This window comes from Trachypithecus francoisi, unplaced genomic scaffold, assembly GCF_009764315.1.
Source record: "Trachypithecus francoisi isolate TF-2019V2 unplaced genomic scaffold, Tfra_2.0 Lachesis_group2, whole genome shotgun sequence".
NCBI lineage: Eukaryota > Metazoa > Chordata > Mammalia > Primates > Cercopithecidae > Trachypithecus > Trachypithecus francoisi.
The window spans coordinates 17,421,997-17,566,175 of NW_022681465.1; the positions used below are offsets into that span (position 1 = coordinate 17,421,997).

A 144,179-nucleotide genomic window follows, 5' to 3' on the forward strand; every position below is an offset into this window, starting at 1 on the left:
GCCAAGGCAGGCGGGTCACCTGAGGTCAGGAGTTTGAGACCACACTGGCCAACACGGTGAAACCCCATCTCTACTAAAATACAAAAATTAGCTGGGTGTGGTGGGGCGCACCCGTAATCCCAGCTGCTTGGAAGGCTGAGGCCAGAGAATTGTTTGAGCCTGGGAGGCAGAGGTTGCAGTGAGCCGAGATCGTGTCACTGCACTCCAGGCTGGGCAACAGAGCAAGACTCTGTCTCTGAAAAAAAAAAAAAAATAGGAAATAAGAGTGGAGACAGGGAGATCAATTAAGAGGGAATTATATTAAATAGTAGGCTAGGGCCAGGATATACATAGTATAGAGAGTTTGTGGAAAAATCTCACAGTCTGGAGGAAGAAAATACACACCTGTGTGTGTATATACATTTATACACAGACACGCAAAGACACACACAGGCACGGCTTAGTCCATTTGGGCTGCAATAACCAAATGCCATCAACTGGGTAGCTTGTAAGCATCAGACATTTATTTCCCACAGTTCTGGAGGCTGGAGTCCAAGATCAAGGTGCTGGCAGGTTGTGTGTCTGCCGAGGACTTGTTTCCTGATTTCTAGATGGGTCTACTTGCTGTGTCCTCACCTGATGGAAGAGGTGGGGCAGCTCCCTGGGGTTTCTTGTATCAGAGCACTAATCGCATTCATGACCACTGCACCCTCATGACCTAATCAACTCCCCAAAGTCCCGCCTCCTAAGAAGTATCATCACATTGAGGGTTGGGCTTCAACAGAAATTTTAATTGTTGTGGGGACATAAACTTTCAGACCGTAGTGATATATATTCAAACCTTTTCTTTAAAACATTCTATTTACATTTTACAACATACATAATCTGTGGATACTATAGTATCTGTATTATTCATTAATAAATCCATGTATCTAATGGAGAATTGTATGTACTCAAAAATAATGTATTGGTGGGGCATGGCAGCTCACACCTATAATCCCAGTGTTTTGGGAGGCCAAGGTGGGAGGATAACTTGAGCCTAGGAGTTTGAGATCAGCCTTAGCAACACTGTGAGACCTCATTAGTACAAAATAATAATAATAATAATAATAATTAGGAGGGTGTGGTGGCATATGCCTGTGGTCTTAGCTACTCTGGAGGTTGAAGTGGGAGGATCACTTGAACCTAGGGGGTTGGGGCTGCAGGGACTGTACCACTGTACTCTAGTCTGGGTGACAGAGTGAGGTCCTCTCTCTCTCTCTCTCGCTCTCAAAAATAAATATGTATATAAATTTACACACACACACATGTTTATATATCTGTTTTATTGATGTATGTGTGATGAAATGGTTTCAGAAGTCATGGTCTAGGTGTAAGATGATGGTGACTTGGTTGTGTTGGTAGTATTAGAAAAGGAGAGAAGCAGATGCATTGGGGATAAGCTTTGAAGGTAAAATTCACAAGATTTGTTGATGGGATGTGCCATACACAGTGTGGGAGCTGTGAGCACACGTATGGCTTACATGTGGCCCAGCCCTCAGAAAGCCTTGCAGGCCTGTGGTGTTTTCTTGACTGAAGACCCAGGACGTAGCAGTTCTCAAGTTTTGTTTACTTTCACATTCATGATGACTCACAGTTTCCCCAAGGAAAATAACTTTTTCTCCACTTCATAGCTACCTCTTTGCACACTTCTAGGGGCCACCATTTTGCCTTACATTGTCTGGAATTGTCCAGACAAACAGTTCAGAGTGATATCCTGAAAAGGTGCTATGTGTGTGACTGTGTGTGCATGCATCTGTGTCTGTCTTCAAGAGTCTTTTCCAGTAAAGTGACTCTGCCTTAGCGTTGTATTTTTTTTCTTTGTTTTCTGGAGGTGGGGGTCTTTATTTGAGACTGCAGAAACAAAGGAATAATTGGAGATAAACCATCTTATTGCATGACTAACAGCTCGGGTCTCAAGGACAAGGAGCAGGTTTCTCCTGGTACTTGGGGCCACATACGGAAGCTCTCATTTGTTTTTACTAAATATGATTATAATAGAATGTAACCCAACTATGGTGATATAGTTTGGATATGTGTTACAAATCTCACGTTGAAGTGTAATCCTCAGTATTGGTAGTGGGGCCTGTTGGGAGATGATTGAATTAAGGGAGTGGTTTCTCATCAATGGTTTAGCATCAACCTTGGTGCTGTCCTTGCAATAGTAAGTGACTTCTTGAGTGATCTGGCTGTTTATAAATGTGTGGTACCTCCCTCCTCTATCTCTTCCTCCTGCTCTGGCCATGTGAAGTGCTGGCTCTCCCTTCCCCTTCCGCCGTGATTGTAAGTTTCCCGAGGCCTCCCCAGAAGCTAAGCAGATGCATCATGCTTCTTGTACAGCCTGCAGAGCCATGAGCCAATTAAACCTCTTTTCTTCGTTTATTTTATTTTATTTTATTTTTGAGACATAGTCTTGTTCTGTTGCCCCGACTGGAGTGCAGTGGCACAACCTTGGCTCACTGTAACCTCTGCCACCTGGGTTCAAGCGATTCTCCTGCCTCAGCCTCCCAAGTAGCTGGGATTACAGGAGCGCACCACCAGGCCCAGCTAATTTTTTATATTTTTAGCGGAGATGGGGTTTCACCATGTTGACCAGGCTGGTCTCAAACTCCTGACCTTGGGATCCACCTGCCTTGGCCTCCCAAAGTGCTGGGATTATAGGCATGAGCCACCATGCTCGGCCAAACCTCTTTTCTTTATAAATTACCTAGTCTCAGGTGTTTCTTCATAGCAATGTGAGAATAAACTAATACGTGTGGTGATTTCTACATATGATCTGTTTTTGTCTTTGCCAGGCTTTATGCCTACCCCTTTGTTCTTATTCCCCTGACACACTGCAAAAAAACCCACTCACACCAAAGGCATTAGTGAGCACTATTAAACTTATTGAAAATGTTGACCTCAGAAGGTGTCTGTTTTTCGCTGAGTTCACTCTCACTGGCCATCCACATGCTCTTTTCCTCACCCAGCCCTGAAACCAGCTTCATTTCTCTCAGCTTTCTTTTTCATTGCAAATTGCTGCCTCCTTTGGGGGACACCCTGCTATGTGCTCTGGAAGTTATCTTCTAGACAAACCTGACCCCTCATTGAGATGGAATTCATGCACCAACTTCTACAAAGACAACACTTCCTCTGTGTTGTCACAGTGCAATGACAGTGATCACCAAGTGTGAACAATCATAACACTACCATGATGACAAAGATTTTTGAGTTCCATATGACTGACCAACAAGTGCACTTTTGGAATATGATCTGTATTTATGTTAGAGACCATCTTCTATCTATTAAAATTATCTACTCTAATTTTTCTAAGAAACAAAACCTGGATGTGAGGGTGATCTGGCTGTCACATCTGTCACCCCATTGATCGCTAGAGTTGAGTCTGCTGATTGGGCTGGCTAGGCAGGTGTCCCCTTCCTCTGTCACCACTCCACGTGTGTCTCTCCTGAAGCTGTGCGCTCAGTCGAAGAGGATGACCATCCCTGATAGAGGAGAACTGCTCTTCTGTCAAGAGTATGTGAATAGCTGCCCTCCCCTGTTGGAACCTCCAAACAATCTCTCAATAAACAAAAAACCTATTTCTTATTATGTCAGAGTGTTTTAGCTTTTCAGGGAAAAGCAAATACTCAATAAACAGATAAAGTAGGCTATGTCATTATTATTTTTATTCTAGGAAGGAGACTCACATTCTATTAGGTTAGGTATTAGGTTAGAACCTTGTTTTTTTTTTTTTTGGAGAAGGAGTCTCACTCTTGTTGCTCAGGATGGAGTGCAATGGTGCCATGTTGGCTCACCACAACCTCTGCCTCCCAGATTCAAGCGATTCTCCTGCCTCAGCCTCCTGAGTAGCTGGGACTACAGGCATGCACCACCATGCCAGGCTAATTTTGTATTTTTAGTAGAGACGGGGTTTCTCCATGTTAGTCAGTCTGGTCTCAAACTCCTGACCTCAGGTGATCGGCCCGCCTCGGCCTCCCAAACTGCTGGGATTATAGGCATGAACCACTGTGCCCGGCGGTTGGAACCATTTTAAAGAAGAACATGGCCAGGCACAGTGGCTTATTCCTGTAATCCCAGCACTTTGGGAGGCTGAGGCGGGTGGATCATTTGAGGTCAGGAACTTGTAACCAGCCTGGCCAACATAGTGAAACCGCGTCTCTACTAAAAATACAAAAATTACTAGGCCGTGATGGCAGGGGCCTGTAATCCCAGCTACTTGGGAAGCTGAGGCAAGAGAATCGCTTGAACCCGGGAAGCAGAGGTTGCCATGAGCCGAGATTGTACCACTGCACTCCAGCCTAGGCGACAGGGCGAGGCTCTGTCTCGAAAAAAAAGAAAAAAAAAAAAAAGAAGAAAAACATAAGTCACTGTTTTCTGATAAAGAGGCATGAGAGGAACTACTCTGCCATTTTGTAGCTGCTGTTGCTGTTGGGTGGAAACTAAGTCTTGGGGTCTGGGTTTTGGTCTTGAATGTTTGTTTGCAAAACATAGAAGACTCCTATACTCTAACAAGTGAAAATCAATGTAAGAATGTTGAACATATGCTCACAAAATGATGCAATTAATTCACACTTGGTGAATTAATGGTTAGAGGCTAAGCAGAAAATGTGACATTTCACTTGACAAATGCTGTTTTGTCTGTGGCTTGATTATAAGAACTACAAAAGCATGTCAGTAATGTAGTTCGGGTGAAAGGATGAAAATACAGGTAGGACATTTAAAATCATCAGTTGTGCAACTGTCATTTTTTCTGACTGCCTGATACATTTTGAACACTCTTAAGGTATCTGGAGAATTCCACAATTATGTTTAGTCTTAGTGGCTTAAAAAGCACAAACTTATTATCTTAGAGTTTTGGCAATCAGAAATCCAAACAGTTCTCTCTGGGGTAAAGTCAAGGTGACAGCAGGCTGTGTTCCTTCTGGAGGCTCTAGAATTGGTCTATTTGCTTTTTTCAGCTTCTAGAAACTGCCTTAGGTCATGGCTGTGTTTATCTTCGAAGCTAGCAGCATAGAGTCTTCCGATCTCTCTGTCCTCTGCTCTGTCGCCTCTCCTCCTCTCCTCCTCTCCCCCACCTGCCTTCCTCCCACAAGGAACCCCTGTGGTTGGACAAGGCACACCTGGATAATCCAAGATAATTTTCCCACCTCAAGTTCCTCAGTCACATCTGCAAACTCCTTTTTACCATGTAAGGTAGTTTATCACTAGTTTCTGGGGTCAGGACATGGATCTCTTGGGGGGCTGTTTTCTGTGTACCACACCCCCCCATTCAGTTTCCTACCCAGAAACTCACTTTCCCAGCCTCCGTTGCGTGGGCTATGGTTAGCGTGAGTGAGTGAGGCACTCACCTCACAGGGCAAATTTAAGGGGGTGCCAGAAAATGCAGTAATCAAGATAAATAACTTTTTTTTTTTCTGAGACAGAGTCTTGCTCTGTCACCTGGGGTGGAATGCAGTGGCACCATCTCGACTCACTGCAACCTCTGCCTCCCGGGTTCAAGTGATTCTCATACCTCAGCTTGCTGAGGAGCTGGGATTACAGGCACATGCCATGACACCCAGTTAATTTTTGTATTTTTGATAGAGACGGGGTTATGCCGTGTTGGCCAGGCTGGTCTCAAACTCCTGACCTCAGGTGATCTCCCTGCCTTGGCCTCCCAAAGTGCTGGGATTACAGGCCTGAGCCACCGTATCCGGCCTAAGATAAATACCATTTTAATGTAATATTTCAAAAAATTCAAGAAATCTATATTGTTAACATTTTAAAACAAAGACAGCATTACAGATTTTCCCTTTTGACTTTGGCTTCAATGTAGCCAAGCATGGCGGTATCCTTTGCAGCTAAACAAAGCATGTGACCCAGACTGCACAGATGAGGTGCATTTGTGGTAGGCTTTAACTTAGAGCAAGCAAAAGAAGCAGGGGCCTGGCACATAGCATTCATGCCAGCTTGTTTGGGATGCTCATGGCTGAGAGCAGAAGTGGAAAGCATGAGGCCTCAGAGATGTGAGCTGCTTGCCAGGGCCCTTGCTCTGAGACAATCTCAGTGGCCTGTGGGCAGTAGGTTGGTGAAACTTAAGTTTTGTTCCTTGTCACACTGCCTATAAACCCATTCTCTGATCCATCAGGAGATTCTGAGAGCTACTTGTTACCCTTTATGAAACCTCTTTTCTGCTGAAATAACCAATCTACTGTTTTTTGTAACTAACAACCCTGAATAATGTATCTTGTCAGTAAGGACCATCTGAGTTGGTTGGCACAGGCAAGACAAAGCCACAGGTGCAGGTCAGTGTTAAAGGGCATCATGGTGGGTCCTTAATCAAGGAAATAAAGCACACATGCTTCATTTAAAAACTCACCCTTGTTGGGCATGGTGGCTCACGTCTGTAATCCCAACACTTTGGGAGGCCGAGACAGATGGATCATTTGAGGTCAGGAGTTCGAGACCAGCCTGGCCAACATGGTGAAACTCCGTCTCTACTAAAAATACAAAAAATTAGCAGGGCTGGTGGCACATGCCTGTAATCCCAGCTACTTGGGAGGCTGAGGCAGGAGAATCGCTTGAGGCTGGGAGGCGGAGGTTGCAGTGAGCCACGATCGTGCCACTGCACTCCAGCCTGGGTGACAGAGCAAGACTTTGTCTCAAAAAAAACTCAAAACAACAACAACAACAAAAACCTCACCCTAATATTCTCTGGAATCTAGAAAGAAAATCTTTCTCATCTGGATACTTCACCAGTTCTAAATCAGTAGCTTATTCAGGTCTTTGTTAGTAATAAGAATAAGTAATAAGATAATGACTTTATCTTTGCACATTGAATAACACATCAATTCGTGTTGGAATTATAGGTGCTGGAAGATGTTTCTGATGAAAGGAGCCTTGGTGCTCTCTCTCTCTCTGAGTATTCTGAGAGGGGCAAAATTGTTCATGGTTCCATATTTCAGAATATCCAGGCCTTATATTCTGGCTCTTAATTTAGCTGATTTTTCTGTGGAGGGTCAAAGATGGCATTGCGACAGTTTGCTCCAAAATTCTCATGGGATATCTGGCTTGTATAGCTCCTTTCTTTAAGATATTTCTTGTACAGATCCTTTCTTGGAGAGATTTCTTGTCTTTTTGTCCAAGCCTATTTAATTAAGTTGACTATGTATTAGAATCAATTATGCATTTGAAAAATAATTTTCCCTCAATCTTAAGACTCTATTATTATTGAATCACAAATCTGTGTCTAGTAGAAAATAACAGACACAAATAAGCAAATGTTGAGGTTAGTAATGAAGGGAGCTTAAGTGAAGCAGACTGTCAGCTTAGTTAGGACAGCATCCTGTGACATTTTGGCAAGCTTGAGATCAGTGAAAATTAGCTAAAACCAGCTGTTGGGCTCCAAGTGTGAGCAGACTCATTTTTACTGAACTGAAATCATAGATTTTACATGCAAAACCGAGGGTCCTATAGCAATTCTTCTGTGCTAATTTTTTCCTACCCCTTATTTCTTTCTAACTCCTTCAACTGTGTTACTAAGGTTTAAAGTGGTTTGTGGAAAGTTGACAAGTAGGATGATATAATCAATGACTGTGGCCAAATCAACATCCTTCCACACTGATGTGAGAAGTACTCTTTTATTCCTTTCAAGTGAAACTAACACGTTTATATATTGGGTATTGACAAAATGCCCAATACTGTCATAGGTATTACCAGAGATAAAAGTAAAAGCTCCGAGGCTTGCCTCCTAGACACGTAAAATATAATTGGAGAGTGCAAATTTGTATTTAAGAAAAAAATACAGAGTAAGATATGACAGTGTGAAATTAGGTGAAAATTGTGGGGTACTGACTACCATATGTAATTTAGGAATTCAGACGAAAGACAGATGAATGCTGGCCAGAGGGAGCCATCTAGGCCATCTAGAATGGCTTTCTTTCTTTCTTTTCACAGTCTTGGCTTATTGTGCCTTAACCTCCTGGGCTCAAGCGATCCTCCTGCCTCAGCCTCTTATGTAGCTGGGATCACAGGCAAGCACGACCATACCTGTCTACTTTTTTTATATTTTGTAGAGATGAGGTCTCACTTTGTTGCCCAGGCTTGTCTTGAACTCCTGGACTTCCATGATCCGGAGAGAGCTTTCTTGAGGGTGATTGCCTGAGTAGCCTTCTTCCCCACCAGGTAAACCTTGAATTCAGAATATGAATTAAAGAATATAAATTAAAGTCATATTTAATTGACAATATGAATTAAAGAACAAATACGCTAAGAAGTAGCTGGTTCTCAGCTTAGATTCAGTCACGAAAATAAAAAGAAAAAACACGTAAGATATATCTGGCAAAGAGGTATTTAATATGGAGAATTAGATAACAATTTACATTAGATTTAGATTTACCCATAGAATTAAATTACAATTGTTAGAAGGGTTGGAGGAGCAGAAAGGAGAGTGCAGTTTTCAGAGGTCAGGAGCTACAGAAATCTGCTTCAAACTGCTTAGACACCGCGAAGGCTTCAAAAGGAAAGGTGTGTACTCTCCTTCTACCCTCTAATCTCACACAAGAGTTTCCTGTTGGCAGATCCTCGGCTGGAACCAAGCCGTCATGGACGTCTGTGAAATGTGGTCTCCATGCTTCTATCCCCTGCGAAGAACCAATAGACAATATCTAGCTCAGGACTGGTAGGATGCACGTGATGTTTTAGAAGGATTTTTCTGCTAGTGACCAAAGTCCAAGTTCCCTAAGAATGCTTTTTCTTTTCTCGTCTAACCCATTCTGTATCCCATTGCCACTGCTTTTGGATTTGTTTTTGTTTTGTTAGTTTGTATCATATTAACACTTTATGCTTGCTTCACATATATTAGTTTTATTTCCGTAACTGGATTTTTTTTTTTCCTAACTAGATTTTTAAAGATTGGGAGCAGGCTGGATGCAGTAGCTCACACCTGTAATTCCAGTACTTTGAGAGGCCGACGAGGGAGGATTGCTTGAGCCCAGGAGTTTGAGACCAGCCTGGGCAACATAGTGGGACCTTGTCTTTATTTTTATTTTTTCAATTAAAAAAATTAGAAGCAGAACTTCATTTATTAGCAAATAATAATCTGTGTGCACAAAGAACAAGACACTGTTGAGGATGCTGAAGACAGAGCAGTGACCAAAACAGTCCTAATCTTACTGGAGCTTCCATTCCAGCAAGGGAAACCGAGAATAAACAACAAATGCCTATGTAATATCACACGGAGATAAACGCTCTGCAGAAAAAAAGAAAGTATTACAAAGTGATAGTCAAGGACAGTGGTGGGTGTGGCAGGGGGCTACTTCATACATAGTGGTCAGGAAAGGATTCTCTGATAAGAGGAGGGTAGGATATGAGAGAGAAGGAACCATGTACGTTTCTGGGGAAAGAGGTTTCTAAGCAGACAAATGAGGAAATATGGAGTGAGGTGGGAAGTAGCACAGCACATTTGAGAAACGGCCAGAAGTCCAGTGAGAATGGAGAGAGCAAGGAGAAGTGGTAAAAAATAAGATGACAGGGCGGGCGCGGTGGCTCAAGCCTGTAATCCCAGCACTTTGGGAGGCCGAGACGGGCGGATCACGAGGTCAGGAGATCGAGACCATCCTGACTAACACGGTGAAACCCCGTCTCTACTAAAAACTACAAAAAACTAGCCGGGCGAGGTGGTGGGCGCCTGTAGTCCCAGCTACTCGGGAGGCTGAGGCAGGAGAATGGCGTGAACCCGAGAGGCGGAGCTTGCAGTGAGCTGAGATCCGGCCACAGCACTCCAGCCTGGGTGACAGCGCGAGACTCCGTCTCAAAAAAAAAAAAAAAAAAGATGACAGACGGGGAAAGACCATATGTTACTTATATCTTCTTTCTTCTGTATCCTCCTAGAGTTGGCCTTCTTTTGGGAAAGCAGTCATGTTTCACTCCAATCTTCAAACCCAACACCCACCATCTCAAGCATTATCATTTTCCCTTCTGTATTTCATTTTGTCTTCTCTCCAATGTGGCTCTGTAGCTACATTTACTTTTTCTTTTCTTAAATTGCAAAGACCGCTTGCCGGAATGATGTATAGATTCGTTATTCCTGTAGGCAGGTTGCCCTAGCAACGGGAAAATCTTACCCATTTCAGCAAATTTTATCAATAAAGCAGTCTAACCGGAGACTAATGTTCATGTAATTAAATGTCTGCTGTACTTTTCCTCTGTTCCTTAACCATGGTAATTTTCGGATTGTTAATTAGCCGAATGCCAATTGATTGAATGGCTCCACAGAAGTGGAAATTAAGAAAGCGTAATAATAGAATGATCCTAAACAGTCACAGGTGACAGCCCCAACTCACCATTTGTTTTGGTTTCCAAGTTAACCACAGCAAATCTTTATCCTTTCCAGGAAGAGGCATATAGGTTCCATGTTGAACACCTGGAATCCATTTAGACTGGCCAGTATCCACTACCTAAAAAGCCTTGGGTGCTAAGGAAGCAGTGTTTGGAAGGAGAACAGAGTGCATCTAGTCGTGCCACCTGCAGTCTAAGAATGATCAGTGATGTGGCTCCTTGAAGGGGCAAACAAAGTGAAATAAATACATGCCAGCTGGGCACAGTGGCTCATGCCTATAATCCCAGCACTTTGGGAGGCCGAGGTGGAAGGATCACTTTAGCCCAGGAGTTCGAGGCCAGCCTAGGCAACATAGTGAGACTCCATCTCTACCAAAAAAACAAAACAAACAAAAAACCCCCAAAATTAGTTGGTCCTGGTGGTGCATGACTGTAGTCTCTGCTATTTAGGAGGCTGAGGCAGGAGGATTGCATGAGCCTGGAAGGTTGATGCTGCAGTGAGCCGAGATTGAGCCACTGCACTCCAGCCTGGGTGACAGAGTGAGACTCCGTCACACACAAACACAAAATACATGCCATCCCTCTCAGGTTAAAACTTAAGATGACCTCGGGCTCAAATGATAATAGTGGTTACACTGAATATGTGGTCACGTATTTGTTAGAAAACACAAACTTTTAAGTATAACTCCCTCTCTAAGATCATATATCCAATTCATTCATAACAGAGTTGACCTTAAGAGATCAGTGGCCGGGCGCGGTGGCTCAAGCCTGTAATCCCAGCACTTTGGGAGGCCGAGACGGGCGGATCACGAGGTCAGGAGATGGAGACCATCCTGGCTAACACGGTGAAACCCCATCTCTACTAAAAATAAATACAAAAAACTAGCTGGGCGAGGGGGCGGGCGCCTGTAGTCCCAGCTACTGGGGAGGCTGAGGCAGGAGAATGGCGTGAACCCGGGAGGCGGAGCTTGCAGTGAGCTGAGATCCGGCCACCGTGCTCCAGCCTGGGCAACAGAGCGAGACTCCATCTCAAAAAAAAAAAAAAAAAAAGATCAGTATGTCCACTTTCTTGCATTCATAAAAGGTATTATGTAAATTTTTCTAATCTTGTCTGCATTTGTGATTTTAAAAAATCCTTCAGAAAAGATGATATCATGGTCTACTATGGCTATAAATGGCATGACTATAGAATCATCTTCATCTTCTTTTGGGGGAAGTTTTCTTTGAAACACAGCCCAAGTCTTTCTAGGTTCGATGTCATGCATAGATATCTAATTTGGCATGAAGGATTCTGTGAAATGATTGTTTTGGCTCGCCATTCAATAATAATGTAACCTCCTTATTCTGAGGGACGTAGTTCACCACAATGGGAAGGGGTATATATAGGTATTGGAGAGAGACTCCTATCTCACCACTTTTAAGCTAAGTTTAAGCAGTCTGTTATCCTCACTGATACTCACTCTCACCACCACTATTTTCCCCACTGTGAAATGACTAAAATGCCATCCACCACTCCTGGCTGCTCTGAGAATTAAAAGATAACCTACACAGAGCCGGGCACATAGGACGCATTCACTGAACTTTTTTTCCCTCTTCTTTCTCTTGTCCTTAAAAATATACAACATGAAATTAAATAGGATATAGCTACACTGTTGAAATAAATTTTCTTGTAGCAAATCTTATGTTTTATTTGTTTATTTATTTATTTGTTTTGAGATGGAGTTTTGCTTTTGTTGCCCAGGCTGCAGTGCAATGGCACAATCTTGGCTCCTCACTGCAGCCTCCACCTCTTGGATTCAAGCGATTCTCCTGCCTCAGCCTCCTGAGTAGCTGGGATTACAGGCACGCTCCACGAGGCCTGTCTGATTTTTATATTTTTAGTAGAGATGGTGTTCCACCATATTGGTCAGGCTGGTCAGGAACTTTTGACCTCAGGTGATCCACACGCCTTGGCCTCTCAAAGTGCTAGGATTACAGGCATGAACCACAGCGCCTGGCCATATGTTTTATTTTTATAAAAAGAAACATAAATGTAAGTGAAATGTAAATGTAATAAACAAATGTAAGTTAAAAGAGTAACTAAAAACACAAATGCCAAATGTGATTCCATAGAAAGACTTTAATTTCTATCACTTTATCCATAAATGTACCAATATGTATTTCTAAAGATAATTACTCCTTTTTTGATAAAATAACTGCAAACCATTGTTTCATGTAAAAATAGTAACACATTTTTTGGTATCATCCAGTAACTATTCAGTGTCATTATGTTTTACAGTTTGTTTTTTATAATCAGATGCCAAATAAAAAATACATATATTTTGAAAAAATAAACTTAAGATGATCTCATACCATTGAAATAAGTTATTTAGTTACCGGTAAAACAGGCTCATATGGTTTGGCTGTGTCCCCATCCAAATCTCACCTTGAATTGTAATAATCCCCACATGTCAAGGGCGAGGCCAGGTGGAGATAACTGAATCATCGGGTGGGTTTTTCCTGTGCCATTCTGGTGACAGTGAATAAGTCTCACGAGATCTGACGGTTTTATAAAAGGGAGTTCCTCAACAAGCTCTCTCTTGCCTGCTTCCATGTAAGACACGTCTTTGCTTCCCCTTTGCCTTCCATCATGATTGTGAGGCTTCTCCAGCCATGTGGAACTGTGAGTCCACTAAACCTCTTTCCTTTATAAATTACCCAGTCTAGGTTATGTCTTTATTAGTAAAGTGAGAACACAGCTTTATAAAAGATTTTTTGTTACCATAAGTTGTATCTCTTGTCTAAAATATTTATAAGCAAACCAAGAAAAAAGCTTGCATTAGTCAATGTTCCCAGAGAAACAGTACACACATTGTATGAGTCCGTTTTCATGCTGCTGTATAAGATCTTATGAGACTGACTCACTATCATGAGAACAGAACAGGAAAGACCTGCCCCCGTGACTCAGTCACCTCCCATCGGGTCCCTCCCATAACACGTGGGAATTCAAGATGAGATTTGAGTGGTGACACAGCCAAACCATATCACACATGCATACATATACACACACATATACATATACACGTGTACATACATTTATCTATTGATTGATTGATTGGAATTGGCTTACATGATTCTGGAGAGTGGCAGCTTCAAAACTGGTAGGGCAGACTGGTAGGAAATTTAGCTAGGAGAAACCTCAGTCTTTGCTTTTAAGGCTTCCAACTGATTGGATCAGGCCCATCACATCATGAAAGGTACTGTGTTTTACTAAAAGTCTACTGATTTCCATATTAATCACATCCATAGATACCTTCACAGCAACACCTAGACTGGTGTTTAACCAAACAACTGGTCACCATAGCCTAGCCAAGTTGACATGGAAAATTAACCATCAAAAAGCTCAAAACAAGAGATCTGATATTTTGATAGTTCTGGTTTTCTAATGGTAATTTCTTTTTTAAAATGTAAGGGGATAAAAAAGAAGTGAAACCAGGATGTAAAAGAAGTATGGCCAGTAGAATAAAAGTGATTCTTCTCATAATAGCAACTTCCTTATCCTTCATCTTTTTCATTTCCTTAATGATAGCTCTTTTATATGATAAAGCTTTAAGGAAGCTGGGTAGAATATTCAGAAGGTTGCTTCATAATTATTTTATATAATACTGTCAAGAAAAATGAGTCATCATGGCTGGGCGTGGTGACTCATGCCTGTAACCTCAGCACTTTGGGAGGCCAAGGTGGGTGGATCACTTGAGGCCAGGAGTTCAAGGCCAGCCTGGCCAACATGGCGAAATCCCATCTCTACTAAAAATACAAAAATTAGTTGGATGTGGTGGCTCACACCTGTAATCCCAGCCACTTGGGAGGCAGAGGCAGGAGACTTGCTTGAGCCCAGGAGGTGGAGGTTGCAGTAAGCCAAGATCTTACCACTACACGCCAGCCTGGGTGACAGCAAGACTCTGTCTCAAAAAAAAATAAAATAAAATAAAAAAATAAAAGATTTAAAAAGAAAAAGATAAAAAAGTAATCACCTTGACAATAGAAAACTATTATATATCCTGGGCAAAATTAAAATTTGTATAATTTGAGATCTCGTTCCCTAAGATAACATTGTTTTGTTAATGTGGTATGGTTTTAATTTATTTTATTTTAGGTTTAGGAGTACACGTTCAGGTTTGTTATACAGGTAAATTCATGTTGCAGAGGTTTAATGTACAGATGATTTTGCCACCTAGGTAATAAGCATAGTACCCAATAGATAGGTTTTTGATCCTCACCCTCTCCCAACCCTCCACCATCAAGTAGACTCTGGTGTTTGTGTTCCCCTTTTTGTGTCCATATGTATTCAATGTTTAGCTCCCACTTACAAGTGAGAACATGCAATATTTGGTTTTCTGTTCCTGTGTTAGTTTGCTTAGGAGAATGGCCTCCAGCTCTATCCATGTTGCTGCAAAGGACATGATCTCATCCTTTTTTATGGCTGCATAGTATTCCATGGCGTATGTGCACCATGTTTTAAAAATCCAGCCTACCATTGATGAGCATTGAGATTGATTCTTTGTCTTTGCTATTATGAGTAGTGCTGCGATGAACATATGCATGTGTGTGTCTTTGTGGTAGAATGACCTCTGGGTCTATACCCAATAATGGGATTGCTGGGTGGAATGGTAGTTCTGTTTTAAGTTCTTTGAGAAATCGCCAAAGTGCTTTCCACAATGGCTGAACAAATTTACATTCCCACCAGCAGTGCATAAGCATTCCGTTTTCTTCACAACCTGGCCAGCATCTGTTATTTTCTGACTTTTTAATAATGGTGTGGTTTTCTTAAGACAAATGATTTTTGTTTTGACAGCAAAAGTGTACAGAGGACTAAAATCAATGAATTAATGGGTGTTGGGTTTTGGCCTTGCAGAGATGTCTGTCTTCAGCTTGCATGGTTGTAGCGTATGAATGTTTATGCAATTTTCCGTGACTGTCAGTTTATATCATTAGATGATCTTCTCTTGCACAGCAGGAGCTATGCCTTCAATGTCTTTGTAACATCCTCCCAATCTGATTTAGACTTTGCTGATACTGGAACTACTTTCATCGGGACTGCCACACTGTGATAGTCAACTTTGATGTCAAGTTTATATGTCACTTTTGCTAGGCTATAGTATTAAGTTATTTAATCAAACATTAATCTAGAGGTTGCTGTGAGAGTATTTTGTAGATGTGGTTAATAGCTGCAATCAACTGACTTCAAGTGAAAGAGATTAGCCTTGATAATACAGGTGAGCCGCAATCAATCCGTTGAAGGCCTAAGAGCAAAAACGGAGGCTTCCTGTGGGGAAGAAGAAACTTTGTCCTGAGACTATAAAGTAGAAATCTTGGTAGAGTTTCTATCCTGTCCCCCGCCCTAAGTATTTCAGTCCTGTCAACTTCCACAGTCACGTAAGACAATTCCTTGAAGTTATTCTCTGAAAAATGTGTATATTTCCACTTATATGTATATGTATTTATATTTACACACACACACACATCCTCTTAATTTTGTTTCTCTAAAGAACCCTAAATGATACTAACATGAATGCTGCTTTTGTTTGACTCATCTGTTTGCATTATTGAACTTGAAAGATGTCTGTTAAAAATCAGCTATCTTTATGAAATTGCTTTGTCCAATGGACATAAGAAATCATCTAGGCCATGCTGCTGTGGACATATTTGTATTTCAAACAGTCTGGGAATGGTTAGTGGTTTGGAAAACGTTTTGCATGTTACATTAAATGTAAGGTTTATCGAATGAAACGGTACCATCTTATAACATTAATTCATTTGACTGTGGGATTCAATTTTGAAAGTATTAATTGGCAAATATTCCTAGGATTGAGCTTCTAGTGATACAATTAGACGAATGAAAGTACCTAAAATCATGACCAATTTCAAATTATATATATAGTTATATATATATAATAGATATAGCTGTATATATATCTGTTTATATATCTCTCTATATATCTATATCTGTCTATCTATCTGCACATGAAAGCGTCCATGAACACAGGGGTGTGGGAGTTGAGAGAATTTAGTCATGACTGATGGGTGAAGTTCAAAGCATGTGGTAAAGATATCTGCACAAAATTTCAGTACCTTAAACAAGGATGTCAGAAATTCAGCTTGGTTTAAAAACAAACACTAGCTGAAGGATGTGGTTTAGTTTTCTGAAAAGGATACTAAAATGGAGAATAGCATGGATGTTTAGGGTATGGACTGATTCGTACACCTTCTCATAATTGCGGCCAACAGAAATCTGCTTGAGATGAGGCTGGATGTGGAGTTCATTGTTAGCATTTTTCCAGAAAGGCAGCCACAAATATTTAGGCTTTGGAAACTCAACCTGGAGCCACTTTGCGACAGAGAACAGAAAATTGGCAACAAATGTTTTTTGAAAGTGAATTTTCTGTGTGCGTATTAAAACATGTGGTTTTACAAATGATCACGAGTATCACCAAACCCACAGTTTTATTACTCACATAAAGTTTTCTTCTGCTTTCTTGAGTTAACCAATGAAATTGGAGGAGTCTGACATATGAGTATTTATAAGAAGTTGGGAAAGCGATGTCAGGAAGTACAGGATTAGAGGGGATGATTTCTGGGTAATCTGCATCGAGCAAAGCATAACCACTCCTGCTGACGCTGCTTTTTTGAAGGTCATGATCTCTCTCCTCATTGTCAAGTCCAGTGATTTTGAATCTCCCCTTGTTCTCTGGGGCTTCTGCTGGAGCTGCTCCTCCAGCACGCTGCTTTCTGACATCACTTTTCTCTGGCCAGTTGTTCTTCTGGTCTGCGGATTTCCCTTCTCCCAGGCTAGGTTGCTCGAAATTTCTTTTTTACAGAATGAAATTTAAGAGCCCCTAAGAATAAAATCATTTGGGGAAATGATTATTTCATCACTGGGAAAACAATTTTCTAGTCTCAACTTTTCCTACCCTCTGCTATCCCTCTTCCTTACCCTTTGTAAAGAAGAGAGTTTTTTAATCACAACAAAGCATGCTAGGAATCCTTCAAAATTAACCAGAGAAAGGTATTTGCTTGTGTTGTGACTAAGAAAAGTCTAAAAGACCGGTGGTGTTTCCTGAGATAGATGGGTACCCCAGCTCCAAGAGCTGGCTTCAGCATGGAACCAGGGACATGGGTCTCGGAGGCCCCAGCTAGCAGCACATGCTGGGAGAAACAGGGCGGGAGAAACTGGGCCTCAGCAAGGGTAGAACAGAAGGGAAGAAAGAGAGGGAATGAGATGGACACAGGGTACACTTCCCGCAGCCCAGGAGAGCCCCACTGTACAGGGACTGAAGGTGCCCTTGGGAAAAGTATAGACTTGTTTTCACAGTTCCTTCTTATGTTGCACGTTTGCGAAGTTTGCATGTCTGCCAGATTTTCTCCTAGAGAGGACCGTGCCTGCCTACTCTTTCTGCCATCGCAAAGCCACTAGAGATCTCACCTGTGAGACCAGGCAGCACAGGGTCTGGACTGTGGGATGCACTTGAGATGCAGCAGTTGCTGTAATCTCTCTTCTGTCATTTCACCAAAGCATCACACCCACATCCCTACCTTCTGAAGCAGCATCCTTGTCTGGGGTAAATACTAGGGGTCCGTCATCTCATGCCAAGATTAAGGACATGGACACATGCAGGTGGGTTAGGGAGCAGAAAGTTTACTAGGCAGATGAAAGGAGAGAGGAGAGCAGCTCTTTCTCTTGTGAGAGAAGCGTCTGAAAGGGAAAAGCCAGCCTGCGGGGGACGGCTGCAAATTTTATAGGCAGGCTTGAGGAGGCGGTATCTGATTTACATAGGGCCTACAGATTGGTTTGTCCAGGTGTGACATTTACACCCTGATCTTATTATGCAAATGATCTTTCCACTTGGCCAGCGCCATCTTGTCTGCTCCTTACCCTATGTCTGCTCGTTACTGTACACGTGGCTGGCAAAGAGAAGGGCCGATGGAACCGCCATTTTGATCATGCCTAGTCACAGGTAGCCTTTATCTATTGCCACAGTTGCCGGCATTCACGTGTGCATGTCTGCAGCTTGATTTTACAGGCTGCCTTTGTTAGAAAAGAAAATGATTTGGGGGCTGCTTTTCATTAAAAGGAAAACCTTACCAAGGACTCCTGTATCCTCACTATCCAGCTAAGTACTTTCTTGTGAACTCTTATATCATTTTCAGAGGTATCACTTAGATCTCTCAATGCCTGGACGAACCCAACCTGCCCAAACTGTATTCTTCCTTCTCTCAATATTTCATCTTATGTTCCTCATTCTAAAAAATATCGTTATTTTTCCAATCAAAGGCTTGAAAATTTAGTTTTCTTCGACTCTTCTTTGCAGCTGATAACTCATATTTGGCCTGCTTTAAATTCTGTGGCTTGTTGACTTGTGGGTTCATAGTTTGTATCTGCTCTTTTTACAGCTAACTTTGTGAATGTCCTTATTCAAGGCTTGTTCACCTTGTGTGACAGCCTTTTAATTGGCTTCTTCCTCTTTCCTTTCTATCCCAAGCTGAAGAAGTTATGTAGATTTTTAAAAAAATTATTATTATTATTATTTTTTAGAAGGAGTCTTGCTGTGTTACCCAGACTGTAGTACAGTGGCACAATCTCAGCTCACTGCAACCTCCACCTCCTGGGTTCAAGCAACTTTCCTGCCTCAGCTTCCTGAGTAGCTGGGACTACAGGCAGGAGCCACCACGCCTGGCTAATTTTTGTATTTTCAGTAGGGACAGTGTTTCACCATGTTGGCCAAGCTGGTCCCGAACTCCTGACCTCAAGTGATCTGCCTGCCTTGGCTTCCCAAAGTGTTGGGATCACAGGCGTGAGCTACGCTGCCTGGCCTAGATTTTTTTTTTTTTTTAAATAATTCCCCTTAGTCTGCCATTACTATTCAAATATTCTTGGTTTGAATCCATGTGTCTGGTTTCCAGAGTCTTTGGGTCTAACTTCATTCTCCAAGAATTCTTATTTCTCCTGCATAACATTTTCATTCTTGTTAGAATGATCTTATGGGTACATAGGCTACAAAGTTATCTCTCATCAGTACACAGACCTGGAAACAAGGTGTCATGTTTACTTATAGATACCAAAGAGAGTGTTTCACAAAGCATTAGTGAGCAAGGTGGATTTTGCCAAAGATTTCCAAGGAGATGCAGGAAAGGGTGTCAATTACACAGTCACTAATTTCATTAAAATCCTATAAGATTAAAAATCAACATGTAATTTCTTGTCTCTGTGTTAAACAATACTGGGATCACACATACTTTCCTGTGTGTTAAACAACATGGGGAACAACCCCTAAAACCCAAACAAAAGTGTCAGCTACTCACTTCAGGGCTGACAGTTTGCTCTTCAGGGCTCTCTTCAAACCCCTCACCCCACTCCCCTTCAATCCACTCCTGTTATGTCAGAAGCTCTGCCCAGGCCCAGCCATTTCCCCACCGTGTAAGACTTACCTTACAATCACCCAGACCCCCAAACCCTGTAAGTATGTTTTCCCATTTTGAGACACAGCTAAGCCCTGAGAAACATTGTTCATGTTTATTACAGGAAGTCTAGTACATCTAGCTGTGCTTTCTGATGGTTTTCGGAGAGATCGATGAGATATTTTTGTTCCTTCAAAGTCCTCCATTTTTCAGGCTTTCCTCCCCCATGATTCATGTAGCTCCTAACTACCCCTCTCCCTACCAATTACCCCATTTGTGGGCAGGGCAATTTAGATCTGTTCCCACTTCCAAACTCATCAGCCCTGGAGAGCCAATCACCAAATAGACTCACCCAAAGCATTCACCCAACTGGGTGGGTCTCCATCTAGGGAGATTAATATGATTGTCTCCCCCCAGCATAACCTAGCTGGGTGTGGTGGCTCATTCTGTAATCCCAATACCTTGGGAGACTCAGGCAGGAGGATCGCTTGAGGCTAGGAGTTTGAGTCCAACCTGGGTAAGAGAGCGAGACCCCCATCTTTACTAAAAGCTTTTTTAAAAAAGCTTAACTGGGTGTGGTGGTGCATGCCTATAATCCATGCTACTCAGGAAGCTAAAGAAGGAGGATCCTTTGAGCCCAGGAGGTTGAGGCTACAGTGAGCTATGACGGTGCCACTACACTCCAGCCTGGGTGACAAAGTAAGACTCTGCGTCTAAATTTTTTTTTTTTTTGAGACAGAGTCTTGCTCTGTAGCCTAGGCTGGAGTCTAATGGCGTGATCTTGACTCACTGCAACCTCCGCGTCCAGGAGTCAAGCAATTTTCCTGCCTGAGCGTCCCTAGTAGCTGGTATTACAGGCATGCACCACCACTGCCAGCTAACTTTTGTGTTTTCAGAGTTTTAGTAGAGATGGGGTTTTGCTGTGTTGGCCAGGCTGGTCTCGAACTCCTGGCCTCAAGTGATCCTCCTGCCTCAGTCTCCCAAAATACTGGGATTACAGGCATGAGCCACTGTGCCCGGCCTAAAACATTTTTTTAAATTAAAAACATTAATATAAATAAATAGCACAACTCTGCGTAAAGTCTGGATGGTGTGGAAGTCTCTGTAGGTGTGTATTCTTTTTTCCTTTCTTTTCCTCTCTGCCTATCTCAGGAGACTGAAACAGCTGCCTAGCAGTTGTTCAAGAAAGAGTTTGAAAGCATAGAATCAGCAGATGGTAGGAAGAAATCTTCAAAACCCCGACTCTGCCTTACCTCCTTTCTTTCAAGGACAGGAACATTAATTTTTTGTGTGTGGATATAGGTTTACATGAAGATTACGTTCCTTTCCAACAAACTTCCCCTGCTTTAGCACCATGGCGTGGCAACATCTCTGATTTCAAAAAAGAAAAAAGGAGAGAAAGGCTTTGAGGAAACCCAGAAATTCTTTGGGATTAACCAGTGTTTCTGTGAACCTGTTGGAAGCATGGTTGAATTCCTTAAAGCACAAGTGTGCTTTTAAAAGTTCACAATAAAAATAATTTTAATGACTATATAACATTCCATCAAAGCCACATTTAAAAAATTTTCTTTACTGTTTCCCATTGATGGACATTTAGGTTGTTCATATATATATATATATATATATATATATATATATATGGATTTTGAACATCCCTGAGAATAAGTACTTGTCTGCATTTCTTATTGTTTTCTTTCAGCATGGATTTCTGGTTGTGCAATTACTGGATAAAAGACTATGACCATTTTAAGGGCTTTAAGTATACACTGTGAAAGGGTTTCTTTTTGGAAATTTGAGATGCCCCTTGTGAGATGGATAATTATGGTAGGGAAAAGATATGCAGAGTTAATCATTGGCATTAGCTGCTGGCTGTATTTACATGGAAACTGCACTTTGGGCTATCAGTATGCCCGACATTGTATCTTTGTTTTTGAACAGCAAGCTGACCCAACAGATGGTTGTCAGGGTCTGTCTGTTTAGGGGAAAAACTTTACCATTCCAAATGCGAGATTCAAGAAATGCCATGATTCTCTGTTTCCCACTGGAGCAGCCGGGACTCTGGACTCCCTGGAGGACATTGAGGCCATGAGGGTCGAATCCACTTTCTGGCCTCAGCTAAAGCATTCATTTCCACTTAGAGGTATTCTCCTCTCTTGAAGTATTTTTCTGTGTTTTCTTTTTCTCAGAGTTCATTGTACTTTTGAAAAGCCAGGCCCCCTCCTTTCCCCTTCCCTTGCCATGTTGAAAGTGGTGCATTTTTCTAAATTGTCTAGGCAGAGCAATTAGTGCCCAGGGAGGCAGGAGGTCGATTACTTTGCAGAATGAATTGTTTTCATGGGAACAGCGTTGAGAGGACTTTACTGAGCAAGAAAGCTTGCCAGCAACCTTGTTTGGTGCTGGCCCTCCTGTTTGGATTTCTAGAAGTTGTTTATATTTGCTGATGCTCTAATAAACAGACCTTTCATGAAGCAAATCCTTGAAATAGTTTCATTCCCGGCATAAGTCCTTGTCACCAGTCAGATGCTACGGCACAGAACCAGCTGAGATTAGCTGTGGTCTCTGCTGTTTTCTGGTAAATAAATTCAGTCATCGCTAAGTCCTGCTTTTTCACCTTATGTGTGAAGGCTTTCTTCAACCACCTGGTCTCTAAACATTCATCAGTTGGTTGAGCGTGTCAGGTCCTGTTTGGACACTGAGGACTGGAGTGAGGGATGAGACAGAGAAGGTCCTGTTTCTCACTGAAGTTACGTTCTAGGGCTTATAGTCAGACAGTAAACTGATAAATAAACACAAAACGTGGCAGATGCTGATAGGATGTGCAGAGAATTAGACCAGCCTGCTGTGCTGGTGGCTCTCTGTCCCTGAGTGGGTGGTCCAGAAAGGCGTCTCTGAGCTGACCTCAGAGTGACAGCTCAGACTGGCATGTTGAGATGAGGGCGAGAATGCCAAGCTGAGGGAGCAATGAGTCAAACCAAGAAGACTGGTGGGTTTAATAAACAGAAAACCAGAAGGAAGGCCAGCATGGAAAGGACTCAATGAGTCCTGTGGTGTGGTATGAGATAGGAAGGGGCCAGGTCACCATGGGCCTTGCACGTCAGAATAGGGTTTGGACTGGGTTCGAATCTAAGCGTAATAGGAATCACCATTTGAACAATCCACTCTGCAGGCTGAGTGTTGGCTGTATCATAGGAGCCGCAGAGGAAAGCAAGATTAGTAAGGAACCCCGTGGTGGCTCATGCCTCCAATCCCAGCACTTTGGGAGTCTGAGGGAGGTGGATCACCTGAGGTCAGGAGTTCAAGACCAGCCTGGCCAACATGGTGAAACCCCTTCTCTACTAAAAATATAAAAATTAGCTGGGTGTGGACAGGCACCTGTAATCCCAGCTACTTGGGAGGCTGAGGCAGGAGAATTGCTTGAACCCAGGAGGCAGAGGTTGCAGTGAGCCGAGATCGTGTCACTGCACTCCAGCCTGGGGAACAGAGTGAGACTTGGTCTCAAAGAAAAAAAAAAAAAGATTAGTAAGGAGCCCATTATGTATGGCAGTCCAAGAAAGAGATGATGATGGACTGGGACTAAAACGGTAGCAGTGGAAACAGAAAGCAGAAAGTAATGTCGGAATTGGGATATGTAGCTGTGTGATTTTTCTCTAACTACCATCAATTCTCCATTTCTCCAACACCAGTTGGGTGTCCAAAAATTCAATTCAATTCAATTCTGATACTAACTCCAGAGTGAGCCCAGATCCCACAAGTCGAGGGTTCAGTCCTACAAGACTGTCCCCGTTTCAGGGGGACAGTTTCATAAATGAGGTGTCCAGGGCTACCCTTAATTCTGCCTGGGCTACCACAAAAGTAGGGGTTCCCATGACCTCCTCCCACTCAGGTTTGGTGATTTGCTAGAATGACACACGGAACACAGGCAAGTGCTCTTCTTCCTATTGCAGTTCATTATAAAGCACACAAATGAGGAGTTGAATGAAGAGTGCATAGGGTGAGGTGCAGAACGGTCTGTCACACAGAAGCCTCTGTCCCTTTGGAGTCAGTGTGTGCCACCCTAAACATGTTCACCAGCTCAAAAGCTTCCCTAGCCTGTGATTGAAGTTTCATTATGCAGGCATAATTGATTAAATCATTGCCATTGATAACTGAACTCATTCTCTAGCCTCTTCCTATCCCCGGAGGTTGGGGGATGATGGTGAAAACCTTCTAATCACATGCTTGGTTCCTCTGGCAACCAGACCAGCCCGCCTGGTGAAGCAATCCAGGGGCCCTGCCAAGAGCTACCTCACTCACATAATCCCAGGTATAATTGAAAAGAGTTCATTATGAATAACAAAAGACACTCCTATCACTCAAGGAGTTGCAAGGGTTTTAGGAAGTCTGTGCCAAGGACAGGAACAAAAGCCAAGCATGTATTTTTTATTATACCACTGTAATTGCAGTAGAATTCACAGACTTCGATGTGGGGAATTTGGAAAAAGAAAGTGTGCGTAATTCCTAGTTTTCTTGTCCAAGTATCACCAAATTGCCCTGGTTGGTTTAGTTTATTCAGTAGGAAAGACATATGACATATCAAAGCTTGTTTAGATTACTCTGCATTTAATTCTGTCCCCAGCATTTTCTGGGAGGTGGTGAGAACAAACTTGGAAGCAGGAGAATTGGAAGCGCTAGTTAATGTATTTAGAAATGGCACATTGACTGGTAATTCCATGCCTGCCGTAATACGAAAAAAGAAAACCGCGTGTGAGCGTGTGTGTTGGGGGTGCAACATCCCGCCATGTTGCCAGCCTCGGTCTCAGTTCCAGGTCTTGGAGCTCCTACCATTCAGCAGTTTCCTTACCCATGTGCTGATCTCAGGTGTGGGCTCCACTTTCTTGATCTCAATACACATGACATGAGCAAAGTTTGCAGCAGGGAGGGGTATCCAGAGGTGAACTGGCTGCTGGGGAAGCAAAGTCCCGGCAGGGTGAGGAGGTCAAGGACAGCAGCACCATTTCTGGACACAGGCGGGGTCATGGGCGTGACGGCTGCCGGGGCTGCAGGACACCAGCCACGCAGCTGTCCTGAGGCTTCAGGGGCTCCAAGTCCCTTGTATCTCTCCCACATGGCCACTCCAGGTCCAGTCCTTTCACGAGAAACTCCCAAGCCTCTTGTTTTCTCTGTTTGTCTCCTCATTTTCCTAACCTAGAAGAATTGCTTTCTGGTCTTTGGGGGAGAAATCCCTTCTTCCGGGCTGCTTCTGCCAGCGATTTCCTTCTCTCTCATTTTGCACAGCCCACCGTGTAAATTCTAAGGGACCTTTGCTTTAGATTGGAAATAGGGCTATGGGAAGCTAAAAGCTCTGAGCTTTGAGTTCCTGTAAGCAGAACTCTCTTTGAAATGGGGTGGATGAGGAAAAGTGCTGGGGGATTTGGAAAGGAAAGGGAAAAACATAGAAGGAAAAAAATTATTTAATATACTGAAAAGAATTAGCTTGACCCATAAGAAACAGGATTTCAACCCAATATTTCTCTTTAATTTAATTTAATTATTTATTTATTTAGACACGGAGTCTTGCTCTGTTGCCCAGTCTGGAGTGCAGTGGCTTGATCTCGGCTCACTGCAGTCTCTGCCTCCCAGATTCAAGCAATTCTCCTATCTCAGCCTCCCAAGTAGCTGGGACTATAGGCAGCTGCCACCATGCCCGGCTAATTTTTGTATTTTCAGTAGAGACGGGGTGTCACCATATTCAGGCTGATTTCAAACTCCTAACCTCAGGTGATCCACCCGCCTTGGCCTCCCAGAGTGCTGGGATTACAGGTGTGAGCCACTGCACACAGCCTAATATTTCTCTTTTAGATAAGGAATCTTCTTTCCTGTAATTTTCTGCAAAGGCGGCTCTTCCATGCTTTTGGCCAAGTTTTAGTAAGTAATCTTATTTTTTTTTTAAATAATGAGTTGAAAGGCTTTCCAGATATCTGACAAAGCTGTGAAAATGACTGAAATAACCTGTAGCCACAGAGAAGCTGTTTATGAGAAAATATAAACAATAACCTCCATTTAAAAATGTTCCCTTCCAACTGGCCACCCTTTCCTCACAACATCGCCTACTCGTGGAGGCTTTATTCCGTTGCACATTGTTCTCTCTTTTTGCCTCGAAGCTGGTGATCTTGAGTGGGGTGTGAGCACGGGGTTGATGTGTGGGAAAGCCAGGTGGCCTGTTTGGATGTGAGAAGAAAATATTAGGATTTACAATTATGTTTTCTGTCAACTCCTTTAAATGTTTCTATTTTGTTGATGTTCTAATGTTAACACAATGAACATAGATAGAATATAAAAATGAATACAACTGTACAATAAAAATATTCAGGATTCCTGACCTAGAAATCTTACAGGTTCACATTTTCTTTTCTAAGCCTGATTGCCTAGGTCATCGGTCCCCCAAAGCCAGGGTTGCTTGTTAAAAGTGTTTCTTCTCACCTTTCATTGTGTTTCAGTTGGTCTTGGGTTGGGCCCAGCAGTCTGCATTTTAAGAAGGTTCTTAAATGGTTTTTTAATTGTTCCTTTTTTTTTTTTGGAGACAAAGGCTCACTCTATTGCCCAGGCTGGAGTGCAGTGGTGCGATCCTGGCTCACTGCAACCTCCGCCTCCCAGTTTCAAGAGATTCTCATGTCTCAGCCTCCGAAGTAGCTGGGATTACAGGCGTGTGCCACCATGTCCCACTGATTTTTTGTATTTTTAGTAGAGACTTGGTTTCACCGTGTTGCCTAGACTGGTCTTGAACTCCTGAGCTCAGTGATCCACCTGCCTCGGCCTTCCAAAGGGCTGGGATTACAGGGGTGAGCCACTGTGCCTGGCCTTTTCTTTTTTTTAGACAGGACCTCGCTCTGTCACCCAGGCTGGAGTGCAGTGGTACAATCACGGCTCACTGCAGCCTTGAACTCCTGAGCTCAAGCGAGTCTCCCATTTCAGCCTCCCAAGTAGCTGGGACTACAGGTGTGCACCATCATACCCATCTAATTTTTTCAATTTTTAGTTGAGACAAGGTCTTACTCTGTTGCTTAGGCTAGTCTCAAACTCTCAAACCCCTGAGCTCAAGCAACCCTCCTGCTTTGGCTTCCCAAAGTGCTCGTATTCCAGGCGTGAGCCACTGCGCCTGACCTTCTTTTCAATGCTTGTAACTATATAGCCTTCCATTACTCATTGCACTGTGAGTGAGTAGTCAGATCTCTGCAGTTGTTCCCTGTAATTATAAACAATATGACAGTGATTTCCAATGATGTTTTTACTGGCCTTCTGTTCCTGCCCTGCAGCTCGGTCCCCCACATCTGGTAGGTGGCCTTTGACATCAGAATCTTTATACTTCTATGCAGTTATGCTCCCAGCAACACTGGCACGGGCCATGCCCATGAATGAACTCAAGATGTGACCTTTTAAATATTACTCTTAAGGCCTCAAGCTGTGGGGTGAATATAAGGAAAATGTCATACTGAATGTTATATGGCCTGACCAGTATAATTTCCTCTATTTCCACCACAGGGAAGAAAACACTTGTGCTTTAGCTGTAGATTATTTCTTATTTTGATAGTGCATAGAGAAAGAAACACAAAGGAAATAAATGAAGGCGGGGCCAATTGTGCATGAATGAGCAATAACCTCACCTTGTGATACTCAAGCTGGGGCATGCATACCTCATGCAGCTGGTTCACATTTTCCAAGTTTCAAGTGGAGGCCTGGAGAATGTTAATGGTTTTGAATTCTAGATACTTAATTTCTACACGTCATCTTTCCTGGAAAATGATTTGCCTCAGAAGGTGTCCATGACAGTGCACGGGCCTTCTCCTTCCCACCTCTCCTTGCAAAATATCATTTTTGCTGCTTCATAAAGGTCACCTAGACCCTCTTCTATGTCAGTTTTATTATGTGGCCTTATTTGTAATGCGTAAACTTCAGGGAGGTCAAAGAAATGGACAACTCAAAACACTACATTGGTATCGCATAAGTTTTTAAAATCCATGCACCCAAACCTCGCCTAGTTATCTCATTAAGAAATATATTTCCAATTTTTGTTTTTGCATTTTATTGCTTATTAAGTACCAACATGTATGTATTTATGTTGTTTGGATCAACTTTGCTTTTTTTTTTTTTTTAATTTAAATTTTATATTTTTGAGGCAGAGTCTTGCTCTGTTGCCCAGGCTGGAGTGCAGTGGCACAATCTCGGCTCACTGCAACCTCTGCCTCCTGGGCTCAAGTGATTCTCATGCCTCAGCCTCCCAAGTAGCTGGGATTACAGGTGCCTGCCACCACGCCCAGCTCATTTTTGTATTTTAGTAGAGATGGAGTTTTACCATATTGGCCAGGCTGGCCTCAAACTCCTGACCTCAAGTGATCTGCCCACCTTGGCCTCCCAAAGTGCTGGGATTACAGGCATGAGCCACCACACCCGGCCTGGATCAACTTTGGACTAATAAAATAATTGATTCCTGAAATTCCTGCCCTCCAAATTTTAACACTTAAAATGATATGAGCACAATGACTTAAACATTATATAAACTTAAAATTATCTACCTGTGTTTGATCACTTAGGATGATCAACAGAAGACAAACATTAAAATATATTACATTATGATAAATTGTGTGGGAAAATGAAATAAAAATATGTTTTCAAGGAGAAAAGAAATAATGGAAACTTCCTGACTTTTTCAAGGGAGCCTATATATATATATATATATATATATATTTTTTTTTTTTTTTTTAGACAAGGTCTTACTTTGTCACCCAGGCTGGAATGCGGTAGCATGATGATAGTTCACTATGCCTTTGAACTCCTGGGTTTAAGTGATTCTCCCGCCTCAGCCTCCCCCAAAAGTAGGACTACAGGCACACACCACCACACCTAATTGTTTTATTTTTCTTTGTAGAGATGGGTCGCTCAGGCTGTCTCAAACTCCTGTCCTAAAGCAGTCCTCCTGCCTTGACCTCCCAAAGCGCTAGGATTACAGGCGTGAGCCACTATGCCCAACCTTTATTAATATATTTAAAAAATGGATGGTAGTAGAGTTCTCATTGCTTTAATATTTCAAGTAAGAGTCTTGTTTTAAAATATTACAATTTAGATATATGCCAGAAATTATATCCTTTGTAATGGCAACCATTTAAACCAACAATAAAGAATTTTAGATGTCAACTTAAAAATGTATTAGATAATCAAAAGTTTGAAGGGCTTAACCACTGGTTTATAATGTTTTGAGTTGCTGTTGGAGGCGTTATATAATAGGCATTTTTTTTCCTTCCAATGAGTTCTTTGTTTTTAGTTTATTCATGTATTTAAACTAGTTTCATCAGTCTTTAGTCCTATCACAAAGGGGGAACGTGGACACTTTTAGTTGCTGAAGGACAAGAGCTGGTAAAGAGGAATCTATGGAAGATACACATGAGACAAAGGGAGCATTGATGGCCATGAGCCCTGGAGAGGGGAGGAGCGGCAGGGACGCACCGCTGGGAAATGCAGCTTGGATCGAAGAACGTGAAGAGGCAGGCCGGCCTTTTTCTCTGCCTCCAGTGGGAAGGAAGTGAGAATGAAAGTGGATGTTACTAACTTTGATGGTGATGGTGAAGATAGCAGAGTGGAGTTTTGTTTAGCTAATACAAGGCAAATCGCCTCAATTTTCTTGCTGAAGGAAGAAGTTATTCTTTTTTTCTTTTATTTGAGGGTGAATTAAACAGAAGTTGAGTAGTCAGCATGCAGCATGCAAAGGTTTGGAACTGCCTCCTTTAGAATGGGAGAGGAATCTTTAACCAAAGTCTACCAAAAGATTTTGAGGTGGTGCCCAGGGTCCGGTTATCTTCTGACTATGACTATTTACTTGTGAGTCAAATGTTGAGCTTACTCCTTGACAATGAATTTTTATTTAATTTTGCTTGTGAGATAGAATCCTGCTGATTTGCAATTCCCCCTCCTTGCTAAACTGCTGATCTCTAACCATTTTTCTAGAAGTTGGTACTCTCAGGATTTAGACAACTTCACTGTTTTCTTCTTCTTTCTGTTACAGCAGGAAGAAGAAAATGCAGAGTCTAGTTTGTGTCTGGTGCTTATTCTCTACTGTGAATGAACCCCAAGGCTTTTCTGTTCCTCAGGGCTCTGCATCAGCCTGTTTTAATGCGAGAACCAGAGGGACCCTGGGAGTCACTAACCGGGAATTTGTGTTGTGATGTAGGAAGAGGTGGCCGACAGGACCATAGGCAGGTCCCAAGCTAACATCTTGTGTCTCAGAGTTTATTCATGGACTTTAATAATGGATGACAGCAGGGATCAAACTGAGCTGCTATTTAAATTGCCTAGTATTTGCAGTGCCTAACAGACTATGCCCTTAATATTTGCTACTGTCGTTTAGCCTCTTAAACATGACCTTGCAATGCCCTCGTCCTGTTTTCTTTACCTCATTTACCCCTTTCTTCTGAATGATGCTCTATGCCAAAGATTCGCAACAGAAAGTTAGCACCAAAATTAAAGTAATTAACAGCATAGCTTCCTCATCACTCAGGGGCTCGTAAACAAAAACTAGGTCTTGGCTTAAAAATCTTTATCTGAGGGTTTTTTCTTTAATTAAAAAATTAAAAAATTAAAACAAATTTCCTAGGTCTTGGCTTAAAAATCTGTATCTGAGGGTTTTTTCTTTAATTAAAAAAAATTTGCACCTGGTGTTATTTTTGGTTGCGCGCACAAACATCTAATAAGCACTTTCAATCAGCTGTGTTAGATTGACTGTTTCTCAGCCTGTTATTATTTGCTTACTTCTGTCTCCTATACTTTATTCTCTCCAGTGTTATAATGGGGGCATGTCATGGTGCCTAAAAACCATACAACGCAGATCATATTCTTTCTGATCATAATAATCCACTTTTAGAGAAGCCTCATGAATCTTATTGCTTTGAACCGTAGGCATTTCAGATGAGTGGTAGGTTGAGTTTGATTTAATTTTGTAATGGGCTACTCAATCAGCTTGCAGCTGTGAAATGTAGGCTAACCCCCAACTCCCAGCTCCCTAAAGGAAGGGAGCCTAGTGTGGGAGCTCCAACTTGGATATGGCTTTGTGTAGGAGTGAAGCTCTTTTGTCCCGGGACAGACTTCCTGAGAGGAAAGTCTCCCTCACCAGCTCTTCTCCATCCACCCTTCTTTTGTAGTCTCTGGCCTTGGAAATAAATCTGAACACACTCTCTCTTTCTCCTCTCTCCCTCCCTTCCTCTCCCTCTCCCTCCTCCCTCAAGACCATGTGAGTGCAAATCAAAAGCCACAGATTCCCGAGTGCAGGAAATGTAACTTAATTTATTTTCCAATAATGGAATTTAATTCCTATTACAAACCTTCATTCTGCCAGGCAGCAAAACCTTTATCTAAGTTAATTTAGTCCCCACCCACCATTATTTTTAATGGGGTCCAGCCTTATTTCCAAGGAGCTTTACCAGGCAGAGGTGCCTGGGAGGGGGTCTGGCTGTCTCTGTCATCAATCCACAGCACTCATTTCTGCCCACCTGTTGGTCATTAGTTCATTCAGATAATGCTCTGGGGTCCCCTGGCTCTAACAGTGGATGCCTGCCAGGCATGACCTCCAGAGAAATACCTGCATGCCTCCTGCAGGGCTGCTAGATGGACCTCCTGTCTGGGTAACCACCCTATTGTGCTCACTGTGCTGAGGCATTGGGATTTATTTTTTTAAAATGTAAACAAAGGTTTTATTTATTTATTTATTTTTTTACTTTAAGTTTTGGGATACATGTGCAGAATGTGGAGGTTTGTTACATAGGTATACACATGCCATGGTAGTTTGCTGCATCCATCAACCCGTCATTTACATTAGATATTTCTCCTAATGCTATCCCTCCCCCAGCCCCTCACCCCATGACAGGCCCCAATGTGTGATGTTCCTTGCCCTGTGTCCAAGTGTTCTCATTGTTCAATTCCCATCTATGAGTGAGAACATGCAGTGTTTGGTTTTCTGTCCTTGTGATAGTTTGCTGAGAATGACCGTTTTCAGCTTCATCCATGTCCCTACAAAGGACATGAACTCATCCTTTTTTTATGGCTGCATAGTATTCCGTGGTGTATCTGTGCCACATTTTCTTAATCCAGTCTATTGTTGATGGACATTTGGGTTGGTGTGTGATGCCCACGCCCACACCCTGTGTCCATGTGTTCCCATTGTTCAGTTCTCACTTATGGGTGAGAACATGTGGTGTTTGGTTTTCTGTGCCTGTGTTAGTTTGCTGAGAATGATGGTTTCCAGCTTCATCCATGTCCCTGCAAAGGACATGAACGCATCCTTTTTTATGGCTGCATAGTATTCCATGGTGTATATGTGCCACATTTTCTTAATCCAGTCTATCATTGATAGGCATTTGGGTTGGTTCCAAGTCTTTGCTATTGTGAATAGTGCCGCAATAAACATACGTGTGCGTGTATGTTTGTAGTAGAATGATTTATAATCCTTTGGGTATATACCCAGTAATGGGATTGCTGGGTCAAATTGTATTTCTAGTTCTAGATCCTTGAGGAATCACCACACCATCTTCCACAATGGTTGAACTAATTTACACTCCCACCAACAGTGTAAAAGTGTTCCTATTTCTCCACATCCTCTCCAGCATCTGTTGTTTCCTGACTTTTTAATGATCACCATTCTAACTGGTGTGAGATGGTATCTCATTGTGCTTTTAATTTGCATTTCTCTGATGATCAGTAATGATGACCTTTTTTTCATATATTTGTCGGCTGCATAAATGTCTTCTTTTGAGAAGTTTCTGTTCATATCCTTTGCCCACTTTTTGATGGTTTTTTTTTCTTGTAAATTTAAGTTATTTGTAGATTCTGGATATTAGCCCTTTGTCAGACGGATAGATTGCAAAAATTTTCTCCTATTCTGTAGGTTGCCTCTTCACTCTGTTGATAGTTTCTTTTGCTGTGCAGAAGTTCTTTAGTTTAATTAGATCCCATTTGTCAATTTTGGCTTTTGTTGCCATTGCTTTCGGTGGTTTAGTCATGAAGTCTTTGCCCATGCCCAAGACTGGGTCTTGCTCTGTCGCCCAGGCTGGAGTGCAGTGGTGTAATCTCGGCTCGCTGCAACCTCTGCCTCCTGGGTTCAAGCGATTCTCCTGCCTCAGCCTCCTCAGTAGCTGGGATTACAGGCACCCGCCATCATGCCCAGCTAATTTTTTTGTATTTTTGTAGAGACAGAGTTTTACCATGTTTGCCAAGCTGGTCTTGAAGTCCTGACCTCAGGTGATCTGCCTGCCTTGACCTTCCAAAGTGCTGGGATTACAGGTGTGAGACACTGCGCCCGGCCGGCATTGGGATCTTATGGCTTTCCCAGGACGTGTATGGGTCCTTCCAGGAAGAGGGTGTAGGTTTCAAGCCTATCAGTGCTCTTTTGGGATTGGAAGGAGAGAGGTTGGGGCTTAGGGCTTCTTCTTAGGCACCCATCAACTCTCCGTCTTCCTTGTCTCCTCTGAATCTTTCTTTCCCCTCTTCTCACTGAAGCAAACTTCATCTCATCTTTAGGACAGAAAAAAGAACCTCTGCCTGATGTGAGAATTACTTCCCAGTGTTTTTAGGCTGGGGCCCACCGAGGCCTTTTAAACTCAAAAGCTGAGGGTAGCAGCCTGCCTCCTGTTCCTCTGTTCTTTATACCACTATCTTTTTTTTTTTTTTAATTTTTTTTTTATTTTTTGAGATGGACTCTTGCTTTGTCACCCAGTCTGGAGTACAGTAGTATGATATTGGCTCACTGCAACCTCTGCCTCCCGGGTTCAAGCTATTCTCCTGCCTCAGCCTCTCAAGTAGTTGAGATTACAGGCACTTGCCACCATGCCTGGCTAATTTTTGTATTTTTAGTAGAGACGGGGATTCCTCCATGTTGGCCAGGTTGGTCTTGAACTTGTGACCTTACATGATTTACCCACCTGGGTCTCTCAAAGTGCTGGATTACAGGCGTGAGCCACCATGCCTGGCCCCATGATCTGGTCTGATTGTTCTCTACAGCATTTTCATCAACTGGTACTTTACATTTTTTAAATTTTCTAGTTATTTGTTCATTGACTTCTCCCTACTAGAATACAAAAGCCAATAAAGATAAAGACTGGGTCTAATTTGTTCACTGCTTTATTTTTCAGCACTTGGGACAGTGTCTTGCACATACCTGGGGCTCAATAAATGTTTGTTAAAAAGAAAAAAGTGAATAAATGCGTGGAGCTGATGATCTTGTCCTTTGAGTTATTCCTTTCTTGAGGCAGTGGAAGTGGCCTGAGCTGGGGAAAGGGCTTTAGAGCCACAGATCCCAGAAAAAAATACATGGATAATATCCCAAGATGTTTCCCATTACAAATAAGCACCAGGTAATAACTATATGATTTGTGGGCTTATTATGAAAATGGGGTTGTTTTCCTAAAGGTAGAAGCATCTCTGCCCAGTTCCTTCGAGGCAGATACGTTTCACTTTCTGATGTGTGTGCCAGAAGGACCTTAGTGATTTGGAATGTAGCACGATCTTTTGTCTCCAGATAGCTCAGTAGAGATTTTTTTTTTTTTAAGTTACTTTTTAAAAATCTTACTTATTTAGTTACTACAAAATTGACCAAAGTAAGTCGAGATACTCTGTTCTCAGTCATATTCATGTGTTCTAGCTGGAGTCACTGCAAAATCCTTGTTTACATTTTTCTTGGAAACTCTTGATATAGCTGGTTGCAAAACCACTGTGGAATGCAATAAAACATGAAAATGAAGACGCTAGTGGGAAATGGACTTGCAGTTTATGATGTTGTTTTCTTCTGACGAAAATACATGTACAGATAGATTCATTTTTACAAGCCTAACATATTTTTTCTAAGCTGCTTTGTTCTAAATAGAACTGTCGCTCCTACTTTTTTTTCCCCCAAATCTGAACTGAGTATGAAAGAACAGAACTATTTTGAAAAGATTTACCGACTCACCGGTGTATCTGCAGTTGAGATAGCAGACACCAAAGACATCCACTGGGGAAAACCTGTGAAAATTCATAAGGTCACAAGTCTTTGTGCAGATTCTCTTGGGTTGCAGAGAGGAGAGATTTGGAATTCTCTGTGAAAGTGCAGCTTAGTCATAGATCACAAGCACCAGCAAGACTAATATTTTAAATTATATGTTTATTCTTGGTACTGAATGATTATCCTGAACCTAGGGAGTTAATGTCTTTGCAGTCATTTAAAAATACTTGACAGTAACAGACCCTTCTCTGCCAAATGATCACAAGTTAGATATTGGGGGGTTGAAAGTATAGCTCATTTTTGCGATTCTTGTGTGTTTGAGGACCTATTTCTAAGAATTACGCTTTCCACATAATTCAAGCCCTAGTCAAGCTTTTCCATTCTGATAGCTTCCAGTTCAGATGTTCCTCAATTTATGCAGTAGCGCTCCTTTGAAAATGCAACTAAGCTAGACCATCTTCTAAATGTACTGAAAGCACTGGCTGTAATAAATCACGAAAAACGATATCTTCTCCAAACTGAATCACTACCTCTAATGTTGCTGACTTTTAAATTTGAATTCCCTGAGGTTTGGCTTAAAGCTTGGCTTTGGGCCAAGCTGCCATTAGGAGATTGTGCGGGTGACTCCAGTACACTCTGTGTAATTGCTGTCAGGCTTCTAAATGGTCCCAACTAAAGGGTGAGACACATTTTTTATATAATTTTGTAGACAGCAAAGATACAATATGGAAACTGTATTACAATTTCCACTTTGCATTAGCGGTTGCTGCTTATGCACATATAAGTAAAGTAATAATAAAGGTATAATTAAATTGGAGAGAAGAGTGTATCTCTATCCTGTTGGTGCTTATCCTATTGTAGAGAAAGTGAGAACATGATATAATCTGGTAATGTGGCCACATGGGTCATGACTCTTTGACCATATATACATTATGTGCTTGAGGCCACGTTTCTCATCCATTTTCCCCGTTCACTGTCAAATGGAGCAATTTATGAACCAGATGTCTAGGAGCTGGTGGATGGAATGTATTTATTACAAGGTCTCTGCAGCTACGTTCCTGCTATATGGTTTTGTGGCTCATAAAAGAATGCAGACTTGCCCAAAATATCATTTCCCTGTAGGCAATGATTGTCGGTACTAGTCCTAGAACTCAGGGGCTCTCTCCTGTTTCCCTGGAATGTGGAAAAATGATTTCCCACTGCGAGCTAAACTTTGAAATCATCTCATATGAGATTAGAACCATTAAAAAACACAGAACCCTTAGAAAAGAAAAAAATGACACAGAACTCTTAAAAAAGAGAAAAAAATGTCTGTTAGGACTTTGTAACCCAGTGAAAACATTCTTTCACTAGCTGTGTAACTATCATCTTCCTGAATGGAGGTTGAGCCCACTCGGAAGCTTGACTAGAAGGAGAGTCACAGGCAGACTTGGTATTACCTGTCTTAGCCCTCTCTGGGGGAAGTTAGTTTAGCCAAGAAACCTCAAATGTTAAGGACTCCAACTGATGCCACTCTCTCTATTCTAGAGGCGGTAGCTCAAAAACATGACATTTCCAGTTCATCTTATTCTATTCTGATTCTAGTTTCTCTAGGCTGCGTACTGAAGCTAGCTCTTTCTTTCTTTTATAGGTATGCATGCATTTCTCAGTTCAGTGAGTCAACTGGACCTTGCTGTATATCAGAGGATATATCTTCATCTTACATCCTTGATTTCTGTGAATGTGCACCTGAAAGACAACAGATCTCATATCAATCTTACACAAACAAACAACCCCCCCAAAACCTTTGAATACCCAGTTTTATTTGTTCAGTCAATGAGTATTCATTGTGCACCCATGAGGTGCTCATGCCACTCTATGAGGCCTTTTGGGAGAGGGCAGAGGATGCCTGGCTCAGGGCCACTTTCCACTTAGAAATATCTACAGGCTTTTTTCTCTGTTCCCTCCTCCACTTGAGCCTTTCTCAGTGTCTGTTGTGGCACTGTTGTCACCAGATGGTCACTCAACCTTTCAAAAGCTTTGCTAATTTTCACTAGCTTCCTGCATAGCAAAAATGGGAGAAAATTGAGCTCTGCTTTGCAGATGCAGTTTGTGAAAACCGTTCATTGCAGCCACCCTTCATGATCACTCCTGGCGCTGTCCCTTCTTTAGTGGAAGGCTTTTGGATTTAGGGGAAAGCGCCTTAGCACACAGCAGCATTTTCACTAACAATTGGTTGTGAAATCTTGGGGTCATTCTCGAGATGGATGGAGTCTGAGAGATTATCTATTGTAGCACTCAGGCTTCCAAAAGGAAATTGAGATCCAAAAAAGCCAAATCCTTTGGCCAAAAACATATGGCCTAATTTTACTCACTTTCTGTGATTAGGGGCTAATTTCCAAAGGTCTTCAGCACTGTGTTTTTTTCTTTCTTTCTTTTTTTCTTTGCTTATGGATGCTTCTGACAGTCATTCTGGTACTCCTCAAGTTTTTAAGGTTCAATGTAGTCAAATTCAACTTTATTCAGATTCCACTAGAGAGTAGGTCATACAATTGTAAAGAAGCAGACAGGTTGTGTTGCAGGACATGCCAAGATTGTTTAGTTCTGATTAATACTAAAAATCAGGCTGGGAGCAGTGGTTTATGCCTGGAATCCCAGCACTTTGGGAGGCCAAGGCGGGCGGATCACTTGAGGTCAGGAGTTTGAGACCAGCCTGGCCAACATGGTGTGAAACCCTGTCTCTACTCAAAATACAAAAATTAGCCAGGTGTGGTGGCACATGGCTCTAATCCCAGCTACTCAGGAGGCTGAGGTGTGAGAATCGCTTGAGCCTGGGAGGCAGAGGTTGCAGTGAGCTGAGATCGTGCTACTGCACCCCAGCGTGGGTGACAGAATAAAACTATGTCCCCCCCACCCCCAAAAACAAACAAACAACAGTGAGGCAGCTGCCTCAGCAGGAAGACATGTAGCTCTGCCCCTGTTGTTTCTAGGACCCTGTGCATTTGGTAGCGTTAATTTGTCTTCCAGTGTTGTTTGTTTTATTCATCTTTGTTGTAGACAAGTAGTGACCAAGATCCTCTAAGAGATAGCTGTGGTAGGCAGGCTTCTCAGATGACCCATGAGGATTGCCATTGCCTGATGTGATGGCCGTGTGCTATTCTCCCCTTGAACATGGGTTAAGCCTAGTGACCTGCTTCTAACCAACCAACTTCAGCTAAGCTGAAGGGATGCGAAAGTTTTCAAGCTTCAAGGATTAGCTTACAAAAGACTGTGACTTCCGTTTTGCTGATGGACTCTCTTTATTGCCTTCTTGGCTTGACGACTTTGAGGAAGCAAGCTGCCATGATGAAGAGGCCAACGTGACAAGGAACTTCTGAGGGTGGCTGCCAGCCAACAGCAGCAAAGAACTAAGACCCTAAGTTCAACTGTCTGAGAGGAGCTGAATCCTGAAAACAGTCTCATGAGCTTGGAAGAAAGTCTTCCCCAGTTGAGCCATAAGATGGCTACAGCCCAGCTCACCCCTTAATTGCGGCCTCTGGAGAGATCCCGCAGTGGAAGATGCAATTACACCATTCCCAGCTCCCTGACTTACAGAAGCTATGAGATAATAAATATGTGTTGGCTTAAGCTGCCACATTTGGAGAAATGTGTTATGTAGCAATACTTAACTAATATGATAGGGAAAAAGGTAAGACAAAGTTGTAAGCATAAGTTTAAGTCCATTGCCAGCCACACTAATTTTTGCATCACACATGACCTGAATTTGACAATTTCAAAATGTAAAGCATTTTGCATGAAAGTGCATTCAGACAAGAACATGCGAGAGTCCTCTGTGTCTTTTAAATCCACAGAGGCAATGAAGCAGCACTCGTGACTTAATATGCAATTTGAATTGCACCAGATTTTTCAGATGAAAGCAATTGTAAAATGTGGAGGGAAAATGAAGTGATACTTGCCATTTTCCTATTAATACTTACACAAATCATGACAGAAACTATATATTGGACACCTGATGAATACTAGGTAATGTGCTAAATGATTTTGCAGCTTATTTCAAGGAATTCTCTCACCAACTCTGCGATGGAGGTAGATTATCCCAATTTTTCAGGTGAGAAAAGAATGTATTGGTGAGTTTTCCAATGACTAGTTGGTGACAGCGATAACATTAGGACCCAGTGTGTCTCACCTGAAAGCCTGCGTTCACAGTTTTCAAACTTAAAAAGTTGTCTGAAGTTGTCGGACATGGTGGCTCATGCCTGTAATCCCAGCACTTTGGGAGACTGAGGCGGGTGAATCACTTGAGGTCAGGAGTTCAAGACCAGCCTGCTCAACATGGTGAAACCCTGTCTCTATCAAAAATCAACCAACCAACCAACCAACCTCTGGGTATCTTAAAAGGTGTACTGGAGCCTACTGTTTCGTAAGCATTGTATGTTTTCTATTGTAAATATTAGCTATATTTAAACAGCGGTTTTAGCATGGGAGATCTAGTGGTATTTTGGACGTCACTATCATCAATATTTAGTCGTAATGTGCAGACAGGGCCCCTGGGTCTGTTCCGTGTCACAGATCTCCTTTGAAGTGCTGGAGAGTTTTGCCCACTGAGCCACTATGCAGGGGACAGAGAGGAATAAAGCAGGTTATTTGCATGCACTGCAGATCCAAGACAGCTGTATCAAAAGCTCACACGCCAGGCTATTTAATTTGTTGGCTGCTCAGTGGAAAGAGGCCTGCTGGGCAGGGTGGGTTGGAAGAATTAAATGGAGAGAAATATACACCAGTATAATTCACACTACTGTTTCTTGGCTGCACTCACATGTGGATAAAAAAAATTCCTACCCTAGAGCTGGCATATTTGTTTTGCCACTTTGTCTGAGGTAGTACCCTGGCAGCTGAAAGTTGGTGGAGAAAATCACACAAGTGAACTGAACTGGTTTTTAACTTTTGGTAATTTTGAACTTTCATCTGGCACTGCCTGGTAGTCGGACTGTGTTTCTCTACTAGGTGGTCTTTCCCAAACTTTCTTCTTGCCCTCAAACCATGCACATCCTTTCCTTCAGCAGACAATCTCGCCTCCTTCTTCACGGAGATAAACAAATATGTCATCAGCTTTGGTCCCACAACTTGTCACCACCAACTACAACAGTCTACCTCTACCTTCTGCCACGTGTGCCTCTCCAGCTCAGTTATGAGGGAAGAACTGTTTCTCTTCTGCCAGGATGAACCATCTTGCGTGTGCTTCGTGTACTCCTTGGTTCTAGGCAGGCAGCTGCTGAACTGGCCCTCAGCAATCCGCATCTCCTCCTATTTATGCCCTTCTGTAATCTCCTTACTTAGCGTGTGGACCTAGTGACTTGCTTCTAATGAGAAGAATATGGCAAAAATGATAGGCTGTCACTTCCAAGATCAGGTTGTAGAAGACTGTGACTTTCATCTTGCTTGTACTCTGTCTCCAGCTGGCTCTGATGACGCACCTCCCATGTTGCAAGCTGCCTTATGGATAGGTCCTCATGGCAAGGAACTCAGGGCAGCCTTGGGCCAACAGGAACAATAAACAGAGGTCCTCAATTCAATAGCCCATGAGGAGTTTGCATCCTGCCAACAACCATCTAGGGTGAGTGAATGTACATCCTTCACCAGTTAAGCCTTGAGATGACGGTGGCCTCAGGTGACACCTTGATTTCAGCCTATGAGAGACCCTGAGCCAGTAGGCCCACCTAAGTGACACCCAGATTCCTAACACACAGACCTGCGAGATAATAAATGTTGACTTAAATCAAGTTGTTTTACATATCAATAGATACCTAACAGATCTGAAAATTTTCACACCTATATTTGATCCTTGATTCAGGATGAATACCTGCAGAACTATAGCTTGCTTTCTATCTCTAAAATGGTGCTGTCCAATAAAACATATAATGAACCACAAATGTGAACCATATATTTTTCAGCCACATTAAAAAAAGTAAAACGAAACAGGTGAAATTAATTTTAATAATGTATTTTATTTAATCCATATGTCAAAACTACATTGTTTAAATATGTAATTCATATACCACATGATTAAAGAGATAATTTAGATATATATTTTTTGGACTGAGTCTTTTAAAACCCATGTTTATATTACACTGGCAGACATCTCCATTCAGACTAGCCACCCGATGGACCACCTGTGGCTAGCAGCTACCATATTGGACAGCTCAGCTTGAAAGTGAAAAACTTCACCGAGCGCCGTGGCTCATGCCTGTAATCCCAGCACTTTGGGAAGCTGAGGCAGGAGGATCACTTGAGGTCAGGAGTTCGAGACCAGCCTGGCCAATATGGTGAAACCCCACCTCTACTAAAAACACAAAAATTAGCCGGGCATGGTGGTGCATGCCTGTCGTCCCAGCTACTCCGGGCAGAGGCTGAGGCAGGAGTATTGCTTGAACCCAGGAGATGGAGGTTGCAGTGAGCTGAGATTAAACCATTGCACTCTAGCCTGGGCGACAAGAATGAAATTCTGTCTCAAAAACAAACAAAAACTCAGTTTGCTCAAAAAACACATTTCTCTTCTGTTTTATTTATTTTCTATTATTATTATTATTATTATTATTGTTTTTTTTTTTTTTAGAAAGAGTCTAGCTCTGTCACCCAAGCTGTAGTGCAGTGGTGTCATCTCGGCTCACTTTAATCTGCCACCAGGGTTCAAGCGATTCTCCTTTCTCAGCCTCCCAAGTATCTGGGATTACAGGCACATGCCACCACACACAACAAATTTTGTATTTTTATTACAGACAGGATTTCACCATGTTGGCCAGGCTGGCCTTGAGCTCCTGACCTCAGGTGATCTGCCTGCCTTGGCCTCTGAAAGTGCTGGAATTACAGGCGTGAGCCATGGTACCTGCCTTTTTTTTTTTTTTTTTTTTTTTTCCTGTTTTAAAAAAGGTCTCTTTTTCTGGGCACAGTGGCTCACCACCTGTAATCCTAGGACATTGGGGAGGCCAAGGCAGGAGGATCACTTGAATGCGGGAGCTAGAGACCAGTCTGGGCAACATAGTGAGACACCATCTCCAAAGAAAAAGGAAGGAAGTAAGGAAGGAAAGGAAGGAAGGAAGGAAGGAAGAAAGGAAGGAAGGAAGGAAGGAAGGAAGGAAGGAAGGAAGGAAGGAAGGAAAAGTCTATTTTGAGAATTTTCCAACCTGTTGAGTTTGCTTCTGTGGCCTCCCTGGGTGTCCTGTGTTTGTGGGGACACAACCAGCACCGCGTTGAGGGAAGCGCTGGTCCCCTATCTTCACATCGTCTCCAGACACTGGCTTCTGGGAAATGCCTCATTTTATTGGTGTGTGGCACCACAGTCACTGTGCCCAGGCTCCCCTACGTCTGCTGTCTCAGCACAGGTCTGCCCTGCCCTTGGTTGTCGGGAGCTCTGCCATTTCCCCCTCGCTTTCCTCCTAGTTCCGCTGATTCCCCCGCCACTGGCATTCAGCTCTGGGCTATCCTTCCTGTGCCTCTGCCACGGGGTCTCCTGACCCCACACACTTTGGTGACCCTCGGCAGGCATACAACTTACCAATTTTCAGTTCTTTTCCTCTTCAGGGCCTATGAGAAATGTTCAGGGTCTTCTGCAGGCCTCACTGGAAATGAGGGGGCCTGGGGTGGGCACCTCCCAGCTCTTCCGCGCTTGGCCCAGCCCCATCCTCTTCTGCTGGAGCTGCTCTGTGTCCGGCAGGCAGTCTGGGAAGCTGCCCCGCCTTAGGATTCCAAATGGAAACAGCTTTCTGCCTTTGGATTCTCATACATATGATGGAAATTTGTCTCCTACCCCTCATACCCATCAGCCTGGATTATCAACCACAATCTCTCCTTTTCCCCCAACCTGCTGAAACAATCAACGGTATCTGATTTTTTTTTTTTTTCTCTCTCTCCAGGCTCTTAACTAAAGAGCAAACTGAGAAACTGAAACAAGCAAACAAAAAGGTGTGGGCAGTGTTCATTCCTTTCCCCAGTGTTAGGAGTTATCCTGCAGTCTTCCTTATTCCAATGTTAACTGAGATAGACTCTGCTCTAGGTGTCCGACCTCTGTCTTCATCTTCCTATCAAAACCCTCTTAGTTTTGAGAGCAATCCTTTTCCCTCGCTAGCTCTAAGCTTTTGATAGTTCAAAAGCACTTTGGTTTAAGATCACCACACAAATCATGTTAAAAAGAAAAATCATCCTTCACCACTTCAACTGACCCCATGTGTTAGTCTGGGCCTGACCTCCCAATGAATGTCATTGATCTAGTGGGAGAAGAGAAACATACCTCATTAAAAGTATGTAAAGATATCATTCTCTCTGTCTGCCACCCTGACACAGCCCCCAATGCAGTCTATCCCTTTCTGCAGGAATTTTTTTTTTTTTTTTTTTAGACCGAGTTTCACTGTTGTCACCCAGGCTGGAGTGCAGTGGCAAGATCTTGGCTTGCTCACTGCAATGTCTACCTCCCAGGTTCAAGTGATTCTCCTGCCTCAGCCTCCCAACTAGCTGGGATTACAGGTGTGCGCCACCATGCCTGTAGTGGTTTCATTTCATTCAAATTTTGTATTTTTAGTAGAGACGGGATTTCATTATGTTGGCCAGGCTGGTCTGGAACTCCTGACCTCAGTTGGTCTGCCTGACTTGGCCTCCTAAAGTGCTGGGATTATAGGCATGAGCCACCACGCCTGACCATTTTTAAAGTTATTATTATTATTTTTGAGACAGGATCTTACTCTGTCACCCAGGCTGGAGTGCAGTGGTGTGATCTTGGCTCACTGCACCTTCTACCTCCTAGGTTCAAGAGATTCTCCCACTTCAATCTCCCAAGTAGCTGAGATTACAGGCATGCACCACCACACACAGCTAATTTATATATTTTTTCTGTAGAGACAGGATTTCACCATGTTGGTCAGGCAGGTCTAGGACTCCTGACCTCAAGTGATCCACCTGCTTCAGCCTCCCAAAATGCTGGAATTGCAGGGGTGAGCCACCATGCCCGACCTCTGCAGGATTATTTACCGCTAGCCTGAAAACAGGCTGCAGCAGGGATACCACATTCTGTAATAACAACTATCCCCTTTCTCCCTAGATTTCTGGTTTTGTAGAGAGAGGCATGCCCAAGTACATTTTCTCGCATCCTTTGCAGAGAGATGAGGCTGATGAGAAACAAATCCAAATCACTACTGTTGTTTCTGGGAAAACTATCTTAAAAATGATTACTCAGCTGGTAGCTTCCCTTTGCCCTCTCTCTCCTTTTTCATTTTTTTCCTTATTTGGAATGTAGAAAGTGATGGCTGGAACTAGCAGCCATTATGTGATCATGAGGCATCCTTGAGAATTGAAGCCCGGTGCTAAAAATGAAGTGACAGGGTAGAAAGAGTACAATATTGATGTCTAGTGTCAGCCTAGATAGCCTAGATTTATTACCACAGGCCCTGGGATATCTATCTCTACGTGTCATGTTATGTGAGAAAAATGAACTCTTGTCTGGTTGAAGCGATGCTTCCATTTCTAGCAGTCAAATTCCTATCCTAGGCATGCTTACTTTAACTTCACTTTTACTGTTTCCAACCATTGCAGCTTGGACTTTCCTCCTGTCACTTCTTTGAAACTGCTCTTGTCAAGTTTTTTCAAAAATTTTTTATTATTTTATTTTATTTTTGAGACAGATCTAGCTATGTCACCCAGGCTGGAGTGGAGTGGCACCATCTTAGTTCACTGCAGCCTCCACTTTCTGGGGTCAAGCCATTTTTCTGCCTCAGTCTCCCAAGTAGCTGGGATTACAGGTGCATGTCACCACACCTGGCTAATTTTTGTATTTTTTAGTAAAGATGGGGTTTCACCATGTTGGCCAGGCTGGTCTCAAACTCCTGACCTCAAGTGATTTACCTGCCTTGGTCTCCCAAAGTGCTGGGATTACAGGCGTGAGCCACCACACGTGGCCAACTTTTACTTAAGATAACTAGAAAAAAAAAAAAAGAAAAGAAAAAGAAAAAAAGAAAAAGAAAGCAAGCAAAGGAATTGCTGAACTTCAGAATAAGTCTTCCCATTTTTTTTTCTTAAAAATACTTCTACATTAAGAAAAAAAGATTTGGAATCAGTTACATAAGTTGAAGTCGTTGTTTTTTAAACAATCTTTAAATTTTAGGCACTATAAATCATTCATTTATCCTTTGAGTTCTCTCTCATCTTCCGCTTTTTGATGGTTACGTTATTATTGTCACATGCAATTCTATAGCATTGCATTTTGTTCTGTATCTGTTATTCTAAAATTGTTTTGCTTTAATTCCAAATTTAAACTCATTCTGAATTCACCCTTATCCTTTTATCATAACTTCTTTAATACTTGGTAGAGATAAAAGTTTCTATTTCTCTCTTTGGCTGTCACTTAAAGAAATGACATTAGGGTACATTGCCTTCCTTTTTGGTTCCTATGGGTGATTTTTTTTCTTTCTAGTTTCAATATTTTTGTTTTGATCATTTTTGTTTAAGTATTATAAGATTCTGTTTGTCAGATCTCTTTGCTTGCAGATTACAGAAAATCAACTTAAGCCAAGTAAGGCATCTTATTTTCTTATGCAAAAGGAAACATTAAGCGGGCATTCTATCTTCAGGCATGGCTGGATCCAGGAGTTCTGTTGTCACTAGAACTGTGTCTCTCCATGTGTGGGCTCCATTGGTGTTATTCTGAGGTACCTTCTATACTTGTGGTAGCAATGATATCTACCAGCATCACAAGTTTCCATTGTCATCATAGGCAGAGTGGTAGACAACATGGCTTGTAGGACATATTTGGTCTCAGAAGTAAAACCTTTTCATTGCATTTGAGAAATACATTGTTAGACATATAACTATGCAATTTTCTGGAATTTTCTGAAAGTGGCCCTTTCCTCCCTGTTGTGCTCCCGTTTTGAATCTTTCAACCTTATTCCAACTCCGTATTTCTCATCTAGTTGACATGGATGGGAAATTGATCAGCCGCAAACCATTTCCTTGGGAGAGAGAAAGATACGATTATTTTAGAAAAATATACCAAGTTTTCTTGATTTTCTAACATCATGTTTACCTGACAGAAGGGCAGGAGGAAAGAGCTGGGACTCACCTTGACACCTGTCTGTACCCGATGAGGGGCAGCCTGACTGTGGGTGAATATCATGCCCAGGGCTGAAGTAGTTTTTATTTTAATCATTTACAAAGAAAAAGCTTCCCAAAGAAATCAGAGATGTTTCTCAGGTGCTAGGTCTACAGCCTTGCTTCTGACCTGTTCAGCACCTATAAAAGGTGCCGCAGGCTCCCCTGCAAAGCAATGTGTGGATTTTGGATTATGTAAGACCCCGAATGCAAATAGGGAACTCAGAGGATGGTGGAAAGCCAGTTCCATGTTGGCAGGAGAATATTCTAGTGTTTTCCTCTCTAGATCTCCAACATGTTCATAGCACATAATAAGCACTAAATAGATATGTATTAACTGATTTTGAGTAACCAGGTCATATGTAGAACAGTTAAACAAAGACACAGAGGTAAGAGGAAAAAAAGAAGGCTGGGTGCGGAGGCTTATGCCTGTAATCCCAGTACTTTGGGAGACCGAGGTGGGAGGACTGCTTGAGCCCAAGGGTTTGAGACCAGCCTAGGTAACACAGTGAAAAAATTAGCCAGGTGTAGTGGCACATGCCTGTAGTCCCAGTTACTTGGGAAGCTGAGGTGAGACGATCATTTGAGCCAAGGAAGTGAAGGCTGCAGTGAGCCGTGATCTTTTTTTTTTTTTTTTTTTTTTTTTTTTTGAGACGGAGTCTCGCTCTGCCGCCCAGGCTGGAGTGCAGTGGCCGAATCTCAGCTCACTGCAAGCTCCGCCTCCTGGGTTTACGCCATTCTCCTGCCTCAGCCTCCCGAGTAGCTGGGACTACAGGCGCCCGCCACCTCGCCCGGCTAGGTTTTTTTTTTGTATTTTTTAGTAGAGACGGGGTTTCACCGTGTTAGCCAGGATGGTCTCGATCTCCTGACCTCGTGATCCACCCGTCTCGGCCTCCCAAAGGCCGTGATCTTACCACTGTACTCCAGTCTGGGCAATAGAGTGAGACCTTGTCTCAAAAAAAAAAGTAAAATTAAAAAATTTGACCTGAATAACTAGCTACTTGCTAAATGTAATCCTTGCACCCTGAAAAGACTTAGTACATGTTCCTTTATACCATTAACTGATATCCAATTAACTTGTAATAACTATCTTAATAATTCTACGGCAGCGATTTGAGTCTCCTTAAAAGTTGTCAAGCATTTTCTTTTGTTAGTCTGCTCTGGGGTAACGAGTCACAAGTAGTAATTACTGGGTGGGAATTCATTTTTTTTTTCTTTTTAAATACGATGTTAAGAATGTTGTATTAATATTAAATAATTCTAAAGAGTGTTTCAATAATTTGGAAGTTATTAATGATTGGTGGATGAAAAGATTTTATCCAGTTGTCCAAGCATATGGCGAAAGAAAACTGGCTTAAATTGTCGGATTCTTGTTTTCATTTGCCATTGAATTGCTGTTTAAAAATGAAAACTGGAGAACATGTAATTACTCCAATGGAATGATTATGGGACATCAAAAAACTTGTTGCTTTAGGTGGTTAACTGCATGACTAAGAGACAATAATGGTGTGGATAAGGTGAACCTTGTTCAGCAGTGATCTCAATTGCATTTTGGTTCTGTAAAGCACAAATAGGTTAACCAAATACCAAAGAGTAGTGAACTGCCTATGATTTGCGTCTTTATATGATGGTGAAGAATTCAAGAAATTGGAATATAGTATTTATAACACTATATGACCACAATGTCCCATCAATTTCCTAGACTTCTGAGGGTAGGAAAACAGAAAGGGCCATATTCTCAACTTATGTAATTGATAACTACTAATTTTCTAACAATTTTCCAATGATTTCCCAATGATTCCAATGATTGCTTGCTATAAAAATGTAAAATGGAGCCAAAAGCTTTAGCATATATTATTCACACTGTAATTTTGGTTTATTTCCTTCTAGACTTTTTTCCATACTTTTTAGAACAGTTGTAATCATGTTGTACATATAATCTACCCTTATTTTTTAAAACGTACTGTTATAAATGTTACTTATGTTTAAAATAGCAAAAAAACAAAAACAAAAACAAACAAACAAAAAACTAGAAACAAAGTAAATAGGTGTCATACTCAATGTCCACATCATACTCTTAAAGATATTGGTTATAAAGATGATATAATTTATTTTATAATTTCCATATGGCTGGCTATCTAGATTATCTACTTTTTATTTTTGCAATGAGACAAATATTACTATGCATTGATTTTTTGCACACTTTTTTTTTTCCAGGAGTTTGCCTGTTTTCTTAGAAGAACATTCTACAAGGAAAATTCAAGGGTGGAAATTTATAAACCTATTCATAATGACTCTTGAAGCAAATATTATTCAGGACCTTTTTTTGGGGGGGGACAGTCTCACTCTGTTGCCTAGGCTGGAGTGCAGTGGCATGATCATGGCTGACTGCAACCTTTGCCTCCCTGGGCTCAGGTGATTCTCACACCTCAGTTTCCTGAGTAGCTGTGACTACAGGTGTGTACCACTATGCTCTGCTAAATTTTGCATTTTTAGTAGAGACAAAGTTTCGCCATGTTGCCCATGCTGGTCTTGAACTCCTGGCCTTAAGACATCCGCTCACCTCAGCCTCCCAAAGTGCTAGGGTTAAAAGCATGAGCCACCGCACCTTGCCAGACCTATTAGAAGCAAACAATTATATCTTATGTAACAGGACAAAGAGAAAGTGTATCTAGATGGCTAGAACCAGAGACTTAAGTCCACCAGAACTTTCTCTGACTCTAATTTCTTTACAAGGCTCAGCAGTTGGCCTCATTTCATTCATTTGCTGGCCAGAATTACTGCTGTAGAATTGAAGTGGTTATTCCACACCTGGTGCCTCAGCTGGAATGTCTACAATGTCTGTGGGCTTGCCAGATCTCTCTCTCTCCATGTTTTCTCTCATCATTCTGTAGCCCAACTCAAGATTCTTTACATACTAGTTGTCTTCTAAAAGTGCAAAACATGGGAGATGCAAGATCCCTTAAGTCACACAATACCACTTCAGCTCTGTTCCATTTGTCAAAGCAGGTCACAGGCTAGGCCAGATTCAAGGGGAGGGGGAATGGGCTTCACCATCTGATGGGAGGAATGGCATGGATGATAGTTACTTTTATGTGTTGACTTGACTGGACCACAAGGTGCCCAGATACTTGTCTCTGCATGACTCTGGGTATGTCCGTGAGGGGTTTCTGGATGAGATTAACATTTGAATTGGTACATCATGTAAAATGAATTGTCCTCCCTAATTTGTGTGGACCTCCGCCACTCAGTTGAAGGCCTCAACAGAACAAAGAAGCTGAGGTAAAGAGAGAACTAGTCCTGAACTGTGGGGTCAGGAAAGGCTGGGATGCCATGGAAATTAGCTTCAAAGGTTTTTCAAAGTTTATTGCTTGGTGTAGTTAATAGTGTCGATTCTCTGTAGAAGGACTTTTTCTTTACTGTATTCCTTCGACATAGTACGTTTTCCCCTGGTCTGGAGCAGGATGCTTTCTTAGTTTATGATGTAATGACTTAACAGCGGAGGTCTGCTTTATTTCTTTTTGAAATCCCATGAACTTTGAAATGAATTCTTTTTACTCTGAGTTCTTCATATACACGTAAACAAAATGTTCCACTGAATCCAAACAACCAGAGGTTGAAATTTTGAATAACTGTGAGAAAATTGAGTACTTGAGATTCAAGGAAAAACACAGGCAAAGTCTCTGACATCGTTCCCCATCCCAAAGCTAACTTTGATGGTCAGTCATTAAACTGAGATTCTCTCAGGATCTGGGGCAGAAAACTGCACTAGGATGTTTTTTGTTTGGTTCAGGTTGGGTAACATTGGCATGTGATAGAAGTTATCTTTTGAATTATCTCAAGAATAAGAGCTTCACTTTTATGAGCAGGGAGTTTCAGTATGGTTTGTGTCATGAATAATCCTGCCTGACATGGACCATGACCCTTGAACATTCTGAAACGCAGGAAAATTCTAAGTCTTCATAAGATAAACAAGGAGCAGCATCTTGTTACTTTTTCTTTCAAATTTAAAGTATTATACTTCTGACTCTATGTTATGCATAGAATTTTAAATGTGGGTTTATATTTAGACTTGAGTATGGTAGAAAACAAGGCTTGATATGTTCTGCTTCATAATGATACATTTACATATATATATATACATACACACACACATATATATTTTGTAATAAACTTTTTATTTTGGAAAAATTTGGGGTTTACAGAAAAGTTCTAAAGATAGCACAGAGAGTCCCTGTATAACTCTCTTGCAGCTTTGCTTTCCTCATGTTATCAGCTTACATTACTGTGGTGCATTTGTCAAAACTGAGTAACCATCATTGGTGCATTACTAGTAGCTAAACTCCTGCCTATATTTAAGTTTCATTAGTTTTTTCGTAATGTCTTTTTCTATCCCAGGATCCTAACCAGGATACCACATTACATTTAGTTGTCACATCTCCTTTGTTCTGTGACAGTTTCTGAGTGTTTTTTTTTTTTTTTTTTGCTGGAGTCTCACCCTTTCACCCAGGCTGGGGTGCAGTGTTGCAATCTTGGCTCATTGCAACCTCTGTCCCCTGGGTTCAAGTGATTCTCCTGCCTCAGCCTCCTGAGTAGCTGGGATTACAGGCATGTAATTGGCTAATTTTTATAATTTTTTTTGTTGTTGTTAGTTTTTAGTAAACACCGTGTTTCATGATTTTGGCCAGGCAGGTCTTGAACTCCTGACCTCAGGTGATCCACCCGCCTTGGCCTCCCAAAGTGTTGGGATTACAGGTGTGAGCCAGCACGCCCAGCCTCTCAGTCTTTTCTTGTGTTTCATCATCTTGAAAGTTTTGAGAGTATTGGACAAGTGTGGGATAGACTGTTCTTCAATTTTGGTTTGTCTGATGTTTTTCTTAAGATTAGATTCAGGTTATGGGTTTTGGGGTGGAATAACACAGGGCAAAACACCATTCTTATCACATCTTATCAGGGGTTGCGTAACATACACATGATTTATCACTAGCAACTGTTGTCCTTGATCATTTGGGTAAGACCGTGCTTACCAGCTGTCTACACTGTAACGTTACTGTTTCACTTACTTTGAAGTGAGTCAGTATGTCCTGCCCACACTCAAGGGAGTAGTAGGGATTGAGCTTTACTCCTTGCTTATTTGGAATGCAAAATAATATTTTGGTAATGTTTCCAATTTCAGTGGACCTGTATTTTGTGTGTTTGAAGACAGGAAATAAATAAAGGCCTGGTACAAGCTCTCCCTTTTTGTTTCTGTTCTGAGTAAAGAGCTTGTGTCCAATGCCTTGCTGACTCTCTTAAATATTTTGTCTAAAACACCCAACAGTGTTGACCTATGCAGGATTATGATGGAAGTAAGTGGAAAGAGGTTTGCATATTCTTTTGAATGTATTTTCATCTTCCGATGAAGTAAAGATGAATCCCATACTAGTCTGTTCTCACACTGCTATAAAGAAACACCTGAGACCGGGTAATTCATAAAGGAAAGAGGTTTAATTGGATCATGGTTCTGCAGGCTGTATGAACCATGATGCTAGCATCTGCTCAGCTTCTGGGAAGGCCTCAGGAAACTTACAGTCATGGCAGAAGGTGAAGGAGAAGCAGGCTCCTCTTACATGGCTGGAGCAGGAGGAAGAGAGAGGGGGGAGATGCCACACACCGTTAAAAAAACAGCTCTTGTGATAATTCACTATCACCACAACAGCACCAAGTTAAATGGTGCTTAAACATGACAGAGCCCCCCCGTGACCCAATCACCTCCCCACCAGGACTCACCTCCAACACCAGGGATTACAATTGAACATGAGATTTGGGTGGTGACACAGACTTGAACCATATCAAATTCTACATATGGAATGTAATAAACTCATTGATTTATTTTTTATTTTTGAGATGGTGTCTCACACTGTTGCCCAGGCTGGAGTGCAGTGGCGCCATCTTGGCTCATTGCAACCTCTGCCTCCTGAGTTCAAGCAATTCTCCTGCCTCAGCCTCCTGAGTGGCTGGGATTACAGGCGTGCACTTGGCTAATTTTTGTATTTTTACTAGAGACCAGGTTTCACCATGTTGGTCAGGCTGGTCTCAAACTCCTGACCTCATGATTCACCTGCCTCGGCCTCCTGAGTAGCTGGGATTACAGGCACCTGCCACCACGCCTGGCTAATTTTTGTACTTTTAGTAGAGACGGAGTTTTGCCATGTTGGCCAGGCTGGTCTCGAACTCCTGACCTCGTGATCCACCTGCCTTGGCCTCCCAAAGTGCTGGGATTACAGGCATGACCCACAGTGCCTGGCCAACTCATTGATTTTAAACCAAAGTTAGGGTTTGACAAACTCCATCTAGCTACACAGTTCTCTGTCTCAGTTTTAGCTTTGCCTTCCTATACATGCTCAGTGATCAGCTGGCAAACAGGTTCCTAACTGGATGAGCATTCTTGCCTCCTCCCTCAGACCTTAGCATGGACCCCCAGGGTAGATATTAGGGGTTGAATTGTGTCCTTTCTCCCCCAACTTCATATGTTGAAGCCCTAAACCCCTGTACTTCAGAATGTGATCTTACTTGGAAGTCGGGTCTTTGCAGATTAGTTAAGATGAGGCCATTAAGGTGGACTCTAGTCCTAGGTAACTGTTGTCCTTAACAAAAGGGGCAATTTGGTGACATAGATGCGCACACAGGAAGAACCTCATGTGAGGATGAAGGGAGAGATTAAGATGATACTTCTGTAAGGCAGGAGAATCGTTTGAACCCAGCATCAGATGTTTGGCAAGAGACATGGAGCAGGTTCTGTCTCACAGTCCTCAGAAGAAGCCAACCCTGCCAGTACCTTAATCTCGGACCTCTAGCCTCCAGAACTGCAAGACAATACATTTCCGTTGTTGAAGCCACCCGGTTTGTGGTACATTGTTACAGCATCACTAGGATTAGCAGATAATGGAAGTTGAACTGAGCAGCCCTGCTTTTGTGACCCCAAACATGGTTGGTGGTAGGGCTTTATCTTGATCACAGGCTCTAGAAGGAATCTACAACTTGTCGTTTACTATAAGCCCTTCACAACTGGACTCTTCTACTCAATGTTTATTCAAGATTTTTTCAGGTGCTTATCTTATTGAAATTCGTAGTATTAATATTCTAGAACTGTACATAATGTCTTTACTTTCCAAAATTTCCTTCAATACCTGACAGCTTTCTATCTACTGACCCAATTGTGATGACAAACCAATGCTGGCTTTGGTAGTCAAATTCCTGACCACATGCTAATGGTTGACTCATTCAGTTTTGCCTGCAGATTTAGTCTCAATGAAATGAGCCACACTTTTTTTCTGATAAAGCAGCATTATCTTCTGGGGAGAATAAAATGTGGTTTTTCTTTGACAGATGAGTGGGAAAACCATTTGTGCATTTCCCATCTGAATCAAGCTTAAGCCCCTCCCATAGTCAGCCAAGGCTGCATTAACCATGGACTACTGGTGCCCCAGCAAGGGGAGGCTGTGGATGCGGATAACTCCACACAGCTGTGCCTGGAGGCTGACGGATTATGGCAGATACTTCTCAGTTTTCTTCAGGGACCAGAGTGTGTTCACTTTGCATGGAGGAACTGATTAATTAAGTGATGGACTGGAGAGCAAAGAGGTAGTGGTTGATTGTATTTATTAAAGGAAGTGGAAAATTAACTCCTTAAGAGGCATTATCTTGTAATACTTCAATATCATATGTTCTGCACTTCCCTAGTATAGTTCAGTGTATTTCTTTCGTGTGCCTGGTAATAATCTCAGGAAACAGGACTGACTGAGTAAGTATCATGATGTCTATTTAGCGTTTAAAGGAACTGAAATTTGGAAATGTACACATCTCTTTCCGCCTACTCTAAAGTTTAATTCAAATGCTATTGCAACCAACATTTCACTAGGAAGGTAGCTTGGACATTTGAATAGACAAATGGATATTTGGCACTTCTGTCCATTTTTCAACAAACTTGTCAAGTACAATTTTGGTAGCTTGAAGGTTGCAGAAGATGCAACAGGTGGCTGCAGCCCTCAGCTCTTCCTTCTCTAAAGGAAGAAATGCAAGATTGGGAAGGTTGGTCTCTAACTGTGGCAGGTAAACACAGTCTGGTCCCAAAGTCAGTTGAGACCACTGGGGAATGGACTCTGTGCCCATCACTGTAGAATTGAGGTTATCAGTTGGGAAATTAGAAGCAACTTTCAGGTAGCATATAGTTTGCTGAATCCAATTCTTATCTATCCTATATATTAGAATTTTCATTTTTAGAGCAAAAATTTGAGTTCATCCCTCCAAATGCTTCTTTCATCTCTTTTTGGAGTTAATGTATTTTTAGGGAAGTGCTGCCGGCTCTGATTTCTCCAACTGTCAATTCCTTATCTCCTATCTGGAAATCACTGCAGAGCCTGGATCATCGGAGGCAGTTTGGGAGCCATCTCCCATTCCCAGAATGGCATCGAACCTTAAATTGGAAGGTGTCGAGGGAGGGGAAAGAAAGTATTTCCAGCAGTAAAATGAACTAGGATTAAACAACTCTCCAACAAAACAAAAACTGAAAAAATGAGAACCGGGACCTAAATGCCTCAAGGTGGTAAAATTGTCACTTATCAGAGCAGAACCAAACAGCACAGCCTTCAGCTAGAGCCAGCCTGAGAGCTGAAAGACTAGCAGTGAAGGGAAGGAAACTTCAAGGAGGGAGCAGAAACAGAATAAAATAAGTCAAAATAAAATAAAAGCAGCTTAGACTAGTGGAAAGGTACAAGCGTGGTGACTGGCTGCAGATGGAGACTGTAATTTTCTTAGGCTATCAGTGACTAGCAGGCAGTGACAGGGAGGAAGGGTGTCAGATCTGAGGAGAAGAATAACGGAACCATTTTGTTGTGTAGAAAGTCACCGCGCTACGCGTCATGGCCCGTGAAGGGCTGATTATATTACAGCATAAAGAAATAGTGGCTCAGAATTATGATCTTTAGCTATCAAGAAAACTTCTAATCATGTTTGTGTATTTTACTAAGGAAGGAAAATAAGTTTATAATACATGAGGTGTTTCATTTGAAAGTGAAAGTTTGAGTTAAAAGGTTAAATTCAGTGATCTGGAAAAGTGTTATGTTGAGCCACGTATCCCTTGAAATATTGGGAAATTGATGTGGAAGTTATGCTGCGTCTCATCATTGAGATGAAAAGATTGAAAATTAGATTTTACAGAACAAAAATCATTGCTGGAGGCAGTTTGTGAGACAACAGTGTTGAAGAATGAAAGGAGTAAAAATAAAGATGAACACACACACACACAGATACACATATACACACACGCCCACAGAGACATACACCAACTCACATATACACTCACACACTCATACACACAAACATACACTCTCATATTCACACATACACTCACGATCAATGCCCTCCGGATTCACTTTATTCTTTTCCCTCTCTTGCCTTTTTCTAGAAAGGGCTGTATTTGCTACCCTTCCTGTTTCAGAATTGCTAATGTGAAATTTACCCAGGTGGAAGGACCAGGAGGACAGAAGTGTTTGCGGAATGAAAATTCGTAGCAGAATGTGGGCTATTCTTTCCCTTCTGTGTTATCAAGTGACTTCTCTCTCCCCCACTCCCCATTTCAAGTTGGCCTTAGGCACACATTTCTAGGGCTTTCTGTGCTCATGTATTATTGACAAGTAATCCCTTTCTCCATTCCCACGGGGTGCCGAATGAGTCCTGCGGTGAGCTAGCACTTTAGCAAGGGGAAGTTGGGAGTAAGAGTCTGTTATTTCATCATCCCAGCAAGCAGAACAACTAACTGCCTCCCTACCTGTTTGTTTACTAACTAAATGGACACCAACAAAATGTCAGTAGGACCAGAGGTCCGGGATCTTGCAGTTTCAAGCCACTGCATCTCTAGCCCGTTCAGCGGAGAGATTGCTGGGCCCCAGGAGATGGTTTTGGAGGAGGAGGGTCGGTTGAAAGGGATCAAGGCCACTGCAGTAGGGCTGGGTGGAGATCACCTCGGAGATCCCTGGAATGCATTATTTGTCTTCTCACTTTCAAAATACAGGGTTCTAAGGCACATGTCTGTGAGGAAAGAAAAATAGAACATTCTGAGCTATGTGAGGTATGAGAAATTTATCAGGCCCAGAGAGACAGGAGTATGAAACTTCAATCATTCTCTCCCCACCCTGCACCGCTGCCTGGGGGTAAAGTTTTAAAGGCATTTTGTTCCAGATTAGCTGCCTAACACATTATCTTCTTGTTGCTGGAATTTGCAATACAAAGAACAGTGTATAACCAATCAATAGCTGATGTTATTTTAACATAAGTCCTTGGTAAACAACTCAGGAACTTCTTTCTTCTTTTTCCTTTAAAAATCCACTTGAATACTCTCCAGGGCAGCAATCCTCAAGCTTGGCCCAAATCAATTCTCTACTTATGTTAATTTTGCCTCAGCTTCTTCCTTTTAGTTGACAGCTGAGATGCCCGGAACGTTGAAGGGACAGGTAAACATTTAGACAGTGAACAGATAAAGTAACGAGAATTACAATGTCTTGAGTTTAGAGCGAGCTTTATGTTTGCTCTCTGACATTTGTTTACTGTGTGTGAGGCTTTTACAAGTGAATCCCAGGGTGGGATAATAATAGTGAGCCGTGTGGCACCAGCTGCCGGCAAGGCTTTGGGTGCCGAAGAATTGGTGGACATTTTACAGGCTAATAGATTTTTTTTTTTTAAGTGCAGTAGTTCTGTGGGAATTCCTCTGCAAATTTTAAAATAAGTTGTAGGAGTAGGAAAGTGAGACTTTCTCTTTCCCTCTCTCTCTTATTTTTTTCCAAAGAGCAAAAATGAGCCAAATTTAGAGCTAGTTTTGAAAGCATTTTCTCGCTTTGCCTTAGGAACGGAGAGTGAGGAAAATCAAGTGTCATCAGCACCGGCTCTTTGAATGTGGGTGAGAGGAAACACAAAGCTCCGGCTTATTTCAATTGAGCAAGACAATGCAAGAGATTTAGAGATTTTAGGTCACAAAGGACCCGTGAGCTCCTTTGTTCCAAAGTTTGTCCTGTTGCTTTTGAGGCATCTGTTTTCCAGTGACTATAACCCGGGTTTCCTGAATCAGGGCTGCCTGCTCGGGTGGGTCATAGAGAGAAGGGATCCTGGGCCCAGCTGTGGATGTTGGGAACCACATGGTGGGTTAAGAGGAAGATGAGGAGGAGGAAGAGGTTAAATTGGGCTCAGGGAGCTGAGCAGACAGAGGTGTTTTCAGGGAAGTTAAGATGCAGGACAGAAATACCATTCAAAGAGTCAACATTGTAACCCTGGAGGTGGGGACAGATTCTTCCAAGGTTATCTCAGGACTAATCTCTCATTCCACTTTCAGACTTAAAACTAGGAAAAATGTGTTCTTTTTCCTTTGAGCTAAGGTGGGCTATCAGCTTGGCACACCTGCCCTTGTTTCATCCTTTCTTGCATGCCCACTCCAGGACCTGCCAGGATTGTTGTGAAAGGCTGGAAATAGGACCCTCTGAGCTAGTTTTCCAATTCCCTGTCCCGGAATTCTGGGGTGTGCCTGGAGGGAGAGAGGGAGGTTGAATCTTCTCCATCCTGCCTTTCAGGTTTCCTGTCTCAGGATTCCTGGTAACATTTCCTTTGGGAAAAAGAAGGGAGTTCTGTCAATTAACAAAACATTTGAAAAATCACTCGTCCACTCTCTTCTCCTCATTTTACAAATGAGGAAACTGAGATCAAAATAGGTTAGTAGACTGACCCAGGATTCTGCCATTAATGGCACAGATTGAGTTACAGCTCAATTTTTCAACCACCAGGGCACTGGTGATGATTTTAAAGAACTAAGATAAGGAGAATAAGTCTAAGTGTTAAATGCACTAGCTGCATTTCTATTTTAAACTACTAATACTTACGTGGTAGTAATCCTTCATGTTTCTGTGATATATCTATTTAATAAGAGTATAGCAACATGTGGACTGGAGGAGGGAGATTAATAAATTCTTTTTTTTCTTATAGGGTTATAGTATAGTAATTCTAAAGACTTGTTTTGCTGGTTTGCTTCTTTCATGAAAGCGGAATCGAAGTCAGATTTCTTGTTTTAAATAATTCAGTTGATAACTGAAATTTAACCAAGTGGTGAGTTTTGTTCACATTTTTCAGAACAGCCCTTAAGAAACAAAAATAATTATGTTTGTTGACTTTAAAAATTTATAGGAATACTTACTTTTCCCCACTTTCTCCCTTTCTCCCAACTTGAAAGCTTAACCTCATTTGATCATCTTCCATTCAACTTTCCAATATTGTCCATACTGTTGTGTAGTAACCATGCAGTGCTTGTCTTTGATAGGGGATAAAATGCAACCACTGTCTAGGGGTGAATAAAAATATCTAACGGTATTGGCAAACCAGTATAAAGTGTACAGTAGAAAAAATTTAAAGTTGGAATTATGTCCTCTTTTCTAGTTTCTCTGGTGTTAATATTTTCTGGAAAGCATCCTCAAGGCTTGTCCTAGCTACCGTCTTCCTAACATTGTCCCAGGTGTTGCAGTTACTAATGGGAGCAAGACGTCCTCCTGGCCTTAGCGAGTGTACCCAAGAGTTATATAAAGGATATTCTGGGAGCCAGGAGAAGGAGCAAATAAAGCAGACTGCACAGATGGAGCATGGAAAGTCTTTTAACAGAAATGAATACTTTCAGACCCGTTTTGAAGGACTGAGTAGGAGTAAACTAAAAGAGAAAAAGCAGGACAAAAGAAGCAGCACTTTGGAAGCTCAAAGCTGCACTGGAAACACAGCCTTTCAGGATGTCTGAAAGAAAGGGGCAAGTCTGTTTGTGTGGGGTAAGAAATGCAGGGAGAGAAACGGACAGTGGACAGATTGCAGAAGGCTCTTTGTGCTGAGACGAGGGTACAGACCAGAGTTTTAAACTGAGAATACAACAGTGAAGGATTTCAAGCTCAGAGTGAGAGGGAAGAAGACTACGAGCGTGCAGTGATAAGGCAAAGCTGAAGATTTCAGAGCAAAGGCCACGCCCTACAGTTGCCATGGAGTGGGGTGGCTCAGTGGGCTTTGGAGGTAAAGTCTGCAGTTGAGAAGTTCAAGGGTAGAAAGTACTTAAAGCCAGGGTATAAGGTCAATCATCCCTTTTAAGACACAGATATCATCTGCAGCGTCTTCAGGAACAGAGATAACAGAAGAAAAGCAGGCAGCTACTAGATATTCAAATCTTCCACAAATGTTAGGGAGAGAGTCAGGCAGTTGATAGAAGAGACCGGTAAAGCAGGGTACCATCAGCCTCAACACGGGTGTTTTTATTTCAAGGTAGGGGAGCTGTGCTTTGGAAAAGCAATGAGGAGGTAACAGGAAGTCTCTTCCCCTCCTAAATCCTGTGTTCATGGAGGAAGGTGGGAGACTGAGTTTTCTCGTCTTGAGAGGGAGTTACATACAAGTTTAAGGCAAAAGAATCTGAATTTTCCACCTAAATGATTCTGAAAGAATCAGGTAAGTAGTGGCTTAGAAATAATTACTAAATGTTGCATAAAGAGATACAGCTCTTCTATGGTGTAACAGATCCTGGCTACTCAATAGCTTTTTGCATTTTTTCCTGGGCTATGGAAATAGTTACAGCTTTCCTTTACATGTTAATGCCTCTCATCTTACCACTGAAAGTTTATTTCTATCAATTTGTCTTCAAGTGAACTGGAGTTTCATATTTGTGATTTTATTTTTACCAAAATGAAATGGCTTATTTTTATTAAAAAAGGCTATTAAAAAAGACTACAGAAACAGTAAAAAATACTATTTTACCAAGAATACTATTGTGTGCTAGATGCTGGAGGCATAAAAGGGAACAAGTTATGAACTGTTGCTTTTCATGGACAGTTGGTGTGGAGTTTTAGTAAGAATTTTGAACACTTAAATTTATATCTTTCTTTTAAGAGCCAATAAAAAAAGAGCAACTCTTTAGAGCAGCATTATATAACATCGTCTTCAAAGATCAATGTGTGTACAACATTTAAATAAATCAGTATCTAGGTGTGATCATTAATCCTTAACCATGATCAATTACTGCTTAATCTAACCTGTGTTTATTTTTAATTCTTTTACAATTTGTTGACATTTTAGAAATACAGTTCTTGTTCTCTAAGAAATATGGCACTTAAAGTTCCTGAAATTACTTGCCAAGTTGTTGGGCTTTTGTCTCATATATTTCTTAGGTCTTTGAAACAACTAGAGATTTATCTTTACCCATGTTCCGGTTTTATCTTTTTGAGTCTTTTTTTTCTTATAGTGGTCTGTAGTCAATTTAGGCAAATCTCTGTGTGAGTATTATATATCGCTATGCCTCTTGGCAGAGGTGAATAACTTTTCCTTTTTATAAGAAGAATATAATTTTCCTCATTCCCAGTTGACATTAAGCTTATTAGCTACTTACCTTTTTGATAATTTGCATTCATTTTCTCTATAGCAACAAAATGTCTGACTTGGAAGGAGAAAAAATTAGTTTACACCCCAAATTACCTTTATAAAAGGTTATATATTTCCTCTAATAATTATTTAAAAAGCAAACACTGAAAAATAGTGTAATAAGTCATAAAAATAAAACTAAAAATGGCGTTAATCACAGGTGTGGTCAAACCCCAGTGATTGTTACAAAATCTGTCAAGACTCATATGATTAAAATTGTGATTACTACATACATAGTTTTATTATTTTTAAGCACGTGTAAAGTTTAAGGAACAATTAAGAGTAATTGTTATTAGCAAATTATTAGTAAATTATTTCTAAAGTCATCTTAAAATGCCTTATTTATTTATTTATTTATTTGAAAAGGGTGGAAATCTCTGGTCACATTTACTTTGTTCCACTCTACTAAAAGGGCATAAGTATCCCATTATTTTGTGATCAAAACATATGTGTGACTGTGTGCATACAAGTATAGACATGAATTCACACACCATTCCATTAATAACAAGGTAGGTCCTTGATGGGTACTGTTAGCTGAATATCAAGCAGTTGAATCATTTCATTTTCTTCCTGGAGAAGTTATTTGTGAAAGATTGGTAAATGATTGCCCTTACACCTCAGGGCAACCATGTTCCCAATGAGATCTAAGGAGAATTCCACTTAGGGGCTTCTAGGAAAGGTGTTTCTTTGTGTAGAAAGGGTCAGGTGCAAAAAGACAGCTCCTTGGTTCTGCCCCTTGCCCTATTTTCCTGCCATGAATGCAATTCTGCGAGAGAATGATTGTGCCTCTGTGGCAGCTATCTTGGTTGAGCCGGTGAGGCAATAAGCCTTAGGGAAAAAAAATTCATCACATATCTTGGATGGTAGAAGAAAGAGAAATGATACAAAGGATGAAGGGAGAATAAGAAGAAGCCTACATCTCTGATAACATCAGTTTGTTACTGCACCAAATCTGGAGCCATTTACCTAGAGTTTCACTGTGTGTGAGATAATTAAAAGTTAGCTGTGCTGACGCCCCTATTGGCAGCTGAATGCTAACTGATACATTACCATACTTTCTGACTCATTCCTGATGTCACGTTTGATTAGTAAGTATAGCAGATATCCAAACCCAGGCTTTTGGATTCAAAGTCCGGGGTTTTCTTGGCCTTGCTGTCTCCCCATATTGTCATAATCTGGGAAATAAATCTACATACTGTGAAGTAATAACATACACTACTTATTTTGAAGAATTTCCCTACTCTGATTTAAAGCCCTGTTTCTCTCTTCACCCCCTCTGGACTTACCCTGCTCATGATTTGTCCAACAAATTCTGGGTGTGAATTTCCCTTTATAGTCACTTGTGACTGAATGTCCATTTGCTGTATTATGACTCTGGGCACGTACCAGACATCACCTTATATTTCCTCCTCCTTATAAGAGGATAATTTATATTAACCTCTTCACATATCTCATACTCTTGTTGGGTGGGGAGGAGCTCATGGGGTAGCGCTTAACTCATTATCAACATTTGGCTTTTTAAAATTATTTTTATTTATTTATTTATTTATTGCGACAGAGTTTAGCTCTTGTCGCCCAGGCTGGAGTGCAGTGGTGCAGTCTCGGCTCACTGCAACCTCTGCCTCCTGGCCCCAAGTGATTCTGTTGCCTCAGCCTCCCGAATAGCTGAGATTACAGGAGGGCACAACTACACCCGGGTAATTTTGTATTTTGAGTAGAGATGGGGTTTCACCATGTTGGCCAGGATGGTCTCGAACTTCTGACCTCAGGTGATCCACCTGCCACAGCCTCCCAAAGTGTTGGGATTAAGGCATGAGCCACTGTGACTGGCCATTTGGCTTTTTTAAACTAGTGGATGTTCCATAGGTGTTCACATGTTTTTGTGTGTTGTAAACATGTAATAACCACTACTAATAAGAACACAGATGAGTTTGTAAAGCTCGTGAAATTGCCCCGCTGATGGAAATTTGACTTGCAAGCATTCATGCGGGAGAGAAGGTGGAGACTGAAGGAGCTCATGATTTTCTGCCAAAGTTGTCTGCATCTCAGTTGGAGGGGATTCGAAGCATACTTTAAATCTTTAACTAAGAAACTTTTAAATATAAAAGTAAAGCATATATGAATTTAGCATTTGAATTTTTTTTTTCTAATTTACTGTCTACTATATGACATACGTATAGAAATTACATACTGAATCAGGGTCATAATGAGATATTACATTTCCTCTTGGCTTTATTTGTAGAGAAATGGGCGTGTTCAACATTTTTCTTCAATCTCTTTCTAGATATGAAGTGTTAAAGATCTATATGTAGCTGTTTGCCATGTGTGTGACTGAACTCTATTTATAGAGTTATTTGTGTACTCAAAGAAACTACAGTTTCTCCAGTCAGAGTTTATGACCCAACTGGACACTACAATGGGCTTCTTAAGAATGCTGCATTAGGCTGGCGTGGGGGCTCATGCCTGGAATCCCAGCCCTTTGGGAGGCCGAGATGGGCGGATCACGAGGTCAGGAGATCGAGACCATCCTGGCTAACACGGTGAAATCCCGTCTCTACTAAAAAATACTAAAAATTAGCCGGGCATGGTGGCGGGCCCCTGTAGCCCCAGCTACTCTGGAGGCTGAGGCAGGAGAATGGTGTGAACCTGGGAGGCAGAGCTTGCAGTGAGCTGAGATCGCACCACTGCACTCCAGCCTGGGCGACAGAACAAACAAACCAACAAACAAAAAGAATGCTGCATTAGGAAACACGAGAAAGCCCTCTGAGTACACTGTAAAACTGAGTTATAGGGAAGCAGAGTAGGGATTTGCAAAGGTACTGATTAGGGGAAAAATGATCCTAGGGCAGTGGGACCTCAAGTCTCAGTCAATGAGATGTATCCATATGTTTAAAGAAAAATATGTGCCCAACAGATGGGGGATTGAGAAGCCAGAAAAGCGTAAGAAATCACAGAAGAGCTTTTTGCTGTTAAACCAAGACTTGTCTGAAGGAGACGATGCTCAGACCAGGGTAGATTTCCAAGGGCAGGCGTATTATTATTGTTGTTAGTATTATTAGCTTCTAGTATATATTGGTTGTTTTCTACATCAGATGCTACACATTTTATGTATCATGTAACTTAATGCTCATAAAAACTCATGAATGTAGGCACTACTATTTACTTTATAAATAAGGATATTAAGGTGGAAGGAGATCAAGTTGGTTATCTAGGAGAATATCTTACAAAGAACTAGTAAGTGGCAGTGTTGGTATTTGAACTTAGCCTGGAGAGCCTGTACATATAACCACAATTATGAGAACTTACAAGGACAAAAGAGGATTCTGTCCTCGATTTTGCAAAGAGGGTCAGAATTTGTGACTAACTCAATAGTATGTGTCAGAATTAAGACAATAACTCAGGTCTTGTGAATCTTAGTTCGATGTGTTTCTAGTATACCTGAATTCTTCTCCATGGGCAAGTCATTAAAGATAGGCCAGTAATGAGTAGATTGCCTTCAGGTTTGGGGCAGCAATGGAGAACAGTATTCTCTGGAAGAAAGTCACTATGCATTGCTCACACTTAAGGAGTGGAGAGTTATTCTCCACTTTCTTGAGGGCAGAACTGGAGATTTGTCTGTTTTTCCCCGTTTGTTTATTTTTTCAATCATTTATTTCTGTCAGTATCAACTCATGGATATTCATGTTATATTTTGAGTTATAATCCAAAAGATTTTATTTATCTTTTTGCTCAAATTGTGCCAGCATTAGCCATTGGGAGAATGTTCTGTTGGCCCCTTTGTCCTCTTGACATGCCCATCATTGTGGATTCTTTTTTGTCTTAGTACTTCTAAAAAGAACTTTTAGTTTCAGGTGTACATGAGCAGGTTGGTTCTGTAGATAAATTGCATGTCTTGGGGAGCCGGTGTACGTGTTATTTCAGCCCCAGGTAATAAGCATGCACCCAGTAGGTAGTTTTTCGATCCTCATCCTCCTCCCACCCTCCACCCTCAAGCAGGCCCCGGTGTCTGTGGTCCCCTTCTGTGTGTCCATGTGTTCTCAGTGTTTAGCTGTCACTTGTACGTGAGAACGTGCAGTGTTTGACTTTCTGTTCCTGTGCTAGTTCGCTTAGGATAATGGCTTCCAGCCCCATTCATGTTGCAAAGGACATGAGCTCGTTCTTCTTTCATGGCTGTGTGGTATTCCACAGTGTACATGTACCACATTTTCTTTATCCGGTATACCACTGATGGGCATTTAGGTTGATTCTGTGATTTTGCTATTGTGACTAGTACTTAGCACTTCTTTGTTTTCTGGCATTATAGGATGCCCTAGGTGTTCCTGCTTCAGTCTTAGAGCTAGCCATTTCTCCAAGGAGCCCTGGTGCCTTTGACTGAAGAATGGCATTAGAAACCAAGATTGAGGCGCTAAGTGTGAATCTTATTTTAAACAGTAACTAATACTCAGAAGTGAAGACAGTGGTTGCCCTTGGCATGGTGGTGGTGATAGGAAGATGTCCGCAAGAGGCTTTAAGGGTATCTGATCTGTTTCTTGATCTCAGTCCTGGTTGCCTGGGCTTCTTCATTCAGTGAAATTCATCAAGGGTGCACTTAGGCTATGTGTATTTCCTGCCTTCATGTTGTATTTTCAATAAATACTTGTTTATTTAGAAAATAAAGAAAAACAAAACAAAAACTAACAGTTAACTCTTAACTGAGTAGCAGGTAAACATGCTCTGGATTTCAATCCCTGGATTTAAAGACTTTGCCAGCTTTATAGCTTTCGGCTAGATACCTAACTTTTCCATCCCTCTGTTTATAAACTAGGGATAGCAGTATTATCTGCCTCAGTATTATCTGCCTCAGCATTAGGTATCTCCACATACTCCCTCCTCTGGACATGTATATATATGTGTACTTACACACATACAGTCACTTACCATTATTTATAGATTCCATATTTGCAGTTTTGCCAGTTGCTAATATTTATTTCAAACCTCCAAATTAATCAATCAATTCTTGTGGCATTTTTGTGATCATTTGTGGATATGCACAACATGGCAAAACATTTGAGAACTGCCTGACGCCCATTTCCCAGTGAGCTCAGATAACTGGATGTCCTGCCTTCTTGTTTCAGCTCTCATGCTGCAAACAAGAGCTCTTTTCTCTCTCTATATATAATGCCACGTTTTCACATTTCTGTGCTTTTTGTGGGTGATTTTGATGTCTAAAATGCCCCCCCCCCGCAATGTGCAGTGCTCATGTCTTGTCTAGTGTTCCTAAAGGCGAGAAGTCTATGATGGAATCCCTGTGGATAAAATATGTGTATCAGAGAAACGTCATTCAGACACGAGTTACAGTGCTGTTGAGTTTAATGTTAGTGAATCAACATTATATATTAGATAAGAAACATAACTAAAACAAAATCAATTATGAATCGATTGGTTAATCAAAATGTTGTGACCAGATGCTCTTAGGAACCTAATTGTGTTATTTCCCAAAGGAGCAGTAGTTCAATATTTGCTAATTTAGTGTTTGTTGCAACTTTATGGAACATAAAAACTAAAAATGATGAGAATCAGTTGTATATATGTGTATATATATACACATCTATATAAAAAATATCTGTGTATGTCTGTCTACCAATATAAGAACAGTGCCTGTTAGTATATTATTAATATAATAAGCCCTTAACAAATGTGTTTAGCTATTATTATCCAGGTATCTGAGTAGAATTGCTCTGCATTCCACAGTCACTCCTGGGAAAGATAATGATGTTTTTTGGCTCTCAGTAAAATGTCTTCTTCATGGTATGAAAGGAACAGCAATAAAGGAAGCACAGCCCTTAACTCTTATGTAATTTACATTGCAAAATAACTCAGGACACACTCAGTGTTTTTTTGCACTATCTAGAGATCATAAGGAAAAAGTGGGAGTATGATGAAAGAAAGTTCAAAATGAAGTCACTATATTAGCCTAAAATAGACAAGCATACAGATGAGCAATGCGTAGGGGTTTTTGCAATGACTTGTCTGTATCCTGAAACTTAGTAGCCTATGGATAGATGCCTTGAGTTTTACATCAACAATGAGAAACCTGCCTGATGTAGGAAATGAACACATGTTCTAGCTTTCAAATCAATTAGTGAGATATTCCTATTCCTTTTCTAGGTTAAGAAGCAAATCTGTTCTGATGTGATGCCAACTAAGTACATGATCTGATTGTTCCAGTTATCCTGTGCCAAAAAGAAGCAAAAAATGGGCTTTCCACGGATTATTGAACACAGTGTCAGTGTGCCTGAGAAACAAGCCACTATTAAAAGCTTTCTAGGCAATTTGAATCAGGTTGCTGAGCTTTGAAAAACATTCTACAGCCAAGTGTAGGAGACCCAAGGACTTGGAGAACATACACGCCCTGAGCTATTTCAAAAAATACAGCACTTAAGCCAATTGAGCTGTAGTCAGGGCAACACAGACATGAATCACATGAAGGTAGATTTTTGTAGAAGAGAAGAACAGGCAAAGGATGGAGTCATGTGCATTTGGAACACAGGACAAACATAAGCCCTGTTTATCTCAATAAAGTAAGCGCCGTTTGGGGGCATTCTGTGGGGCGGGATCATTTGTTGGAATTTAGATGAGGCCCAGAACGATCCATTGGATATCAGATTCACACATAAACCTCTGCTAGAATTGTGCCAGAGTAAGGGCAATCCTGGAGTTCCTCCAGGCAGTCCTACCACACCACCCAGATGTCTGGTTTCTAGGTGAATGAACTGAAGAAAGATCAAGAAATATATGGTGGGTAAGAGGTAGGAGAGAAACCCTGTGTAAATTAAATCAGATCTCCTCATACATAAACCAATTCAATTCCAAAGCCTCCTTTTATTTCTAACGTACAATAATTGAGTTAAAGAAATATAATATTCTTGTTTCAGGAGTAGGAATAATTTTCTCAGCCAAAAAATGAAAGATAAAATGTATTACCAGTATGCCTACATCATGTGCCGCTAATGCTATTTTCTTGAGGTGCTGAATTGTTCATTTTCCTGGGGAAAGCTCTAGGGTAGAGCTAGCAAAATATCAAGATAGCAGGTACACATGTGGAACCATGAGGTGCCTTGCTCAGCTCTCCCTTCAAGAAAACATGCTTTAAGGTGGGAGGCTGGGGAAAACCTCCACCTGCTCTGTCTTCAGATGCGCTGGGGCATTCATGTGGAGGCTACATTTTCCCCAGGGCTGCTCCCAGCCTGTCACTGAGCAAGGCAGAAGTGCTAGCACCATGCCATTCCTGCAGGTGGGTTTCCTCTAATGGGTACACTTGGCTCCAGGGCTCACCATCAGCATGGACATAATGCTGGCAGAGCTTGCCAGAGGCTGAGGCCCCTCCTACCACATTCTGCAACTTTGTCTCTTCTGTCACAGGTATCAGAACTGCTCTCAGTCCGAGGATCGTCCCCCACATATTCCTGCTCCCTCTCTCCTCCTCTCCCCTTCATCCTTCCCAGGTCCCTCACCCCAGTCTCTCAAATCTACTTCAATCTTCAAATCTGCTTCTTGGAGATCATGAACAAAAGAGGATTTGCATTTGATAAGATCCCAAAGAGAGAGGAAGGGGATAATCCATGTAATTCTGACACTGGTCAACAGGTGCTTTTTTTTTTCTTTTGACTGAACACCTGATGGAGCTGTTAGAATTAAGTCACCTACGAGGTGAGGTGACACAGACTGGCTTCCCCTTTTGGGGCAGTGCCTGGGAGGGACAGATGACTCATCCTATTGTGGACGGGAGAGGGGAAGATCCTGGCTCCATCTTGGAACATAGGCTAATTAGGGCTGAGAAGGAACAGAAAGGTCCACACAAACAACCTCCCCCCCCTCAACGTTTCTCAACTGAGATCGAGGTAAGAAATCAGCTCAGCAGAGAAAGACAAAGGTTGTGTGCTCAATTCATGCCAGTTCCCTTTGCACTTTGCATTCAGGTTTCAGGGTCTACTTCTGGGACTCCTCCTGTCTTTCAGGGTTGTCCTGAATGCTCATTTGTCCAGGATCCTTGGAGGGAAAAAATGGAGGACTTTGCCTGGTTTCGTGCCTCTGAAATGGAATATCAGAGCTTCAGACCATTCCCTTATTTGTAGCTGGGAGAGTGTCAGTGCTAAAAGCAAAGGGAGGTGGGGCAGAGGGACCATGGATAGAACCCAAATGTGAGTCACACCTACACCATCAACTTTAGAACCTGTGAACTAAAAATCTTGGAAAGTAATAATAAAATTATACTGTCTTTTCTGCCCCGTAGAAGGACTGTAGAGACAGATTCTCGCAGAAATCTTGCCTTGCTCCCACCCAGCCCACGACTTTTCTCACCACAAGGAAAGCACTGGTTAAGGAGGTGATTCAGAGAGGTCCATCGATGAGTGACCTCTCCTCGGCAACGGAAATACTTTCATCATTCAGGAAGGAACACTGAGTTAGGAGGCAGAAGCTCTGGGTCCTGCTTTTAACGCTTCCACAAACTTACTATGGAGCTTTGAGCAAGGCATCCGGCCTCTCACCCTCAGTGTCCTGTGCAGCCAAACTGATTGATCTGTGAGGCAATGTGAGGCCCAGCTCTGCCATTCACTATATCACCATGTATTGTCCCAATAAAAAACTGGCACACGGAATATAACAATACGGTCGCATGTTTGACATTGGGGTTGTTATAAATCTGGCTAGCCATCTTTGCAGCACTGGCTCTTTCAAATGAAAACTATTTTCATAAATATTTCATTTGAAACTCCCCATTTATCTGGAAGACTTAGTAACGCATCTTCTGTAGACACAGAAGCACATTATTGCCTGCTTACTTCAAAGTTAGGTTACCAGGCATGTTCATAAAAAAATAATAAAGCATATTACTTTAGTCAAACTTTACAGAGAGGATAGATTGCCTACAAAGAGGTTATTCTAATATAGCTCATAATTTTTTTCAGGAGTATGCTAAATATATATATATATAAATATGTGTGTATATATGTGTATATATACACACATATATACATAAACACATATACATGTTTATACATATGCACATACACAAACATATACACATTTATATATTTATTAATGTATTTAACAACTCCAAAACAGCTACCAAACAGAATATTAGATTAAAATATTTTAAATTAAAAAGTTATTTAGAGAAAAATAACAGAACTCTCAAATAGCTTATGTTGACCTCTTCCCTGAACTCTAAACATGAAACTTTATTAAGAGGGAAATAGTGAATATGCGGGACAAGCATGAGAGAGACAGCGACTCAGGAGTACGGAGTAAACAGAGCAGGCTCATTGTTCAAGTTCAGTGAGTGTAATTATCTGATAGCCATTTGTAGTTCCCATAAAATATCCTTTTTCCCCCACATTTGTTGCTGCTAGTATTGAAAGAGAGGTCTAATCTTTTCTGCTTTTAATCCCTTTGTCAACCATCAGCAGCTAGTGGAAAAAAAAAAAAGGAAGAAAAAGAAAAGAAAAAGAAAACAGAATCACTTAGGTTTGGCCTTCATGTTATCCTGTCCCGAGTTGCACTGAGAGGGGACAGATGGATGACCAGCTGTCGTGACACAGGACCAGGGTCACGGGGCCCCCTGCACACAAAGCAGTGAGCGCTGCTGGGTCCTCAAGCCGCCTCTGCCTCTCAACAGCCTCGTTGGAGCGAGGCTCTCTCAGGCCAGCATCATTCACACTCACCAGCGAGGCTCTGAGTGTTTTGTCTCAAACCAGGAATGTTAAAGGCTGTGGTTCTCTGCAGACAGGAACCATTTCACCATTGTTTGCTTCTATGCATACCCTGTTCAGCAGCCACTCTGTGAAGAGGAAACCTCAGTAACAGGAGGGGGAAGGACACTGACGTGGATGCCTTTCTACCCTCCAGGGAGGTGATGTAAGAAGAAGGACTTGATAAATTGTAATATCCCTCTGGAGGAGTACCCCATTCAGAGAAAAAAGAGGACAACCTTCAGGAATAAAACCGCCTTGCAAAAACTATAACAGAAAATTATGAAAGTTGCAGAGGCCTGACCTAATCGACGCCATCTTGCTTCTAACCTCCAAGCTGTCTTAGTTCATTCCTGGGCAAAGGCTGAACTAACTTTAAGAGAAACTTAGTTTTTTGTTTGTTTGTTTGTTTTTGTTTATTTAATTTATGTTCTAGGGTACATGTGCACAATGTGCAGGTTTGTTACATAGGTATACGTGTGCCATGTTGGTGTGCTACACTCATTGACTCATCATTTACATTAGATATTTCTACTAATGCTATCCCTCCCCCAGCTCCCCACCCCACGACAAACGCCAATGTGTGATGTTCCCCACCCTGTGCCCAAGAGTTCTCATTGTTCAATTCCCATCTATGAGTGAGAACATGCGGTGTTTGGTTTCCTGTCCTTGTGAAAGTTTGCTCAGAATGATGGTTTCCAGCTTCATCCATGTCCCTACAAAGGACACGAACTCATCCTTTTTTTATGGCTGCATAGTACTCCATGGTGTATATGTGCCACATTTTCTTAATCCAGTCTATCATTGATGAACATTTGGGTTGGTTCCAAGTCTTTGCTATTGTGAATAGTGTCACAATAAACATACATGTGCATGTGTCTTTATAGCAGCATGATTTATAATCCTTTGGATATATACCAGTAATGGGATCGTTGGGTCAAATTGTATTTCTAATTCTAGATCCTTGAGGAATCACCACACCATCTTCCACAATGGTTGAATGGTTTACACTCCCACCAACAGTGTAAAAGCATTCCTATTTCTCCACATCCTCTCCAGCATCTGTTGTTTCCTGATTTTTTTAAAGATCGCCATTCCAACTAGTGTGAAATGGTATCTCATTGTGGTTTTGATTTGCATTTCTCTGATGACCAGTGATGATGAGCATTTTTTCATGTATCTGTGGGTTGCATAAATGTCATCTTTTGAGAAGTTTCTGTTCATATCCTTTGCCCACTTTTTGATGGGGTTGTTTGCTGTTTTCTTGTAAATTTGTTTAAGTTCTTTGTAGATCCTGGATATTAGCCCTTTGTCAGATGGGTAGATTGCAAAAATTTTCTCCCATTCTGTAGGTTGCCTGTTCACCCTGATGGTAGTTTCTTTTGCTGTGCAGAAACTCTTTAGTTTAATTAGATCCCATTTGTCTATTTTGGCTTTTGTTGCCATTGCTTTTGGTGTTTTAGTCATGAAGTCCTTGCCCATGCCTATGTCCTGAATGGTATTGCCTAAGTTTTCTTCTAGGGTTTTTATGGTTTTAGGTGTAACATTTAAGTCTTTAATCCATCTTGAATTAATTTTTGTATAAGGTGTAAAGGAGGGATCCAGTTTCAGCTTTCTACATATGACTAGCCATCAACCATTGATGGGCACCTGGGTTGATTCCGTGTCTTTACTAATGTGAATAGTGCTGTAATAAACATATGAGTCCAGGTGTCTTTTGGTAGAACGATTTATTTTCATTTTGGTATATGCCCAGCAATAACATTGCTGGGTCAGACGGTAGCTCTATTTTTAGTTCTCTGAGGAATCTTCAAACTACTTTCCACAGGGGCTGGACTCATTTGCATTCCCATCAACAGTGTATAAATATGCACTATTTATTAAATAGGGAATCCTTTCCCCATTTCTCGTTTTTGTCAGGTTTGTCAAAGATCAGATGATTGTAGATGGGTGGTGTTATTTCTGAGGCGTCTGTTCTGTTCCATTGATCTATATCTCTGTTTTGGTACCAGTACTGTGCTGTTTTGGTTACCGTAGCCTTGTGGTATAGTTTGTAGTCAGGTAGCGTGATGCCTCCAGCTTTGTTCCTTTTGCTTCGATTGTCTTGGCAATGTGGGCTCTTTTTTGGTTCCATATGAACTTTAAAGTAGTTTTTTTCCAATTCTTGAAGAAAGTCATTGGTAGCTTGATGGGGATGGCATTGAATCTATAAATTATCTTGGATAGTATGGCCATTTTCATGATATTGATTCTTCCTATCCATGAGCATGGAATGTTTTCCCATTTGTTTGTGTCCTCCTTTATTTCTTTGAAGAGTGGTTTGTAGTTCTCCTTGAAGAGGTCCTTCACATCCCTTGTAAGTTGGATTCCTAGGTATTTTATGGGAGAAACCTAGTTTTTAGTTTAACTTGAGGCAAAGATGATAACAGCCCTTTCCCAAAACAAGCCCCCTTCTTGCCTGGGGGCCAGACTCTCTATGTAGGATTAACAAATTAACCACAAGATTAGAAATTATGGTTTAGGAGTCATGCAGCTAAACATGCAGCCAAACAAATTCAGAGTGATTTGAGTAATCATAAAACTCTGGTCTCCTGTACAGCCAGCTCTGCATGAATTCGACTCTTTCTCTATTGCAATTCCTGTCTGGATATATAGACTCTGTCTGGGCAGTGGGCAAGGAGAACCTGCTGGATGGTTACAGGAATATGTAGCAACAATGTGTACTCTTTTCTTCACAGCTGAAGACAATTTATCAATCCCATTTTACAAATTCGTTGAATACCGGACTGTCTTAGCTGCTTAGTCCAGTGGTTTTCAAAGTGTATTCTGTGCATATTTATACACTGTTGATGGGAATGCAAATGAGTCCAGACCCTGTGGAAAGTAGTTTGAAGATTCCTCAGAGAACTAAAAATAGAGCTACCGTTTGACCCAGCAATTTTATTGCTGGGCATATACCAAAATGAAAATAAATCGTTCTACCAAAAGACACCTGGACCCATATGTTTATTACAGCACTATTCACATTAGTAAAGACATGGAATCAACCCAGGTGCCCATCAATGGTTGATTGGATAAAGAAAATGTGGTACATCTACACCATGGAATACTATGCAGCCATAAAAAATGAGATCATGTCCTTTGTAGCAACATGGATGCAGCTGGAGGCCATTATCCTAAGTGAATTAACTCAGAAACAGAAAACCAAATACAAAACATTCTCACTACTAAGTGGGAGCTTATCACTGGGGACACATGGACACAAACACAGGAACAATCAACACTGGGGGGCCAGGTGCAGTGGCTCACACCTGTAATCCCAGCACTTTGGGAGGCCAAGGCAGGCGGATCACTTGGAGTCAGGCGTTTGAGACCAGGCTGACCAACATGGTGAAACCCGGTCTCTACGCATCTGTAGGTCCAGCTACTCGGGAGGCTGAGGCAGGAGAATTGCTTGAACCCAGAAGGCGGAAGTTGTAGTGAGCCAAGATCGTGACACTGCACTCCAGCCTGGGCGACAGAGTGAGACTCCATCTCAAAAATAAACAAGCAAACCAACAAACACTGAGGATTCCAAAAGTGGGGAGGGTGCCAGTGGGGCAAGGGTCAGAAAACTACCTATTGGGTACTATGTTCACTACTTATGTGACAGGATCATTAGAAGACCAAACCTCAGCATCATGCAATACACACATGTAACAAACCTGCACACGTACTCCCTGACCCTAAGATAAAACAAAACAAAAAACCAAACCAAAGTGGGGTTACTGGACCAGTGACATCAGCAATATCTGGAAGCTTGCTAGAAATGTAAATTCTTTGCTGCACCAAGACCTCCTGAATGGAAGACTCTGGGGTGATGCCCAGAAATCTGTATTTTAGCAAGCCTTCCAGGTGACTCTATTTGAAGTTTTTACTATTTTAAGATTTTTGCCGATGTTTTTATAACAATATTGGTACTTTCAAATTCATATTATCAACACTAATATTTTCATACTCATATTTGTAAAATGTTTCATCCTACACATGAGAAAACGCACCTAAGATAAAGCGAGTGGCCTAAAATCACCCAGCCAGTGGGTGAGAAGCCAAAATCTTCCAGTCCAGAACGTTTTTCATTCCATTACATTGAAATGCAGAATTAATGTTTCCTTTACCTAGGCATTAAAGGAGAGAATAGGGTTAAGCTCACCCAGGGAAGGTCACCTGGCTGGCCAGAGAGGTGGCCCCCACCTTGGGAAATTTACTGTTCACAGCAGCCACACAGTCTTGGAGATCTATATTGTCTGAAATCCAAAAGGAGAATCCAACCCTTTTCCAGACAGAGGGATATTAACCAGGCCCAGGGCCAACAGTGCCAGCCTCTCTCAGCAGCTCTTCCTCGCTCGATGCCCAGAAAGCCAATGCATAATGGGAATTCTGTTTTTTCCTGCAAAAGGTAAGGAGAAAATGAGTGTGTGTGTGTGTGTGTGTGTGTGTGTGCGCGCGCGCGCGCCCTTGCTTGTGTGTGTGTTCAGTTACATTACTAAAATGTTAATCAAAATCAGGTTAAAAATGGCCCGAGCAGAGGAAAGAATGCAGAAAATAGCTCTTTGTAAACGAAATAAAGGCAAGCAGCAGTATTATGATCATTTACCTGTAGACATTCACAGTGTTGTAAGTATTTTTGACTAAATTTTACTAGATTTATGGTACATACCCTTCGGAATTCAAGAAAGCTTTCAGCATTTGGTGTTTAGAGTTCTTTTAGATCTTTTAAACTGTCCTGGAGAATGAACTTGTTAACAGAACGTTACATCCACACACATTCACTCTTAAATATGTGTTATGGAGTGTCTACCAAGAAATCCCATTGGTTTAGTCGTGGCTGCAACAGCATGGTTTCAGGATAAAGGGAACCTCTGCAGACAGCAAGGGTGCTCAGATCCAGAGTCCCTGACTCTGTTCTCTGTCACAGCTGTGGTTTTCCACAGCTGCATTGGGCAACTTCCTTCCCTTCCCAGTCTGGCAAGTCATACCTGGGTTCATTTCTTTCTCATTCATGGTGTCTGGAGCACGTTGAGTATTTTGTGATGATGATGATGATGATGATAATGATGATGATGATGATGATGATTGTTTTTCTTGTTCAGGGAAAATTTCCCTTTCTGCCCATAATACTATTATTTTTGGGCCACTTGTCTAGACTGCCACTATTCCCACCCATTCCCTACCCACCCATTCCCTCTCCAGTCCCTGCACATTGAGGACACCCCACTTCCCTGACACCAGTTTTCCTTGGTTAGAAGTCACACATTTGGGTTTTCATCGTCATTATTTTTTACCCTTTCTAAATGTTTTTCGGGTGCAGAAATGTGCACAAAATTTAGAAAAGATAAATTTTCTACTTTTATTTTGAACCAACTAGTATTTAGTTTATGAAAGTTGAAAATTCAAAACTCCAGTTGTTTTTGAATCTTTAAAGTTCAGTTTATAAACTTTCTTATTCTATTCTATTCTACTTAGCAGATTTTCACAATAATTTCTAAAGGGCCTGGGAATAATGTTGGTTCCATTTACAGACCTAGATAAACCCCATTTCATCCTGGTATATTACTCTACTAAGTAAGCATTTCTACATCTTATAGTTTTTACTTTAATTTTGTTATTTGTCTTAACAAATAAAACTTTCCCCATCCTAAATAACTATTATAAATATAAAAATACACTTAATAAGGAGGGCCTTAATTATCTTTGATATTCTAATATAATGGCCAGACTTAGCATGATTTTATCTTAAGACCTGAAGTTTAAGTCAATGACTCAAGCATACATTTTAAATGAACATTATAAGGTTGTCGGTTCAACAGGCCAAATCATTCCAAGTACCTCAAAATGTTTGATTTGAGAAGTTTGTCATGAGAAGCACATTAAATGCATATAGATTCCAGTTTAATATAATGATGGCCAATGTTTATTGAACACCTTTTTTTGTGTGTGCCAGGCATTCTTCTACATTGTTATTATTATTATTATTCTTTGAGACAGTGTCTCACTGTGTCACCCAGGCTGGAGTGCAGTGGTGTGATCTTGGCTCACTGAAACTTCCGCCTCCTGGATTCCAGTGATCCTCCTGCCTCAATCTCCTGAGTAGCTGGCACTACAGGCATATGCCACCATATCCAGCGATTTTTTTGTGTTTTCTTGTAGAGATGTTTCACTATGTTGTCCAGGTTGGTCTCAAACTTCTTGACTCAAGCAATCTGCTTGCCTTGGCCTCCCAAAGTGCTGGGATTATAGGCATAAATACATTATTTTTTTAATGATAAATTTTTAAAGAAAATTTTAATGATGGGATCTTGCTATGTTGCTCAGGCTGAACTCAAAATCCTGGGCTCAAGTGATCCTTCTACCTCAGCCCTATGAGTAGCTGAGACTACAGGTGCGTACCACCACATCTGGCCTCTAGATTCTGTTTTAACACAAATAATATGCCACGATTTTCAGGCTCTTAAAATTTTCTTTGGTAATGCTATATTTTCCCAAGGCTAAAAGATGCTTCCCAATTTATGGAAGATAGTTAATTCAGGTTACTTAAGACTGGAGTCTTGTGAATGATCACAAGCGATACATGAAGCCAAGGGATACATGGAGCCCCTTGTTACCATTGTCATTTCATGGACTTTGAAATGTAATAAGGGTGGGCATCTTTGGTCCTGTAGCTCATTCCTCTGGCTTGAAGTTTTATTCACATAGCTCCCCAGTTCTTCTCTTTATTCACAGAAATCTGCAGATTTTTTCCACATTGATCACCTGATGGAACTTAATTTTTTTTTTTTTTTGGTAAGAGTTGTAAATATATTTTTTCCTTGACTTCTTAAGACCATTGTACCATCTAAAGACAATTGATGGAATCTCAAGATATTTAAAAGTATAGTTTCTATTAAGTGGTAAAGATCTTTTTTTCTTGATGTGATTCTGCATTCTTTCATGGTCTTAAGACCTTACAACTCTGATGAATATTTAAGATGATATTCAGTTGAATTTTGGATAGTATTAAAGATGACATTCAGTTGAATTTTGGATAGCTCACTTGGCTTTCTCGGACTTGCTGTTACAATTTATGAGGCCATTCTAACAACAGATACACATATGCAAATGTTTATGCACAATGGGGAAAATTTGAGCTAACAGGCCTAGTTTCTACTTTCTCGCCTCAAAAAGTGTAACTTTGGTTGGAATAGAAAGAGAGGAATTGAACCTTCTTTTATTCCCTTGTAGATTATGTTGGAGAGGTAAATCAATATTAAGAACTGCATGTAAGAAAAAGGAAATTCCAAAATTTGCAATGGAGTATATTGGTAAAGGATAGCATAATTTTAGCCATTTCTAACTCGTCTTTCTTTCAACATTCATTACCAAATATTTACTGAGGCCCTGCTATGGGTCAAGTATGGTTCCAGGTGATTTGAGATATACAAGTGAACCAAATGAACAAAGGCAGATGATAAACAATCACCATAATACAATGGTAATTTATATAATATCCCAGAAAAGACAAAATGCTATGGCAACAGGGAACAGTGGAGTAGGGTAGTGGGGGAAGAAGAAAGGCAGTGGTTACCATTTAAATAGGGATGTCTGGGAAAACCTCATGAAATGGGATAATTTGAGCAAAGATAGGAAGGAAGTAAAGGGAGTTAGCTATGCAGATATGTAGAGGAGAGGTTTCTAGGCAGAGAGGAGCTGCAGCCAAGGCATAATTGAGGACAGCAAGAAGCCATTATGCCGGATCAGGGATGAGGAGACCTCTAATGGGGGCAATTCAAGGAGGGCCTGGTGGCCTTTATGGATGTTGGCTCTTCCTCAGAGGAAACTAGGGAGCTATTGTAGGGTATTGGGCAGAGCAGTGACATGATCTGACTTATGTTTTCAGAGGGTCAGGTGTTTGGAATAGACATTTAAGGGGCTACATGGAATCACAAATTGTCTATGATCTAGGCGAGGGAGAATGGTTTGAGCCAGTATGGAAGCAGTTGAAGCAGTGAGCAGCAGTTAGGTCTGAGGTAGCCTTTGAAGGTAGAGCCAAGAGCATTTTTGACATTGGCTATGTGATATGGTGTGTTTTATTTATAAAACAAACATATAGTTTGGTGGAATATTTCCAACTCTGTCTATTGAAGGAATTTCCAGAACTAAGACAGATTTTTCAGCTTTTGAATGCAAGGGTCAAATTGCAGTGCCTGCAATTTTACATTTTACTCATTTACAACTTGTCATTTTATTCATGGTTGTGAATGGCTCAGACTTTATGATATGCGACCCAGAAACGGTTTCAAAGACCCCAACAAAACCTCCTCGTGTTCCACATGGAGATAATCATTTAAATTGAACAGAAGCACATTCTTCATGGTCTTTGGAAGCAGCTCAGCCCTTAATGATTGGGACTCAAACAGAGGCAACACAGTTTTCATTTGAACGTGTTATTCAGATACAGCAATGATAAAAAAGAATATTGAGCTGGAGGTAATTTTTAAGCCTTTTTTTTTTTTTTTTTTCTGATAAGAAGGATATCTGCTTACCATTTAAAGAGACTCAAATTGTTGCAGAAATATATAATAGGGAAAGGGAGACCCTCCTGTAATCTTGCCCAATAGTTTGTTGAAGACGCTGAAGGGAGAAAAGACAGCTGAGCTGGAACGCGTCTACCTGCAGATGTTTTGAAACCCCTCTGAGGTTTAATCAAGGGAGTCGTTGGGATTGCTCCGGCCACACACAGACTGCAATTCCTTCGCACTTCGGCCTTGATTTGTTGGCCCAGGCTGATGCATTTCTGAGTGCCCAGGAGAAGCACAGCAACTTAGCCCCCGCTAGGCGAGGGATGCCCGGCAAGTCCCAGAAAGGTTCTGTTCCGTCCAGTGCAGGCAGCGCCGTGAGGCTCAATCTGACTGCTGCTGGCTCTTCTCAGGCCCACCGTCTCTCTGCTCCAGACCGGGAGGATTTGATGCCCTTCAAAATGTAGAGTCCATTGATCTGTTTTCTAGGCAACGAATGCTGAAGCCATGTCCACTAATGTGACTGCAGAAGGTTAAATATGGATTTGGCAAGAATGATGAGCTGCCCACAAATGTTTTAGAGATGGTCTGAAATGCAGACATACAGAAAGGGGCAACTCAGGGGTGGCTTTTGTGGGCACGTGTGCATCTCCCAAGGCGAAAGTTATGTCCTCTGTGTTTAATTGGCTTTGCAGTATGCTGGATCTTCATTACACAATACCCATACCTGAAAAATTAGCATAAATGGGAGGAACACAAACAATGTCAAAGACAAAAAAAAAAAATTCTCTTTACACATGTCTTACACATTTTTGATATTATGCGTGTATTAATCAGTCACCCTGTCATTCTCCCATTGCACTCGAGAAGGTAGAGTATTGAGAGACAGAGAAAGAACATAAAATCTTCTGTAGAAGGCAGACTTTTAACATGTTGGAACAAAGAGAACAAGAATTTAGCAATTTGTTACTAAGTGACAGATTTAGCAAGTTCTTTGTCATTTGATCTTCAGGCTTTTTTCTCCTCTTGCTTTTTATACAAAGCGTGGGCAATAAAAATAGTTCTGTTGGTTTTCATTTTGAGTCTGGTTTCACATCTGTCTTTTATGTGGTGGTAGCTGTAGTATGCTTGAATTCATAGAAAATACCTCAGGGAATGCTTACAATCTACTCTTGGGATATTTTCTAGATTTTTGTTTAATAAAATGTGTGTGCCTATGGCCTGATTCATATTAAAGTGGATTTTTGCTGAACATTTCAGCCTCGGAAAACCTAGGTATGAATCTTGACTGTAACATCTCCCAGCCATGTAACCAGTAATAATATTACATCGCCTCTCTCAAGTCACATTTTTTATGTGTAAAATGCTGATAATCACAAGTCCCTCACATGACATGTCACAGGGTTGCTTGGTGTGTTACAAGAAAAATATATGAGGTAGTCAATTGCAAATGATAAAACCCACTAAAGATGAATTATTAATATTGAAATATTTCTACTTTTATTTGAATATTACCATTAAGAGAACCTGTTTGAGAAAAAGTCCTAAAACGGAGTTTGGAGCTCTCCTTGATTAAAAGAGATGTGGAAATGATGGGAAAGTTCAGGCTTCTGGATTTAGGCATTAGCCCTGGAGACCACCTAAAAAGGGAAGGGAAATGTTTCTAAACAGGCTTATGGATAAGCAGATACCTCAGAGATGTGTCCTTGACTTTTCAGGCTGCTGTAATTGATTTATTGTGCCTGTGTGAAGTTTGTGTGCAAATGTGATATTAACCCATAATTATGAATTATATAGGCAATTAAATGTTATGAGACTGAAAGGTGATGCTCTCCCAGAGGTATGGTTTAGTAGGATCAGACTTCTATTGTGTGTGTTGGTTTCCAGAATTAAAAACAGCACCTTACTCCCTCACCAGCTCCACTGGAAAAGTAACACGGGTCTGCGTGATTTAGAAAACTTTCTCTTCTGCTGGTTGTAGGGTGGGGCTTAAAATGAAAAATGAAACACTGCTTGTCTCAATGATCATATCTAAAAGCATATGATGTGCCAGTAGATATGGGAACAAGAAGTTCTGCTGGTTTTTTCTCTGGCTTTTTTAAGAGGGTGAGGTAGAGATAATATTCTTTCATCTTCTGTACAGTTCTAAGGGCATTGTGGATTCTCAAAAATTGCTAAACTACCCGTGACAGTTTCAGATCTGTGGCATGGATGGTTTAATAGATTTCACCAGTTATTTGCTTCCTGAATGAATATTCAGCTTTTGTCAAGTTCAGGAGAACAGAGCACTTTAAAAATCAGGAGAGTGACAAAGCATATTTAGTTTGTGGATGAATGACAGTAACTGCAGATGCAGCAAGTGGAACCAAATCAAAAAGTCATTAAAAATGCTAGTTGATGCTAATTGATTTAATGTGTTGGAATATCTGAGAGTTCAAAAGTAGCTTCGAATAAGCTGCTTTGTGACTGTAAACCAGCTTCATCACTTACCAGAGGGAAACTTTGGGAAGGTTGCTTAGTCCCTCTGAGCCTCAGTCTCCTCATTTGCAAAATGAGGGTAGACCTATTGTAAGGTTTCCATAAAGTATTACAGTTAAGGTACCTGCAAGTATACCTAGAACATCACACTCACTCATTAATGCCAGCTGTTATTTAAATATTTTAGCAAAATAATTTAAGCAAGGAAATCTCTTCATATACTGAAATTCCTTGTAAAGCCAGAATAAAAACAATGTGTTCAAATTCTTTGGTTGGCTTTTTTTTTTTTTTTTTGGACAGCGCCTTGCTCTGTCACCCAGGCTGGAGTGCAGTCACGTGAGCTCACTGCAGCTTCGAACTACTGGGCTCAAATGATTTTCCCACTTTAGCTTCCTGAGTAGCTGGGATTACAGGCACATACCACCATGCCTGGCTAATTTTAATTTTTTTATTTTTAGTAGAGATGAAGTCTTACTATGTCGCCCAGGCTGGTCTTGAACTCCTGAGCTCAAAGAATCCTCCCATCTTGGCCTCCCAATGCTGGGATTGCAGGAGCCCCCGTGTCCAGCTGTCTGTTGGCATTTGTATTATGACATTTGGCACAATTGTTATGTTAATAGAATTGCTGAGAAAAAAGGATATTGTGCTAGGTGAACCCTGGCTTCGTTTTTCCTGCATCCCAGCGCTCACTGTGATTTAAAGGGGACACTGACATGTAACAATAAAAGATAATGCTGATGTGTAACCACTGGGCTTGAAATGTTCCTTACACATAGCGTAAGACAGGCGTGCAGCAAATTCCCATTAGACAATTCATTTTCAAAACAACCTCAGCTATCGCTATCCCAGTTGCATATACAACATATATGGCATTTGGCCAAAAACCATATCCCAAGAGTCTCTCTGTCTACGTGGAACTGACTCCTTCTCCATCCTATCAGACGTACCTCTTTCTTTCATTTTTTCTGTTTCCTCCTTTCCCTCTCACAGTTTTACCATAATCTTTGTTTTTTTAAATTTTTTGTTCTTTTTCCCTGTCATGTCTGAAGTTTTCCAAAAAAAGTTGTAGACATCCTCTACTACCAATTAAGTGACAGAAACATAGAAATTAGGCTCTCCTTAGCAGAGTATGCTTTACTCAATAAAGAAAGGAGAGCATAATTTGGCCCTTCTAAATGTTAAAGTCACTGCACATATCTTTTGTTTGAATTAATCATGGTTTCCAGTAATTGTTGAAGTGAGGGTTAACTTATTTATTTCTGTAATTCTTCCTGCCAGCATATGAAGACAGCAAATGGTAACTTGATCCTAGCCAAAGACTCCAAAAAAAAAAAAAAAGGAAGTAGTGGTGGGTTGTGCTTCTGTTGCTCTGGGGTTATACATTTCTTAGTGCTCTTTGGAAAAATAAATGGAGATACCAATAGGCATAATTATCACAAAGCGAAGGAGGGAAAGAACAATGAAACTGACATGAGAAGAATTGTGCATAGGCTGGCACTTCCGAACGTGGAAGTGTTGCTGCTGGGGAGGAACAGAACATACCGCTTTGGGCTGAGCTTTAATCCTGCAGAACAGGAGACCCGGGGGGAAGGGGAAGAAAACGTGGGTGTAGCACAAAAGAGGCAGAAAGAAAATGAAGCAGTTTCCAAGGAACAGGTGACTAGGACTCACCTAGTTGTGAAAACAGATCAGCTTCTTTTCCGAGTTCTGATTTACTATTGAATAAAGTACAGTGACTCCTTAGACACTGCCACAGAACCTTGTCATGATGAATTGTCCCTCTCCTTAGCTTGCAGTAATGGGATTGTATACTTCCTTCTCTAGCTAGACTGGCAGCCTGTCCCCACGTGCTGTTCCTCAAGTTGTGCAACTGCACAGCCATATTTTCTTCCTTGTTCAAAGGGTGTGCATGTGGCCTTGGAGACTTCACTGTTTTGAGCTGAAGTCAGTGTCTCTTACTCTGGTCTCAAGTTTCAGTGGGTATCTCCCTGTATTCCAGGCACATTTTCCAGTTGTAATTTTTCTACTTTCTACAGTGCTTAAAAGTCAGTGGGAATTGATCAAGATGTAAGAAAAACTGAGTTGTCTTTGGAATGCTTTCATGCTTTGTGATGGCCTTCTTAGAATTAGGACATGGAGAACGTGTCTACCTCTTTAGGGCCCACACTAGGATGTGTGGGATTCTGGGCAAGTATTATTTTGTGTGGGTCTTCCATTTATACAAGCAATTCCTTTGAAAAATGCTTTGCAAAATTTTAAACATATATGAGGTTTAGTGATTGATCACTGAAGATTTAGAATGATGGGTAAAGAGGTGCTGATGTATTTGTTTATTGTCCAGACTACTTGATAATTCTTTGTAGCATCCCGACACTACCTCTTTCCTTCTGGATCCAGAAATCATCTCTTCATATTAGTTATTGTCAAGTGTGCTGTTCCTGGGTAATTCATATTTCCCACTGTGAGAAAAGGGTAGCAATTTTGTTATTATTCAAGACCTGTAGCTTGTCAGAACCTGTCCGTGTTGAGGCATTCTGACTCTTCTTGCCTCTAAAGTCCCCAATGCTATTTGTTTCATGCTGGCTACATCATTACTCACGATGCTGTACCATCCATCCTGCTGCCTGTGAATACTGGCTTCCGATGGCTTTTTCAGAGGTTGTGCCCATATTTCTTTGAAGATGACCACAAATGCACAGAGTATGCAGGAAAATGTGCACAGTCATTTATTTTATGGTCATGTTAAATTTACCCTTTGGAACTTTATGGTATAAATATAGAACAACACATTTTCCAACCATGTCTTCTCTTGAACCCTTGCGGCTGTAATGACAGCATTCCTAAAATGTGATCTCTTTTCATGTTGACTGCACCCCTGGTTTCCTCACACTGTTTCCAGTGGTGGAGCGAGAATAGTGATCCCATTTATGCAAGGAATCCCTGACCCTTATCTCGCTCAGCTTAACCTGGGAGGGCCAGGCACCACATCAGCTGGAGGAAAGAATGAACATGGATTGGAAGAGCCTGCTGGTGTTGCAGAACAACCATCTGGAAAGCCCTTGGAGGAGGTGGGTGAAGCCACCTTGGAGCACTATGGTGCAGCCTGCAGAGGGATGGGGCGATGGCCCTGAGTTTTAGCAGCAACAGGTGCACAGCATAAACCTTGCCTGCCACCGCAGGTGCTGCAGAGCAGGGGCAACACCACAGTAGCAGCAAGGGGGATAACTGAGGAGGCAGGAAACCTCACATGCAGCTCGAACCCAAGGGCTGGCTGATGGCTATTGGGAGCCCAGAGTCCTGAACTCATTCTGTGACCAAGTGAGTGAGAATCATTCAAAATCAGGATGTCAGCACCATTCTGGTGGCCCAATCACACACCATCCCATGACAGCAATCCTGTGCCAGTCAGCAGAATCAATCCACTCACTAGGCTGCTTTTCTGGAACTGGAGGTCAGCCCCAGGGCCCCAGGATGACCTTGCAGGCACGATTTCTGGAGCTCTTTGGAATGTCAAGCCCACCTCGTGCATAAGAAAGTGGGTTGGAAAGAACTCTAAAGGGGAGAAAGGGGGACTGGGTACAAGCAAATCCCCATTTGGGCTCAGGAAACCTGCCCAGACCACACTACCAGCTCCAGCCAGGCCCAGGAACCAGAGGGTTGGGGGTGGGAGGGGGTTCTCAGAAACTATCATGAAAGACATTTTCATGGGCCCCTGAATCGTGAGGACTGAGGGAGGAGCCCAGCTCACCTGGGTCTAAAGCGAGCCCTGCTGTTTGTTTCTTTCTGCAACAAAAAGGAGTGGAAAGGATAAAACAGAGGGTAGGCATGGAAGAGATGAGGTCAAGTATGAACTGCTCTTGGAAGCCTGAGTCCTGATAAGGGCTGTCCACAGGTTGGCCCCTATTCAAGGGCTAACAGTTTTTCATCAAATAACTGAACTAATATATAAACAGTTACAGCAGCAGCAATAGCAGCAAGAAACGCTTCTATAATGAAGCTCTACCAATTCTGCACTGGTGGGAGAAAACGCAAGAAAGGGCATTATTCGGTCAATGGACAAAACTAGAATATGATTGTTAGAGTAGAAAAAAATTGTTGTATCAATGCAAATGTATGAAGTTGATAAGCCTATGGTGGTTGTAGAAAAGAATATCCCTTAGGATACACTGAAGTATTTAGGGGTAAAAAACAATGTTCAGGAAAAAATGATCTATTTATCTGTCTGTCTATCAATCATCTGTCAGTCTATTAATCTACTGATCTATTGATCATCTATCTATTGCAAATGACAAAGCAAATGGGAATAAACTGTTAACAGCAGCAAAATCTGGGTAAAGGCTAAATGGATAGATGATCTTTGTACTCTTTTTATTTTTGCGACTTTTCATAATGTTAAAAATTATTTCCAAAGAGAAAGTTAAAAAGGTTATCTCCACACAATGTATCAATTCTGGCAAAATAGTTATAACAATGTTTTCTTTCCTTCCCTTCCCCCATCCTCCCTTTCTCATCCGCCACCCCCTTTCTTTTCTTCCTCTTTCCATTTTCCCTTGGCATCATATAAATGAATACAGTTAGGAAACTTCTGGCATACTGGCATGTTCCACAGTTTAAAAGAATTTAAAATTAAAGAATTAAAGGGAAGCATTGGCTAGATCCAGAATGGGTGTGATGGCAACAGAGTTGCAAGCAGAGGCAAGAGGATCCAGAACTTGACTTTGTGTTTCTGTAGCTAATACAAAAGTTGTATAGAGAACTTGAGTAAAAGAATCACAATAGGCTGGGCGCAGTGGCAAATCCCAACACTTTGGGACGCCAAGCCGGGCGGATCATCTGAGGTCAGGAGTTTGAGACCATCCTGGCCAACGTGGTGAAACCCCATCTCTACTAAAAATACAAAATTAGTCGGGCGTGGTGGTGTGCGGCTTCCCTTCCCTTTCTCCTCCTTTCCCTTCCCTTCACTTCCTCCTCCCTTCCTTTCCCTTCCCTTTCTTTCCTTTCTGGCTCTATTGCCCGGGCTGGAGTACAGTGGTGCAGTCTCAGCTCTCTGCAACCTCTACCTCCCGGGCTCAAGCAATTCTCCTGCCTCAGCCTCCTGAGTAGCTGGGATTACAGGCATGCACCGTCATGCCTGGGTTCTTTTCGTGTGCGTTTTTAGTAGAGATGGGGTCTCGTCACGTTGTCCAGGCTGGTCTCGAACTTGTGAGCTCAGGTGATCTGCCCACCTGGGCCTCTCAAAGTGCTGGGATTATAGGTGTGAGGCACCGGGCCAGCCTAGAATGTCCATATTTCTAATCTAATGGTTGCCAAGGGCATCACAGCATGCCATAGTGGTTAGTAATGTGGGCTCTGGGAAAAAAGAGTTTGAGTTTAAGTTAAGCTTTTGCACTTCCCACCTGGGTGATCTTGGATAGATGGCTTCATTTCATCATGTATCAGTTTCCTCACCAGTAAATGGCATCTGATAGGAATATCTTCGCCTGAAAGTACCAGAAAGTATGACTTACAGTAGCTTAAACAAAGAGAAACCCAAAGAGCAGGTGCTGTTGATCAATAGTGTGAGAGAAATGAGGTTTTTTCTCTCTGCCATACCTTGTGTGCAATTCTACTTTTCACACAAAAAGAAGGGAAAAGAGACATGGGAGAATTTTAGCTGAGTCGGCCTTTTTATCAGAATATCAACGCTTTTCTCAAATTTCCAATAAGCAGAAACTCACTTATGGGCCTGATTTGTGTCTTCTGACCACCTTTGCTTGAATTTGGGAGAGAAAGGAGATTATAGATACGGCTTAAATCAGACAATCAAGAGTATGGGTTATAGTGTGTTATAGGATTCTGAATATTAAATGAGCTAATGGCTGTAACATTCTTAGAAAAATTCACAAGTGCTCAATTGTTAGCTTGATATCATATTCGTAATACTAATAGAAGTAGAATTTTTGTGTACATATTGAAAATATCATCAGAAATAATTTTGATAAAACCTGTGGAAACAGGGAAAAAGGACGAAGTCAACAGCTCCCTCAGTTTCACCCTTGGAGAAGGCTTAGAAGGAAGTGAAGCATTGAGGTGTAAACCACCTGCATGCTTACAAACACCAGTGGTTGACCCCCTCTGTAGGCCAGGTAGGAGTGTGGGACCTGCTACGATTGAGAAGGGCTTGTAGATTTCAAAGAGGATGCTGGGATTCCAGAGTAGCACAAGTGGCTGCACTTACGCACTTATTTTGATTATAATAATATATGTGATCATCAGTTTCTCCCTTATTTTCCATGTGGATGGGCTATATTTATTTTCCTGGGGTTGGCTCAAAGTAGACACAACAATCTTTGCCTTGAACATTTTCAGTGAGCCATGTTGGCCCTCCTGGAAGTGGGGGTGCTTTGTCTGTCCACTGGGGCTCCATGGACACAAGTACACCCACATTTTATTGGTGGCTCTTTTCCAAGTTGCTAGCTTGGCGCTTTTCAAAATGTGCTGAATGGCTGTTTGGAACTTGTCTCTGCTGACTCCACTGGGCTCGGTTTCAAATCTCTCCTAATCCACTAATGAACCTTTATTAAAGTGGGAGACAGAGGGTGAATCAGTCTTTGGACGCATTATTAAAATAAAGTAGGAACAGTGAAATGATCAAAAGAGAACAATAACAAAAGAAAGCTCAGTCTCCCCACCACCCTCTATTCAGTTCTTTAAAGCTGATATTTTGGGGGAAGAAATGTCAATATTATTAGATTAGTTTTCAGTAGTCTTTAATTTTGTTTCATTTTAACTTTAATTTTGTTTTATTTTTCAGGGAAGCTCATGAAGAGACTGTCATTCACCAGCAAACCCCTGACCCCTCACTTTTTCTTTTTTGCAATTGGAAGTTCAGGTTGAACTGCTCTGTAGTTATTCACCCACTTCTGCTGGTCAAAGGCCCACAAGGATTTAAATGACTAAATAGGTCATAAAATGCCAACCTTTTAGAAGTCTAAAAAATGTCTGCTGGTTCAAACAGTCATCACGAACCACCCTTAGATTCCTCTGCCACCCACTTTGCTCCCTGTGTCTGGGACACCCTGAGTCCACAGTGACTCTGTGCCAAACTATAAGGAAACCACCATGTACCTTTTAAAAAATGTCCACTTGTCCTTAAAGTCATGAATCAAGGAAGAGATGGCTTCCAGATATGCAACTAGTCTTCCGATAGCCATCACCCTCTAAAATTTCCCTGTGTTTTCACTGAAGTCATGCACCCACTTCTGCTGGTTCCTGGCTCACATAAACATTGAGCAAGTAACTTTCCATTAGACCCAGAGGACAGACTAGGATAGACTTCTGAATGTCTGAAAATTCCTGGTCTTCAACAAACTTGTGTTCTGCTCAATAATTTATTTTGTAAGAAGAAGTTATAATAAGTCTAGTCATTAAATCAAAAGAGAAAAACCTTAATTAAGTATAATATTGCTTGGTACTTTTTTTTTTTTTTTTTTGAGACGGAGTCTCGCTCTGTCGCCCAGGCTGGAGTGCAGTGGCCAGATCTCAGCTCACTGCAAGTTCTGCCTCCCGGGTTTACGCCATTCTCCTGCCTCAGCCCCCCGAGTAGCTGGGACTACAGGCGCCCGCCACCTCGCCCGGCTAGTTTTTTGTATTTTTCAGTAGAGACGGGGTTTCACTGTGTTAGCCAGGATGGTTTCGATGTTCTGACCTCGTGATCCACCCATCTCGGCCTCCCAAAGTGCTGGGATTACAGGCTTGAGCCACCGCGCTCGGCCGCTTGGTACTTGTTTTTGTCCGTTCCATTTCTTCATTAACTTTTTGATTGGTAAAATAAAGATCATTACACAAATCTATTCTCAAATTTAGCCATGGATGATTTGATTTCTCTTTCTCTCTTTTCTCTCTCTGTGCGTATATATATACACACACACACACACACACACACACACACACATATATATACACACACTCAGAGAACAGAGTTGTCTCTCTCTATATACACCCACAGAGCATGTATATATGTGTGCGTGTATATATATGTATATGTGTGTATGTGTGTATATACATTTATATGGAGAGAGAGAAAGAGAGAGAGAGAGAGAAAATAGAGACAGAGAGAAAGATGCTCCTCAAACTTATGATGGGGTTATGTTCTGATAAACCCACCGTAAGCTGAAAATATTCCAAGCCAAAAATGCACTGAATGCACCTAACCTTTCAAACACCGTACCTTAGCCTAGTCCACTGCAAATGTGCTTAGACACTTAACTTGTAAATGCGCAATAGTTACATTAGTCTACAGTTGGACAAAATCATCTATCACAAAGTCTATTTCATAATAAAGTGTTGAACATGTGATGTAGTTTATTGAATTCTGTACTGAAAATGAAAAACAGAATGGTTGTACGGGAACTTGAAGTACAGGTTCTACTGAATGGGTTTCACTTTCACACCATTGTAAAGTAGAAAACATCGTAAGTTAGGGACCATTTGTGTATATACCTATATGAGATATATGTAAATAAGATATATATGTAAACAACATATATGTCAATGAGATATATAAAAACATATAAATAATACATAGATCTTGTTGAATCCTACTGTGTACAAGACATAATTTTTTATGCTGGGATTCATCAGCGAAGAAAAGGAAGGAAAGCTCTCGGCTTCACAGAGCTCATACTCTGGTGAGGGAGACAAAAATTACATAGCATATAAGAAGGTGAGGACTGGGCATGGAGGCTCATGCCTGTAATGTAATCCCAACACTTTGGGAAGCCAAAGTGGGTGGATTACTTGAGGTCAGGAGTTCAAGACCAGCCTGACAAACATGGTGAAACCTCGTCTCTACTACAAATACAAACATTAGCCAGGTGTGGTGGTACATGCCTGTAATCTCAGCTACTTGGGAGACTGAGGCATGAGAATCACTTGAACTCAGGAGGTGAAAGCTGCAGGGAGCCGAGATCGTGCCACTACACTCCAGCCTGGGTGACAGAACGAGACTCCATCTCAAAGCAAAAAAAAAAAAAAGAGAAGAGGGTAAGTACTGTATGCAAAAGCAGAGCCAGGTGGCAGACGAGAGTCTTAAAGAGTTGTCATTTACCCATTTAGATGATATGGTCAGGGGGGCCTCCCTGAAAAGATAATGTCTGAGCAGAGACTTACGGGCGGAGAGAGAACAGGGTGAGAAGATCTCTGGGGGAGGAGTAGAAAGTGCAGACACAGGCAGCGATGAGCCGCATCTGGTTGGGACAGAGTGAAAAAGGGGTTCAGCTGGAGGGACCTGAGAGGTGAGGGTGGCAGGGCAGGTGGAGGTGTAAGCTTAGTAGATGGTGAACACCCTGGAGGCCACTGTGAGGCTCTGGTTCTCCCTCTGAGTGATTTCAAGGTCCATTGCATGGTTGCAGCAGAGAAGAGAACAAGCCTTATGACCTGGTTTCTCTTGAAGAGGATCATTCAGGTAGGCGCTTTGAGGGAAGAAAAACAAACAAACAAAAAAAACAAAACCGTAGGAGGGTCTGGGAGGATGTAGAAAGTCCTATTTGTAAGGGTTTGTGATCTGGGTATATGTCCACTGAGCAGTGAACTCACCGTCTCAAGTTCTGTATTCTGGTTGGGACTCTTCTGCTAACTGCTGGAGGGTATTGGCACGATCCCCTTACTGTTTTATTCAGAAGGGAAATAGAAGTGAACAGAAGTGAACACTTAGTATTTAAGTTTGAGCCAATTTCTTCTTAATCCCTATGATCTGGAGCCTGCTAGGATCCTCAAGTTTGTTTTTCTTTTTTTCCAATGCCAAAGCGTGTGTCTTTGCTTGCCCCACCTCTGTCCTCAGTTTCTTTACTAACAGCGGTGACTTCCCTTCCCAATCTCTCAGCACATGCAGAAGACGATAAGCAGAGGACAATGGCTTTGCTAAACCCTGAATTGTTCCAAAGTTCGAAGTTGTAACCCATGAGCTATCCCTTTTATGAAAGCAGTCAAAACTGGATGTTAGAAATATTTTGGAGGTTAAAGGAAGAGCGACTTGCACCTCCCTACCACTGAACTGTTGAATATTCTAGAATTTATGTTACACAGTAAAAGACAGACAACTCTGTCTGCAGTTCTGGGACTGGGATATGCCTGTGCATACATGCATCTGCTCTGTTTTGGTTTCACTTCACTTTAGTTATTTGATTTGGTGTCTGCAAAACCCTGTGTGCACATTTTTATGAGCCTTGGGACAATTTACTGCCAAGCTTGCTTGAACTCTAAAATATGCCTCCAGTTTTGGAAAACCACAAATTATTTACCAAGGAGGCAAGGAAATGGAGGTCACTGGGCTCATTTCTTACATAATTTTCAACTTCCTTTTTGAGGCCTGACATCTCCCGGCAGTCACAGTGATGTCTTCCTTAGATAGATTCAATAATGGGGAAGAACAGGTGAAAAGTGGTGAAAGTTGCTAACTGCTGTGTTCCTCTGCTTGCTTTTCATGCTGTGTGCCAGGAATCAAAGCTGCAGGAGTGGAAGGTAGATATAAAGTAACCCCTTTTCCTAGGTTATTGTGTTTATAAAGCATTAAATAAGAAATGCTAAAAAACAAAACAAAACAAAAAAACCCTCTACTTTGTGGGAAGCAAAGTTATTTAAGGTATGAAAACAACAGTATTAACTTAAAACAATAGAATAAATGATCACTAAAATGAAAGTACAGAACAGGTATAGAAAGTCAATCTTTGAAACATCAGCTGGTATCAGTTTCTTTGAAAATAATTCAAGGGTGATTAACATGTAACTAGCAAATACATTCAACATACAAGAGAAAAAAAGTGAGGATAAAAGGGGGCGATAAAATAAATAGCGGAATGAGGGATGACCATAGATCAAATGGAAAGGATAAGGAAGGAGGAAAAGATAGCTCCTATGTGTCTAGCTTGGAAAGATAATGACTCAATTGAGTGAACAGGGGAGACAAACTGAGGGTTCAGGAATTTTTATTTTCATTTATTTTTGAGATGGAGTGTAGTTCTGTCGCCAGGCTGGAGTTCAGTGGCCTGATCTCGGCTCGCTGCAACCTTTATCTCCCGGATACAAGCAATTCTCCTGCCTCAGCCTCCTGAGTAGCTGGGATTACAGGCATGCACCCCGCACCTGGCTAATTTTTGTGGTTTTAGTAGAGGTGGGATTTCACCTTGTTGGCCAGGATGGCCTCAATCTCCTGAACATCATGATCCACCTCCCTTGGCCTCCCGAAGTGCTGGGATTACAGGCATGAGCCACTGCGCTTGGCTGGAACTCACGAATTTTTAAAGACATGGCAACGTTCTTGTTGTATGGGTTTACTTATGACAGATGGGTATATAGGTCTGTCCAAAGGGGCTGGGACACTTTGTTAGGTTTTAGGAATTTTTTTCTGCTAAATTCTCTTTTTCCTTTCTTCCAAGGAGGCAGGGTAAGGAGAGGTACCAGGTGCTGGTGGATTGTTTACCTTGGAGATTACCACCTTACAGAGGAAATAGCTGGTACCTCAGCAGAGATGTCTTTTGGTGGGCCTCAGAGTTGTGAGTTGAGCACTTGGAGCAGGGAAACATTGGATGTTTTCATGACATTGGTAGGATTTAATTCAATCAACGAATAGGACCCAGAATTAAATTAGCCAAGACAGTGGGGGAAGAGGGGCAGAATCCCAACTGTGCTTAGTTATAATTTCAGATGTAGAATAAAGAGTGCTCCAGGAAGCACGGCTCCAGGACAATGATGAGATTTTGAATCCCTTCATGTTTATGATTTCACTTTTTTCCCTTCATGCTTATGATTTTAATTATCTCTGTTTCCCAAAGTGATTAGCAGAAACAATTTAAGATGAAATGAATATATGTGCTGGAAGGGGAGGCAAAAGTAGGGTGACATCCCATTTCATAGTCAGGTTTGTGGGTGGGGAGGGGGGATGGTGCAAGTGAAGAGAGAGAGGGCTCAGTAGTTTCTGAGAGGAGGAAGGAGAAGAGGAACACAAGCTTAGTTCCTGAAGAAAGAAATCGATGGGAATCCAGGCTGATTCCACTCGGGTCTGCAACACTCCAGACAAATCTAGAAGCTGGCAGCTAGAATGAATGTTTATTTCTCAATAGAATGAAAAAAGAAATGAGATGGAGCTGAAGATATTGTACTGTCTGAAATGATTTACCTTATGGGCATTTACGCTAATGAATGGGTTCATTTCTACATCCATGTGTGATCTCTGTCAAGTTCATTTCATATCTGCAATGCTCTCTGTAAGAAAGGTAGTCTAATGCCTGGCACTGTTAAGGGCTCAGAAAATGTTGGTTGCTTACTTCTGATTCTACCCACAATGACACCTGATTCTCTATTATTCTGGTATGTGAGCAATCTCAGTCAAGCTGTCTACAGTGTATATCTGTGCTTTCTAAAGTCAACATACAAAGTAAGAGTTAAGGCCAGGTGCAGTGGCTCACACCTGTAATCTCAGCACTTTGGGAGGCCAAGGCAGGTAGATCACCTGAGGTCAGGAGTTCGAGACCAGCCTGACCAACATGGTGAAACCCCGTCTCTACTGAAAATACAAAAATGAGCTGGGCATGGTGGCACATGCCTGTAATCCCAGCTATTCAGGAGACTGAAGCATGAGAATTGCTTGAACCCAGGAGGCAGAGGTTGCCATGAGCCGAGATGGCACCATTGTACTCTAGCCTGGACAACAAGGGCAAAGCTTCATCTCAAAAACAGAAAACAAAAGACTAAAAACAAAGCGCAAAGCAAAATAAAACAAAGTAAGAGTTAAGATGTAAAGTTCTAAACTCGACTTCCTTTGAATTGCTTTCTCAATGTTCCAGTTGACTCATACTTGTCAGGCATAAAGTTTCTCCTTAAAATTGGTTTTATTTATCTCGGTTATGAGACAATTAGAAACAAATGGTTTCTATCTGGTTTGAAAAGCAGCAACAACCTTCAAATGATAAACACAATTTATCCATCTTTCATTTGTCCCTTGTTTTGACTTTGTTGAAATGAATTTCCTTTTTAAACTAGTGATATTCAGATAATTTGTGAAATATTTTATATGGGTTTAAAATAAGGACTGTGGCACATTGATCATCTAGCCCATTAGAATCAGCAAGTCTTTCGTCTTCAGCAGTTTAGTTGTGAAATGCCTAGTTGCGGTTTTCTTTCTTTCTTTTTTTTTTTTTTTTTTATTATACTTTATGTTCTAGGGTACATGTGCACAATGTGCAGGTTTGTTACATATGTATACATGTGCCATGTTGGTGTGCTGCACCCATTAACTCATCATTTACATTACGTATATCTCCTAATGCTATCCCTCCCCCCTCCCCCCACTTCACAATAGGCCCCGGTGTGTGATGTTCCCCTTCCTGTGTCCAAGTGATCTCATTGTTCAGTTCCCACCTATGAGTGAGAACATGCGGTGTTTGGTTTTCTGTTCTTGTGACAGTTTGCTGAGAATGATGGTTTCCAGCTGCATCCATGTCCCTACAAAGGACACGAACTCATCCTTTTTTATGGCTGCATAGTATTCTGTGGTGTATATGTGCCACATTTTCTTAATCCAGTCTGTCATTGATGGACATTTGGGTTGATTCCATCAACCCAAAGACCAAATGATAGTCTTTGCTATTGTGAATAGTGCTGCAATAAATATACGTGTGCATGTGTCTTTATAGCAGCATGATTTATAATCCTTTGGATATATACCCAGTATGGGATGGCTGGGTCAAATGGTATTTCTAGTTCTAGATCCTTGAGGAGTCTTTATAGCTATCCTGAGTTGGCTGAGATTCTTGAATGTGAAGATTGCTAGCTTTAAGAGTTTTGGGGAATTCTTGACTATGTTTTCGTTACATATTTGTCCCACTCTATTCTTTCTTTTTTCTTTAGTAACTCCAATAATAGGAATAAAGGGGTTTGCACTATGACTTGCATGTGATTGATACATGTATTCTTTTGCATTCTCTGTGCTCTAGTCAAATATTTCATGTTGATCTGTCTTTGGGATCATTGAGCCAATCTTCAGCTATACTGTTCAATTCATCCAATGAGGTCTTCATTTCAAGTATTGTATTTTTCAGTCTTAGAATGATTACTTTTTACAGATTTTGATTCAGTGATTAAACCCCACATCTTTTCATAGCTTTCATTCATATTGTCTTTCAATCTCTTTAATATATTGATCATTGTATCAAAATGTAACTTTAAGATGCTAAATAAAATATCATTTTCTTTCTTTGCATCTACTTACATTGTTTGTTTCACCTGGTAGTTGATCACAATCTCCTGCCTCTTTTTATGTTAGTAATTTGTGACTGTATGCCAGACATTGTGGAAAAAGCACAAGTCAAAGCTCTGTGTGATGCTACTTTGACCAGATGGGAATCTGTGTTTTCTCTGTGGAGCAGATAAGGTGAGGAGGTCATCACCCCAATCCAAGAGGCTGAGCTAGATCAAGACTGGGTTGACATTTTAGTAAGATCCACCTCTAGTTCTGTTTTTGTTTCTCAGGCCTGTCTCTTCTACACTGTTGATTGAAAGCTCTGAAAGACAGTGGAAGGTTCAGGCTGCTTAGCATCCTGCCGTATGCTCCATCCAAATTTGATGAGCATCTTGGGGAGACCAGCCATGTTCTGAGCAGACTCCTTTCCTCAAGTGGAACTTTTCCTCCCAATTATTATGGGACTTCTGAAGATTTTAACTTACTTTGCAGAAACTCCTAATCTTTTACTCAGTCTCAATTTAGCAAGGGTGCTAGAGGAAAATTGGCAAGGCATTTGGCGATACTTTTGTTTCCAAATTGTTGTGGTTGCTTCTACGAATGCCACAAGCTTTGCTCGCTCCTCTTTCCTTCCTACAGTGCTTCTGCATGAACCAGATCTGATCTGTGTTTCAAATCAGCAAATATCCCAAGAAAGAAAATAGCCTGTGAAAGGTAGCTAACCTTGCCAAAACACTCTGCTCTCTGGAATTTTTGTTCTTTTAATTCTTTTTGTTTCCATAATTCACTCATCTCTTTAAATGGATTTTTTGCAATTAATTTGTCTTCTTTAGTTAGTCTAACAGGATTGTGTTCTCCTGCAACCAACGGCATTCTATTCATAACCACAAGTCCCCTTAGGGTCAACTTTTAAGAAGTCTTGGGCAGTTATGTCTTTCCAATCTGACAGTCCATAAGATCTTCCCCTATTTTTCCAGAAGCTTCAGATGTGACTATCACAAAGAACATTATGGATATATGTGACAAAGAGAGATTACAAATTAAATTCATACTGTCCAACATGAAAAACTTGACTGTCCTTTTTTCTGTGTGTCCAGAGATACAGGGAGTCCACAGAGCCTCCCCTGCAAGCATCAGTACAGAAGTCGATGATAATCTGGATGCAAGTCCAGGAGTGTGGAGTTCACTGACTCAGAAGACCTGCATCTAAGGAATTGACTGTCCTTATCCTTAAGTATGATGACTATGTTTCCAATTCCAGTAGATCCTTTGATTTATTCTGAATAAATATTCCTTTTGGAATTGAACTTCTAGAGCTCTTAACTTTGGCCCACTCTAGTTTTTTTCTCTCTCTCTCTCTCTCTTTTTAATAATTTTTTTGTAAAGATAAGGTCTTGCTTTGTTGCCCAGGCTGGTCTCGAATTCCTGGACTCAAGCAATCCACTGCCTTGGGCTCCCAAAGTGCTGGGATTATAGGTGTGAACCATTGTGTCCGACTGCTTTCTGGTTTTTCTAGCATCATGTTATCCCAACTCTGTTCTCCATGTAAATTTCCCTGATCACATGGTTGTATCTTGGCATTTCAAAATACTTAACAGACTTTGTTTTGTTTGAATTTTACAGTGAACTTACATGACTAGGCATGGTCCCCAGTTCAGTTTTATAGACAAGGATTCTGCAGGTCAAGAAGTGAAACACAACCAATAACAGCAGGTGACAGGATTGAAACCTGGGTCACTGTACTTATTTTTTTCTACTCTGTCATTATGTGTATCTATCCTACCTCTGCAATGACAGATGGCCCTAGAGCAAGAACACTTCCTTACATCTGGTATACAGTTGAAAAGTAAAAATTCCACACAAATAAATATGGAAGGAAGTTTTACCTGCTCCTATAGCTTCCTTTCAGCGACCTGGCACCCACAAAGGTTGAGTAACAGAAAGGGGACTTATGTAACTTAAAGTAGAGGAAGTTATAGAGACTGTCTTAGCATAATATAGCATGGAGCGGTCATGCTTGGAGGTGCAAAACGTCTGATGGTCTCGGACGTGGCTTGACCCTGAATTACACTAGTGAGGCAAGTTGCCTTGGGCAAAGCAAACTTATTGGACCCAAAGCTCTCATTTGAGAATTTTGTTGCCTAAACATTATAAAATATCAGCAATTTCATATGGTTCAGCCTAATATTTTATCACTCTTCCTTTTTCTATTCTAAAGCAATAATTTTTAATAATGTAAGCTATACACATACATGCTTTCAACATACAACGCCCTGACTATCATATAATGGATATTTCAAGAAGTAAATGTTCAGCATGTCTTCACCCCCACTTGAAGACATAATGTATCAATTAGGCTGTTCTTGCATTGCTATAAAGAAATACCTGAGACTGTGGAATTTATAAAAGTGGTTTAATTGGCTCACGGTTCTGCAGGCTATACAGGAAGCATATTGGGTCTACTTCATCTACTTCTGTGGAGACCTCAAGGAACTTTGACTTATGGTGGAAGGTGAAATGGGAGGAGCAGGCACCTCGTGTGACTGAAGCAGGAGCAAGAAAGAGAGAGTGACCGAGGTGCCACACACTTTTAAACAACCGGAACTCTCTCTTGAGAATTCACTCACCGTCTTGCGGACAGCACCAAAGGAATGGTCCTAAACCATCCATGAGAAATCCTCCCCCATGATCCAATCACCTCTCACCAGGCCCTATCCCCAACACTGGGATTACAGTTCAACGTGAGATTTGGGCCTGGACACAGATCCAAACCCTGTCAATATATTGGCCAGACGCTTGCAGCTATATGAAGAATACCCTGGTTACCCAGCCACAAATGCAGATGTTATTGATAAGGGAGGGGGGCAGGGAAGTGCTGGGAGGAGAAAGGGAGGTCTCTGGTGAGGGCTCCACCCTGGGGCCTGTGCCCACAGACCTAGGTGAGGGCAGGCACTCCTGCCTTTGCGCCCAAATGTTGCTTTTCCCAAGACCACCCTGGCCCGCCACGCCCCCATCCTGTGCCTATGAAAACCCGGAAACCCTAGTGGGCAGTCACACAAGCAGCTGGACATCCAGAGGACGTCAAGAAGAGCACGTCGACAGGCACCGGCAGACCCTGGCAGGCCGCCGACTGGCGGAAGGACATGGAGTTCGGCTGGAAGGTCGGAGGAGATCCAGGCCGCTAAGCCTGACTCCAGGAAACACACCTTCCCGCTCCATGTCCCTTCTGCCTCTCCTGTCTGCTGAGAGCTACCTCCACTCCATAAAACCTTGCTCTCATTCTCCAAGCTCACGTGTGATCTGATTCTTCCGGTCCAACAAGGCAAGGACCTTAGGATACAGAAAGTCCTCTGTCCTTGAGATAAGCCAGGGGTCTAATTGAGCTGACTAACACAAGTCGCCTACAGATGGCAAAACTAAAAGAGCACCCTGTAACACACGCCCACTGGGGCTTCCGCTGCAATCGTTCACCCCTAGACACTGCTGTTGGGTTAGAGCCCCACAACCCAGCCGTCTGCCTGCTCCTCTAGAGGTCTGAGCAGTGGGGTACGGAAGAAGCGAGCCCCTCCTGCTGTTGCACACCCTGCGAGGGGGCAAGGGAACTTCTCCTGTTTCATCATCAGGGATGTTGTATTGGTGTCTTAAATAACACTAGCATGTTGCCATATTTGGAGCTGCTACTGGGCCAGCTCTGTTTCCAGGCCTGCCTTTCCATCTTTTCCTTGCTTCTGGCATGAGTTCCCTTCTCTCTCGAGAGATCAGTTATGCATTTGAAAATACGTGTAGCTATACATACTTTAAACATACCATGTAGCAAGGATGCTCCTTATTGGACGGTCTTTCACGTTGCTGGGAACAGAGAACACTGCAGTTTCAGGTGAGCGAAGTAGTGCGATCTCATACATAATGAAAGCTAAGCAGGCAACAGCTTTCCCATAAGTAAGCATTTCAAAATGTATTTGTAGAAAGGCAGTAAAAGAATAGGATGCAAATCAAGCTATTTTTAAACCATCGTTTTCAGGGCCAAGGAAGAAAAATGAATTCTTAAAAAAAAAAATTATAAGGTCTTTAGTGGTGTTTTTAGTTGAAGTAATTTAGAGATGATTAGGTATTGTTATTTTTGATTCAATTCTTTAGAACAAAAACTTACAGAAATAGAAAGCTTTGCCATTTCTTTTCCCCACAACTTTAAAAAGTAAACCATGAGTGTTGGGTCACAAAAACCTTTCTTTTTTAGTCTCCTTTTTGTGCAGATTCATCCACCATCAAATTACATTGTACTCCTTCCTCCTCTGACTACCTGTGGAAGAATGTTTATATAAATCCTGTCTTTTTGTCTGTTGCTCTGAGTAAATGGTACAAAATAGATGCCTTAGTCTGGTGATTTGATTTAATACAAATAGATATTGTTAGAACAATTCTTTACATCTGAGATATTGGGAGATTTACTTGTAACTTTCCTTGCTATGTGAACAGCAGTAGTATTTGTTATTTCTAAGATGTGTTGTAGTTGGAAAGATTTTGTTTGTATCACGCCAAAGTGACTGCATTAAGAAGTACCTAGTTAATTAAAACTAAACTAAACTAAACAAAACAAAACTCCTTTAAATCATTCAGCTGTTTGACCTATACTAGTGTATAGGTGTTATACTTAATTATATATTTTGGTGCTGTCTGTTTTATTATGTGGCAGTGTGTAGTCCCAATATTTATGCTAATTGTATAGTTCTTTGGACTCCAGTTTTTCTATTTGTAAATTTGGATTAAAGTCTATCATGGCTGCTTTCAAAGAGAGCACTATATGTAAATGGAGGGTACTTTGATACCACTAGAGGGATGGGACAGATCTCAAAGAAACAGGATACACTGGCTCTGGGGTGAATGGGTCCTATGACTTGTAGGGCTTCGGAGAAGGACATACAACTCTGGGGCTAAAGCTCAGGGCATTGGCCATGCAGTTGAACATTTCTACCAGTTCTTTCCTGGGCCTGCCCTGTGCAATTTCCAACTTCTTCTCTAAATAAATGTTGAAGGTATGCGTACATAGCAAAGGTGTGCCAAAGTGTACAGTTGCCCAGATTATTTGCACACCTTGGTTTGGCCTGGCCAGTTGAAGGATTTATGAGGAAATACATTGCTGTGGTGACCTCTGTCATTCATTTCTCTGTGTATATTGGTATTAATTGATTTTTTTGGCAGAGTTTAAAGTACTTTTGAACTTCTCCCCTTTCTTCTCTCTTCTGCTTCTTTTTCCAGACTGCTTCCAAGATTGGATGAAGAGAATCTATTGACAATGCTGTGAAGAGAGGTATTTGGAGTGTGTTGGGGGAGGTAGTGTTGACTTCCTTGTGCAGTCTAGGATTGAGTGGGGGATGCAGTTGGAAGGGAAGAGAAGACTCCTCCATCTTCCTGGTCCAGAGAAATTCTGCTGGAGCGCCCTAGCCTTAACGAGAAATGAGGTGTTTGTGTTTCCACCATCTTTGAGATCTGATTGCTAATGGAGCTACCTTTAAAGAATTCTGCTATTTACAATATAAGTGAGATCTCCCTCCTCCATCCTGTGTTGCACAGCTTGGGATTGCACCCTTGTTCCTGGCACCTTTGCATTGCAGGAGCCTGCCTTTGACTTTCTTTCCTCTCTGCACATCTTCTGTTCTTGCTGCTTCTCTTTACAGAAAGTGCTGAGCTTCTTGGCGAGTGTCCCTCCCAACAGATGAATATTCAGCAGAGAATGGAGAGCTTTCTACCATAAGAATCAGGATGTGGCTGTTTATAAAGTTATTGCATTTTTTTTTGAAGAGTGGCTGCAATTAGTTTTGGTGTTAGGCAGCAAAAACCCCAAAATGTTCTTTTTGATTTCACATTGCTTGCATAATACAGATACCCATTTACTGGAAGAAATCTTTGTGGGTAAGTGTATGAGTGTGTATGCCTAAGTGTGTGTGTGTGTATGACTCCACATATATTTCTGGAGTGCCTTCTATGTGCCAGGCATGGTGTTAGTCAACATATGTAATTGAGAGTAAAACAGTCATGATCTCTGCTCTTAAACAATTTACAATCTAGGATAAAAGAGACCTTCCATGTTCAAATCCACAATGACATTAATTGCAATATGATCATTGCTGTGTTTGAAGAATAGCTAAGAAAAGCACAAAGAACTTACAAGATGGCTTAACAGAAGAATTTCATCTAGCTTACAAGTCTGGATAGCCTCTTTCTAAGAAAGCGGTATGAGTAAGGATGAATAGGAGTAGGGCAGATAAAATACTAAGCCAGGAGTTGGAGGTGGACATGGGGGAGGGAGGTGACATTGTACTGATAGAGAGGTGTAGAGAGCTAAGGAGGCTGATGAATGTAGAGAAAGTAGAAGCGTCACTGGATTGCAGTTCTTGATAGGTACAAATGTTGTATGAGGGGACGAAAACAAGGCCATTGGAAAGGGAAGTTGAAGGTGGTGGTGATGGTGTTTGTGAAGGTATTCATATTATTACAGAATTATCTGAAGTGCAGTTTCCAATGTTGACCAAATTCATGGTGTGACTGTGGAAGCTGGTGCTTGGGGTGAATGATGACAACTATCAGTGGGTATCAGGGTAAAGAACTGCTGGTCAAGGTGTTGATGGTCCATCCAAGTGATGTTAAATCTGCTTAGCATGATGGTAAGTTTGGGTGAAAAGAAGACGATGAGTTGGGTGCTAAATTCTTTAAGGAGTGACCAAATGATTAAGTGAGGACTGGAGGGAGAAGAGGCTCTTATTGTCAACTACTCAAAGGAGCAGCTTACAAAAGAGAGTGCAGTTATTTGTCTGCAAGTGGCATTGGGTAGTCAGGAGGACACTGCCTTGGTGCTGATACCGGGATATTTCGAGTTTGATGGAAAACATCTCCCAGCCCCTGGTTGAGAGGAGAAGCAGTATCCTTAGGGGACAGTGGGTTTCAGTGAAGTCAAGAAAGTGTGTGTTGTGTGTGTGTGTGATAACTTTGAGATAATTATGGGTTAGAAACATGTGGATTAAGGTAAGAAGAGACTACCTTCAGGCATTCATCCAAACTTTGAATTTCTTCTAGAAACCTCCTCTCAAGTCACAGTCAAGTGACTGTGATTGACTGATCCAGCAATTGCAAAATCACTCTCTTCTAATGCATACCATGTAAGTTAATTTAAAATGTAAGTTTTATTTTCTTTTTGGATAGGGTCTTGACTGCATCCTGAAAACATAGCTGGTGTTTTTATTACCTTAGTGTAAGCTGTGTAGTCAAAAGAATAGTGGGAATGGTCACTGTGTGTGGATATTGTTGTTCCTGAGGTAAATTCTGTCCTAGCTACTAACCAAAGGATCTTTCAGAAATGCTCTCCCAAACCACTGCCCATTGAATAGCAAATGCAGTATCTATTTTAGAGAAAATGATTGCATCAGATTAAAATGGTTAAATTGTCTTAACATGCCAGGATCTTATCTTTTCATGAAAACATTTTTTATTAACTTTTTTTTTAAAGGAGGACAACTGCTCTTCAGATTTTTCCCATGAGAACTGGAGATTAAACTTTGATTTTTCTCCTTTTCTCCTCCCCAACAGAAGCTGTATGTTTTGAGGATAACCACTTGGTTAAAAGCAAAATAGCCTTTAATAAACACACATACCTTAAAATGAATGAGCATTTCTGGTATAGTCTTAGATTTCACAGTGTCATACTGGCTGGGTTGAGAAAGCCACCAGAATTTCATAGCTCAAAGTTCAGGTTTTATACAGGATTTATATGTCCTGTAGAATATTTTGTTTGCTGAAGTTTGAAATGATAGTATCTTCTTCTCTAGGAAACTAATGTTTAATAGGTACGTGCAACCGGATTGCTAATAGGAGATGGAGGAAAAAATGTCACCATTTTGAATGGGGTTTGTGTTTACTAGCACACAAAATGCATTCTTGTATTATCGATTATGTGAAAATATCTATAATTGTTAGAAAGATAAAATCCATGTTTGCCAAGAAAATCAATTTTTTCCATATCTCTCTTTGTGCACTGTGGTTTTACAATTTCCTTTTCATTTTTAATGGTGTTTTCTGTTTAAAAAGCTTATTTGAAAAAATTAAACAAAAATTATATACATTTATTGTGTACAATGTAATATTTTAAAATATGCATACATTTGGAATGGCTAAATGTAGCTAATCATCATATGCATATTTATGATTTTTGTGGTGAGGACACTTAAAATCTACTCTTTTAGAAATTTTCCAGAATACAATACTGTCCAATGTTATTAACTGTAGTCACCATATTGCACAATAGATCTCTTGGACTTACTACTCCTGTCCAGTTGAAATTTTGTATACTTTGACTAACATCTCTCCAATCTCCACCTTTCTCCCCACCAGTCCCTTGTAACCACCATTCTACTTTCTGCTTCTGTGAGTTCAACTTCTTTAGATTCCACAGGTGGTATTTGTCTTTCTATGCTTGGCTTATTTCACTTAACATAATATCCTCCAGGTTCAGCCATGTTTCACAAATGACAGGGTTTCTTCTTTAAGGCTGAATAGCATTCCATTGTGCATATATATCACAATTCCTTTATCCATCCCTCCATTGTTGGACATTTAGGCTGATTCCATCTCTTGGCTATTATGAATAATGCTGCAATGAACATGGGAATGCAGATATCTCTTTGACACATGGATTTCATTTCCATTGGATATATGTGGTATGCTCAGAGGTGAGATTGGTGGATCATATGGTAGTTTTTCCAAATTTTTTGGAAGAATCTCCATATGGATTTCCATAATGGATGTACCAGTTTACATTCCCATGCGCATTGTTTTCTGACGTTGATAAAGCAGTAGATCTATTTGTTTCACAAACCTTTATTGCGTGCCGACTATGCATCAGCATAATGGGAGGTGCAGTTGATACAGATAAAAGGCACAGCCTTGCTCGGAAGCAGATATGATGACTATTTATTAAACAAAGATGGCAGAAGTGGGCAACTGACCGCATGTGAGAAGAGTGACAAGGAGAGTGGAATCTAGGATGATGTATATTTTGGCTTGGGCTGTTGAGCTGATGAGGAATGTATATTTTTTGAAATGCAGTATACTGTCACCTTATTTCTAAGTAGGGTCAAATTTGAAGCCAAATAAAACTTTCCAATATTTGTTCTTCTAGCACATTAATAAAATGTACTTTGTGATTATGAGCAGCTGATTTGAAGATTGATTAATTTCTACTCCTGTTACCTTGATAAATAAGAAATAAAGTTCATGGACAAGAACTCATCATTTGAAATAGATGGTAACAGTTGGATTGTCATTGATTACATGAGGTGATTTACAAGGAGGTCCAGCACATGCATGTAGTGTGCTATTCCTTGCCATGTCTGTTTTCTGTTCATTAATACAAATGTTGTTGTGTAGGTTTTGGTATTTTGACTCAAATTGAGAAAGCATATACGCTTTTATGTACATGTATTAGTGTAAAACTTGGACCTGGAAAAGCAGAGGTTTCTAATAAATTAGCCAACATTTTCTTTGAAGAATTCAAAGTACCCTGAAGTCCTTTCCTAATGATTGAATTGTTATTGTTGGAGGTCAATTCTCCACAGACTTTTTGTATTTCTGTGTCTCTTGTGAGTGAGCAACTAACCACCCTTCATTCTGAACTATCTTTTCAGGGATATTTGTGTTGTGAACAGTCTTGGAACATAGAGACAGTGTCTCTCTCTGGAGCAAAGGCCAGGCATGCTCACTGCCCATTATAAAGGATTCGGGTTCCCTGAATTCAAGATTCCTCTTCTATAGCACAGTCACTGAAAGTACTATCTGGTTCTCTTCACATCACCTTGCAAAAATGGAGGCCTGGTTAACTGGTACAAAAAAATGCTAATACTTTGGCTACTGCTATTGTCACGAGCACTAAACTGTTATTTTTCTGTGACCCAGGAGTCTTGTGTCTTCTACCAGCATTCATGAAGCTTTTGTCTGGCTAACTGGTTAGTTTGCGAGAAGGGTGAACTCTCAGACCCTTCGCAGTTTTTTGTTTGTTTGTTTTGTTTTTTTGTTTTTTGAGATGGAGTATCGCGCTCTTGCCCAGGCTGAAGTGCAGCGGTGTGATCTCAGCTCACTGCAGCCTCTGCCTCCTGGGTTCAAGCAATTCTTCTGCCTCAGCCTCCCGAGTAGCTGGGACTACAGGTGTGTGCGACCACGCCCAGTTAATTTTTTGTACTTTTAGTAGAGATGGAGTTTCACCGTGTTAGCCAGGATGGTCTCGATCTCCTGACCTCGTGATCCACCCGCCTCGGCCTCCCAAAGTGCTGGGATTACAGGCGTGAGCCATGGCGCCTGGCCTCCCGCACATTTTTTGATGGTTAATGCACTTCAGTGTCTTATCTTCCAATCCGTAGACTTTATTCTACCATAAAATATGAAACATTCCAACTTTTCCAGCACTGAGAGGATGGAACTCTAACTTGCAGATTGACATGGTTTGGCTGTGTCCCCACCGAAATCTCAACTTGAGTTGTGTTTTCTAGAATTCCCAAGTGTTGTAGGAGGGACCTAGCGGGAGGTAATTGAATCATGGGACTGGTCTTTCCTGTGCTATTCTTGTGACAGTGAATACGTCTCACGAGATCTGATGGGTTTATCAGGGGTTTCTGCTTTTGTTTCTTCCTCATTTTTCTCTTGCTGCCACCATGTAAGAAGTGCCTTTCGCCTCCTGCCATGATTCTGAAGCCTCCCCAGCCATGTGGAACTGTTAGTCCAATTAAACCTCTTTTTCTTCCCAGTCTCGGATATGTCTTTATCAGCAGCGTGAAATCAGATTGATACATAAATGAAATAACAAAAAGTCAAAAACTATGACATCCGCTTTTCCTTGTGATTGCAAATGAATATGGTGCCTGTGATACCTCACATTTATTACATATCACGATTTTTGAAACCTCTCACTGAGAAATATTGGAGTGTAAGTATACATTTAAAGCAATGACTTTTGTGAAATGTGAATATTTACTATCACTCATAGTTCATTTATTTTCAGTACGCTTTAACTTTTATCTAGGCATCATAAACAAGTGTTTTGCTTTCTTATTGTAATCAAGTTTATTGAGGTGTAATTTATGTGTAATAGATTGCATCCAGTGTACAGTTTGATGAATATTCACAGTTTAGTATGCCTGTAAGATCACCATCACCATTAAGATACAAAACACTTCCATCACCCCAAAGGCTTACATGTACCCTTTGACTAAATGAATTTCGATAATGTGTGTAAGCCCTTGATATTGAGCAATTTGGGAATAATTTCTGCTGAGGAGTTTTTGTTAGTTTCCTTATTTTATTTACTTTTTAAATTATCATAAGCATTAATATCTTATTTTTTTCGTTGGTTATTTGCTTTGATTTCTGTTTTTCCGTTAAGGTTCCTCTGTTTGGTCTTTCCTTCTCTTTCATATCTGTTGGAGCAGAAAGACCAAATAATGTTTTCATGAGCTCACATAAATGAGATAAATAGAATACATTTGAAAAAACATCAAGACTAGTTGCCTCGAAGGAAAAAAAAAAGTCACACCGAAAAGAAGGTGGGAATTAGTGTACTTGAGTATGGAAATTGATTAAGCAATAAAAATACGATGACAGTTACCTTTGTAATTCAGTTATGAATTGTGCTTAAAATGTGTACTTTATTCACTTTAATTATGACATTTGATTTTAGAGTTTTTCCTTCTCTCAATTATTGATACATTTTCTAGGGAAGGCTTTCTCAAATATTTGTTTTCATCTGACTTTTTATAATCATGGCTCTCAAAATCGAAGGATGGATTTTGAACAGTCGATTTCTCTCAGCAGTGTAAAATGAGTCACATGGGTCACATTTGTCTTGAGTCCCTTCAAAGACTGGAATGTGAATAGAAATTGCAGAGCAACTTTCCCACGGCACTAATTGCATGTGAAGGACAAGACACTTCCATATTGTAATACCAAATATAAAATAGTGCAAACAAAAATAGTCTCTGGTTAGAACTGTTCCATTTGTCATATGCCTTCTAATTTATAAAACAAGAATTTTCTCTCTTCTCTCACCCGGTTGGAGGATCAGCTTTATTTTTCAAAATTTGGATGAAAATCAGTCTTCAGTCTGCTTTATCTGAAAAGAGAAAAATGCTTGCAACAGTTTGAAACACTATAAATTGGAATACTTGAAGTCAGTTATCGAGGATTTTTATATCACTCCTCTTCCAACCTCCCGCTTCTTACTGATGAGGGTTTCTTTCTTACTTTGGGGGGAAGAATACACAGCAACAGTAAAAATGTAAAATAAAATGAGTTCATCTGATTAGTCTGCAATCTCTCTCTTTTCGTTTGCATCTGGAAATTCTCAAGTAGACACATAGAAACTTGCAGCATGCATGCTTTCTCCCTATGTGTCTGTCTGCATATTCCATGCCATTTTCTAGCCATGCTTGTCTTTTATTAGGAATTAGATGGTCTGAATGAGAATAATTTAAAACATTTTTTAAAAACTTTATTTTTTTAAGAACAGTTTTAGGTTCATAGCAAAATTGAGAGAAAAACAGAGATTTCCCATATATCCCTCCTGTCCCCCTCACCTGGCCTTCCCTATTATCAACACCTCTGACCAGAGTGGTCCCTTTGTTGCAATCCATGAGCCTATACTGACACACGATTATCACCCAAAGCCCAGAGTTTACTTTAGGGTTCCCTTGGAGTTGTATATCCTAGGGGTTTAGGCAAATATGTAATGTACACAGAAAAATAAGAATTTGAGGTCAACATCTCACCTTTCCTGTTCAGTATTAAATATGAAGCAACTGTTGTGCCTTTTCCAAAAATAGTCTGTCACAAGGAGCAATAAGTAATCAGAATTTAAGGGGGAGGAAAATGGAAAACTCAAGAGGCCTGCTTTACATGATCACACACATATTTTATAACTTCTCTTATACTTTAGAACATTATTCCACTGGATTCTGGATTTCTAGATATCACATGAAAGTTCAACTGTAATTAGGAAGTACTTAGCTTACGGTGGGGCAGGGTAGCTTGGGCTCTGTTTGATAGAATTGGGTCAACTTGCGATGCATCAAACATTCAGAGCGAGTATTTTTTTGGGAATCATCCACCTGAACAGGGAGATTTTCTAATTTGCACTAAAGTGCAGTACATGCTCTCAGGACATGAGGAATTGAAGACAATCACACTTCCCCTCTTTTGCAGCAAAAGGATTTTTTTTACACTGGAGATCTCTGTTGAATTATGCCTAGTTGGTATTATCCATGCAGGTTATAAGTATGAGATGTTTTGATCCAAGAAAAAAAGCATTGTTTGCCTTGTTCTTGTTTTTGTTTGCTTGCTTATTTTTACTTGTTTGTTTTCACTACTGTACCAGTCCAAGGAATCACTGGCCAAAAAGGAGGACAAAGTCATAATTAGGAAATAAAGGAGGCTGGCGGGAACTGGAAAGATGTGAATACGTGGTTCATTAAACTGAGAAAACTGAGAAAGCAAAGCTCAGGGAAAGCAAAGCTCACTACTGAGAAAGCAAAGTTCACTACTGAGAAATTGTAGTGGGGGTGGGAATAGGGTTGAAAGAGATGCAACTGTATTGTAGACAAGAGAAAGGCCACTTCAGGCACTCACTCATACAGGCAGTGCATCTGCCCTGGTTTTCCTTCCATGAACAGCTAAAATACTAGGTGGCACTGGACATGATGAAAGCACATAATAGGATGAGGAGGTTGGTTTTGAAATTTGGACTAGGTCAAGATTTCTGGCTCATAGAAGTTAGCTGATCATGGAGTAGTCAACGTTCACAATGGGTCTCAGCAGCTAAGGCAGGCAACGGGGAAGTCAGGCAACAGGGATCAGAAACCCAGAGGGGAGGTGTGGAGAACCCAGAGTCTAGACCTATAGGTCTGGGAAGAAAAGATCAATATGCCTGGTCAAAAATTCCAGGAAGGAAAGATTTGGGTCTCAGCACAGGTCCTGAGTTGTGGGGTGTCAGGTACAAGAATGAAGCTTGATTCCAAGCTCAGTGCCACAGGATTTTCTCTTTTCTGCGTATGCACAGAACGGATGTGCAATTTTGACAAGGCCTGAGCATGCGGTTTGCAGAAAGTAAGTTCTGCCTGACCTAGGTGTGGTGCTTGAACAAATGGAGAGAAGTAAACATCTCATGCATAATTCAAACTGGAATATATTTACAATTACAAAGGAAAGCCAGAGGGGCACTGTCAAAGTGGATGGTTATGCTCAGGTAAGAAAAAGGTGTAATCCTCCTCAAAGTATCATTTCTTTACATTAAAGTCTAGAAATATTTTCTCATTCATTTATTCATTAGTTCATTTATTCATTCATCAAATGTTTATTAAATGTCTACTACATGTTGATATGTTTAACATCTTGCAAATCACTTTAATAACTTTCACTATCTGTCTGTTTGAATTTTCAATAATGAAGTCCATCTCTCTAATAAATGTTAACAATTAAAAATGGAGCCACTGTTGAAGCAAGTTCAAGCTCTGGGGAATTATGAAATTTACCAGAAAACACTGATGATAATGGAGAGAAACAGGAAAAAATTGTAAGAGCCTGAGGTGATGGTTTATAACTAAAATATTGACTTGAGAATGAATTAACTGAACCGCTTAGCTATGATAATAGTGAGGTTGGACATCCATAATGGGAGTCATGATTGATTGTACAGTCATATAGAAGTTGGTCAAAATCCCCAAACTGGATGAAGAAATCAATTTGGTGGCTTCCTTTACATTTATTATTTGAAATAATTTTAGCAGGGAATACTAGACTAAAAAATGTAATGGAGTTTTTTCTGGGCTCTGGCTCAAGTGATGTGCCAGAAATAAAGTCTGAAAGGCTCTCCTTATTGTCATATTTGTGACTTGTGGTTTTTGAGCCAGTTATTTTATTCTCCTGAAAGAATGGCTGTTATTATTCAGTTCTGATTTTACCACAATGTGTGTGTGTTAGTGTGCATGAAAACAGCATAGGATGTTTTGGGGTTGCAAGGAATAAACCTAGAACTGAGTCATGCTCCTCTATAAGCAAAGACTATTTGCTATTTTGAGTAGCAAATTATTTTAAACTACAGATTCTACCCAGGTGGTATTGTAGTATTTTTCTTGGCCAAACTAAATGTGAATTATTCATCAGATAAAAATTCTATCGAAAGGAGATAAAGTAGGGATTTGGAAAGATAAGTGTTGTTTGTTTTTGTTTTGTTCTGGTAAACACGAAGGACTTTGGACAGCAAGAGGGCAAGATGATGATATGCAATAGGAAGAACCATAAAGAAGAGGGAAGGGAAGTGGAAGGTTTCAGAAGGGAAAGTGAGAGGATTCATGTTTTCCTTGGAACTGAAGTGCCACTACATACTGACTCTTCTTTCCAAGTGAAATTATGAGGAGAATTTGTATTTATACATTTTGGTGTCCTTCAGTCTAATCCTTTATACCAGAACCATGTTAATTCAGCCCAGTCTTTTTTCTGATGGGTTACTCCCTATCTTCTTCTCCATTTGGTGGGAAGAGAAGAGGAAAAGACAAGAGGAAAAACAAACTAAAACTAAAAGAACTATGAGAAATTTATGGCTGGGTGTGGTGGCTCACACCTTTAATCTCAGCATTTCAGGGGACCAAGGTGGATGGAACGCTTGAGTCCAGGAATTTAAGATTAACATAGACAACTGGCAAAACCTCATCTCTACAAAAAATACTAAACATTAGCCAAGCATGGTGGTACACGCCTATTGTCCCACCTACTTGGGAGGCTGAGGTGGGAGGATCACTTTAGCCCAAGAAAGTTGAGGCTGCAGTGAGCTGTGATCACACCACTGCACTCCAGCCTGGGTGACAAAGTGAGAACCTGTCTCAAAACAAACAAAAAAAGAAAATTCATGGCTGGGCCTGGTAGCTCATGCCTGTAATCTTAGCACTTTGGGAGGCCAAGGTGGGCAGTTCACCTGAGATCAGGAGTTGGAGACCAGCCTGTCCAACATGATGAAACCCTGTTCTACTAAAAAAAGAAAAATTAGTCAGGTGTGATGGCACACGCCTGTAAGTCCAAGCTACTCAGGAGGCTGAGGCAGGAGAATTGCTTGAACCTGGGAGACACAGGCTGCAGTGAGCCAAGATTGTGCCACTGCACTTCAGCCTAGGCAATACAGTGAAACTCTGTCTCAAAAAAAAAAAAAAAAAAAAAAAGAAAAGAAATTCATACGAAATATTTATCTATATTTTCTTTGTTGTTATTGTCCTTAATTGTTCATGAATACATGGACATTTTCCTGATTTCTAGGAACCAGTGAATGCTAAAGCTATGCTGTCAAGAATGAAGTCTGTTGACACAATGGATTCATGTTGTATGCCCATTGAAGACATGCAAATTCTACTATAGCTTGACAAGAAAATAAGAATTTACATATAGAAAATGACTATGGCTTTCATGTCACCCAGTGAGCATGTGCTCTGCCATGAGAATGAGATGGGTGATGTAAAGCTGTAATCTCAGCCTCAATTTCTGGATGTTATTCATGGCATGAGCATCTGAGTGTGCTGAGATTCTGGTAGTATTATTTAACCAGCCAGCTAATGGACTGGCCAACCAACTGACTTTTAAAAACTGCCCCTTGGCTGGGCGAGGTGGTTTACTCTTGTAATCCCAGCACTTTGGGAGGCTGAGGCGGGCAGATCACCTGACGTTGGGAGTTCGAGACCAGCCTGACCAACATGGAGAAACCCTGTATCTACTACAAATACAAAATTAGGCAAGTGTGATGGCACATGCCTGTAATCCCAGCTAGTTGGGAGACAGAGGCGGGAGAATCACTTGAACCTGGGAGGCAGAGGTTGCGGTGAGCTGAGAACGTGCCATTGCACTCCAGCCTGAGCAACAAGAGAGAATTCCGTCTCAAAAAAAAAGAAAGAAAAACTGACCCTTATTTGGTCATTATTACCCAAATACCATTTCCTGCGCTCTTTTATTCTTTTTTGAAATTTTTTATTTTTATATATTTATTTATTTTTCAGACAGAGTCTCAGTCCATTATGCAGGTTGGAGTGTATTGGGGAGATCTCAGCTCACTGCAACCTCTACTTCCTGGGCAATTCTTACACCTCAACCTCCTGAGTAGCTGGGAATTATAGGCATGCACCACCACACCCACCAAATTTTTGTATTTTGATTTTGATTTTTTATTTTATTTATTTCTTATTATTTTTCTTTATTTCTTCTATTAAAAAGTGGGATACATGTTCAGAATGTGCAAGTTTGTTACATAGGTATATGTGTGTCATGGTGGTTTGTTGCACCTATTGACCCATTCTCTAAGTTCCCTCTCCTCACCCCCGACTCCCCAGCAGGCCCTGGTGTGTGTTGTTCCTCTCTCTGTGTCCATGTGTTCTCACGGTTCAACTCCCACTCATGAGTGAGAATATGCAATGTTTGGTTTTCTGTTCCTATGGTAGTTTGCTGAGGATGATGGCTTCCAGCATCATCCATGTCCCAGCAAAGGGCATGATCTTACTATTTTTTTTTTTTTTTGAGACGGAGTCTTGCTCTGTCGCCCAGGCTGGAGTGCAGTGGCCGGATCTCAGCTCACTGCAAGCTCCGCCTCCTGGGTTCTCACCATTCTCCTGCCTCAGCCTCCCGAGTAGCTGGGACCACAGGCGCCCGCCACCTCGCCTGGCTAGTTTTTTGTATTTTTTTAGTAGGGACGGGGTTTCACCATGTTAGCCAGGATGGTCTCGATCTCCTGACCTCATGATCCACCCGTCTCGGCCTCCCAAAGTGCTGGGATTACAGGCTTGAGCCACCGCGCCCGGCCGATCTTACTATTTTTTATGGGTACATAGTATTCCAAGGTGTATATGTACCACATTTTGTTTATCCAGTCTATCATTGATGGGCATTTGGGTTGGTCCCATGTCTTTGCTATTGTAAATAGTGCTGCAATAAACATATATGTGCATGTGTCTTTATAGTAGAATGATTTATATTCCTTTGGGTATATTCCCAGTAATGGGATTGCTGGTTCAAATTGTATTTCTGGTTCTAGATCCTTGAGGAATCGCCATACTTTCCCAGTGGTTGAACTAATTTACATTCCCACCAACAGTGTAAAAGCATTCCTATTTCTCCACAGCCTCACCAGCATCTATTGTTTCCTGACTTCTTAATAATCACCATTCTTGATGGGCATGACATGGTATCTCATTGTGGTTTTGATTTCTGTGATGACCAGTAATGATGAGTTTTTTTTCATGTTTGTTGGCCACGTAAATGTCTTCTTTTGAGAAGTGTCTGTTCATATCCTTTGCCCACTTTTTGATGGGGTTTTTTTTTTTCTTGTAAATTTGTTTACATTCCTTGTAAATTCTGGATATTAGACCTTTGTCAGATGGGTAGATGGAAAAAATTATCTCCTATTCACTCTGATGATAGTTTCTTTTGCTGTGCAGAAGCTCTTTAGTTTAATTCGATCCAATTTGTCAATTTTGGCTTTTGTTGCAATTGCTTTTGACATTTTTGTCATGAAGTCTTTGCCCATGCCTATGTTCTGAATGATATTGCTTAGGTTTTCTTCTAGGGTTTTTATGGCTTGGGGTTTTACATTTAAATTTTTAATTCATCTTGAGTTAATTTTTGTATAAGGCATAAATAAGGGGTCCAGTTTCAGTTTTCTGCATATGCCTAGCCAGTTTTCCCAGCACCATTTACTGAATAGGAGATCCTTTCCCCATTGCTTATTTTTGTCAGGTTTGTCGAACATCAGATGGTTGTAGATGTGTGGTGTTATTTCTGAGGTCTCCATTCTGCTCCATTGGTCTATATGTCTGTTTTGGTACCAGTATTATGCTGTTTTGGTTACTGTAGCCTTGTAGTGTAGTTTGAAGTCCGGTAGCATGGTGTCTCCAGGTTTGTTCTTTTTGCTTAGGATTGTCTTAGCTATGCAGGGTCTTATTTGATTCCCTACGAATTCTAAAATAGTTTTTTTTTTCTAATTCTGTGAAGAATGTCAACAGTAGTTTGATGGGAATAGCACTGAATCTAAAAATTACTTTGGGCAGTATGGCCATTTTAATGATATTGATCCCTCCTATCCATGAGGATGGAATGTTTTTCCATTTGTTTATATCCTCTTTTATTTCCTTGAGCACTGGTTTGTAGTTCTCCTTGAAGAGGTCCTTACATCCCTTGTTAGCTGTATTCCTAGGTATTTTATTCTCTTTGTAGCAATTGTGAATGGAGTTCATTCATGATTTGGCTCTCTGCCTGTATATTATTGGTGTAAAGGACTGCTTGTGATTTTTGCACATTGGTTTTGTATGCTGAGACTGCTGAAGTTGCTTATCAGTTTAAGGAGCTTTTGGGCTGAGATGATGGGGTTTTGTAAGTATAAAATTATGTCATCTGCAAACAGAGACAACTTGTTTTTCTCTCTTCCTATTTGAATATCTTTATTTCTTTCTCTTGCCTGATTGCCCTGGCCAGAACTTCTAATACTAGGTTGAATAGGAGTGGTGAAAGAGGTCATCTTTGTCTTGTACTGATTTTCAAAGGGAATGATTCCAGTCTTTGCCCATTCAATATGATACTGGCTGTGGGATTGTCATAAATAGCTCTTGTTTTTGAGGTATGTTCCATCAATACCTAGTTTGTTGAGAGTTTTTGACATGTAGGGATGTTGAATTTTATCAAAGGCCTTTTCGGCAACTACTGAGATACTCATGTGGTTTTCGTCCTTGGTTCTATTTATGTGATGGATTATGTTTATTGATTTGTGTATGTTGAGCCAGCCTTGCAACCCAGGGATTAAGCTGACTTGATCATGGTGGATAAATTTTTTGATGTGCTGCTGGATTTGGTTTGCCAGTATTTTATTGAGGATTTTTGGATCATGTTAATCTGGGATATTGGCCTGAAGTTTTCTTTTTTTGTTGTGCCTCTTCTTAGTTTTGGTATCAGGATGATGCCGACTTCATGAAATGAGTTAGGGAGTAGTTCCTCCTTTTCAATTGTTTGGAATAGTTTCAGAAGGAATAGTACCAGCTCCTATTTGCATTTCTGGTAGAATTCAGCTGTGAATCCATCTGGTCCTGGGCTCGTTTTTGTTGGTAGGGTATTAAATACTGCCTCAATTTCAGAACTTGTTATTTTCTATTCAGGGATTCAGTTTCTTCCTGGTTTAGTCTTGGGAGGGTGTATGTGTCCAGGAATTTACCCATTTCTTCTGGATTTTCTAGTTTATTTGCATAGAGGTTTTTATAGTATTCTCTGATGGTAGTTTGTATTTCTGTGGGGTCGGTGGTGATATCTCCTACATCATTTTTTTTATTGTGTCTATTTGATTCTTCTCTCTCTTCGTTTTTATTAGTCAAGCTAGCAGTCTATTTTGTTATTTTTTTCAGAAAACCAGCTCCTGAATTCATTGATTTTTTAGAAAGTTTTTCCTGTCTCTACCTCCTTCAATTCTTCGCTGATCTTAGTTATTTCTTGTCTTCTGCTAGTTTTTGGATTAGTTTTCTCTTGTCTCTGTAGCTCTTTTAAATGTGATGTGAGGGTGTTGATTTGAGATCTTTCTAGCTTCCTGATGTGGGCATTTAGTGCTATAATTTCACTGTGTCCCAGAGATTCTAGTACATTGTCTCTTTGTTCTCATTGGTTTCAAAGAACTTCCTGATTTCTGCCTTAATTTCATTATTTACCCAGGAGTCATTCAGGAGCAGTTTGTTCAATTTCCATGTAATCATGTGGTTTTGAGTGAGTTTCTTAATCCTGAGTTCTAACTTGACTGCACTGTGGTCTGAGAGATTGTTTCTTATGATTTCAGTTCTTTTGCATTTGCTGAGGAGTGTTTTACTTACAATTGTGTGGTCGATTTTAGAATAAGTTCCACGTGGCACTGAGAACAATCTATATTATGTTGATTTGGGGTAGAGAGTTCTGTAGATGTCTACTAAGTCCACTTGATCCAGAGCTGAGTTCAAGTCCTGAATATTCTTGTTAATTTTCTGCCTTGTTGATCTAATACTGACAGTGGGGTGCTAAAGTCTCCCACTATTATGGTGTGGGAGTCTAAGTCTCTTTGTAGGTCTCTAAGAACTTGTTTTATGAATCTGGGTGCTCCTGTATTGGCTGCATATCTATTTATAATAGTTAGCTCTTCTTGTTGAATTGTTCCCTTTACCATTATGTCATGCCCTTCTTTGTCTTTATTGATCTTTGTTGGTTTAAAGTCTGTTTTGTCAGAGGCTAGGATTGCAACCCCTGCTTTTTAGTTTTTGCTTTCCATTTGCTTGGTAAATTTTTCACCATCCCTTTATTTTGAGCCTATGTGTGTCTTTGCACATGAGATGGGTCTCCTGAATACCACGCACCAATGGGTCTTGACTCTTTATCGAATTTGCCAGTCTTTGTCTTTTAATTGGGAGATTTAACCCTTTTACATTTAAGGTTAGTATTGTTATGTGTGAATTTGATCCTGTCTTCATGATGCTATTTGGTTATTTTGCACACTAGTTGATGCAGTTTTCTCATAGTGTTATTGGCCTTCATATTTTGTTGTGTTTTTGCAGTGGCTGGTACCAGTTTTTCCTTTCCATATTTAGTGCGTCTTTCAGAAGTTCTTGTAGGGCAGGCCTGGTGGTAACGAAGTCCCTCAACATTTGCTTGTCTGGAAAGGATTTTATTTCTCCTTCGCTTATGAAGCTTAGTTTGGCTGGATATGAAATTTTGGCTGCAATTTCTTTTCTTTAAGAATGTCGAATATTAGCCCCCAATCTCCTCTGGCTTGTAGGATTTCTGCTGAGAGATCCACTGTTAGTCTGAAGGGCATCCCTTTGTAGGTGACCTGGCCTTTCTCTCTGGCTGCCCTTAACAGTTTTTCCTTCATTTTGACCTTGGCGAATCTGATGATTATGTATCTTGTGGTTGATCTTCTCATGGAGTATCTTAATGGTGTTCTCTGTATTTCCTGAATTTGCATATTGGCCTGTCTTGCTAGGGTGGGAAACTTCTCCTGGATAATACCCTGAAGTGTGTTTTCCAGCTTATTTTCATTCTCCCTGTCTCCTTCTGGTACTCCAATCAATTGTAGGTTCGCTCTTTTTATGAAGTCCCATCTTTCTTGGAGGCTTTGTTCATTCTTTTCCATTCTTTTTTCTCTAGTCTTGTCTGCAGGTCTTATTTCAGCAAGGTGGTCCTCAAACTCTGATATCCTTTCTTTTCCTTGGTTGGTTTGGCTACTGATACTCACATATGCTTTACGAAGTTCTCATACTGTGTTTTTCAGCTTCATTAGTTTGTTTATGTTCCTCTGTAGACTGGTTATTCTAGTTAGCAATTCCTCTAACCTTTTATCAAGGTGCTTAGGTTCTTTGCATTGGGTTAGAACATGCTCCTTTGGCTCAGTGTAGTTTTTTATTACCCATCTTCCGAAACCTGCTTCTGTCAATTCGTTTATCTGATCCCCTGTCTAGTTCTGTGCCTCTGATGGAGAGACTTTGTAATCATTTGGAGAAGAGGAACTCTGGCTTTTTGGGTTTTCAGCATTTCTTCACTGATTCTTTCTCATCTTCGTGAGTGTGTCTAGTTTCAGTCTTTGAGGCTGCTGACCCTCAGATGGGGTTTTTGTGGGGGCTTTATGTTGTTATTGATGCTGTTGTTGTTGTTTTTTGCTCGTTTGCTTTTCTTTCAATGGTCAGGTCCTTCCGTAGGGCTGCTGCAGTTTGCTGGGGGTTCACTTCAGGCTCTATTTATCTGATTCACTCCGGTGCCTGGAGATGTCACTCAAGGAGGCTGGAGAAGAGCAAAGATGGGTGCCTGCTCCTTTTTCTGGGACCTCTGACCTCGAGGGGCACTAACTTAATGCCAGTAGGACTGCTTCTGTATAGGGTATCTGACAACTCCTGTTGGAGGCTTTCATCCAGTTTGGTGGCACAGGGAGCAGGACCCATTAACAAAGCACTTTGTGTCTTGGTGGAGGGGCTGTGCTTCTCTGGGGGGACACTCACTCGTCTAGGCTTCCCGGATTCCTCAGAACTACTGGGAGGAAAGGATCGCAGAGACTGTGGGCACCCCTTTCCCTAGGGGCTAGGCCCAGGGAGATTCAGCTTATTTCCCTGAGCCTCTGGCTGGAGTTACTGGAGTTCTGCACGGAAGCCCCCCACCCAGTGAGGAAGGATGGGTCCAGGTCAGGCGTGAAGAGGCACTCTGGCTGCTGACTGCCACAACTGGTGTGTTAGGCTGTGGATACAAGTCTTGGGAGCAAGCTGTCCGGTCTCCTTGGCTCCAGCAGGGGAAAAGAGCAGCCTGGAGCTATAGAGATGGATGCCGCCCTTCCCCTACCCAGGGAGCTTTGCATGTTAGACAGTTGCAAGTCCTAGTGCTGGCTGCTGCCCCTCCTCCGAGGAGCTCAAATGGCTTAGACAGCAGGCAGCCTTAGCTGTGTTGCTGGTTGCCCCTCCTCCTGGAGGAGGTTCAGTGAGTTTAAGCAGATTCCAGCTGTTGAGAATCTGTGTGTTCTGGGGTTGGGACACTAGGCCCGGTGGCATGGGTTCACAAGTGGGATCTTCCAATCCATAGGTTGCACAGTTTTGTGGAAAAAGCACGGTTTCCCTGGCGAGGTAGCACACTCACTCACCGCCTCCTTTGGCTGGGGGGATAGTGCTCCCCTGTCCCACGTGGCTGCAGTGCCACACTGTTCTTCCTCCTCTCCAAGGGTCACACCAGCCTCCTAGTCAGTTCTGTTGAGAGAACCTGGATACCTTGGTTGCCAGTGAAGGAGTCACACATTTATTATTATTATTTTTTTTTTATGGGAGCCACCCAATGCCGCTATTCCTAGTCGGCCATCTTGGCCCCTCGAACTTCTGTATTTGTAGTAGAGACGAGTTTTTGCCATGTTGGCTAGGCAGGTCTCGAACTCTTGGCCTCAAATGATCTGCCCACCTCGGCCTCCCATACAGGTATGAGCCACTGTGCCCAGTCATTCTTTTATTCTTTTCTGCAGATTGGACTTTTCATATATTGTCATTTCCTTCAACCTGAGGAACTTACTTAAACATTTCTGGTAGTGAGGTTTTGCTTACAATAAAATTCTGTAAGCCATTGTCTGAAAATGGCTTTAATTTACTTTCATTTTTGAAGATGAAAAGTTAACATTTTTCATTTAGCATTTTAAAGATATCATTTCATTATTTTCTATCTTTCTTCTCATGAGAAGTCAACCATCATATTTATTGCTATCACCCTGAATATAATGCATAATTTTTTCTTTAACTGTTTTTAATATATTTTATTTTAATCATTAGTTTTAACCAGGCTGGTCGAAAGGTTCCTAGATGGGTTTATCTTTGTGTTTGTCCTGCTTGCAGTTTGCAAATTTTTTGGATTTGTTGATGTATTTTTATCGGTTTTAGGTTTTAGCCATTATCTCTTCAAGTATTTATTCTGTTTCATTCTAATCTCTTTCTGGGACCTCAGTTACATATGTTAGATGATAAAATATTGCCCCAGAGGTCTTGTATGCTCTGTTCCTGTGTGTGAATTTATTCTTTGTTTCTATATTCCTGTTTTTAAGTTAATTTGCTTATTCTTTCTTCTGTAAGTCTGGCCTGCAATTAAACTGATTTAACAAAGTTTTTATTTATGGTGATGTGTTTTCAGTTTCATAATTTTTACGATTTTTTTTCTCTTAAGTTTCTACATCTGTGCTGAGATTCCACATCTGTTCATGTATTTTGTCCACCTTTTTCCCCAAATTTTTAGTCAGAATTCTATTAACTGTTTTAAAGCCTTTGCTGATTTCAACATCAAAGTCAACATGTCAACATCACCAGTGAGGATCTGCTCCTATTTACTATTTTTTTTTTTTTCCTGTTAGCTGTGGGTCCTATTTCTATGTGTTTTTGTTGGCCTAGTAATTTTTGATTGTGTGATAAACAGTTACGATGATAAACCTTTTGTTATCTTTTTATAGAGTGTTAAATTTTGCTTTGGATGGTGACTAAGTTACTAGCACATTCTCTTGATCTTTTGGAGGCTTGGTTTTAGAGTTTTTGAAAGAGCATCTGTTTTAGTTTTCCCCTTAGTTCTGTGCCATAGACCTTAGTCATGATATGTGTTTCTTACTCCTAATGTGTGGTCCTTGTAGAGTCTTAATGAACAGCAATGGTGTTTATCAAGCTCCTCTAACCTAGCCAGACTTGAGCTGTAAGCTGGAGAGACAAGGTAGCTGCTGATATATTTTCTTAGTTATTCATCCTTTCAGGTGCTGCTTTCTTCTGGATTATTTAGATTCTCACCACGAAAATAGACAGTTTAGGCAGTTTAGGTAAAAGCCAAGGATTTGAGGAGAGTTTGTATGCAGATTTGGCAGTATCCCCTCTGTGTCCTCCTTTTTTCTGAATATTTTTCTTCCAATTTCATGTTCTGCTAGAATCTCTGAACTTGTCTCCCTGTCCTTTTCCCAAGAGGATGACATTTCTTGGTTGATTTTCATTTTCTCCTTGTACTGCCGTGAGCCTGAATATGTTATCAGGGGAAAAGCCAACTAATTACGGAGCTCATCTACTGTGCTCCTTCAGTTTCTGCCTGCTTTGGATTGAACACCAGTGACTTCAAACAGTTTAAAGAAAATTTGTCTGGAGTTCATAATTCTTATTATAGGAGATTTAGTCTGATACAAGCTATTCTACCACAAATGGAAGCAGAATTTTTGCATAAACTAATATCTAATATTAGTTGCTTGCCACTCCTTTGTCATGTGCTGTGGGAGAGATTTATGTACCTTAGCAATGATCCATATAACAACAGTACAAGGTATCATTGTCATCATCATCAATTATCACGATCGTATTACTGAAAAGAAACTGAGGCACAGAGTGATAACAAACTTGCCCAAGTTTACAAAGTAAGGGACAGATGCAGGATTCAATGTTGTGTGTGTGTGTGTGTATATATATATATGTTATATATATAAATATATGTTTTATATATAAATATGTTTTATGTATTTATACTTATTCATATTCAAATTAATTAAATAATCAAATAGTTAAATTTATTAATCTTCCTAAATTATCAAAGTATTTAAATTACTATTTATTTTAATAAATTAATACATTTATTAATAAATTAATAGTTTAATAAAGTAATAATTTATTAAATTTTAAGTTATTTAAATTATTTAAATTGATATTTATTTGTATATTTATATATTATATATACATAAATATATATTTATATGTTTATATAATTTATTTTTATATAATTTTATATATTTTATATATTTTATATATATAAATATATATTTATATAAATATATAAAATGTATTTATGTAAATATGAATACATTTATATTTACATAAATATATTTTATATATTTATATAAACCATATATAAATACATATTTATTTACATAGAACTATATATAAATATATATTTATTTATATAGAACTATATATATTTATATGTAAATAAATATTAATATATAGTTATATATATAAATATATATATATATTCTTTTTTTTGAGATGGAATCTTGCTGTGTTGCCCAGGCTGTAGCACAGTGGCACGATCTCCTCTCACTGCAAGCTCTGCCTCCTGGGTTAGCGCCATTCTCCTGTCTCAGCCTCCTGAGTAGCTGGGATTACAGGTACCATCACCACACCTGGCTAATTTTTTGTATTTTTAGTAGAGACAGAGTTTCACTGTGTTAGCCAGGAAGGTCTTGATCAGCTGACCTTGTGATCTGCCATCCTCAGCCTTCCAAAGTGCTGGAATTACAGGCGTGAGCCACCACACCAGTCCCCAATATTGTATATATTTTATATAAAGCTTGTAATTATGCCAGTGATTATCAGACTTGGCTGAAGATTGAAATTTCTTGGGGAGTTTTGAAAGTACTGGTGGTTTGATCCCAATTCTATAGATTTTTTTTTTTTAAAAACCAGTTGTGTGTGCAGTGACCGGATCTCAGCTCACAGCAGGCTCTGCCTCCCGGGTTTATGACATTCTCCTGCCTCGGCCTCCTGAGTAGCTGGGACTACAGGCGCCCGCCACGTCGCCTGGCTAGTTTTTTGTATTTTTTAGTAGAGACCGGGTTTCACCATGTTGGCCAGGATGGTCTCGATCGCCTGATCTCGTAATCTGCCCCTCTCGGCCTCCGAGGGTGCTGGGATTGCAGGCTTGAGCCACCATGCCCAGCCAAATAAATGTTGTTTTTTTAAAACTGCTTTACAAATTTTTGTTTTATTTTGAAACAGTCATATAAATTTCCAGGAAATTGCAAAAATTGTTGAGTCTTGCGTACCCTTCACCAAGCTTTCTCCAATGTTAACAATTTTTTTAAATTAAGGCAATGGCAATATCTTATGCAGCTTTGCTATGGCACAATATTGAAACCAGGAGGTGGATATTGATATAAATATGTTAACTAGACTCCAGGCCTAATTCACGTGTTACCAGTTTTTACATGCACTCATTTGTGTGTGTGTGTGTGTGCACGCGCGCACATGCATGTGCATGTAGTTCTGTGCAATTTTATTAGATATATAGATTCAAGTAACCACCATCATAAACAAGATACTGTTCCAAACCAGGCATGGTGGCTCACTCCTGTAACCTCAGCACTTTGGGAGGAGGATCCCTTGAGCCCAGGAGTTTGAGACCAGCCTGGGCGGTATGGGAAAACCTAATCTCTACTAAAAATAAAAGTTAAAAAGGCTTTAACTTTTTAAAGGGCATGGTGGCACATACCTTTGGTCCCAGCTACTCAGGAGGATGAAGTGAGAAGATCATTCAGGCCTGGGAATTGGAGGCTGCAGTGGGCTGTGATTAAACCACTGCACCCCAGCCTGGGAGATAGAGCAAGACCCTGTCTCAAGGAAAAAACATACTCTTCCATCACTGTTGAAGACCTCCCTCAATGTGCATCCATAAATCACTCTGATATGATGTGATTCTGTGTCTCCACCCAAATCGCATGTCAAATTATAATCCCCATGTGTCAAAAGAGGGACCTGGTGCAAGGTGACTGGGTCATGGGTGTGGTTCCCCCATGCTGTTCTCATGATAGTGAGTTCCATGACATCTGACAGTTTAAAAGCGTGTGGCAGGTCCCCCCTTGTTCTCTTTCTCTCCTGCCGCCATGTAAGACATGCCTTGCTTCCCCTTTGCCTTTTGCCATGATTGTAAGTTTCCTGGGGCCTCCCCAGCCATGCAGAACTGAGTCAATTAAACCTCTTTTCATTATAAAAAAAAAAAAAAAAAAACCAGTTGTAACTATGACTTGGCTATTGAGATTTTAAAAGTTCCTCGGATGTTTCAAATGTGCAGCTGAGACTGAGAATGATGGTGCTATGCCATGTTCCCATGATACCCACTAAATCCTGTAACTAGGTCCATTGATGCTAATTTAATTTTTTTCTTTCTAAATAATTACAGAATAAAAAGATGTTTTATATAGTTACTATTCTGATATCATAATGATTAACAATGAAAGAAAGACTTTTTGAGTATCTCAAATTAGTTGTTTTAAAAAAACCAATCTATTGCTAAGGGTTTCAGTTGCTGTCATCTATATATGAGTGATAACGTTTATGAGTGTAGTGACTATTTCTATTTATTATGTAATAAGAGCTTTATCCTTGTTCACTTGTTTTGTGAATAAGAATAGGAAATAAAATTTACAAGACCTATTGGATTACTTTTTTATCTTTGTTACTTAATATGAAGAAAATAAATAGCTAATAATGAGAATAAAAGCCAGCCCATCATGTGAGTCACTAGCTGTTACTTAATGACCGGTTGCTGATAGCGGCTGCTTCATGTTGATAGTGCAATAAAGGGCAACACATTGTGGGCGATGAAAAGTTTCTACAGAGAGTCTGGAGGCCTGAGTTTCAGTTTGAGATATTAGCCTGGTTTTCTAGTGTGACCTGAAGGTGCCTCAACTTCTCCATACCTTCTCTATACTGAGGTAAAGAGACAATTCCAAGACAGAAGTTGGAATTGAGGCCCTTCTGGCTCCAATGTTTTATAATTATCAAATTATTTCCTCCTTGAAATACTCTTTCTCTGCTTTCTCTCAAGACAGTGAACAGTTACTAGAATAAGGCATCTATGCAAATATCAAAAGTAAAAAATCTACCATTTGAATATGTTTTTAACTGCACCTAGTTTGGTGAATAAATCCTGTAATAAACTGATGATTTGGAAGTAGAGTGGATGCTGCTAAAAGCTCAGTTCATCTGAGAAAATTCCAGATGGAGAAAGCTTGATGTAGGCAGAGAAAATGAAGAACTGTGGTAAAATGTAATGAATAGCTCATGAAGCCCATCTGACCCTCTGTGTCAGGAGGTAACTAAATGTGTCTTTGTTGAGAAGTCCTGTGACCCAGAGCTGTGCTTCCACCTGGCAGGAGATACTGGTACTGGTGGCTGCCTGCATTCAAGACCCTCTTTCCAGAATGGTGACGTTGTGATTTGCTTTAGTCATGGTTCCTATTCTTGCTGGGGGAGGTATGGCTGTAAGAGAAAGGCAATGAACCCACCAGGAAAGGCTGATTTGCGTTGGCTGGCTGCAGCATTGAATTGGGAACAATAGATGGGATAATAATGCAGTGGTTGGAGGCCGTTTGGCTTTGACGTCGGTATCATTCATAGATTGAACACAAAGCTGTTTTTACTGGTAGTTAAACATTTGGCAATTGCTGATCAGTAACAATGTACTAGACGTTCTACTGGAGTAGCACGGTTCAGTGGGCAGAACACTGACTGAACTGGAATGTAAAAATATTTGTACTTAAGTGTGTCTGTTTTGCTATTGATTGGTCTTGTGAATTTGGATTCATCCTTTGCCATCTTGGCATGAGTGTGTGTGTGTGTGTGTGTGTGTCTGTCTGTCTGTCTATCTGTCTGTATTCATTTGCTTTGAGATGTGGAGTCAGGGGAGAGGGTACGTTCAGTAAGATGAGTTTGAAGTACTTAAAGGAATGAACAAAAATGAAGGTCAAAATAAAAAAAAGTTAAGAAAAAAATGATCAAGCTGAATGACAGTATATGTTTATGTGAAGGTTTTCTAGACAGAATATTTGAAATATTGAGGCCCCAAAAGTTTCAATGGTTAAGACCCCCAAACATCAATGGTTAAGAACACCAGTGCAATGAAAGGACAAAGGATTGTTGACTCATAGATTTACTAGGTACACTACATATTACTTTACTTTTTACAGTCTTTGGGTAGTGTTAATTATGTGAGTATATCACCCTGTTCTCTTGTTTGTAAATCAAGGTTGCCAGCTTACAGGTGGAATTTGAGGTCATATTCCATTCTTTGAAGAAGCCCTCTGACATATCAGAACTCTACACATTTTATTCTCTTTTTGCTCTTACTTGGCATAAGTACATGCATTCTGGAAGGAATCTTTAGTGTGTGTGTTTGTGTGTGTGTGTGTGTTGATTATACTTAAGCAGCATTTTTATATACCTTCATTTTAACAAGAAGAACACATATACACGATAAAGGTAGCATAGGTGATGTTGGGAGGAACACGAGTAGAGAGTATGAATTCCAGGAATCTTCAGACCAGAAGTATTTAAGGGTGAGATATAGGTGTAACCCTGTTTATGTTCTACAGAATAGGGGAATTTATTTTCAGCTTGGACTAAATGAGTAGTTCCTCTCTTGATTACCTGCCACAGGAGTTCAAAGGTTCAAACTTTTAGAATGATGGTTTGTAGCACCTGGAAGGGGGAGAGGCATGGGGAATGGAGGAGATGCAGCCTCAGAGGCAGGTAGTCAGAACCAAGCACTCTACCAAGAATAAGGAAGGTGCAGGATTGTGTGAATAGAACTCTCATTCCCAGTCCACTCCCAGGAAAATACAGCATATGAGCTGAAGCAATTCTTTCATTGGGAAAGAGTCAATGCTTTGAATAAACCTTGCGAAAGTGCATAATCAGTAACAAATTTTCTATAAAACAAAACCCTACAACACAGTGAAGGGGCGATCTAAATATAGAGGCCAGGTTGTATGAGACAGGAATTACATAAGATACATAAAAGGGAGGATAAGAAATCATTGAAAGAAGCTGTATCCAGAATGCAAGCTCTGATAATTTACTGTACCTGGGACCCAGTTCTAAGCTGTAATTCTCACTCTGGCACATGTGTTACAATGTTTCACCTACTGGGAGTGCAGCTGCTCTCCCTAATCCAGAGGCAGTACAAGAGACAGAATAAGAGTTCAAGCTGTGCACAGTCCCTAATGCTGACTCCTCCACCTATTACCCATGATACTGGGCAAATTTCCTAAACTCCCTGAACCTCAGTTTATTAAATTGTAAAATGCAAACATTAAAGTACTTCCCTTGTGCATTTTTATAAGTACTAAATGAGATAATTCATGCCAGGAATCAGGAGAGTGCTCAATCAGTGTTAGCTATTAGTAAGATGGTGGTTTCCTCTGAGAGAATGAGAGGCAAAAGGATTTCGATTGTTGAAAATGTAGCTGGGCCCTGGTGAGCCAGGAGATGGCTCATCGTGAAGACATATCACTGTATAAACAGACAAAAGGATGCAGGCAACTAACAGCACTTGGATTGGAATGAGAAAATTGACAATTCTGAGTGTTTCAAGAAGTATTGAGATTATTCCAACTTCTAAATTTCAGGCTTCATTAGAATTTAGCGCTTTTCTTATAGCTACAGATACAGGTTGATATATAGATATAGAAGTATCTATTTTGGTTTTGCTTTCTGGAGTGTAAGCTCTCTGAGGCAAGCTCTTTGTCTGACTCTTCATTCTGTCCTGCCCTGTGCTTGGTGAAATACGGTGCCAAGACGGAAATACACTTTCAGTTGTGATAACATTCTGTAAAGGACTCTTGTTTCCTGGAGTTGCCTATTGTGGAATGCTAGACTTTGATGGCAGAATTTATACAGTGATCTACATTACTCTCTGTAACTGTGATTACATATATTTTTAAACCTCATGGCATTTTGAGATGACTAAGAGTTTGATTGAGTATGACTGAATTATACCATGTAATATAAACTACATTCATTTTACTAGGAAGTTAATGGAAGCTTAAATTGCTATAAAACCTTAAAATATTATTGCATATGATAATAAACTCATTTGCCTTCTAATTAAAGAATCAGTGAAAGCCCCTTGGTTGGATAAGATATAGACAAATTTCTGTTCAGATTTATCCTAGAATCCACTTCTTGTGTTCTACAAGTTATTTGGAAGTATATCTCTACTACTTATTTCTCTCATTGTTTCTGTTTTGAGCCATGATAAAATCCATTGGCTCAAGACTAGAAAACCCAGAAACAAATCTACACATCTGTAGTGAAGTCATTTTCGACAAATGTGCCAAGAACACACACTGGGGAAAGGACTTGTTTCTTCAATAAGGGGTGTTGGGAAAACTGGGTATCTGTATGCAGAAAAATGAAACTAGACCCCTATGTCTTGCCATATACAAAAATAAAATCAAAATGTATTAAAGACTTAAATCTAAGGCCTCAAACTGTGAAACTAGTAAAATAAAGCCATTGGGGAAACTCTTCAGGGCATTGGTCTGAGCAAAGATTTCTTGAGTAATACCCTACAAGCACAGGCAACCAAAGTGAAAATGGACAAATGAGGTCATATCAAGTTAAAAACCTTCTGCAAAGCAAAGGAAACAAATAGCAAAGTTAAGAGACAACCCACAGAATGGAAGAAAATAATTGCAAACTATTCCTCTGACCAGGGATTAATAATTAGAATACCCAAGGAGCTCAAACAATTCAATGAGAAAAAAATCTAATAATCCAATTAAAAAATGGGCAAAAGATTTGAATAGACATTTCCCAAAGAAGACATACAAATGGCAAACAGGTATATAAAAACCTGCTCAATATTATTGATCATCAGAGAAGGGCAAATCAAAAGTACAATGAGATATCACCCCAGTTAAAATGGCTTCTATCCAAAAGACAGGCAATAATGAATGTTGGTAAGGGTATGGAGAAAACCCTTGTACACTGTTGGTGGGAATGTAAATCAGTACCACCACTATGGTGAACAGTTTGGAGGTTTCTCAAAAAACTAAAAATAGAACTACCATATGATCCAGCAATACCACTGCTAGATGTATACCCAAAAGAAAGGAAATCAGTATATTAGAGAGAGATTGACAGTCCCATGTTCATTGAGGCACTATTCACAATAGCACAGATTTGAAAGCAACTTAAGTGCTCATCAACAGACGAGTGGATGAGGAAATCTGGTAATATACACAATGAAGTGCTATTCAGCCATAAAAAGAATGAGATCCTGTCATTTGCAAGGACACGGATGGAACTGGAGGTTATTATGTTAACTGAAATAATCCAGGTACTCAAACTTTGCTTGTTCTCACTCATTTGTGGGAGCTAAAACTTGAAACAATTGAATTCATGGAGATAGAGAACAGAAGCATGTTACCAGAGGCTTGGAAGAGTAGTGGGGGTGGGGTTAGGGGGAAGTGGGGATGGTTAATGGGTACAAAAATATAATTAGACAGAATGAATTGACGGAATGGTGGCAGAATAGGGTGACTACAGCCAGCAATAATTTACTGTACATTTAAAAATAAAAGTATACTTGGATTGTTTGTAGCATAGAGGAAGGATAAATGCTTGAGGTGATGGATACCCCATTTACTCTGATGTGATCATTGTGCATTGTATGCCTGTGTCAAAATATCTCATGTACCCTATAACTATATATAGCTACTATGGACCCATAAAAATAAAACATAAAAAATTATTTTTAAGCCAGGTGCAAGAGCTCATGCTTGTAATCCCAGCACTTTGGGAGGCCAAGGTGGGAGGACTGCTTGAGTTCAGGAGTTCAAGACCAGCCTGGGCGACATAACAAGATCCTGGCCTCTACAAAAATAAAAATAAAAAAATTAGCCAGGCATGGTGGTACATGCCTATAGTCCTAGCTACTTGGGAGGCTGAGGTGGAAAGATTGCTTGAGACAGGGAGGTTGAGGCTGCAGTGAGCTGTGATTGTACCATTGCAGTCATCCTGGGGGACAGAGCGAGACCCTGTCTCAAAAATTTTTTTTTTTTTTGAAATTTGTTGGTTTGAATGCTTCCTTCAGTGTTTCTGTCAGGTCCCTCCTTAGTATCCTATACATATAATACAGAGTTCCATATAAAATACAAAAACTGGAAAACTTAAAAGAGATGGATAAATTCCTAAACACATACAGACTCTCAAGACTGAGCCAGAAAGCAATTCATTCCCTGAACAGATCAATAACAGGCTCTGAAATTGAATCAGTAATAGATAACCTACTAACTGAAAAAAAAAAAAAAAAAAAAAAAGACCAGGACCAGGCAGATTCACAGCTGAATTCAGAATGGGAGAAAATATTTGCAAACTATGCATCTGACGAAGGTCTAATATCCAGCATCTCTAAGGAACTTAAGCAAATTCACAAGAGAAAAACTAACAACCCCATGAAAAAGTGGGCAAAGGACGTGAGCGTACACTTCTCAAAAGAAGACATACATGCAGCCAACAAGCATATGAATAAAAGTTCAATATCACTGATCATCAAAGAAAAGCAAATCAAAACCACAATGAGACACCATCCCACACCAGTCAGAATGGCTATTATGAAAAAGTCAAAAAATAACAGATGCTGGCAAGGTTGTGGAGAAAAAGGAACACGTATACACTGTTGGTGGGAGTGTAAATTAGTTTAACCATTGTGAAAGCAGTATGGTGATTCCTCAAAGAGCTGAAAGCAGAACTACCATTTGACCCCGCAATCCTATTACTGTGTATATACCCAGAGAAGTAAAAGTCATTCTACCATAAAGACACATGCACACAAATGTTCATTGCAGCACTATTCACAATAGCAAAGCCAGGGAATAAACCTAAATGCCCATCAATGACAGATTAAATAAAGAAAATATGGTATATATACACCATGGAATACTATGCAGCCATAAAAAATGAGATCATGTCTTTTGAGAGAACATGGGTGGAGCTGGAGGCTATTATCTTAAGCAAACTAAAATAGGAACAGGAAACCAAGTGGGAGCTAAATAATGAGAATTTATAAACACAAAGAAAGAAACAATGGCCTTGTATGGTGGCTCACTCCTGTAATCCCAGCACTTTGGGAGGCCAAGGCAGGTGGATCACTTCAGGTCAGGAGTTTGAGACCAGCCTGGCCAACATGGTGTGAAACCCCATCACCACTAAAAATACAACAATTAGTCAGGCTGGTGGTGCACGCCTGTAATCCCAGCTATTCAGGAGACTGAGGTGCAAGAATCACTTGAACCTGGCAGGTGGAGGTAGCAGTGAGCCGAGATTGCGCCACTGCACTCCAGTCTGTGTGACAGAGTAAAACTGTGTCTCATAAAAAAGAGAAACCAAAAAACAAATAAGGAAACAACAGACACTGGGGTCTACCTGAAGGTGGATGGTGGGAGGAGGAAGAGGAGCAGAAAAGATAACTACTGGGTACTGGGCTTTGTACCCAGGTAATGAAATAATACGTACAACAAACCCCCATAACATGTTTTTACCTGTGTAATGAACCTTCATTTGTACCCCCAAACCTAAGATAAAGGTTAAAAAAAATGCATTGGTCTAAATGCTTCCTTCAGTGTGCCTATGAGGTCCCTCCACGGTGTCAAATACACATGTATTGTCTGGACGCAGTGGCTCGCGCCTGTAATCCCAGCACTTTGGGAAGCTGAGGCAGGCTGATTGCCTGAGCTCAAGAGTTCTCGCCCAGCCTGGGTAACATGGTGAAACCCCGTCTCTACTAAAATGCAAAAAATTAGCCAGGTGTGGTGGTGGGTGCGTGTAGTCCCAGCTACTCAGGAGGCTGAGGCAGGAGAATTGCTTGAACCTGGGAGGCGGAGGTTGCAGTGAACCGAGATCATGCCATTGCACGCCAGCCTGGGTGACAGAGCAAGACTCAAAAAAAAAAAAAAAATCCCCACATGTATTACATACACAATTATATATGATAATTTATACATGCTAATTTTATAAAATATTAAATATATTACATAAAATAGTATTGTATACTAATATACATGAAATTGTAGTATACACATGTAATATATAGTATTTGGCAGTATTTAAATGCTATGGGATAAAGATAATAAGGAGAAAATGGCTAAAAGATAGATATACATGTACATGTACATAAATTTCAATATATTAGCATATACATATTAATATGTTTGATATTATTACTGTGTACTAATATCTATCTATATTTAGCTTGTTAATAAATATGCTTCCTCAAGGCTAGACTAGAGTCTTTGTTAATTATGTTGCTAAGGTGCTCTTGCTTTCCTCTGATAGCCATCACCAGGCTAAGCTTCAGTTTATTTCCCATCACTGTCTCTAATTATTTGGGAGCCTCGTTGCCTCTCATTCTGCTCTGAGAGGTTCTGTCTTCACCAGCCAGGATATTCTGACCCTGGGTCTCTGCCACACTGAGGTATAGGGGAAACTTGTTCCAGTTCCCCCGTTTTTTTTGTTTTTTGTTTCTTTTTTTGTTTTTTTTTTTTGCTAGGACAGTCATCTCTGAAGGCTTTTCCCTGACAACACGCTCTCCTTGAACTGAATATGTCCCAGCACAGCTGGTTTCACAGACATTTTATCTGCGCAGTTGCACAGGCTCCCATTCTCTGAAGAGCCCAGTTCTTAATTCTCTGCTGTTTTGATATTCCGGATAATTTTTGAAAAAGAAGCCCTACATTTTTATTTTTCACAGGTTCCTGCCAATTATGGAGGCAGTCCTCCTCCATACGGTTTCTAAACACCATTAAGCATCCTTCTGAGCTGCAGAAAGTCATAGGACCAGTCTTCAGCCGTGCCCATTGCAGTAGCAGTGACAGCACACCACTTTGCTCATGACAGGGATCAGTACGTGTTTAAGTGAACGCTGCTCTATCTGCCGATGTTAAGCACTCACTCCACACCTCCTCTCACACGGAGGCTCATGCAGTGAAGAGTAAGGGACCTTCTCATAGCCGCATGTGATGAATATTGAAAACTCTAAGACTGAATCTTTACTTCATGCAAATAAGGTCTCGAAGGAATCCTCTTAAAGTCTGTCATCATGTTATTAGAGACACAAATTCTCTTCAACTCTAAGGTAGCAGCCAGTAGCATGTTGCATAGCTGAGTAGCTTTAACAGAAGGAAGGAAATGTAGCACTGCGTTAGTTTCCCAGGGCTGTCGTAACACATCGGCACACACTAGGTAGCTTAAAACCACAGAAATTACTTTTCTCACAATTCCGGAGAAGTCTGAAATTAAGGTGGCAGCAGAACCTTACTCCCCAGAGGCTCTAGGGATGAATGTGATCCTTTCCTTTTCCAGCTTCTCGTGGCTGCAGCTGTCCCTTGGCTTGTGGCTGTCTCTCTCTGTGCTCCATCTTCATGTCACCTATCACTTTTATGTGTATCTCTCCTCTGTGTGTCTGTCCCCAAACTCAGACCCTTTCCTAAAAGGATACAGGTGGTTGCATTGAGAGCCCAGAACGTGTGATTGCACTGAGAGCCCAGACAGATGATACTAGATGCGCATCTTTTTTGGTGCCACCATTCAGCCCACTACAGGCATGTATGTTGATAGGAATGCTTAAGATATTCAAACAGGAGGACGGGTGCGGTGGCTCATGCCTGTAATCCCAGCACTTTGGGAGGCCGAGCGGGGCAGATCACCCGAGGTCGGGAGTTTGAGACCAGCCTGACCAACATGGAGAAACCCCGTCTCTACTAAAAATACAAAAATTAGCCAGGCGTAGTGATGCGCACCCTACATGGTGATGCGCACCTGCCAGCTATTCGGGAGGCTGAGGCAGGAGAATCGCTTGAACCTGGGAGGCAGAGGTTGTGATGAGCCGAGATGGCGCCATCACACTCCAGCCTGGGTGACAGAGCAAGACTCCGTCACAAAAAAAAAAAAAAAAAACATTCCAGCAGACAACATGGCAACATTTGGGAAGGTGTTCAGTGCACAGGCAAGGCACCTTCATTTTTAAACTAGGAGTTCCTCAAAGCACAAAACCCAAAGCTGTCCCTTCTCAAAGCTGATTCAGAGATCCATGTTTTCAGGAGTGGAAGGTTTTTGTGGTATGCTCCTTTCTCTGCAATTTTTTTTTTTTTTTGAGACGGAGTCTTGCTGTGTCGCCCAGGCTGGAGTGCAGTGGCGCGATCTCGGCTCACTGCAAGCTCCGCCTCCCGGGTTCACGCCATTCTCCCGCCTCAGCCTCGGAGTAGCTGGGACTACAGGCGCCCGCCACCACCCCCGGCTAGTTTTTTGTATTTTTAGCAGAGACGGGGTTTCACCATGTTAGCCAGGATGGTCTCGATCTCCTGACCTCACGATCCACCCGCCTCGGCCTCCCAAAGTGCTGGGATTACAGGCTTGAGCCACCCCGCCCGGCCTCTCTTGCAATTTTTATAGTGAACCTTAAAGATGTCTGCCATAAATGTTCTACATTATTCTAACTTGTTCACTGGTTCAAAGGCTATAGTATAAATTTTGCACAAATGGTTAATCTCAATTCTCTTGACCCTTGGAAAGGGCTCAATACACAGTCAGCTCTGGTTAAATTTCATATTTAATACATGGGTCTACATGCTGTCATTTTCAACAACACCTTTGTGTAAGAAACTAGGAAATATGAAAAAGTCACTTAGTTTCCCTAGTCCCATTGAAAGGTGGTGGGATTAGGTTAATTTTTGGTTCAATTCCTTTGAACTTAGAATTCTGTGAGTATTTTGTAAAGTAGCATGTGAGCACTATGAGGGTAAGAAATTAAAAAGAAACTTTTTATTATGGAAAACTTAAACATATGCTAGATAATGTATCCCTATGCACTCATTACCCAGATTCAACATTTAATAATTCAGTTCAAAGTTAACATCATCTAACCCCCCCTTGTCATATTACTAAACATGTAATAAGCAGTTTGTTGACAATTTAATCTCCAGTTTAAAAACAAATACTGTGCAAAGAATTCTGCTTTTATCAAGACCTTCACAACCAAAGCCTGTAATGCAACGTTTAGATGCATATATGCTACGAAATTTGGGGGAAATAAAACAACTTCAAAGTTGGCGCCAGACCTATGGTGTAAGGAATAAATGTTTTAATTCCTCTTTCCATTGTGTTTCTTCAATTTTTGAAATTCTTCAATTTTTGATAAGCTGAAAATGAAGAGAGAAAGTGGGAGGTGCATTCATTAGCATAAAGATGGTTGTAAAAGGCAAGAATGGATGAGGTTGTCAGGAGAACCAGAGAAAGGAGGAAAGCAAGAGACTGAGAGAGTGACCCTGATAATTGATGACCATTCAGGCAACTAGGAAAAGATGAGCTCAGTAGGAGACTTAGAAGTATGTCGGCCTGGGGTAGTGCTCATGCCTGTAATCCCAGCACTTTGGGAGGCTGAGGCGGGTGGATCACAAGGTCAGGAGTTCGATACCAACATGATGAAACCCCGTCTCTACTAAAGATACAAAAAATTAGCTGGGCATGGTGGTGTGAGCCTGTAATCCCAGCTACTCAGGAGGCTGAGGCAGGAGAATCACTTGAACCCAGGAGGTGGAGGTTACGGTGAGCCAAGATCGCACCATTGTACTCCATCCAGCTTGGGCAAGACTCTGTCTCAAAAAAAAAAAAAAAAGAAGAAGTATGTCAACACTGGGAAATCAGCCTAGAATAGCTTGGGGACCTAATCCAGAAGCCACAGGAAGAGGATTTTTTTTTAAAGGAAGTGAGTGGTGAACATTGTCAAATCCTGCATTTGACATATGAGAGGAGTGTCAGTGGCATGATGAAGCCAGAAGCCAGACTTGAGAAGTCAACAGAAGTTGACCAAGAGGAGACAGGACGGATAACAACTCTCAGAAGAAGCCCAGTTCTTAGGTGGGAGGAGAATAGCCAATAGCTAGTGGGTAGATGAGGAGAGCGAAGTTAATTATTTTCAAGGCAGGAAACATTTGACAGTATTTAACTGCTTCTGGGATAAAGGTAGTAGAGAGGAAAGACAGAAATAAATCAATAAGGAACTTTTCAGAGAGGCTACTGTGGGACTTAGACCACAGGCAGAGAATAATTTACAGGTGGGGGAGGAATCATCATTGTGATGAAAGAGAAGGGAGAAACCTGAAAAATCTGATCTGGATACAGTTGTAGGTACTTTTAAGGGTAGGAACTGATGCGTTTCCATCTGATATATATGTGCTTTTATATACACACACACACACACACACACATATATAGGTGTGTATATATCTATATAGGCATATAGATATACATACCAATATATAAAAATATATATAAATGTAATATATAAAGATATAAATACTATATATATTATACATATATATATAATTTTTTGAGGGAGGTGACGATGTGGTCTGCTGAGAAGCAGACTATTGCTATAATTTCAGTGAACACTAAATACTTACAGAATAAATGTTAATAAGCAATGTTAAAAAAACAGATGTATTCTGAACAATTTGTTGGTAATCACCTTTTTCTCCCTTTTATTTTCTTTTAGCTTGCATTTTTTCCCTTTTTAATAACACTCAGTGATGGTACGTAAACAGAAATTATAAAATAAAATAATCATTTGTTTTTATGGAGAAAAAATAATAAAATCAACCAACTAACCGAAGTGTTAAATCTATATTAGTCTTACTATATTCCGGAGAGTTTTAGTGGTAATACAATTCTTACACAACACATACATGCTCACACGCACACACACACCCCAGAAATCAAATCATTCAAGATAAATGCACACTACAGTCAACCTGAAAGTCTTTAGGAATAAATACGTGTTTCTTACTATGCTCTGAGATTGTCACCCCCTTGGATCTCATGCCCGATTCTAAAATCAAGTGAAGCATATAAATCTCTAAGACCTAGAGTTTGTCAGCTGATTCTTATTATTCAAGGATGGGTGGAGAGCTGTTAGAGGAACAAGGCAGGGGAAAGTTAGCACAGCATTGTTAGAGATCTCAGTACAGTGGTTCCGAGGAGCCAGCTTGCTTCGATAGGGAAGGGTTAGGGGACGGAGGGGCATAGTTGGGTTTCAATTTTCTTGTTCCACTTCTAAGGAAATGCCAGTTCTTATAGAGCATACCTCTCTTTCTTTTCTGTTCCCTTGCCCCTTTTTTTCTTCTTCTTTTATTTTCTTCTGTCTTGATCTTTCCATACCCCGAAGTTAAAGGATGGGGGTGCCCACGGGAGAGCAGAGTGGATTCAGGTCTGGTAGGATGAAGAGTTGGAATGAATCTTCCCAGTCCATGTAGCTTCTATGTTCTACCATGCAGGGAACTCATCTTTCTTTTCCAGTTCCTTTTTATATTGTTCAGCTAAAAAAGGAAGCATCAAAATAGCTTGCAAGCACCGTGTTGGTTTTTGTAAACTTCAGATTCATTTTAGAGTCATCAGGGACCTAACTTCTGGTTGTACCTGTTTGATACCCAACAAGAAATTTTGCGACAATAAAATGAAACACTTATGCTCTCTGAATATCATAAACACTATCAATTATGTGTTTAAATTCAGTATCTGTGTAATAATTAAAGAAGTTACAACGGGATAAACCATGTAGGAAATAAATGCCTGGAACTATACTTGGTAGATTTAGAGCATCTAAAGCATTGACTGGTTTTCTGAAAGACCATGACAGTTAAGAAATTCCCCTGCCAGGGTAAAATTAAAAAAAAAAAAAAAAAAACTTTATAATACCAGATCTTTCATGTCTAGGAAGGAAAAGTTTAAATTTTGTACATATTCACACCATTTCCTCCATAATACACAGCATGTAGAAAAATGTTCAATAGATATTTGTTGAAAATATAGTTTTGAGTATGTATTCAAAAAAGAGGATACGTCTAAAAAGAACCTGTAAAGGATGTGAAAAACAGCCACCTAATTGGTATGTTTCTTTCTTATTTTTAATTTGAAAACCAGAACCACGTCACTGTTTTGGGGGAGTAACAGTTTTACCAGTTTCCTCTGCCAGCACCTTTATAGATGTATCCAGAAAGTCTCTGATTGTCATGAATGCTTTTGCAAACATTGTGCAAAATAACAATGGCAGTTCTGACATAATTTTTTTAAATTTAATTGGCCATAGAATAGAAATGGAAGAAATGGTTTAAAAACATTACAAGGGATTTCAGAGCAAGAATAATGCTCTGAAATAAGCATAATGGGATGAAGAATGATGACACTTTTTAGTGGAAAAAATTTTAAGTGCTTTTATCCTTTTAAAAAGCAATTCAAAAATTATCCTGACACTGATGCTAAGAAAGTGTCTGTAATTTTTCTCTGGAGCACTATAAAATAAGAGCTGGTTCTCCCCGATCTGTGATAGTTTACATGGAAGGTTATCTAATCTGTGCAGAAGATCATGTACTTTTTTTTTTTTTTTTTTCTTTGAGACTGAGTCTTGCTCTGTCACGCAGGCTGGAGTGCAGTGGTGCGATCTCCGCTCACTGCAACCTTTGCCTCCTAGGCTCAAGCCATCTTTCCACCTCAGCCTCCCAAGTATCTGGGACCATAGGCACGGGCCACCACACCTGGACAATTTTAGTATTTTTTGTATTAACTTGGTGCAAAAACAATTGAGGTTTTTGCAATAAATACACGTTTTCACTATCTTGCCTAGGTTGGTCTCCAAATCCTGGGCTCAAGTGATCTGCCCTCATTGGCCTCCCAAAGTGCTGGGATCATAGGTGTGAGCCAGTAAAATATTTTTGAATAACCCAGCATATATCTTGTTATTTATAAACTTTATTTATGTGCTATATTTTGTCTATTAAATATTAGAAATTTAATTCTTGCTTTTTAGATAAAAATAAGCATAAATGGACATTAATTTTTTCTTTATGCCTCAATTATCTTGCATATTTCTTGGGGTATATAGCCTTTTCATCCCCATTTCATTTTAAAAATCATAAATATAGGCCTTTCTCTAGCCTGTAGGTAAAGAACCACATAGTCTTTAAGAGAGAAATGGGGGATATAGAAAGCTTAGATACATTCAGTCTCTCCTTAAAGTATAATGAGAGATAACTGTATACAGTAGTTGATTTTTATTAACAGATTATGTATCTGTGTTTGTTTTATTTTGGGGGTTAATTTTCAAGTATTGGATGGTTCTCCCTCTTTGAGTTACCATTTGTTTCTGCTTATAACCTACTGATCATGCCTTTAGTACTGGTAAATATTGAAAAGGGAAAGCCTTGGGTGGCTTGGAAAGGCTTTGATGTAAATATGTGTTGCTGAGATGCGGAAGTGAAGGTGTCGGATTATGCATGACTTTCACCGGTGTTCTTGTACCACATTCATGTCCCCTCAGCTGAGTTAAGTAAAATTGGCTATTTAGTATCAAGGTATAATGAGGTCTCAGAACTTTGAGTCACTCTTTTCATTGACTGTCATAGACTCCAGTTTAAGCTCTATTTATTGAAGACTATCACTATGTTATTCTCATTGTTAATTTTATTCCTGAAGCACCAATAATCCAAGTGATTAGATTATTCTTAATGTTATAGCAAGGAAAAATTTTCAACAATGTTAATATTAAATGAACTTGTATTCAATATCACTGTCACATGAGTTCCAGGTCTTGCTATCATGTTCTGCATTCAATAAAATACCAGAAGACAAGTCAAATATGGGCCCATATCAAATGTGGGCCAATTTTTACTTTGAAGTATTAAAATCTAGTTTCTTTAATACTTAGCATGATGTTAATTAGAGGCCAATATAATAAAATGTAAATTTATTTTTCTCAATAAAAAATAAAACCCATCAAAAGAATGCTTCAAGTATTTGTTTCAAGTACCGACTAATATCTTCATATGCAGTGAAGTGCTGCCAAGTTCTCAGATTCTTTTAGGACCTTTGATTTTGTACCAGCAAAATCAGAATTAGGAAAGAAATGTTGAGAAGGCAAATTGCTTAGAATTTGAGTAATTCTAAGTTTAACATTTATATTAATTTATTGAACTGAGAAGTTGAGTAATTCTCAATTTAATAATTAATGGCATAAATAAAGTATGGGGGGCATTGGTCTTCAATCTTTAAAAGGTTTTAAATTTTTATATTTCTCATTTATTTTTATGTAGACATCTAAGTTTTCATTACAAGTTTAAATAGTTGCAAAAGATGTTTGACATTCTGCAAATTTTGTTATTTAAAAATAAAATAACTAGATCATTATTTTAAATATGTTCAGCATAAAGGCAATAATATAGTAATTTAATATCATCTACCAAATATTAAAAAATATATGAAAGCTCTTTAAAAGTCAGGTATTTTAATGTCTACTTTATCTTCTGAACTAATTTTATGCCTTTTACCCAACATAATTTTCTCCAAATGTGATACATATTTTTGTGCTTGAAAAACTTTATCTCTTCTGTGCTTCTCTGCAACCTATGTATACATATACGTATATAATGTAAAAATTGAAATAAATATTTCCATATTCTCCTTACCAGCCCAGTTTACCCTCAGAGTACCTGATAAATGACTCTTTGCCAAATCAGTTGGGGATTTTTCCTCAGACATTTAAGTTGTCTAACATGCAGCTTCATAACATGTCTAATTTGCACAGAAAATACGTTTTTCATTATTGTGAAATGCAAACATTCAGAATATCTGAGGCAGACAGAATTCTGAAATGTCCCACACATTTCCTGTCCCTCAGAGGCACGTCCCGCATCTGCCCCTCCCTGAGTGTGGGTGAAACCATGAAATTAACATGCCCACAAATCCCTGATGAGGTTAAGAATACCCTGCACAATGGACATTAAATACTGGGTCTAATTCAATCATCTGAGCTATCATAATGACAGATAACTGTATATAGGAGTTGATTTTTATTGACAGATTATGTATCTCCGTTTGTTTTATTTCAGGGGTTAATTTTCTAGTTTTGGATGGTTTCTCCTCTTTGAGTTGCCATTTGTTTCTGCTTCTAACCCCTGAAATGACAGGGCTCTCCAGCCTGAGGGAGATTTGCCCTTTCCCCCATGCGGGAGATTCTCCTGTGTGGGCTCTGCGAATCCAGGGAGCCCCACGACCAGACCTGGGAGAAACTTTGGGAGCTGAGAGCATCCTCACAGCAGCAGGCAGAACAGACAGGCGGGCCTGGGTCTCACAGCCCTAAGGCATCGAATTCCACCAACTAACCTGAATCAGATCACAGCCAGACCTTTCCCAGGTCAAGGCAATGTCCACGCAGCCAGGCCCACCCTAGAGGTCCATTGTGCGACCGTGAGCAGGAGGCAGTCGCTCGGCCTAGTGGTACTTCTGATCTGTGAGCTGGGGTTTGATTTAAATACCCAAAATGTGTGAGAATTTATTATGCATTGATCTAAAACTAGTATACTCTCCATACACAAGTTTCTTCACATTGTGGAAGTCAGAAAAACCAGTGCGTGTGTGTGCATGTGGGAGCGGGAGGCAGGGACACACTTTCTGTGTCCAGTTGTGGCTAAACTGTGGCTCAGCAGAAACACCGCAGCCAAAATCTTTGAAAGGTTCTCATTGAAGATCCACAATCAAACCATCCCAGCTGGAACTTCCGCCTCTACAGTACTGTCTTGGAGCAGACCTGAATCCCACCCATGGAGACGGGCAGGCAAGCACGTGTGTCTGCTGAGATGTTCGCCATGCCCCGAGGTCTGAAGGGCAGCAACAAGGATGGAATCCCTGAGGACCTAGATGGGAACGTGGAAGAACCCAGGGATCGGGAAGGTGAGCTCACGTGGCAGGATGTCACGGACCTCACAGAAGGTGACAATGAAGCCTCAGCCTCAGTTCCTCCTGCAGGCAAAAGACTGAAAACAGACAGCAAAGGAAAGAAGGAGAGGAAGCCCACCGTGGATGCAGAGGAGGCTCAGAGGATGAGCACCCTGCTGTCCGCCATGTCCGAGGAGCAGCTGGCCCGCTAGGAAGTGTGGCGCCGGTCAGCTTTCCCGAGAGCACGCATTGCACGTCTGATGCGGTCTATCAGTGGCAGCTCGGTGTCTGAGAACACGGCCATTGCCATGGCTGGAATAGCCAAGGTCTTGGTTGGAGAGGTGGTGGAAGAGGCCCTGGACGTGTGTGAGATGTGGGGAGAAACATCCCGGTTGCAGCCTAAGTATCTAAGGGAGGCTGTTCGCAGGTTAAAGCCCAAGGGCCTCTTCCCCAACAGCAACTACAAAAAAAAATCATGTTCTTCTAGGCCGAAGGCCAGAGGGAAAAGTCTGTGCAGGAATAAGTACTGCATCCAGTCTTGGTGTGATAGGACTATGTTTGCTGGAGTTTCTGCATCTGTCTACCCTGGATTTGCCACAATCTTAACATCTTTTTCAAATTGTGACACTTTCATAATCGCCTTGAGTAAATAATTGGGTCGCCTAGGACATATTGAGTCATCTTTATGTGTCTTCCTAGTTGGAAGAAGAAAGGTCTATGGGCCTTGATCATTCTGTAGACAGATAGCTGCTTTCAGAGAGGGAAATCCCTTCCAAGAGTCTTGTATGGTTTCATACTGAAGCCTGGAGTTGCTGTGTTTTAGCTTTTATGCTTATGTCTGGGTTTCAATAAGTGAAGCCTCCAAAAACTTTTCCCTTGTGATATTCTGTCCTGAAGGCTGTGCCTGAGCAGGGGCACTGGAATTGTTGTCCTTGTATGTATTTTAATTTCTGGTATGGATTTTGGTGAGTCATCATAAAAACAGTTAAACTTTTAAACTGTTTTCCAGCCTGCAGAAATAAAGATAAAATCACAAAGCATTTTTTTCTCTCATTTGACTGTTCTCATATTCCTACCTACTGTGCTTTATGTCAGCTAGTGATCCTTTACTTTATTATAAAGTAACATAATATAGGAGCATCTTATAAGACTAGAGTGACAGAAACAGAATCCAAAACCCACCTTTCTGCAAACAGCCATTTGTAATGATCATCTAAGCTGTTTAAAAGACACAGAAAAAGCACATTAATAGCTCAGGTTTGCTGTGGTGCTTCCATAGGTACCCAAATTTAGTTCAAAACATTGCTTTAGAGTATTCTTTTTTTTGTTTTGTTTTTGAGACAGAGTCTCACTCTGTCGCCCAGGCTGGAGTGCAGTGGCACGATCTTGGCTCACTGCAAGCTCTGCCTCCCGGGTTCACACCATTCTCCTGCCTCAGCCTCCTGAGTATCTGGGACTACAGGTGCCTGCCACTATGCCCGGCTAATTTTTTGTATTTTTTAGTAGAGACGGGATTATACTGTGTTAGCCAGGATGGTCTTGATCTCCTGACCTCATGATTTGCCCACCTTGGCCTCCCAAAGTGCTGGGATTACAGGTGTGAGCCGCAGTACCCAGCCTAGAGTATTCTTGATTTTATTCATTCTACCAGTGATCTGTTGAGAAAATCAAACCCGAGTACAGCAACAGAGGAAAAGAAGTTATTAAAATATCAGAAAAAGTAGGTTCATCAGGAGTTACAAAGTTATTCCACACTCCACTTGCTCATCCTCTATTTTACCTTTACTTTTTCATCATAGAATAAAGACCTGAGATTTATTATGGAATCACTGTGAACCTTCCCAGCACAGCTCCCAGATATTCACGGTGCTATTTCAGGATCTGTTTACCTTTGCCATGTGCCCCCTGAATCACAGAGTATAAGCAAAAAGGATCTAAAAGCCCCCACAGTTCAGCTCTCATATTGAGTGGAGAATAACATCTATTCTTTCTTCTTGAAGCCAAAGATACCTCCACAAAATGTTTTATTTCCTCATACACTCCGCTTTTGCTCTTAAAATAGAACTTATTGTACATAGAATCTATCTTTGGCTGAGCATTACATAAATTTCTAAACTTTACCAAGCATGGGGAAATTCTGTTTCATACCTCCATATTCTAACATTGTTTAGCTTTCCTTTTATTTTACCAACTTCCTTGTAGAGGCATATAACAAGTTAGACCAGTGTGTCTTAGAGAGACACAGGAAGGTACAGGTCTTTGGAAGAACTGATGGAGATGGGAGGGCTCTCTCAGGAATGAAAGTGCTTGATCATCCAAAAGAAGTAAGATCCAAGAGACTCAATATCTCCCAGTCTTTAGATTGCTCTCGGCTCATTCCTTTCCCATGGCATTGAGGAGTCTTGGGAGCTGTGTTCTGGCAGACCTGGCAGGCCAAGCAGTCTCTTAACACTAGTGTAAAGAAAACCTGGCCCAAGCAGCCTGAAGTGGGATAAGCCACTGCAGAGAGCAGTGACAGTGGTGACTGGACACATGAGCTCAGAACGTTTTTCTGGCCCCCCATAGAACTCAGTGCTTTGAGTGGGATCTGAGTAAAGCTGAACTGCTGAAGACAGAAACAAGTTCCCATCAAGATCTCAGAGGTCAGCTCAGGAGCAGGAACACAGTGCTGTTTCTCAATGAGGAAAAATGGATTAGCTGGAAGTTTCAGTTTCCCTACACATTCAAAATCTTCTCAATATATAATATCATATAGCCACAGCTCTCAAGAAAGGAATCTGTGGAACGTGATATCTTTCCAGGAGAAATCTTTGATATCTTTCATGGCTGGTTGTATTACATGTTAATGACAATGAAGTTTTTCATGGAGCTTCATTACCATTCTTAATGTCTATCTCATAATGTGCCTTTGGAGACTGCCTAGAAAAATGTGGTGTCTGATTGGTGCTGGTAAGGTGGTGATGAAACTCCTAATAAGTAAAGTGACTGTACTTGACTATTTTCAATAATTTAGTATTGTGGGATAAGCTTAATATCCTC

General features: G+C 40.8%; 3 long non-coding RNA genes across 4 annotated transcripts; 2 read left to right on the forward strand and 1 right to left on the reverse strand.

Annotated features, from left to right (window-relative positions):
* Positions 1-34,904: 34,904 nt before the first annotated feature.
* LOC117064780 lies at positions 34,905-42,405 on the reverse strand. Its single transcript, XR_004429672.1, has 3 exons — positions 42,297-42,405; positions 39,896-40,493; positions 34,905-36,493 (listed from the first exon to the last, which is right to left on the reverse strand). It is a non-coding gene; the product is annotated as an uncharacterized LOC117064780 (long non-coding RNA).
* Positions 42,406-58,630: 16,225 nt separating this feature from the next.
* Positions 58,631-96,591, forward strand: LOC117064781. Of its 2 annotated transcripts, none has more exons than XR_004429673.1 (2): positions 58,631-58,704; positions 96,387-96,591. It is a non-coding gene; the product is annotated as an uncharacterized LOC117064781 (long non-coding RNA). The 2 variants fall into 2 exon arrangements; XR_004429674.1 differs by lacking the exon at positions 58,631-58,704 and adding an exon at positions 91,098-91,574.
* A 2,341-nt stretch (positions 96,592-98,932) lies between these two features.
* On the forward strand, positions 98,933-100,844 carry LOC117064396. Its single transcript, XR_004429434.1, has 2 exons — positions 98,933-99,166; positions 100,546-100,844. It is a non-coding gene; the product is annotated as an uncharacterized LOC117064396 (long non-coding RNA).
* Positions 100,845-144,179: the final 43,335 nt, after the last annotated feature.